General features: G+C 52.4%; 7 protein-coding genes across 15 annotated transcripts; 5 read left to right on the top strand and 2 right to left on the bottom strand.

Annotated features, from left to right (window-relative positions):
- Nucleotides 1-20,389: 20,389 nt before the first annotated feature.
- Nucleotides 20,390-36,864, top strand: Sema6b (semaphorin 6B). Of its 3 annotated transcripts, none has more exons than XM_076931991.1 (17): nucleotides 20,390-20,532; nucleotides 27,671-27,823; nucleotides 27,918-28,041; nucleotides 28,744-28,804; nucleotides 28,948-29,010; nucleotides 29,304-29,405; nucleotides 29,702-29,792; nucleotides 30,366-30,485; nucleotides 30,961-31,049; nucleotides 31,726-31,943; nucleotides 32,596-32,727; nucleotides 33,082-33,231; nucleotides 33,557-33,739; nucleotides 33,823-33,972; nucleotides 34,363-34,440; nucleotides 34,566-34,624; nucleotides 35,042-36,864. In XM_076931991.1, the coding sequence occupies exons 2-17, from the start codon at nucleotides 27,700-27,702 to the stop codon at nucleotides 35,956-35,958; spliced, it is 2,661 nt and encodes an 886-aa protein (XP_076788106.1). In that variant the 5' UTR covers nucleotides 20,390-20,532; nucleotides 27,671-27,699; the 3' UTR covers nucleotides 35,959-36,864. The 3 variants fall into 3 exon arrangements, with proteins under 3 accessions (XP_076788106.1, XP_034354924.1, XP_076788105.1); XM_034499033.2 differs by lacking the exon at nucleotides 20,390-20,532 and adding an exon at nucleotides 26,637-26,938; XM_076931990.1 differs by lacking the exon at nucleotides 20,390-20,532 and adding an exon at nucleotides 26,778-26,903.
- A 1,109-nt stretch (nucleotides 36,865-37,973) lies between these two features.
- Lrg1 (leucine rich alpha-2-glycoprotein 1) lies at nucleotides 37,974-40,292 on the top strand. Of its 2 annotated transcripts, none has more exons than XM_034498320.2 (2): nucleotides 37,974-38,105; nucleotides 39,024-40,292. In XM_034498320.2, exons 1-2 carry the CDS (start codon nucleotides 38,080-38,082, stop codon nucleotides 40,024-40,026), a joined length of 1,029 nt encoding a protein of 342 aa, XP_034354211.1. In that variant the 5' UTR covers nucleotides 37,974-38,079; the 3' UTR covers nucleotides 40,027-40,292. The 2 variants fall into 2 exon arrangements, with proteins under 2 accessions (XP_034354211.1, XP_034354213.1); XM_034498322.2 differs by having other exon boundaries at nucleotides 38,028-38,105; nucleotides 39,054-40,292.
- Nucleotides 40,293-41,870: 1,578 nt separating this feature from the next.
- Nucleotides 41,871-48,334, top strand: Plin5 (perilipin 5). Of its 3 annotated transcripts, none has more exons than XM_076931988.1 (9): nucleotides 41,871-41,960; nucleotides 42,216-42,390; nucleotides 42,550-42,610; nucleotides 42,984-43,179; nucleotides 43,781-43,863; nucleotides 44,151-44,331; nucleotides 45,257-45,456; nucleotides 47,013-47,117; nucleotides 47,411-48,334. In XM_076931988.1, exons 3-9 carry the CDS (start codon nucleotides 42,551-42,553, stop codon nucleotides 47,921-47,923), a joined length of 1,338 nt encoding a protein of 445 aa, XP_076788103.1. In that variant the 5' UTR covers nucleotides 41,871-41,960; nucleotides 42,216-42,390; nucleotide 42,550; the 3' UTR covers nucleotides 47,924-48,334. The 3 variants fall into 3 exon arrangements, with proteins under 3 accessions (XP_076788103.1, XP_076788104.1, XP_034354359.1); XM_076931989.1 differs by having other exon boundaries at nucleotides 41,875-41,960; nucleotides 42,276-42,390; XM_034498468.2 differs by lacking the exon at nucleotides 42,216-42,390 and having other exon boundaries at nucleotides 41,890-41,960.
- Nucleotides 48,335-48,474: 140 nt separating this feature from the next.
- Nucleotides 48,475-68,357, top strand: Plin4 (perilipin 4). 2 transcript variants are annotated; one of them, XM_076931987.1, is made up of 9 exons: nucleotides 48,475-50,055; nucleotides 50,141-50,208; nucleotides 50,295-50,427; nucleotides 51,079-51,137; nucleotides 52,346-55,514; nucleotides 55,633-55,820; nucleotides 56,412-56,498; nucleotides 56,577-58,348; nucleotides 67,990-68,357. In XM_076931987.1, the coding sequence occupies exons 2-8, from the start codon at nucleotides 50,158-50,160 to the stop codon at nucleotides 56,898-56,900; spliced, it is 4,011 nt and encodes a 1,336-aa protein (XP_076788102.1). In that variant the 5' UTR covers nucleotides 48,475-50,055; nucleotides 50,141-50,157; the 3' UTR covers nucleotides 56,901-58,348; nucleotides 67,990-68,357. The 2 variants fall into 2 exon arrangements, with proteins under 2 accessions (XP_076788102.1, XP_076788101.1); XM_076931986.1 differs by having other exon boundaries at nucleotides 56,412-58,348.
- On the bottom strand, nucleotides 58,072-75,323 carry Hdgfl2 (HDGF like 2). 3 transcript variants are annotated; one of them, XM_034498405.2, is made up of 16 exons: nucleotides 74,995-75,323; nucleotides 72,703-72,779; nucleotides 72,471-72,609; nucleotides 64,153-64,353; nucleotides 62,347-62,460; nucleotides 62,201-62,272; nucleotides 61,444-61,636; nucleotides 61,297-61,372; nucleotides 60,934-61,225; nucleotides 60,509-60,612; nucleotides 59,945-60,018; nucleotides 59,749-59,819; nucleotides 59,424-59,525; nucleotides 59,101-59,311; nucleotides 58,691-58,817; nucleotides 58,072-58,328 (listed from the first exon to the last, which is right to left on the bottom strand). In XM_034498405.2, exons 1-16 carry the CDS (start codon nucleotides 75,064-75,066, stop codon nucleotides 58,223-58,225), a joined length of 2,031 nt encoding a protein of 676 aa, XP_034354296.1. In that variant the 5' UTR covers nucleotides 75,067-75,323; the 3' UTR covers nucleotides 58,072-58,222. The 3 variants fall into 3 exon arrangements, with proteins under 3 accessions (XP_034354296.1, XP_034354297.1, XP_034354298.1); XM_034498406.2 differs by having other exon boundaries at nucleotides 61,444-61,609; XM_034498407.2 differs by having other exon boundaries at nucleotides 61,444-61,606.
- A 2,864-nt stretch (nucleotides 75,324-78,187) lies between these two features.
- Nucleotides 78,188-84,823, top strand: Ubxn6 (UBX domain protein 6). Its single transcript, XM_034498396.2, has 11 exons — nucleotides 78,188-78,588; nucleotides 80,158-80,321; nucleotides 80,605-80,669; nucleotides 80,856-80,984; nucleotides 82,265-82,362; nucleotides 82,519-82,594; nucleotides 83,260-83,344; nucleotides 83,422-83,641; nucleotides 83,716-83,846; nucleotides 83,925-84,073; nucleotides 84,333-84,823. Exons 1-11 carry the CDS (start codon nucleotides 78,341-78,343, stop codon nucleotides 84,459-84,461), a joined length of 1,494 nt encoding a protein of 497 aa, XP_034354287.1. The 5' UTR covers nucleotides 78,188-78,340; the 3' UTR covers nucleotides 84,462-84,823.
- A 222-nt stretch (nucleotides 84,824-85,045) lies between these two features.
- Chaf1a (chromatin assembly factor 1 subunit A) lies at nucleotides 85,046-114,120 on the bottom strand. Its single transcript, XM_034498395.2, has 14 exons — nucleotides 113,921-114,120; nucleotides 111,429-111,479; nucleotides 107,614-108,425; nucleotides 97,268-97,324; nucleotides 94,866-95,068; nucleotides 93,760-93,820; nucleotides 93,562-93,630; nucleotides 90,295-90,521; nucleotides 89,933-90,101; nucleotides 89,767-89,847; nucleotides 89,206-89,298; nucleotides 88,343-88,598; nucleotides 87,163-87,614; nucleotides 85,046-85,679 (listed from the first exon to the last, which is right to left on the bottom strand). Exons 1-14 carry the CDS (start codon nucleotides 113,958-113,960, stop codon nucleotides 85,536-85,538), a joined length of 2,715 nt encoding a protein of 904 aa, XP_034354286.2. The 5' UTR covers nucleotides 113,961-114,120; the 3' UTR covers nucleotides 85,046-85,535.
- Nucleotides 114,121-117,160: the final 3,040 nt, after the last annotated feature.

Genomic DNA, 117,160 nt, shown 5'->3' with positions numbered 1-117,160 from the left:
AAGGGGGACACTGTTGTGGCCTGTTGACAGGCGGGGCACGGCCAGCTGCCTCCCAGGAGGAGGCTGTGAGACCTGGAAACTCAGTCTGGGAGTGATTCCCACACCCCCAGTACCCCTAACCCATCTCCGACACCCCCACCTCACTCCAAACTTCACCCAAACTCTCCACCACGGGTCTGCACTTCCTGCTTCTGGATGGCCCTGTCACAGCAATGACACTGGGGGAAGCCTCTTCAGGAAGCCCCGCGGATGTTTGCTGACTGCATCCTGACCTTCCTGGCATGAGCCTTAACACACAAAGCTAAATCCAGGCTTTATATCTTATGAGCGATAGAAACTGAGACCCAGAGAGGGTAAGTGACTTGCCTGGAGCAGCACAGACCCAAGTGGCTTTCCTGATTTCAGATTGTCTGTGCTCTGGGCCAGGAACTTGTGTTCAGTAGCCATCGGGGCTCTGCGGGGTGCTGAGCTTCACCCACGGCCTCTATCCACTCTGTACTGGGAGCTCACCCTTGTGACAGCCACACAGGACCCTACACATGGCTCAGGATCAAAAACAGAGACCACAACTCTAGATTTTCATACCCCGGATTTCATACCCTGAGCCAGGGTAGCTAGTGTGTTTTCTGAGGTGGGGGCAGGTGTCACGGAAGCAGGTTTGGGGCATCTGCTTGCTGAGCAAACTTGGTTCAGAGTCTGCGGAACCCACAGACATCATAGGTGTGATAAAGTGGGGCTCACACCCAGCTGTATGGGTTACAGGCCCGGTCCAGGGCTTCCCGCCTTGATTATAATGGACTGAACCTCGGAACCAACTAAATGAACCAATTAAATGAACCAGCCATAATTAAATGTCCTTTATAAAAGTTGTCTTGGTCATGGTGTCTCTTCACAGCAATGGAAGCCCTAACTAAGACAGCTCAGAAGGGGAGCTTCACCAGAGCTGATAGTTGCACCCCAAGAAATCTCAGTGTCTGGGGATCTGGTCAGGGTTGCACAGATTCCAGCCGTGCCCGGCAGGAGGCGCACTCTGCACGCATCTCGGAGAGTAAGTCCTCCTGGCTCCCGGGACCAGTGTGGGTGGGGCCTGCATTCGGAGGGAGGGGTCACAGGTCCTTGTCACCCCAGACTCACCACCACCAGCTCCCCAGAACCCTGACAGTCTGCACTGCACCCTCCCGGATATATGACTCCCGATCAAACAATCCCTTCCCTGGGCCTCTCATAGGGCCTGAATGATGGGACCACAGAGTGTGAACAAGGTTGAGACCCATGTGAGGCAGGGGCTCCATCTACAGGGCCACTAGAGTGCCACATTAGAGTGCAGGCCCTGGTTCTCAGAGCTCCTTCTCTCAGTCAGCCTATGTGGCTCTGTGAGTGACACCCACACACCAGGATCAATCTGTCTCCAGGATCTGGGGGCGAGACTTCAAGGGAGGGAAGCACAGAGAGGGGAGCATTGCTGCCCCCCCCAATGTGGACCTGGCCGGTGAATGCCCAGGACTGTGTATGGGGGTTCTGTCCCCTCCTTAGGGTCAGAGGCTGGGTGTGGGGTCTGCGTCTGAGGCTGGATGCCCAGCTGGCTGTGCCACCAGCCAGCAGAAGCCACCATCAGTCGCCAGTCCCCAGGCTGCATGTAGGAGGATAAAATGACAGCTGTGAGCCACAGTGGGTGTGCACGCCTGGGAATGCTGTCCAGGTTGCTGTCTCTGAGGGTACTGACTCCCAACCACCGTGGACTGGGCAAGATCAAGGGCCAAGACTCCTGTGACTTTAGGAACAGGGTTAGGGTGGGCTCAGTGGGTGGAGTCTCCCTCCCCCATTTTCAGGCACTGCAGCCTATCCCAGCCAACAAACACCTGTCACCAGGCTCTGGGGAGGTACAGGCGGGAAGATCAAGAGTTCAAAGTCTCCAGTACACAGTAAAGCAGAGGCTAGCCTGGGCTCCGTGAAATCCTATTTAAAAAAATAAAATAAAGCAAAACTTAAAGGATGGAGGCAAAGTTGTCAGCTCTGTGTATATCTCCTTCCTTCCTTCCTTCCTTCCTTCCTTCCTTCCTTCCTTCCTTCCTTCCTTTTTTGACAGGGTCTTTGTAGTCCAGGCTGGCCTTATCTTGCTATGTAGCTGAGGATGGCCTTGAACTCCTGATTCAACTCTCCAGTGCTGAGATGGGAGGTATGTGCCACCTCACCCAGTATACCCAGTACACCCTCTTGCATTCTGTGTATCCCAGTATGGCTTCAAAGTCATCACACCCCTGTCTCAGCTTCTGAAATCAGATTATAGCCGACCTTGCCCCTCTCCTGTGTCCCTGTTGGTCTAAGCACGGTTTGGCTTACAGTAGGCACTTACTAAACATTCATTAACCAGTCAAAAAAGGTTTGACTGTCCCGAGTGAGCCCAGAAGGGCAGGTTTGTCACAGCAGGCTGGAATTAATTCAAACTCACCATGCCACTCTCCCCAGGACATGCCTGCATCTTCTCTTCCTTTCCCAGCCTGGCTGCATCTGACCAGAGTTATTATCACTGTGTCCTCGGAGATCCTGGGATGTTAGTGGCTCCCTTGGGAGAGCTCAGGGGACCTGGTGACTCTGGAAGGCTGCATGTAGAGGCCTGGGTCCCAAGCTCACTCCCAGATCTCAGAAGGTACAAAGAAAGGGAACCAAATGCACTGCAGCCCCTCACAGGTAACATCTCCGGGGTGGCACTTAGGTGTCTGTTGGTGCCATTTCCCAGCTTATTGAGGTGTGTAATCAGCATGATGACCTGATAGAGGAATCATCCTACTGCCCCACACTGCTTGGAATCTGGGCCAATACACATTAGCTAATGTTTTGCCTTGGTTCCCATGATGGTCCTTGTGATGGAGGCGCTTCAGGAGGTAAGAACATGCTCTTCCCCTGAGATGCACAGCATCTTAAAGAGACCAGGCAGGGCTGGCTCTGTTCTGTGCACCCCTGCAGTCACCACAGGCTCAGCTCCCTGCAGCCCACCAGCTCCTGCTGGTCTGCAACCCCTCCTGCCTCTCTCCTCTGGCTCTGCTCCTTGCTTCCTCAGTGCTCCTCCAGCACCAGGCTTTGCCCTGCTCCAGGACTGTCGTGTGGGCTGTCCAGAGCTCTGCCTCTGCACATGCGTGCATGCCCTGTTGCTGTAACACTGTTCCTTCAAGATTGTCATAAGCATCTTTTCATTGTTGTTCATTAATGACTGAGCAGTGAACTCCTGTCCAGGCGATGGAGTAAAGATCCTGGGGCTGTCTTCTCAGCTCACTTTGCCCCAAAGAAAAAACCTCTTTTGACCTAGTGGGTTTCGTTATGAAGAATTCTTCCTTTACTGGGCCTTAATTTCCCCCTCGGCAAAACACGTAACATTTCTCAAATGCCTGTCACCTGTCACCTTTCAGATGTCAAAGCTGTCCCAGGCTAGCCTTGTCTATGCCCAGCTGTGTCTCAGACAACAAAGGAGTAACTGGAAAGTACAGCTACAAAGAAGGGTAGGTGTCCATGACACTGCATGTGACAGCCCTGAGAGACCATGCAACTACCCTTCGGAAGACTGAGTAAACTAGACCCCAGGCTGGGGGATTCTAGGTGGGCTCCATTCTCCTGACCATCCCCCCAGGGTCTTGGGCAGCTTCTTTATTAGGGTAGAATCAGAGAGGGCTTTTTGTAGGAGTTTGGGGTTCTGAGGAAGGGTCCCCTTTACAGGCCAGGCTGGTCTTGAATTCACATTTCTCCTGTCTCAGCTTCCTGGGTTTGGGGTTCCTGGCCTGTCTCACAGCACCCCATTTGGTGGAGAGTTCAGTCCTGAGGTTCTGAAGGACTTGGCTCTGCCCATGTGTTCAACTGTTCACTGAGCATGGGAACAAACATGTCCACCAGAGGTGACAATCCTGTACACAGCACCTAACCCCAGTGACCAGACCTGTGATGGGGATTTAGGGCCCTGGAAGCCCCCTGAGGCAACACCCCAGGTGTGAGTGTGAGTCAGCTGCATGGTGCTCGCCTGGGCCTGGTTAGTCAATGGCCGCAGGCTCACTTACCCCAGCCTTCGTGTGGACAGGCGTCAGGGCTGCTGTAATCTATTTATTGATGTGTCTGTCCCGGGTCTTGCCACTTATGAGCCCAGATGCCACTGCCATTTTTTGGCATCCTGAAGGAAAAGACACCTGGGTTAGTTTTTACTTGTTTTACCAAGGGGTGTGGCTGTGAGCCTCGGCAATTCTCTGCTTTCTGGGGGTTTTTTTTGTTTTGTTTTTTGCTTTTTTAAATATAACTCTGTGCACATGGGTTCAGTACCAGGGAAAGAGAAGTTATAAAAACATAATTCTATTCTGTGTCAATGGCAGTGGGGAGAGGATTTGGGAGAGACTGAGAGCCTGTGGGGGCACTGCAGGCTCAGGGGGCTCCAGGACCTCAGACCTGGTGCCAGGCTCTTCTGCTCTCCCCTAGTAGCTCCATGTCACCGTCTCTTCAGCCCAGGGCAGCTCCTGTCTGTCTGTCTAATGTCTGTCTTCCTGTGCTGCCTCTGACAGCTCTGTCCCCATGCAGCTCTCACCAGGGTGGGCCTTCATCCTGCAGACTGTGTCCCCCTCAAGACAGGAGGTCTTGGTTCCCTTCCAGCCTTTGCTCTTCTGGCCTTAAATTCTGTATAAAGGAAGAGCTTCTGGTGTTAAACAGAATCTGTCACCCCAAAATCAGACAGCAGACACATGCTTCCTCCCTTTCTTCTCCTCCCCTCAACTTCCCTGAACACGTGCCTAGATAGAGCCCAATTGCAGAGGATTTTCCAGAGACCTCAGGAGAGACTTGGAGACCCTTCCAGCAGCCTGCCTGCTTCCTGTCCAGAAGCCACCAGTTTTGAGGACCTTTGTCCCCCTGTGGAGAGAGGAGCTAAGGATGATAGCCTGGCTGCCCAGTAACAGGAGATGCACCAAGGACTGTGTTCTCAGCACCCAGGGGAATACTATGCTTCCATTACAAATGAGAGACCTTTGGTAAGATTGTCTGTTCATCGGTGAAGCTGTAGAATTTCTTAAACTTCCTATCCACGTGTCTCTGCTCCTAGGCCAGTCTTTGGACCTTCAGTGCCTAACCAGTTGGGCAAGCCACTCCAGTGCGTCTGTAAGATGTGTCTGTCCCTCACTCCGATGTTCAGGCCACTGTCACTTTCCCTCACTCAGTGACTCATCCCATCTCCAACCTGGACCCAGATTCCCACTGCTCCCCAGATGTGGCCCACCCCCCATTTCCTGATAGAGCTTTGAAATGGTGACTAAGATGCTTCTATTCTCCTGCTCCAGAGCCTCACATGGCTCAACCTCTTGCCAGCCTCCCTGGTCCCTTTCCAGCTGCTCAGGCCTCTGCCCCAGGGGCACAGCTTGTGCAAAGGCCCTAGAGCAAGATAAAGCCTGGTGTGTTGGAAGAGCAGGAAGTATACTCTGTGGCTAGCGTGGAGAGGGAGCAGGGGAAGGGAAAGGGGCAGGAACTGGTCCCTGCAGGGGAGGAGTTTACCTTTGACCTTTTAATGAAGTAAGTGTTGACTGGTTTTGGCCAGGGTAGGGAGTGGGAGATGGGGGACATGAGGGGCATGAGGGGGTGTTGAAGCCTGGAGGACATTGAGGCTTCTCTCTTCCACCTTCTCCTGCAGGGACCTGCATCTCTCTGAGGTCATTGACTCTGAATTTGGTTCCCTGACAGTGCTTGAATCATATTGATGACCAGACCCCCACACACAATCCCTAGTGGCTGCGTTGGGGACACCTCTCGCCTTCTCTCTCATTAGGGAGCCATATGTCTCATAGGTGACCACAGATGGAGAGAATAAGGCTAAGATAGAATCTGCTGGAAGACTTGCAGCGAGTGGTCTGTACTCTCAAGGAGCTGGAGACTCTCATGCTGAAGGAGTGTGATTTGGGGGTTGCAGCAGACATGCGCCCTACATCCAAGAAAGCAATGTGTCTTGGGTTTTAACCTCTAAATGCAGCCTGCCTATCTCAGCTCAGGTCTCTTTGGAGGTCTCATCCTGAGGTCTCTGTTCCAATTTAAGGCTGGTAGGTGGTGAAGACTCCAGTTTTCAAAATATCTGATGGACTCCAGGTGGAGTGTGTGGCTATTGCAGGAAGATCTTAAAGAGGCAGGTGAGGGTAGAGGACAGTCAAGCCAGGAGCACCCAAAGGGAAGGCAGAGGTCATTTGAGAGCCTCGCTCTGTCTCCATCTGTCTGCTATGCATCTACTGGCTTAAGGCCCCTTGCCCCCTCTTCAGAGCTTGCAAGAAAGCTGTTCCCAGTGTCTCTACTTCTGACCCTCCTGGAGTCCTCTGTGGGCACTGTGGTAGTGCTGGGCCCCAGGTGACACCAGCATCTGCAGCCTCCAGTGTCATTTGCATGAAATGGAAATGTTCACAGACTTATATGGGTTTGAGAATGAACACAGGGCCTCTTGAATGACTGGCCACCAACCGAGCCATGCCCCTGGTCCTTTCTCTCGGGAACCCACCCCAACCCTTCCTCCTCCCGTCATTGCTGCCTGGCAAATGACAGCCCTGGTCACTTACAGAGAAGACTTGGAATACTTCTGTCCCCTCCATCCATCACTGGAAGCCTGCAGGGACAGAGCTGGACAAGGTTGGCCAGAGGCTGCTGCACCACATGCAGTTGGTGTCCAACACACGCACATTGCTTCTGAACTCTGAAGCTGCAGAGGCAACCCTGGCCTGGCTTCACAGGCAGAGGCACTGAGATCCAGGCTGTGCACACTCTCTTCCCAGTAGCTTTTTACTCTGGTATCAGAACCAGCACTAATTGATTGCCCAATTCCCAGGAGGACCCTGTGCCTGAGGTCAGCAGCTGGCCCTGGGCCAGCAAGAGTGTGGAAGGGAAGCAGGCCGCAGGAGTGGAAACCTGGCTCAGAGATGGTTGCCAGCCAGCCTCACCACCCCATTCACCATGGGGACTGGTGTCTTCATAGTCTACCTGCTTCCCAGTCAGGACCGCCTGCCTGGCTGGCTGGCCACACACACACACACACACACACACACACACACACACACACTCACACTCACACATGCAGAACCTACAGCTCCATGTAGATAGGCTGAGACTCAGTGTGGCTAGGCTCAGGTGCTAAAATACCGCCAGTTATGGAACTGCTGTTTGTCTGAGTGTCCCCGTCTCTAAAGCCTTGGGATTACAACACAGGCAATGAACAGCCTTTCTATTGTCAATAGGTCACATATACATATATGAAGGGAAACAATGTGACTACATTCCCAGATCTCTTGGGGATAGGTGTAGTTGTGTAGGTCTGGATTCTGAGGTCATCAGACAAAGCCAGTACAAACTGGGGAGCTCTGGGTTCATTAGAGTCCCTGCCTTCCCCCCCTCCCCAAATAAGGTGGAATAACAAAAAAATATATTGGACAAGTTCTTCCTGTGTAGATCAGGATGGCCAGAGCTCACTGAGATCCACCTGCCCAGAACCCTGAGTGCTGGAATTTTTTAAAAGGTGTGACCATCACACCTTTAATCTTTTTTAAAAGGATGATTGGCTGGACTGGTGTTTCAGTGGTTAGAACACTGGCTGCTCCTGCAGAGTACCTGCATTGAGTTCTCTGTATTCACAACAGATGGTTCATGGTTCCTGTAACTCTAGCTCCAGGGGATCTGAAGCCTTCCTCTGCTCTCGGTATGCACCTGTATATTGAGGTCTTACTGTCTATTGTAATGTCAAGTGTGGGCTCCTAAGACCTGGAGTCCACATGTAGGCCTGTGTGATCCTGCCGCCAAGTTAATTCTGATTGGTAAATAAAGATGCCAACAGCCAGTAGCTGGGCAGAAGAGACACAGGTGGGGTTTAGAGTTCTCAGGCTTGAGGGCAGAGGAGAAGCAGGAGAAGAGGGTGAGGAAGGTGAAACAAGCCACCATGGGTTTGGTGAGCCATAAACACATGGCCCTGAGGGCTGGCTACATGAAGTTAAGAGCAACCCAGAGAAACATAATAAGTAATAATTTGGGGTTATCAACAGGAAAGAGGATTGTAATAACATAGAGGGTAGGTATGTGCTTAGCTCTTGTGCTGTTTGTTTGTTTGTTTGTTTTGGTTTTTTGAGACAGGGTTTCTCATTTCTCTGTGTAGCCCTGGCTGTCCTGGAACTCACTCTGTAGACCAGGCTGGCCTCGAACTCAGAAATCCACCTGCCTCTGCCTCCCAAGTGCTGGGATTAAAGGCGTGCGCCACCACTGCCCGGCAGCTCTTGTGCTTTCTAAGGCTTATTGTAAATATAAATGTTGTGTATGCCTTTTATCTGGGAACTAAATGGTAAAAGTTAGGGTAGAAACGCTGGCTCCGGATTAAAGATTTCTCCAACACCTGCACATCTGTACTCACATGTGCGCCCGTAACACATACAAACACAGATACACACACACAAAAAAAAACTAAAAATACTGAAAATAAATCTAAAAAAAAAAATAAGGTGGCTATGGGTTGAGCAGCACACCTGGCAAGGATGCCACTTACACGTGTGCACACACACATGCACAAATACCAACTATGCATGCATACACACATGCATAAATGCCACCTACATGTGCACACACATGCACAAACACAAAAACAAAATTATCCCCTCCTGCCTGAACAGACCTTGGGCTTCGAGCTCTCCACCACCTGCTTTTACTGTGGAGCTGCCAGGCTCAGCAGCCACTTGAGGTTGGCCCCAAAGCATAAAAAACTGATAATAACCATCATAGGATAATTATCTTAATTATTATCTAATAAAAAGAATATTTAGCGGCCTGACCCTCAGAGTGTACACACTATTTAGGGTCCTTCCTTCTTGTTTCTTTAAAATTCTTTTATCAGTCCTAAATTGGTGACCAGCCCCACGACTCGACTTCCATTTGTAACAACAAAATTTGACGAGCACGGTGTGGTGTCTCCACTGGCTGTCCACACTGCTGACAAGAAGGCTTTCTGTTGTTATGGTGAACACAGAGACCACAAGCAGCTTGGGCAGGAAAGGGTTTCTTTTACCCTACAATCCTCCGGCCACATGCCATCACTGAGGTAAGTCAGGGCAGAAGCCCTGGAGGTGGAGCTGATGAAGAGGGTACTGACTTCCACCCATGGCTTGCTCAGTCTGCTTCTTATAAAACCCAGGACCACCAGCCCAGGGATGGTCCCACCCACAGTGGACTGATGATGGCCCATCAATTAAGAAAATGTCACACAGTCCAATCTGAGGGAGTTGAGATCCCCTCTTCCCAGATGACTTTGGCTTGTATCAAGTTGGCAATCCCCCCACTACCAATACACACACACACACACATACACACACACACACACATACACACACACACACACACACACACACACACACACACAAACCTAACCAGCATGGGTTGCTCCATCTCCTGTTTCTAGTATCCACTTTAATGAGGTTAATATCCTGATGCCAGAGGAAATAGCCCTTACTACAGTTGCCAGATACCACTGTAGTCGCTTGGAGTAGCCTGAGATCTGTAACCACACACCTAAGCAGTGCACACTGATCCCCCATCATGCCTCAGAGGCCTGACTTTGCAGGCTGTGGCTAAGGGGAGACTTTGAGAGAACTTGGCCAGGTCCCTGAGCCAGGCTTGCACCAGGAAAACAAATTTAGGATCTGAAAGAGAAGCAACTAGGGGCTGCAGGGGACTTTGCTCAAGACTCAGTCCAGACAGCCTCTGTCTAGAAGGAACTGCCCTGCGTGATGGCAGCACATGAAGCCTGTACCAGCCTCAGTGTACCTCCTGGAGACACTGCCACAGCCTAATGCTCCCTAAAGGGACTATAACCAAGACACTGGAACTCCCATCCATAAGAACACACACAGATATCCATACCCATTCATCCACCCGTCAATACATTTATCCACCCATCTGTCCATCCCACCCACCCATCCATCCATTCATCCATCCATCCGTTTGTCTGTCTGTCCACCCATGAGTCTTTTTACTCCCCCTTTGTGTTTATTCCCTCAGATGCAGATGACCCCATGGCCATCTTCCTTTTCTTGCTTGCTGTGTGTCTTTGACTCTGTCCATCTCCGACACTCCCAGTTCCCAGCCTCAGCACAGGTACTGATCAAAGCTCAACATCCTGTTAACCACGTGCTGTTTCAAAGCTAAAAACAGCTGCCATTTAGAAGCCAACCTGAAGTAGGAACCCTACTGTTACTCCCTTGTGTGAGCTGGGGAGGTGACAGGCTCTTTGGTGGTTCATTGTGTGGATTAAGTGATTATAGAGGTTTCCCACACGTGTCCCCCAGGAGTGATGGTCTAGGGTCCTCATCACTTGGCTTTGTGGTGGTCCACAAGAGCTGGAACAGGTGCCCAGTGCACAGCACAGCCTTGGCAAGGGTAGAAGAAGCAGGTGGTTCGGGGAGACTGCCTTGCCACGTGGAGAGCAGCTAGGGAACCCACTCCTCCATCACAATGGCCTGTCCAAATGAGGACAGTTCTAGATGCATTTTAATGCTGGAGAAACTGAAGCAGAGAATCCAGGTGGTCTGGCCAGCTGTACAGATGAAACACAGAGTCTAACATCCTAGTGTCCTCCATATCTCTGTGGCTTTCTTAGAGTCTAGGGTAGTCCTGAGTGGTCTCACTCACTCTGCAGCTGGGGGTGGTCTTTAATTCCTCATCCTCCTCTCGCCTCTGCCTTCAGAGCGGATGGGATGACAGGCTTGCAACGCCATGCCTGTCTGTGGAGCTGAAGGATGGAACCCAGGGCTGTGTGGATGCTGCATGAGAGAACTCCACCCCAGTCGAACCAGACTCTCTTGACCACACCTCCTGTGGGAGCCCATTATACCACAGAGGAAAACCTAGGCTCGGAGCCTAATGGACTATCCCTTGAGAAAGTGTCAGAGGTCAATGTCCAGCCAGAGTCCCCAAAATGTGGCATCTTACTCCCTCAATATGCATGCAGCCTAGGCTGGCTTCCAACTCAACCCCCCTTGCCTCTGTCTCCGTAGAGCTATAATGACAGGCTGTGCAACCTTTCCCAAGCCTTGGTTTTCAGACCCATGAAACGGGTTGCGTTGCAGACTCCTTGACAGTAGCCGGTAGCACAGGCCGTCCTGGAGAATGCATGAAGCTCGCAGAGCTGGGAACTCAATGGGGACAGCTAGGCAGCGGAGAGGATTCCCCATTGCCTCATCACCAACCTATCCGTAACCTGAGGCGCTCAGACCTTGCTCTGGCACCCCTTGCATGAGACGCCCCCTCCCAGGCTGTCACCCCAGGTCACCTCCAGCTTTCTGCCCCGCCCCGAGAACAGCGCAGCCTCTGTGTCCGGGCTGTCTGTGAGCCAGCGTTGCCCAGAGACCGCGAGCAGCAGGCAACCCCCACCTCGGGCTACAGGCCCCACCTCGCTCAGCCGCCGGGACCCCGGGTTGGAGACAATGTGTCAGATCCTGAAGGAGGGGGGACTGGCGACACTAGGGGGCCTCAAGGGGCCTGGGAAAGGGCCAGGGGCGGATGCGAGAGGGTCGAGGAGCAGGAGGAGCCCGGTCTGCCCCTCCTCCAGCGTGCACGGGGACAGGTGTAGTGGGTCCTGGATGATCCGGCCGATCCCAGTCGGAAGGGAAGTGGCACGGGACACGAGCTATAAATACGGCCACAGCTGACTCGCGCGGTGGAAAGGGGGCACGGGCTGGGGAGACCCTGAGGCCCGGGACGTTGTCGCGTTTCTGTAAGGACAGCGGGGGGGGGGGGTCACGGTTCACGAAGACTGCCGCGTCTCCAGCCAAAACCTTGAAGCCCCCAGATAGATAACAAACCTTCCCTTCAGTCCCCTTTCCAGCCCTCCTCCAAGACTTCCCACTCAGACCCCACCCCCCCACCCCCCAAACTCCGATCCCCTCCCTCACCCCAGCCACTCTTCAGAACCCCTCTCCGTTCTCGACCACGCCCCCCGTAACCCCCCGACCACGCCTCCTTAGCAGATCCGACCCTCGGGCCCCGCCTCTTGCTGCAGCCCCTCCCACCTCACCCTTCAGCAGGTGACTATTTGGTGTCATAAACAAAGTTTGGGAGCGTCCCTACACCACCGCTTCTGAAGAGGGGTACAAAGCCCAATGTCTGCAGAGACTCCTTGACTTCATGCACAGGTACCAGGGGACTCCAAAGTCCTGTCAGGTCACTTGGAGCTCTGTGCCTGATGCTGGGGATGGAGGACCTGGCAGAACAGGTGCCCCATGATGGAGCCCCTAGTGCAGATATAGGGATGGGGGCACGTGGCAACTGAGGTCAGGGCATGGAGGCCTAGGCAGGCACATCGGGAAGTTGGGGGATCCCAGAAGTCTTCCTACACCCTGAGGACTCAAGGTATCAGTGACTTGCAGAGAATAGGATGGCAAAGCCCTGGGGCAGGAGGATCCTGGGCTACCCAGTTCTGGGTTTGCTGTGCATCTCTGGGCCTAAGGCTCCACCTGCAAATGGGGGCTCACCACAGTGTCCAGCAAAAGTGTCCACCTGGAGGCTGGGGAGCCGGCTCGGCCAGTAAAGTTCTGTGCAAGTATAAGGACTCAGAGCACATACTTAGGTGAGGCAGAGCCTGGGTCTCAGCTCTGGAGGTAGACACGGCCCAGTCCTGGCCTACGTGCTGAGTTCCAAGCCAAGGAAAGAGTGTCATCTCTGATGTCCACGCATGGGCACACGCACACTCTCAGTCATGCATTAGAAAGGGGTGAGTTCTGCTGGCACCAGGCATACGCTAGGTGTTCCATAAATGCTCCCCAAAGGTTCATAGTGGAGTTGACTTTCCAGGCATGACTAGAGAGAAGAAGTCGGGGCAGGTGTTCAAGGGGACTTGTGGCCTGGTTTTCTGGCCAACACATCCCCTACCCCGGCCCCTCCCCTGGGCCACCCAGCCCAGCAGCTGTCCCTCCTCATGTGTAGTGGCCTGTCAAACCAGAGCATCTGTTCCGGAACACCTGGTGCTATGCTTCCAGGGATTTGGGAGTTACAAGTCCACGGAAGTTCAGCTGCCACAGAGGCTTAACCCTGGAGCCTGGCGCCAGCCAGGCCCTCAGAGGCCTGACGCCGGCCCACTTGACCCCACAAAGAGCCTGACTTCACTCCCAAACCTAGCTCAGCTCCTAGCCTTCAGGCCTGCCGGGCTGTGTGATGCTGACTGACTTGGTCTCTCTGGTCACCCACTGTCATGGTAGTTACCATATAGCATCAGAGGCTAGTAAGGAGAGGGTTCCCCATTTCTTAATAAGATCCTTTTCTTTGAAGGTTTTCTGGCCGGGCGGTGGTGGCGCACACCTTTAATCCCAGCACTTGGGAGGCAGAGGCAGGCGGATTTCTGAGTTCGAGGCCAGCCTGATCTACAGAGTGAGTTCCAGGACAGCCATGGCTACACAGAGAAACCCTGTCTCGAAAAACCAAAAAAGAAAAAAGAAAAAAAGAAGGTTTTCTGAACTTCGGGGACTGAGGCACAGGGGCAGCACCACCATCCTGCCTCTTGCCTCTAGCGCCCCAGTGGTGGGATCACAGAAGTGAGCCACTAAGGGTCATACTATGCTGAGGATAGAAGCCAGGGCCTCAGGGGTACTCAGAGAACACTCTGCCAGTTAGCTGTAGTCATAGCCTCGGTTTGGTCTCTTGAGACAAGTTCTCACTCTGAAGCTCACTTAACCTGACTATCCTCCTGCCTCCACTTCCCAAGTGCTGTGAACCTATGGCTGGTATGGCTTGAATCATCTAATTCCCCTCTAGAGACAAGTGACAACAAGGGACATAGAAATTAGTCCCCTTTTATACATACAGGCCCAGAAAGGTTAAGCATTTGACCCAAAGTCACACAGCCTTTCAGGGGTAGCACCTGCTGGGATCAACAGTATGCTTCCTAGTGATGTCATCTTTTATATGATATCAAAGGCTGATGTCACAGACTGAAGAACTGGGCTAAAATGTACAGCTAAGGGCTAGGGTAGGGTGCAGAGTGCTTGCTCACCCAGCATGTCCAAGGCTCTGGGTTCCCTCCCAAGCCATGGTGCTGCATGCCTGTCACACCAGAACTGGGAGACAGGAGACTAGAGGATCAGGATTCAAGGCCAGCTTTGGCTACACAGGGAGGCAGAAAGCATCCCAAGATACTGATTCTTAGAATCTGTATATCAGGGCCTACGAGAGGGCTCAGCCGATAAGGGAGCCCATGACTTGAATTTAGATCCTTGGACCCACATGGAAAGGAGAGAACCAACTCCCTCCCAGGTGCTATCTCCTGATGGCAACATGCTGTGACATAAACACATACACACATGCACACACAAAACATCATTAAAATCGTGTGTCGAAGTCATATTGTAAAAGAGGAAACTGAGGCTGGCCCCCTGCCCCTCTCCAGAGCCTGAGGGCCGTCCTGAGTGTACCTGGCCTCCCCCCACCCCCATCTCCAGTCTCCTCTACTCTGAGCAGCGACTCCCAGAACCCTCCTCCTTCCCTCCTTCCACAGCTGCCAAGAACCAGGTCAGCTTCTGAACGGTGGGGACATCAAACAGAATCTATAAATACAGCTTTGGGGGAGAGCCGCCTCCTGCCCCTCCCTGACTTCCGGCTCATCTCTGGCCTGGGCTCCCAGCTCAAGTCCCTGCCCCAGGGGATCACTACTGGAAGGCAGAAAATGGACAGTGCCTCAGTTTCCCCTAAGAGCACATCTCTCCCCCCCCTGTTCTTCCTTCTCCTGCTGGGTACCTATGATGGGAGATATTGTCTTGTAAAATCTTCAGTTCTCTGGAATCTTTTCTCAGGAACTTCTGTGCAGGGCTGTGAACCTTGGCCCTGCCACATCCCCTGCCCTGGGCCTTTGCACAGCTGCTTGGTGCTGGGCCTGGAATACCTAGTTTCCTCATCCTCACCTGGGATTTCTCTGGACATTTGGCCTCAAAGTGTCACCTCCTCAGACATGTCCCTATTGTCACATTAGCTGTCTTCTTTCTTCTTGGCCTCCAGAAAAAATAATTCTCACTAGTCTTCCTCTTATGTACTGCATATTTCTCCCCATCATGGGCCTCAGTTTCCTCATCTGCAAAAATCACACGGGTGTGTAGGCTCCTCCCCTCCTGTGGATGTCACCTCTGTCTGCTGGTAATAGTATGCTAATTAATGCAGAGTTTATGTAAATGAGTCACATGTGTTTATAGGCAGTTCCCCAGTGCTTAGGGGACCTAGGGCCCACTGAGCCTCTGTGGGCAGCAGGCTGAGGGCCTTGGGGATCCATCTTGCTTATGGGAATGACTGTGGGAGTGCTCAGGACATGGGGTTCTCCCATCATTCATACAGGCCCAGGATCTGCCCCAATGAGGGGTGAATCTCCAGACTCAGTGTAAGGGTATGAGGGGAGCCTGGAGCTTGGGCAAGGTGTGCCGTCACCCCACTGCGCAAAGTGTGACCTCACACCCCATCTGGTCCTAGTGTGTGCTAAAACCTTCTAGACCAAGAATAAGCCAGCCCAGGGTGGTGAAGTTGGAATCTCCTCTCAGGCACTTGGTGGAGGCCTTAGTGGAGCACAGGCCCAGGAGGAATCAGAGTGTCGTGCCCTAGGGCCTCTGAGTGACCTTCTCTCTAGATATTCTCCACAGCTTCTCACTATGCTCCACCCAGTCTATTCCAGGATCCTCTTGCCCCAGGGCCTTTGCACAGCCACTTTCTCTCAGTTCTCTTTGGTCTCTACTTGTTTGTTCCCTCAGTGAGACCTGCTGGGACCACCCATCTAAGGTTCCCCTCCTCATTCTCTTCCCTCCTTTTGTGTCTGTCCCTTCTTTGCAACACAGACCAGGATAGACCTCTCTTTTCTTCTTCTTTGTGTCTATCTCCCTGGAATGACAGAACCTTGAAGAGAGAGAGCTTTTGCCCTGTGGTTTCTGTTGCATCCAGAGGTGCTCAATAAATGTATATGGAATAGGTGATGCCTGGGCTCTGCCAGAACAGCATGTGCCCAGCACACAGGAGGTGCACACACACTCAAGTTAGCTGGATAAATAGGGTTTGGTCCAGGTGGGGCACGAAGCATGTGATCCTGAGCTCAGAGCTGCCAGCGTCCCCAGCACATGCTGATGTCAGTGTGACCCATGGCTGGCTTGGTGGCAGGTGCCATACTGTGAGGTCATTCGCACCTGCATCCTCTTTACAGTGGCTCAGTCTCTCCACCTTTTTTTTTTTTTTAATTGTGGGAAAATGCCCATCGCATGGAATTTACCCGTTTAATAACTTTTCACCATCCAGCTTGGCTGTGTGAAGATCGTTCACACACCTTTGCGCTGCCCCCACACTGTCCATCTCCCCCTTCTCCGGGCTGCCGCCCTCCACCTTCCCACTCCCTGTCTCTAGCTGTTAGGACTCCAGGGACCTCCTGAGAGTGGGCCCATGCAATCCTTTTGTATGTGGTTATTTCCCTGAGCGTGGTGACCCAGCAGGACCAATGTCAGGGCCAGGTCAAGATCCCCACCCTTTATTTACGTAACTGTGTAATGTTTCAGTGTACAGCTGGGCAAGGTGCAGGGCTCTTCCTGGCTGCAGCCCTGGATACCTTTGGGGACACTGAGCTCCTCCCCCAGCTTCTAAGGAGTATAGAGTTGGGAGGAAGCTAGATATCAAATTGAGCGCCTACTGTGTGCTGAGCATCTTCAGCAATGACCTCTTGTCAATCAACCTGCTCCTGAAGACAAAGGCAGGGTTTGGATTGCAGTCTCCATGCGTTGCAGACTCCTCTGTGCTCGCCTCTAGCCACTCCAGCTCTGCACTGTGTGTGCAAAGGCCCTGAGGCAGGATCAGAGATGATCTTTCTTCTCAGGGCCCAGGCAAGTGTGATGGTGGCTTTATCAGCATATCCCTCTTACCTTCCAGCTGTGGGGACCAGGACGATGGTTGTCTCATTTGCATATGCAAATGATGACCTGGAGGATGATGGTGATTGGGCTTTTCTGGGGACTTTGCTGGTTAGAGTGCAAATGCTGTAATTGCTTAGATCTCCAAAGAGATCTGCTGAGGCTGGTGGGGAAGGGGCAGGGCAGTCGCAGCCACCCCACCCAGCTCAGCCTCACACATCCTCTCCCCACAGGGGAGGACTCAGAACAACCCCACAGTCCTCTGTCCTGACTTCTGCTTGGCTACAGAAGTGCCAAGTGCCCAGAGTTGTGCCAACTATACAGCAGGTGTATCCATCCCAGTGTGCAAAATGCCCTAGCTGTGGGGCCATAGTAGGTGTTCAAGGGGAGCACATACGCCTACCCAAATCTACAAAGTGCCTTAGTTACAGTGTGCACCACAGACACTCAATAAGTACTCTTGTGGTTACCTGAGTGAGCAAAGTACCTGGGCTATGGTGTACAGCATAGGTGCTCAACAAAGTTGTTCTCAGGGTTATTCAGATATGCAAAGCACCTGTTGTTATGCACACAGTAGGTGCTCAATATGTGCTTCTGAAATGATTGTCTCACAGGAATGCTCCTCTTTTGGCAAGAAGGTCCCCATTGTTACCTTGCCTTACTGGTGGGGAAAGTGGCTGGCATCGGGCTCACCCCACAGCCAGCTGGGCCTCAGTTTCCCCCTCAATTCAAGAAGGCAGGCTTTGACAGCATTTATAGTTCGGCTGCTGTGTCCCCAGTGATTGGGGACACAACAGTGGGCAGGGCAGACCTGGGCCCTGTCCTTGGGTGGGAATAGACTCTAAAAAAATAAATAAACAAGGACAGGCCTGTGTGGCTCAGCAGAGAAACAGAGAAGTGGGGAGTCAGGAGCTGGGGCCTCCGGGGATGAAGGAGCAGGGGTATAGCAGGACCAACCCACAAGTGCACCATGCTTTATCTCCACCCCACGTCCCCCTGGTGGGTTCATCAGCTAATCTAGGTCCCCAGGGTCTCGATTTCCTCACTCAGAGGGTAGAACTATCTATGTTCAGGAATCAGGAGCTGCATACAGCAGGTGCCTAGTATAAGCCCCTCATCATCATTAGGAGTCTGTGCACCCCAGAGGGGACTGGGATTGTTTTGTTATTTTGTTGGTTGCGTTTCATGGGTTTCCCGAGGGTTGCCCGTGGCCTCCAGTTGTGGACATACGCCTCCTACAGCGCATTCTGTCATTCTCCCAACACTGAGAAAAGCCCCAGGAGGGGCCTGGGGTTTAAGGGAGGGTCCCGAGAGGACTAACCCGCCCCAGGGGTCAAAGGACGGAGGAGAGAAAGGGTCAGATCCCGCCGCATCCCTCCCCCATCCCAGGCAGCGTGAGCTCCGGAGACCAGCTGGGTGGACTGAGCAGCGCATCTGTTGCCCGAGCAGCTGCAGCCCCCCGGGGGGGCGGCGAGGGGACTAGGGGACACGCAAACTCGCGTCTGCGCCTCTCAGCTGCCACCTCAGGCTAGGGGGACACCCCAATCTATCCGACCCCGAGACCCTCCCCAGTGGCCGTCGCCCCCCACGTGCCTCTTGTGGGGAAGGGGCTTCAGGAGCGTCTGACGTCACGGGAGGCCTCAGCCAATCACAGCTACCCTTTGAGCAGCCCCGGGGGATTCCCTGGTCACATCCTGGACCTGAGTGATACAGAGTACCGTGGAGTAAAGATGACCCTCCCATCATCTCAAGCTTGGACTCCACGAGCGCCTGGCATAGAGAGGGAAACTGAGGCAGGGGATTGCCTGGATAGGGACCCAGGTGGCCCGTTGCAAGTTGGTTGCCCGGCTCCAGGTGGGCCCAGAGAGGGTCAGAATGCTGCCTGGTGTCACACAGCAAGCAGGGGAGGAGAGGGACTCGCGGGAGTACGAGGATGAGGGAGCGAGTCTTAGCTGTGCCCGTGCCCAGCGTCCTTGGTCCAGAGTCTTTGAGGCTGACTGTCCCTCCTGCGGTCTCCTTAGACCCCCTCGCACCCCTGGGCTGCAAATCGGCCGGGTAGAAGGTGTCGGTAGCCTCGGGCATCTCCAAAATCCGTACTGGAATCCCTGCCGCCTGGAGCAGGGCGCGAGCGCAGCGCTGCGGAAGCAAGGGAAACTGAGGCCCAGGGGGCGGGGCTTTCCTGGAGCTTCACAGCTGAGGGAAGGGTGCTAAGGCTAACTCCGAAGCCTCAGGCAAGGTCCTTCCTTCTTGACTCTGCGTGGACATCAGGTCAGCTCCTAGACCGGCTGGAGCCGGCTGGGGGAGGGCGACTTGACCTCGGGGCCGGTCTGTGAATGAGGCATAATTCATGACCATAGAGCCTTTGTTCAGACAGGTCTCCCTGGGGACAGCTATCCCTACACCCCCACTCTGCCCTGCGCTCCCTGCCAAATCCACCCGTGATCCTCCAGAGGCCCGGTGTCCTCTCTCCTCCCGCTCTGCCGCCCCGGAGGCCACCGAGCCCTCTGCACCTTGACGTCTGCAGCCACTTGGCAGCCCCCCCCCCTGCGCTCAATAAATGTTGTCGGACAAACTGGGTCATAGGCCAAGCTGAGTAGGCTGAGAACTGGCTTCATTCTCTGCCTCAGTTTCTCCACAAAAGCTGTGTCTTGGCTGATATACAGGGAAGAGCAAAGCTGACAGGCCACAGTGAAGGCTCAGCCCGTCGCCACAGTGGTGATACCAGGGAGTCTGCTCCAGCCCCTCAGGATGCCCACAGGTCAGAGTTCAAATCCTGACACCCACAGCCTTGGCTGTCCCAGGCAGCTCACAGTCCCAGCCCCTGGATGGGCTGCGAGGCGGCTCTGTGAGCAGGATTCAACGCCACACACAAGTACAAAAGCAGCTGTGAAGTGCTTACTGTATACTGGAGATGCCCGGAGGTGAGGCAATGCCTAGCCCAATCGGAGAGAGGTTTTCAATCAGTGTTATAGCTGGGATGGGGAGGGGCTTCAGACAGAGGGAAACTGAGGCATGGAAAGAGATACCTTGCTGTCCCAATGTCCCTCAGAAAGTGAGTGTTATCGGCGTGCTGGGGCAGGCCTTTAGCCTAGATTTCACAGGGGAGTCTGCCTTAGTCAATCAAGCATTATAAATAAATAAAGAAGACCTTGGTGGTTTGACTCGATGATGGCATGAGCCACCAGGACCCCATGTCCATGAGGTTCCTGTGTGTAGCTGACCTTCAGACCAACTGGGAATTCACTAGAGTATACAGTAGCAAAACATCTATGGAGCGCCTACAGTATACCGGAGATGCCCAGAGTCAGAACAGCGCCCAGCTCAGTGCGGGAGTCGGTGGTCTTCAGAGCCACTCCCGTGGAGAGAGGTGCGAGGCAGAGAAAGGGAAACTGAGGCCGGGGATGGTGGAGGCGCCCCCTCCCGTCCGTGCTCCGCTCCTTGGTGGTCTGCTCCGGGTTTTGCGGAGCTCCGGGCTCGGGCACTGGGGGCGGAGGTGGCGGAGCTGCGAGTCGCAGCAGCGGCGGCAGAGATGCGGCCCCGGCCGGGACACCGCGCTGCGCCCCCGCGGGAGCCGCCCGCGCGTGGGAGCCCGGGCTGAGGCGCTGCGGGGCCGGGGCCGAGCCGGGCAGGTGCTCGGCCTGCACTGGAGGTGAGTGCAGGGACGGACGCGGGGGACGCACCTTGGACAGATGCACCGGGGACAGATGCGGCGACGGACGCAGGGACAGACGCAGGGACAGACGCAGGGACAGATGCAGGGACAGATGCAGTGGGCATGCACGCACCGGGAGCGCACAGGGCGCGGGCGCCTCGTGCAGCGGCACGGGCCTGGGGGGCCCCCCGCGTGCGGTCGCGGCTCCAGCGCCCTGGGCGGGGCTAACGGGCTGCGCAGCGGGCGGGGATTGCAGCCAAGGCCGGGGCTCTTCGCGCCCGGGCACCGACAGTGGCTTTGAATTATTGGGGTGATGGCCTACTGATGGGGGCGGGGGAGGGGGCGGGACACATAGCCGCGACCTCCCGTGGGTCCCCACGCGGCCCTGTGCACCAGCTGCCCCTGAGCTCCCGGGTACCCGCTGGTATCCTCCGGCCGCGCAACTGGCATGAAGGGGGGGGGTACACAGTCCGCGGCCAACGCCCCCGCTGCAGCACAACCCGAAGCTGGGCTGCCAAGACCCCCCCTCCCAAAGCCTGACAATGGGACAAAGGAGCGTCTCTGGCAGCCGCTCGGGGTGGGTGCCACCGTGGCCCCCCTGGCCGACCGCGGCGCTGATTGGTCCCTGGGGCGGGGGTCACGTGCCCCATTCTGCTCTCCACTGCCGACTTTGGGGCGCCTCCCCAGGGCCGCTGCCAGGCCGAACCCCCCACCTCGGCCTCAGATGGAGAATTCTAGGCCTACAACAGTCCTGAGGTCCGGAGGGATTCCTGGGTCCCAGTTCCTCTCTGCCTGGGGTCTGTCACCCCTCCCACCCCCCACCCCCCGCCTAAGGTCTGTGTCACTCGCATCTGAGGTTCCCAGGTCTCTGTCACCTGCCTGAGGTCTGTGTTGCTCCCCATCTGTGTTGCTCTCCAGGTCTCCGGCACCCTGGCAGAGGTCTGTGTCACACTGACTGACGTCTGTGTCACCCCCAACTTCTTATTTTTTACCTGCCCGACGCCCCGACCCCAAACTGAATGCGATGGTGTTGGGAACCCCAATATTGCAGGCCAGCAAGCTTTGGGTGGAGGAGGATGGCCCTGGAGACAGAATGGCTGGAGGGACTGGCCAGAGCGCCTCTGCCTGGTTACAACGCGTCTTTCTCTCTCTGTGTCTTGGACTCCCGCTTTCTGGCCGATTTTCAGGGTGCACGTTTGCCTTCAGGCTATTTAGAGAGGTTAGAAGTGGGAGAGATCTGAGGTTCAAGGCCTGGACCTGGACATGCCTAATGTTGTCTGGCCTTCTGGCTGGGTGGCCACTGCTCCCTACTTAGTAGATGGCAGGCTGGGGGTGTCTTGTATCTGTAGCGTGTCCAGCAAGGGTACGGTGGCCAAGAGGAGGTGGGGAAACTGAGGCACTGAGCGCCAACCGGGGCTTCCCCGTACTGTGAGGCCCTGAATTCCACAGCAAGAAGGGGAGGCCCGCTCCTTCCATTAACTGAAAACCGAGTGCTAGCGAGTCCGTGTCCTTTCTGAGGGTGGCCCTGGATGTCTCAGGCACTGGCAGGAAGTGGACTGGAACTTTTAGCTCCTCTGTGTGTTCTGGGCAGGTGGTCAGTCTCTGTATGGCCTCCTCAGGACAGGCTCTGCCGGCTCCTCACTCTGCTGCGTGTGTCCCGGGGCCTCCTTGTCCTCCATCCCCTGGGGCTTTCAGCCCTAGTCCTGTCCGTCTGTCTGTCCATTAGCAGAGGGAAGGCAGGTAGGCAGCTGCCCTTGGAGGAGGTGACGTCAGCCTGCGGACAGGTGAGCCGGACAGAAAGGTGACTGGCGTCTCCTGGGAAGACGGGTGTCCTGAGCTGACCCTGGGTGTGGCCCTGGAGGGGGCAGCTGGGAGCACGGACTCTGCCACTCAGCTGGGGAGTGGGAGTACTTCCCAGAGTGGCTGAACTTTCTGAAGTGGGAGGAGACGCTAAGGCTGGAGCAGGAGCTTCATCCCCAGGGCCACGCGGAGTCAGGGAGGGTAGTAGAGGAAGCGAGGGGATGGCGAGGCCTCCGCGCTCGCGGACCTCAAGAAAGGGCTGCTGGGAGCCGGGGCACCGGCGCGAGGCTGCGGCTGCGGCTTCCTGGGACCAGAGTGGGTAGGTGACTTTTAAGTCAGATGAGAGGCCAGGCAGGCTGAAGACTACATTTCCCAGGATGCTCTTGGCTCGGCCCCAAGGAACTTCTTGAATGCTTTCAAGAGCCCTAAGGGGGATTATGGGTTGAGGGGGGAGGGGCTTGGGTGATCAGGGAAGTCAGTCAGTCAGTCAGTCAGTCAGTCAGTCAACAAGCATTCCCAGTGGCTCCTGTGTGCAGTGGTCTGTGTCCGGCTCAGACAGCAAGCCTAACTTGTCTATTTGTTCCTCAAGGCTCTTTCAGACCATGGGAGGGGAAACCGAGGCAGATCCTAGTTCACTGTGCTGTTTACAGTTGGGGCTGGAGTGGAGGGAGCAACTGAAGCTAGGGAATGTTTGATTCTGCGCTGTGACACGGGGAAGGTGCATGGAGAAGGGGCATTGCAGCTAGAGCTGTGACGGATGTGTAGAAGTTGGGTGGGAGGTGGTCACATATTTTCTGACACACAAGAGGCAGCAGAGAGCCCTTGCCAGGATGTGGCTCTTTGCCCAGCAGCAGCCCTCGGATGAAACCTGCCTTCTCTCTGAGCCTCAGTTTCCCCATGTGTCAAACATAGCCAGTGGCCAGGTTTGATAGGGCTGTCCCTAGTAACACGACTGTTGAATTCACAGCCGTGCAAACCAAGTGCACCAGTACTGAGCACCCTGCAGACAGGAACATGAGTGCGGCAGAGACGCAGCCAGGCAAAGACCCCGGGGCAGGGGACACAGCTGTGTGAAAGCCCCAGTTGCGGGATGCAACTTGTGGCTGGGAGCAGGGAGCAGGGAGCAGGGACCATGACTCTGGGACTGGGGACTGCAGGAGTTGGGGACAACTTCATCTCTAGGTGGGTCTCTGTGTGTGGGCTTCAGTCTTCTCACCAGCGAAAAGTCAGAGCAGTCACTGCCCCTGAAACTGAGATGGATGTCCTGTCACATGCTACCACAGGGCTCTGAACATAGTGGATGCTCTGAATCTGAGCTGGGAACACAGTAGGTGCTCCATAAGCATCTGAGGTCTTAAAGGGTCTGGTTCTTAGGTTTTGAGAAGACTCGTTCCCCTGAGGTCGCCCTCACCAGGCCTGAGCTGACTCCTACCGATGGAAGGTTCTTACATCCTTGTTATTGTTCATCCTGTGTGTCTGCCATTGCTGAGCCCTGCCTCACATGAGACCCCTGGTCCGCTCTGACCCCAGGATCTTTCCCCAGGGACCTATTTCCCGCCTTTGTCTTCTTTGGGCTCTTTGGCCAGCACTTCCTGTTCCCAGCAATCCTTGGTAAGGCCCCGGCTGCCGGTCACCCTGCATATCTTAGGTGTCCCTATATCAGACGTAGGTGGAGACTGAATGGTCACATATTATGTAGGGGTGGGTTCAAAGGTCGCTGCAGGACAGAGTCACCTCACTCTTCTCTCTGCCCCACCATACGCTGGGATGTGCTGTGTGACTTTGGCCAAGTAGTGCAACCTGTCTGAGCTCTGTATTTTTTATGGTCTCAAGGCTGGTGTGGGCATGCAGTGGGTTCACACCTATGGGGAGCTTGGCACATCATTTATTGAGTATTTTCTGTATACCTGCTGTAGTGCCAAGGCTGGGGCATCTGTCACACTGTTCCAGGTGATACCACTGGCCATGCTGGGCTCAGTGACTGCTGTATTCCGGCCCATGTTAGGCTCAGGGACACAGCAGTGACCGCCAGGGCAGACCCTCCCTTCCTGGAGGACACACCAAACTCAGAGATACCCTTTCAGCTAGTCAATTATTATGTCCCACCTATATACACTTGGATAACTTCCTGAGGGTGGGTGCAGGTGCTACAGGCCTGTCTCATGGATGGAGAAACCAAGGCTCCAGTAATGAGGAACTCCAAAGAGGTCCATGCTGAATGGGACATGAGGCTGTGCCCCCTTTCCTGTTGTGTCAAGTGGGGCCTGAGAGGCAGCTGGAGGGGAGCTGTAAGGAGAGCCGGTAACTAGACCAGGCCAGCTCAGGGGCCTGGCTGCCCCACAGTCACTCGATCCCCCTGGGGACACCAACAGCACAGCCGGAACCTTGAGGCAGTGGGCCTGCAGGGAACACCGTGCTGCAGAGGAGGAGGCAGAGGATTGCAGTCAGCAGAGGGTCTCTGTGTCCCTCGCGGAGTCCAGAGAAATCCAGGAAAGTGGCATCATCGGGGCCTGGGGTCACAGACCAGGTGAGGAAGGGGAAGAGTGTGGAAAGTATGGCTACGATTTGCTTGGTGTCTGTGGAATGGTGATCAAGAAGCCCATGGAAGCAAGAAGGACCGAAGTTAGATTCAAAGTAGAACTTGCCTAAAGAGGCCTGAGGATGGAGTGTGGATCCGCCCTGGCCCTTGGGGTGCTGAGTGGCTAGAGAAGATTGTAGAACAACTATTATCTAGGGAGTGTTCTGCCCCTCAAGGGATGCTTTTGACATCTGAGACATTTACAGTTGTCACAGGCGCCTGGCACACAGTGAGTGGCAGCCAGAGTCCAGAAGTGGCCATTTTCAGTCACAGGTCACAGAGCTGAGTTAGGGTTTGCTTGAGAACCACAGGCACAGGCCGTTCCATCCCACATCCCGAGCCTCCGTTTCCCCACACAGCCAATGAATTGGGCTATCTCATGACCCGGAGTCTCTGGAAGCCACTGGTGGGAGAGGTTCGAAGGCAGGTGCTGGGGTGTGCACCCTGAGACAGGTGTGGGTGGCCCTCTCACAGCTGGGACATTTGCCTCGGGTGAACGCACACCTGGGGCATGTAGGTGGTCTGACTTCTGGGGAGGGACTGGCCTGAGCAAGCAGACAGTGGGTGTGTGGCAGAGGCCTGAGGTGGGTAGGAAGCGATGCTACGTGTTGATCATTTATTCACACAACAAGCGATTATTGTGCACCTACCTGGGCGCCTGCCTGTTGCCCAGCAGGGCGTCAAACTTATGCAAAGGCCCCAAGGCCGGGCAGTGCGCTGTGGGAAGAGGGAGACTTGGGTGGGATGGCAGGGCTGAAGGCTGAAGGCTGAGGGCTGAGGGCGGACGCGGCGCTCGCAGGCGCCCCCTCGTGTCCAGAGCGTGAGGGCCGAGAGGACATGGCGGCAGAGCAAGCCTGGGCGTTGATGGGGGAGAGAGGCCCACGGTTTCCTTCCTTTTGCTGTGTGCTGGAGAACTTTGTGGTGGAGCCGAAAATGTGTTACAACTGTAGCGTGAACATGGGGCTGTGGGGATCCAGGCTGCGTGACAGGGAGGGGGCGTGGCGGAGATGTCCTGTGCGGTGCATGGAGGGGCTCTGACATGCAGGGATGCTGCAGCGTGTCTGAGACGGGTTAAGACCCCGAGTTCAATGGTGACGCCTGAAGACTCAGCCCGCCATAGCCAGGAGGGGTAGGGGCCCGGCTGAGAACCTGGAGACCATGTAGGATGGAGTGCCAGCAGGACGAGGTGATTCAGGGCTCAGGGGTAGATCTCAGGAAGGTTGAGGTCAGCCTGGTTTACATCGTAAGATTCTGTCTTAAAACATTTCATATTTATTATTCTATCTTATTTGGGGGGGGGGTCAGAAGCTCTCGTTGAACCCAGAGCTCCTCAGAGCAGCTTCCGTGGCTGCTGAGTCTGGAGCTACAGAATCAGACCTTGTCCCAGGAAGAAAAGTCAAAGAGCTGGGGGCGTGGCTTGTAGATTGGGCCGCTCCCTCCCCCTCGAATCCCCCAATGGTGGACTGGGAGCGTGGTCAGGAGTGGAACCCTACCTAGAATCCCCACCACCGTCCCCCGTGATGGGCTGGGGGCGTAGTCAAGAGTGGAACCCTGCCTAGAATCCCCAGTGAGGGTCTGGGGCCGGTAGCAGGGGGTTAGGATGGCCACAGTGCAGACAGAGGTCAGCCTCTTGGAATCTGGGGTCATGGGGCGGGTACAGGGGGACAGCACAGGGGAGGAGCCAGTTTAGGAAGCTCATAAGGAAGTAGGCTCATGTCCCAGAACACACGTACCAGATCTGAGTCACAAACCCTGGAAGCTAGGGTCAGGCAGAGGAAGCCGTACAAGGTCTTCCTGTTTTTGTGGCCCTGACCGTTAGTTAGAACAGGGGCTGATGCTGCCTGGGGCTGATGTTCCCTCCATCACCCCCACCCACTGTGGCTCATGATCTCCAAGGTCAGGGGAGGGCTGGGAGACACCTCTGCCGCCTGGATGGGGAAACTGAGGCCCAGAGTTTGTTGGAGATTGACGAAGCTGCTGAGAATCTCATGTGGGTTGTCTCGAAATGGACTGTACTCCTTTCTGGTAGGGAGGTGCTGCCCTGTCCCGGGGTCCCCAGGTTTGGAGGGCTGGGGTTCCACGTGTTTTTACACACCTCAGGATTCCTCAGTTAAGAATGAGAGCATAAGGAAGTGGCCCAAGGGGACAGGAAGTCAAACCCACCAGCGAAACCAAGGCCTCTGCACGCTGCTACGACTCCAATCGCTAATGATGTGGTTTATGAAATGCAAGGGGCTTTTAATTCTATTATGTTTTGTTCAGCCTTTAAGTTGGAAATACGGTCCCTCTTTGTGTATTTGTTCTAACTGTGTGGTCATTTGTTTTTATCGTGGGGTCTTGCTATGTAGACCAGGCTGTCCTAGAACTAATGATGCTCCTGCCTCAGCCTCTCCAAGGCTGGGATGACAGGCTTTTGCCACGACACCAGGCTCTAAGGCTTTTAGCGTTTTAATTTGAAGGGTTTTTTAAAAATGCTTTTTGAGGTTGGGTTTTTAAACGCATGTTTTAAGATAATATCCATTATTGTAATTCTCGTGATTAATTTTTAATTACCTAATGCATTTTCTGTTGCAGCTATTTCCTGAGAATTTTACTCACATGTGGTCTTAAAGTCGCTTATTAATTAAATAACATCTGAGCGTCGTTATTATTATCAATGCTATTTTTACTCTGGAAGGATGGGAGGGACTTGCGCGCCCCCTACCGGCCTCTTATGAAACTTCGGGCCGCTCCACACACCGCCCTCCTGGCTTGTAGGTGTCATCTGTGGTCATCTGGTCCTCACCATGTGGACCCCGAGAGCGCCCCCTCCACGCCCGGCTTTGCTGTTCCTCCTGCTGTTGCTCCTGGGGGTCACGCATGGCCTTTTCCCAGAAGAACCACCTCCACTCAGTGTGGCTCCCAGGGACTGTGAGTCTGGGGAGTGATGGGCAGGGCTGTGTCAGGGTCTCAGGTGGACAGGGTCTTGTTTCCATACGAATCCTCTTCCCACTCCCTCCCCTAGACCTGAGCCATTACCCGGTGTTCGTGGGCAGCGGGCCTGGTCGTCTGACCCCTGCAGAGGGTGCTGAGGACCTCAATATCCAGAGAGTGCTACGTGTTAACAGGACACTGTTCATCGGGGACAGGTATGCAAATGTTACGGAGCCCAGAATTGCATATTTGAGGGGTCCATGATAGGCCTATTACTTGGCTGGAAAGTGTGACCCCCATGGTGCTGAGTTTCAAGGTTATTCCATGCTGCTTTAAGGCGATTGAACACTGAGTTTAAAGGTGCTGTTGGGTGGTGTGTGTGTGTGTGTGTGTTTGTTTGTTTGTTTGTTTAAGGCAGAATTTCTCTGTGTAGTCCTGGCTGTCCTGGAACTCACTCTGTAGACTAGGCTGGCCTGCAACTCACAGAGATCCCCCTGCTGGGACTAAAGGTGTGTGCCACCACCGCCCAGCTTAGGCCTGAGTTTTAAGGGCGTTGGATGCTGCATGACGCATGCGTTAGGGACAATGTCTAGGACACAATTTACTGGGTGTCTAGACAGAGTGATGGAGAGGAACGCAGAAGAGAAGTTGGTCTTGGACCCAGTCAAGAAGCTGACTCACAGGCGCCTCCTGCTGGTGGCTCCCCAAAGCTGGGTCAGTGCTGAGGCCTGGATGTGTCCAAGGTTGGAGGTTAGAGGCTGGACATGGCGGCAACGTGCAGACGGAGAAGGGGGTGGGAGTGGGAAAGATTTCAAGGGCAGAAATCACAATACAGACCAGGAGCGATGTGGGCGCCAGATGGGCATCATGCTTACCGTGATTGGGCTGAAGGTGATCGGGTTTCCGCTCTCCTGCAGAGACAACCTGTACCAAGTAGAACTGGAGCCGTCCACATCCACGGAGCTGCGGTATCAGCGGGTGAGGAAGACGGAGCGTATGCGGGTGGGCGTGGGGCAGAGCTCTTTGAGGGGAAACGGAGTCCAAGACGGACTTGGGCGGGAGAAGGGATCTGAGGGATGCTGAGGACCGAAGTCCCTTCACCACACTTTTTTTTCTGGTAGAAGCTTACCTGGCGCTCCAACCCCAGTGACATCAACGTGTGTCGGATGAAGGGAAAGCAAGAGGTTAGACGGACCTGTCCTTGTCCTGGCCTATACCCATCCTACCCGCCCTGGCCACGTTCCTAGTAGGGCCTCAAACTTCCCTGCAGCCTCAGGGTGATTCTTCCATCTCAGAGGAGGCGCTCCAAGCTGTTATTGTTATGCTCAAGGAATGGTGCCTCGGTTGCCACAGTCAGTCTACCCTGGCCACACCCAACCTCCTTCATCCCACAGGAATTAACCCCATCCCTTGGGTCAGCCTTGACTGCGCTCCCAGGCTGAGTCCCGTGCACCTCCTTCCTTCTTCCCCACCCCAGGGTGAATGTCGGAACTTTGTCAAGGTGCTCCTGCTTCTGGACGAGTCCACGCTCTTCGTGTGTGGCTCCAATGCGTTCAATCCCGTCTGTGCCAATTACAGTGTGAGTCTCAGCCCTTCCAAGACCCCAAGGATGTGCTTCACCCTCCATCGACCCTGTGTTTCCCAGCCATGCACAGCCCTATGCTAGGCCTGCCAGGCTTGTCCCCCTTTTCTTGCAAGACTCTGGCAATGGACCATAGACTCGGGCCCATTCACAGACCAGGAAACTGAGGTCCAGAGAGGTTAATTGCCTGCCCAGAATCACACAGTAATGTAGCGTGAAGCTAGGGTTCTGCCTGGAGCGGAGGGCCGGGGAGAGTGAGGAGATCTATTGCTTAGATCCTGTCCTCCCTGCAGATGGACACGCTGCAGCTTCTTGGAGACAACATCAGCGGTATGGCCCGCTGCCCCTACGACCCCAAGCATGCCAATGTTGCCCTCTTCTCAGGTGAGTGATTCTTGCTGTTGACATGTCCAGTCCCAAGAAAGGCATTTTCCATTCCTAAAATCTGGTCACTCAGAGGCAGCTGGGAAATGGGCAGAATCTAAGGGGACATGGTCAGGGTCAGGGTCAGGATGGTGGCTAGGCTGAGCTGGAGGAAGAAATTTAGCCTGAGATCAAGGTTCAACCAGATTTACTCTCATCCTGGGACTCAGCCTGAGATTCAGGCTCATTCAGTCATAGGATCATGTTGGGATCCAGGCTCAGCCTGTTGACAGTCCACACTAGGCTGAGGTTCTGATTTTTGTTCCTGCCCACTCTGGTCTTTCTATTATGATTCTTCTTGTTTGTTGTTTGGACCTTCTGTTGTTGATGTTGTTGTTGTTATGATTTTCTGAGACAGGGTTTCTCTGTGTAGCCCGAACTGTTCAGGAACTCACTCTGTAGACCAGGCTGGCTCAAACTCAGATATCCACCAACTCTGCCTCCTGAGTAATGGGATTCAGGCCTAGCTTCTCTCTGGGCCTTCCCAGTCTAATCCCAATTTGCCTCCCTCACACCCTCCTCCCCGATGTCCAGATGGGATGCTCTTCACAGCCACGGTGACTGACTTCCTAGCCATCGATGCCGTTATCTACCGCAGCCTTGGGGACCGGCCCACACTGCGCACAGTAAAGCATGACTCCAAGTGGTTTAAAGGTGAGGCTCTTGTAGAGGTGGCATTTACCTGACACCTCCAACAAAATAAGAGTCCCAGAGATCAGGAGAGAAGAAGAATCTCCTGATCTTTTAAAATATGAAACTAGATGGAAGATTTTGGTGTAGAGCCTGCTGGTAGCGGGGGTGGGGGGTGGGGTGTGGGGTGGGGGTTTGAGCCTGAAGTAGGGCAGGGCAGGAAACTGGGAAGCTGAGTTCTCCACCAAATAGGGAGGAAGGTGTCACAAAACAGCAGAGATTGCATGGAAACAATGGACATGGTAGTTTTTTTACTTAGGACCCCACTCACCACCCCCCTGAAAAGCCAAACTGGGTTCAGTTTATTTTGGCTATGTGGCCACTCTAAATGTCCTCCTCCCAGTAAAAGGCACCGCTCACAGTGTGCTCTGGTGACCTTCCGAGCCCCAGGGACCCCTTCATGATGAGTGAGGCTGTATCCAACACCTTCTCTCAACAGAGCCGTACTTTGTGCACGCGGTGGAGTGGGGAAGCCATGTCTACTTCTTCTTCCGGGAGATCGCCATGGAGTTTAACTATCTGGAAAAGGTTACACTGCAACCTCTGCGATGCTTGGGCCCAGGACGTTAGCTGAGAGGCTCAGGCAGGGAAGGTGGACAGAAGGTCTAATCCATGAACTCCACCTGGGTCAGAGGAACCAGTGTTCACATAGTGTCCCCTCCAGTGAGGACCAGTCTATGAGACTGAAAGACCTTTAAGGAGGAACTGAGGAGCTTGAAGGCTTTGTAGTGAACAGTGTTGGAGACATTGATGTCATGAGGCACCACAGTTCCTGTCCATCATCCATCCCTCAACCCTGTCTCACTGACACATGACCACAAGCCCAAGTGTTTATTCTTCAGCCCTTCCAAGAACAATTAACCTGAGTCTGGCCACAGTCCACCCATCCATCTATCTATCCATCCATCTATCCATCCACCCACCTACACATCCATCCATCCACCCACCCACCCATCCATCCATCATCCATCCCTCCCTCCATCCTTAAACACATCCACTCACCCAGCCATCTTCCCATGCGTCTATGTTTTGCCTTGTTGCCTGTACCACACCTGTCCTTGCTGCCTGGTGTCCAGAGTGCGATGGGTAGCAGGTCTCCCTTAGAGTCCTTTGGAAGAGAAGTTCCTCTGTCTGCCATGGCAGGCAGTACTCATTTCTACATCATGCTAACTTGGGGTGTTCCTGGTGCCTGCTGCTTGTCCAGGTGGTGGTGTCCCGCGTGGCCCGTGTTTGCAAGAATGACGTGGGCGGCTCCCCACGAGTGCTGGAAAAGCAATGGACTTCCTTCCTGAAGGCCCGCCTCAACTGCTCAGTGCCTGGGGACTCGCACTTCTACTTCAATGTCCTGCAGGCTGTGACTGGTGTGGTGAGCCTGGGCGGCCGTCCGGTGGTCCTCGCTGTCTTCTCAACTCCTAGTAACAGGTCAGCCTTGCTGGCAGGTGCCCGCTGGGGGCGTTTGTTGGCCAGAATCCCAGTGTTCGCACATTCAGTCAGCAAATAGTCTTTGTGTCCTGTACTGGACAGCACTGGTCCCAGGGGACCTCTATGCCAATCTGGGGCCAAAGACCGAAAGAGACACCTGGAGTCCTCTCAACCTACAGGACATGGCAGGACGGAGGGACACTGAAGGAGGGACACTGGGGTGTGGAAGAGGGAATAGTGCATGTGAAGGTTCCAGGACTCTGTGCTGCTCAGAGGGAGGAGGCTTATGTGGCAGGTGTGGAGAGAGACAATGGATTCAAGGAGTATGTTAGGATTGTGGAGGGTTGCACCGTGGAGCAGGGCCTAGACGGGTCTGATCGCACGAGGGAGCCATAGACAAATGAGGATCGGTAGAGACAGGTCAGCAGGCATGGCCCATGGGTACTAAATGTTCAGGAACTGACTACATGCAAAGACCCAGGGCCGAGCGAGGGTCTAGGCAAGCTGCACAGTGGCCCACCTGGGGGTGTTCTGGAGGTAGGAGTGGCTTGTGTCACTCAGATGAGAGAAAGAGCAGGGGACTTTGGGCAGCCATGGGACCCAGAGAAGGCGCCATCCCCAGCCAGCTCAGCACTGCCTCACCCCTCTGCAGCATTCCTGGCTCAGCTGTTTGCGCCTTCGACATGAACCAAGTGGCTGCCGTGTTTGAAGGCCGCTTCCGGGAGCAGAAGTCGCCTGAGTCAATCTGGACACCAGTGCCTGAAGACCAAGTGCCACGGCCCAGGTGACAGTGACTTCCATCTTTACATGGTAGCCAAAGAGTGTCCTGCTCCTACAGTGTCTGGTTTGGGGAAGGCCAGTGTTGGACAAGTAGACAACGGAGGGACACAGGGAAGCTTGTGGAGGAAGACACTAGGAGGTCACCATGAAGGGCCAAGCAGTCAGTGATCTTTATTTGTTGAGGGATAAACTGGGCAGAGGGCAAAAGTGGGTGCCAAGGCCCCAGAGTAGAGGGATCATAATGTACAGAGTGAGTCAGATCAGGGGAACCCTAAGAGTGGGGAGCCATTCAAACCAGTGAATCGGGGCCTCGCTGTGAGGTCCTGGCATCCTCCCGACTCTCCTCATCTTCCCTCAGGCCCGGGTGCTGTGCAGCACCTGGCATGCAGTACAACGCATCCAGTGCCCTCCCCGACGAGATCCTCAGCTTTGTAAAGACCCACCCACTAATGGATGAGGCGGTGCCCTCCCTGGGCCACTCGCCGTGGATTGTGAGAACTCTGATGCGGTCAGTGCTGGGGAGGGGGTATCCCAGTCCTTCACAGTGGGGATAATGGGTCTCAGTCAAGGGCCTTCATTTACCGTGGGGTATGCTGGCAAGAGTAGCTCATGCAAAGACACTGGGATAGGGAGCAGGGGTCACAGCCCTTGCAAAGGGCCTGAGGCAGGACATAGCATGACTTTCTCATGTCATGTACATCAGTGCATATCTGTTGATGTGTACTTGTGTAACTCCTCTGTACCCCACAGGTCAGGGATGTGTGATACCTGAGCTGAGAGGCTGGGGCAAGCTTCAGGATAAACCTGACCTCCAAGTCCATCTTGTGTTCCAGGCACCAGCTGACCCGCGTGGCTGTGGATGTGGGTGCGGGTCCATGGGGCAATCAGACAATAGTCTTCCTTGGCTCCGAGGTTGGCACAGTCCTCAAATTCCTTGTGAAGCCCAACGCCAGTGTCTCAGGGACCACGGGGCCCAGCATCTTTCTGGAGGAGTTTGAGACCTACCGGCCAGACAGGTCTGGGGAGAAGCAGAGAGGTGGGAGTGGCTGGCTGAACAACAGGGTGGGCACACCAGCCTCACTCTTCATTGTGTGCCTAGGTGTGGACGACCCAGCAGCGCTAGTGAGTGGGGACAGAGACTTCTGAGCCTGGAGCTAGATGCAGCCTCAGGTGGCCTGCTGGCAGCCTTCCCCCGCTGTGTGGTCCGTGTTCCTGTTGCCCGCTGCCAGCTGTACTCGGGGTGCATGAAGTGAGTCCCCACCACCACAAGGCCAGTGCAGGGTCGGGAGAGGCAAAGGGAAAGGGGAGAGCCATGTGTTGTTGAAAGGCTTTGGTTCACCAGAGTTCAGAGACAGAGGACACAGCAGCTGTGCAAAGGCCCTGGGGCAGGATGCAGCCTGTGTTGGAGGAGCAGTGGGGAGGCTGGGTGGCTGCTTCAGGGAGGATGGACTGTGTGGGCTCAAATTTCAGCCCAGCCTCATAGCAATGCTTCAGAACTGAACATCCATTTTCTTGTGTAAAAATTGGAGAGAAAGTGCTGGGCCTCCAAGACTCACTCTGAGCCTGCCACAGCTGCAGTGACGATAAGCTACATGGCCCAGGTCCCCTGAGCAGCTGCTTGTTACATGTTCTGTCCTAGGAACTGTATTGGCAGCCAGGATCCGTACTGCGGGTGGGCCCCTGATGGCTCCTGCATCTTCCTCAGACCAGGAACCAGGTATGGGGAAGTGGGACACGTGGGGCGTATCTAACCACCCATGGTCCGTGTGCCCTTCTCTGTGCCAGGCTGGGTATAAAGAGCTCTGTGTTGAGTGTACTTCTGTCCCCTTCTCCCCACCTCAGTGCCACGTTTGAGCAAGATGTGTCCGGGGCCAGCACCTCTGGCTTAGGTGACTGCACTGGTAAGCTGAGAAAGGAACTCCCCTGTGTGCTGTGACACAAGCCAGAGACACTCAGTTCTGGGGATGGAGGGAGGGCGGGCACATCACAGACTTCCTTAGTGAGGTGGGAGCCTTGGAAAGCTGTGAGCTCACCCAGTGCTTACGGTCGCCCTCTGGTGGCTGCTGCAATGAAGGGTGAAAATGAGAGCCACCTCATAGGAAGATGAAAGAAAGATACTGATTCCAGAAAAAAACACGCACAAAGCGTCATGTCATAGGCATAGAGCCCTTGCCTAGAATCCCCTCGTGAGAGGCATGGGGCGTGGTCATGGATGGAACCCCGCCTAGAATGGAGCGTGGCTCAGTGCCTATCTAGCACCAATCTGACTGGCTTCCAAGGCGGGAATGCACTGCCACCTTCTCCCCATCTGTCCCCAGGACTCTTGCGCGCCAGCCTCTCAGATGACCGCGCAGGGCTGGTGTCGGTGAACCTGCTGGTAACTTCCTCAGTGGCGGCGTTCGTGGTGGGTGCCGTGGTGTCCGGCTTCAGCGTGGGCTGGTTCGTGGGTCTCCGCGAGCGGCGGGAGCTGGCCCGGCGCAAGGACAAGGAGGCCATCCTGGCGCACGGCGGCAGCGAGGCAGTTCTGAGCGTGAGCCGACTGGGCGAGCGCAGGGGGACCGGGCCCGGGGGTCGTGGAGGAGCCGGCGGCGGTCCCGGGGGTCCCCCGGAGGCTCTGCTGGCCCCGCTCATGCAGAATGGCTGGACAAAGGCGGCGCTGCTGCATGGTGGCCCTCACGACCTGGACTCCGGGCTGCTGCCCACCCCAGAGCAGACGCCTCTGCCCCAGAAACGCCTGCCCACGACACACCCGCACGCCCACGCCCTGGGGCCGCGAGCCTGGGACCACAGCCACGCGCTGCTGTCGGCCTCAGCCTCCACCTCCTTGCTCCTGCTGGCGCCCGCCCGCGCCCCCGAACAGCCCCCGGTGCCAGCCGAGCCGGGCCCGGAATCTCGCCTCTGCGCCCCCAGATCCTGCCGGGCCTCTCACCCAGGCGACTTCCCGCTCACGCCCCACGCCAGCCCGGACCGCCGGCGGGTGGTGTCCGCACCCACGGGCCCCTTGGACCCTTCGGCGGGCGACGGCCTGCCCGGGCCATGGAGCCCACCTGCAACCAGCAGCCTGCGGAGGCCCGGTCCCCATGGGCCCCCCACAGCCGCCCTGCGGCGCACACACACATTCAACAGCGGCGAGGCTCGGCCCGGGGGTCACCGTCCTCGCCGCCACCCACCCGCGGACTCTACACACTTGCTGCCCTGCGGGACGGGCGAGCGGACTGCACCCCCGGTGCCCTAGGCCGGGCAGATGCCTCGACGGTGCCAACCACAGCGACCCGGGGCGACAGCCTGGGTCACCGAGCCCTACTGGCGCCGAGTGGGGCACGTTCGTTCCCCACCCACGCGCGTGGGGATCCCCTCGCCACAGGGAAGCACAAGAGCCCCCTCCATCCCGGAGGATGCAGGACACGAAGCCCCGGGGTGGGCGGGAGGAGGCAGACCTTTTACCTGCGCATAGACTTTGATTTTTGTTTATTTTGAGGTTTGTTTTTTTTTCTAAGAAATTGCACAGCCCCATTCTTACTTGGGGTGGCGGCCGGGGTGGGGGGTGAGGACGTGGGGTTAGGGGAGGCAGAGCTGCAGACATGAGCCTTCCCGCCTCAACACATCCTCCGTAGAAGGGACCCCCTCCCCGCTCCTGGGCCCCTGCGTGTGTGGGTGTGTGTCCGTGTGCATGGCCTGTTTGTGTGCAAGGGCCCGGGACAGAAGTATGTGTGCGTGTGTGTGAGACAGGGCCGCCGTGGGTGTGCGTGTGTGCGACTCAGAATGTGGGTGGTGGCGCCCTCAGAGACCCTGGCATTGGCTGAGCCAATGTTGGGACTTCTGAAAAGAAGCCCAGGGGATGGGGCCTTCGAGGTGCCGGTTTGGAGTTCAAATCCTGCTCCTGCAGAGGGGACCTGGGGGTTTAGGCTGGGAGATGGGAGAACCTGCTTCTAAAGGGCTTGTTGGGGGTTTGGGAGGGTGGAGGTGGGCAGACACCCCTGTAAATACAGCCCTGGGGTGGTCAGAGAGGCCTATGCCACCCGTCCCCACTTGTGACATCCCCTTTGACCGCCAGCTGACCGTGCATGCCACGTGGCCAGCTGAGTCCAGGACCCTCCCCAGCCCTATCCCTGTCAATAAAATTCTGTTTACATCCACCGGCCCCCCTGGACTCTGGGTCAGCTCTCTTTCCTGGGGTAATTGGGAATACTTAGAGAACAAAGCCTGCTTCTAGTCACACTCGCAGGCAAACAGAGGTTTAGCCTCTTAGAACCCCAGACTGGGAGGAGAGGTCATGTCAAAGCAAGCGTGAAGACCTGGAAAACTTTAAGATGACATGCCAACAAGGAGGAACTAGCTGGGTACAGAGGAAATGGCTCAGTGGTAAAACACTTCCTGTGCAAGCAAGAAGACCTGAGTTTGAATCCCTTAGCACTCACAGAAAAAGCAAGGTGTGGTGGTATATGTCTGTAATTTTAGTACTGGGGAGGCAGAAACAGGAAGGTCCCTGGCCTCTTGCAGGTCAAGCCTAGCCCGGTCATTGAGAGGGCTTGCCTCAGTAAACAATGTAGAAAACCATTGAGGAAGACATCTAGAATCAACCTATGGCCTGTGCAAGTGTGTGTATTCGTCACACATAGATACAGCCAAAGGTGTCCTCAAAGGCAAATGCATAGCCTTGAAATGCATTTTACTCTTGTGGGTTTTGTTGTTGGATGGTCTCAGTCTGGCATCAGAGTAGAAGTGATTCTCCTTGCCTCCATACTCCAACCCTGTGCTGTGATGAGATGACATGTAAGGTACCACAGTGTGTCTTCACAACAGACATATGCGCACACTGCACTTCAGGTACATGGAATCACCAAAGAATCTCTTGATAATCAAGTTCAGCTGTGCAGGTGGGGAAACTGAGTCCCAGAGAACCTAAGCCAGACCTGCTTTGGTTCCTTGTGGAAGACATCAAATCCAGAACCAGCACTGGGCATTGTTCCTTGTTCAGTAGGAAAGCTACTTGGGCATGAAAAGCAAACAAGAACACATCAGGTATTCAAGACCAGAGATTTTTCCATTTCTTGTCCCCTGCTCAAAGAGCAACCAGGTTCCTACTCTCATTGCAAGCTCAGTCCCTGAATCCTGGGTGGGAGAGGTAGGGACACCACCCAGGAGACTCTGGGTGGGACACACCCCCCCCCATGAGGAAATAAAAGCTGGAGAAAGTCTGGGAAAGGGTGGGCAGGAAGCCACAGTCACTGCCAGGAAGGGATGTAGCAATGTTGACCTGTCCTCATGCTCTTCCGCTTTGCCACACAGAGCTGGGGGTGGGGACTATATAAAGCCACCTTCCTGGAGTCTTGAGGACAGAAATAGAGGAGCAGCCATGGCCTCTCCACAGCGTCAAGGGAGGTAGGTCTCTACCTGACCAGTGCTAGGCAGACCTGGCACCAGGCCAAGCACAGTCATGGGGACATTAGTCCGACCCTCTGAGGTTGCCAGGAACAGATCCAGGCCTGCAGGCAGTACAAACAGGCTTACTTCCAGAGAGACTGCCAGAAGCCCCTTGAGCAGGGATGGGAGAGGGTACCTGCCCAAGGCCCCAGGCTTGAGGCCTTAATCACACCCACTGCAATAGGGAAGCCCCAGACAAGCCTCTGAGGGTTGACATAGGGACCAGATATGCCTACAGAGGAATTCATGTTCACCTGGACCATGAGTTCTCCCTGAACACCCAGCAGTGACCATATGACCCATACGAAAGCTGGACAGAGAAAGGAAAAGCCCAATTTGGAAGCTTCTGCCTTTCTGAGGGGAGCAGAGAAGGGCTAATGAAAGCCGGGCATTATGGCTGGGGCTTTGCAGAATGAACAAGAGTCCACTGACTCTCTCTTCTGAACACCTAACTCGGGAGATAAGGATAGACCCGGGATACAAACCAGGTTAGAAGTGATTAGGCACTTGGGCTGGGAATAATTAATAACTGATAGCCTGTTAGAGCTGATAGTAGGGGAGGAAGTGTGTAGGGGGTCAGACCCAGGAAGTTAAGAGTCATAGAGGTTAAGATTTGCTGTGGTACAGGGGCTGCTCCTGGACGCTGAGGAGAGGCAGCCAGTGAGAATAAAACCCAGGGTATAGTGTGCCTGAGGCTTTGCAGAATGAATAGGAGCTCACTGGCTCTGCCACCCACCCACCCAGCTAAGGAGACAAAAATAGACTCAGGAAACAAACCTTGCAGATCGCATTGTTCCAGTCCCGGTAAGGAAGGACTGGGTCGGTCCAGTCCAGGGTGGTGGCCACGGGGATGTCACCATGGTTTACTCTCCTCAGCCTCCAGGATCTCAACATCTGCCTTCCCAGAACCCTGTTCCTCCTAGCCCTTTTGGGCGGGGTGTCCAGCCACAAGGAATGTCTGATACTGCAATCGGCTGAGGGCAGCACCGTCTCCTGCCATGGTCCCACTGAGTTTCCGAGCTCCCTCCCCGCCGACACTGTCCATCTGTCAGTGGAATTCTCCAACCTGACGGAACTGCCCGCCGCCGCCCTGCAAGGGTGTCCAGGTCTGCGGGAGCTGCACCTCTCCAGCAACCGCCTGCAGGAGCTGTCCCCCGGGCTGCTGGCTCCCGTGCCCCGGCTGCGCGTCCTGGATCTGACCCGCAATGCTCTCCGCAGCCTGCCCCCCGGCTTGTTCCGCACCTCGGCCGCCCTGAGAACCCTGGTCCTGAGGGAGAACCAGCTGCGGGCGGTGAGCGCGCGCTGGCTGCAGGGCCTGCACGCCCTGGGCCACTTGGACCTGGCAGAGAACGGGCTGCGCTCGCTGCCCGCCGGGCTCCTCTCCAGCCTCGGCGCCCTGCACACCCTCGACCTTGGGCACAACCTGCTGGAGTCGCTGCCCGAGGGACTCCTGAAGGGCCCAAGGCAGCTGCAGCGCCTGCACCTGGAAGGGAACCGGCTTCGGAGGCTGGGGGATGGCCTGCTTGCGCCCCAACCATCCCTGCGCGTCCTGTTTCTGAACGACAATCAGCTGGCCGCGGTGGCGGCCGGTTCCTTCCGGGGTCTAAAGCAGCTGGACATGTTGGACCTGTCCAATAACTCTCTGTCCAGCACGCCCGCGGGCCTGTGGGGGTTCCTGGGGAGGCCGACCCGCGACATGCAGGACGGCTTCGACATCTCCCACAACCCCTGGGTCTGTGACAAGGACCTTGTGGACCTGTACCGCTGGCTGGACGCCAACCGACACAAGATGTTCTCTCAGAACGACACGCGCTGTGCGGGGCCCGAGGCCGTGAGGGGACGGCGGCTGCTGGACGTGGCAGAGCTGGGGTCCCTGTGAGGATGGCGACTGGGGTGCGGACCAAGGGCACCCCGCTCGCTCGCCACTGAGCCAGTCTGATCCCCTGTCAGCGCAGATTCCCAGCACCTGCATTCCCTGTTTCCGCTACCGCCTGGCTCCCTCGCTGGCTCCTCCCCGCTCGCTTGCCCCAACTCTTCGGCCTGTGCGGGACCCCAGGCCACCATGGGCTTACCTGGCGTTGCCTCGTCTGTTTCAGCGGTCACCAAAGCAGTTAATAAAACAGCTCCCAGGCTGACTGAACAGCTCGGCGTTTGTGCTGCTCTCTTTTGCTGTACATTTGTTTTGTGCGCATGCACTACAGTGAGCCCGGAGGTCAAAGGGCTACTTGCAGGAGTGAGTTCCAACTGTCCCCAGTGTGGCAGCTAGGGATTCGAACTCAGGTCCCCCGACTTGACAGCAAACTCCTTCACCCGCAGAGCCATCTTGCTCACCCTCTGCCTTATGGCTTTTTGCTTGTTTGGTTGGTTTTTGTTTTTTCGAGACAGGGTTTCTCTGTGTAGCCCTGGCTGTCCTGGAACTCACTCTGTAGACCAGGCTGGCCTCAGAAATCCGCCTGCCTCTGCCTCCCAAGTGCTGGGATTAAATCTGCCCTATGTTTTAAGACAGGATCTCTGACTGGCCAGCTGAGAGCCTCCGGATCTTCCTGCCTCTGCCTCTGCCCCCCAGAGCTGGGGTCACACACACGAGCCACTGTATCAAACTCGGGTCTTCAGGCTTACATGGCAAGCCTGCTCTCCGGATCCTCCCCACTGTGGAGCCCTGGCTGTCCTGGAACTCACTCTGTAGAGCAGGCTGGCCTCGAACTCAGAGATCCTCCTGCCTCTGCCTCCTGAGTGCTGGGATTAAAGGCCTGCACCACAGCCCAGCTTTAGTTTTTCACCCTCTAGACAGAGTGACTCTGCCCATTGAGAGGCAGGGGTGTGGCTTTTTTTTTTTTTTTTTGCAAGGTTTCATATTGTCCAGGGTGGCCTCAAACTTGCTACACAGCCTAGGATTATTTGAGCTCATGATTCTCCTGCCTTCACCTCGTGGCTCTGGGTGACAAGCACATGACTCACCAAAACCAGGTTTCCCAACCCAGTCCTGCAGATGGAGCTGGGGAGAGCGGGTTAAATCTTGAGCCTCAGTTTGTTGATCTGTAAAATGGGGTCAGAGCTGACAGGCTTAACAGCTCTCAGGATTAAACAGCAGATTAAAAATAAACTGGAGGCCAGAGAGACCACTCATGGGTTAACAACTCAGGCTGGGGCTCAAGTCTCAGCATTTACATAATAGCTCACAGTCACTTGTTACTCCTGTCACAGGGGGTCTGTGAACTTCTCTGGCCTCTGGGGGTATCAGGCATTTGTGGTGCACCAGACAGACAAACATGTCTGCAAATCACCAGGACACATAAATGTAATAATAATAATAATAATAATAATAATAATAATAATAATAGAAGCTGGGCCAGAGTGGGCCCAGGAGGCAGAGGCAGCCGAGCACCACCGATCTGGGTTCATGCCCAGCACTGTGTAACCATGTGTGGTGTGACACATCTGTTGTCTTAGCCACTGGGTGATGAGTTCAAGGTCATCCTTGGCTATGTGGTTACTTTAAGGCTATTCTGGGCTACATAGTGAGTTCTGGTCAGGCCTTGACTACAGACAAGACTCTGAACCAAAACAAACAAACAGGAAAGATTGAAGAGTAAGAAAACCCAGTCTGAGGTCAGCCATGGTGACTGAACCTGGACTCAGCGTCCCCGGGTCGCTATGGCAACCAGGGCGCGGGTGGGGGGGAGCGCTCTGGACACACCCCCGGCGCCTCATTGGCCCACGTGCGGAGGCTCCACCCAGGCCTGCTATAAGGACGGCGGGCCGACTCAGGTGGGAGCGCCGGGGATACCCACCAGGTCTGAGATCTGCACCTAGGTGAGGGTGCGCGGGGTCGGGGGGAGCTGAGGCGGGGAGGGGAGAGATAGCCCCGACCTAAACGCGGTGGGGGTGGAGGTGACGGGGGCGCATGCGTGGAGGCACAGGCACAACAGGTGGCGGGACCCTTGGCCCAGTGGGCCGGGGCCCAGGACCCAGTTGGGCGGAGCCCAGGCGCAGAGGACAGTGGGACGGCCATGGTGGGAACACGTAGGGCATGAGCCCTGAGGTCAGTGTCCCTGACACCTTGGACAGCTGAGGGTGACCTCGGAGCTCCACGTGCAACCTCTGCCTCAATTTTCCTGCCCGTCAAAGGGTTCTGATTCTCCTGCTGCTGCCTCCACCTCTGCAAGGGGGGCTGGTGTGCGGGTCTGTCCTTACTGGAAACAGACCAGAGAGGTGAAGACACCACCCTAGCGCCACACAGCAGGTAATGATGAAATTTGAACTCATCCTCGTTCAAAGCCAGAGATTTTTCATTTTATACCTTCTATGTGCTGGGCCTTGTGCATGCCTTGTCTATGGACCCCAGAATATCCCACAGGGCTGACTCTCAGGGGTTCCCTCACTCTCTGTGTCCTATCCTCAGGATGTCCGGTGACCAGACAGCTCAGGACCCTGGATCCAGCCTAGGGGAACTGGACCAGCACGTAAGGAGCTGGAAGAGTGACAGCAGGGGAGGGAGGGGGATTCTGAGGAAGGTTCATGGCTGGGTCCCTGCACCACCAAGGTCCAGTCCCTTCTTATAGCTCCAGGTGACTGGTGTCACCATAATAGTCGCACCGAACTTAGGGTATACATCACTCACAATTACACCTGTGGGGAAACTGAGGCCCCATGAAGTCATCTCTCTCCAGGGGGTTATCACCCAACTGGATCCCACCAGGGTGGCCTCATCTGGAGGACCAGACATTGTCCTGATGTTCTGTGTGTGTGCTGCTTGCTGCAGCCATTGGCAGGACCTGCTTTCTGGTCCCCAGAAGGAAGTCGGATGTGCTGTGCCCTGATGTAACTGTTTTGCAGAATGTGGTGAAGCGAGTGGTGGCCTTGCCCCTGGTCAGGGCCACATGCACTGCTGTGTCCGGTGCTTACAACTCGGCCAAGGACAGGCACCCACTGCTGGGCTCCGCCTGTCGCCTCGCCGAGCACTGTGTGTGCAGTGTGACCTCCTGTGCCCTGGACCACGCACAGCCACTGCTTGAGCACCTGCATCCCCAGTGTGAGTCTGAGTCCCTGCCCCAGTCCCCACCTTGGCCTGTGGTCTGTCTCTACCATCCCCAGAACCAGGTGTCCCTCTCAGGCCTGTTCACAGTGCTCCCCCACCCCTCTCTTTTAAAAAATTTTCTGAGTCAGGATTTTGCTCTGTAGCCCAGATTGACCTGAAATGCTTAGCCATCCTCCTGCCTCAGCCTTCTGAGTGTTGGGATGAGGGGAGTGCACCACCACACCTGGTGGATGTGGCGCTGGAATCGAATCCACATGCAGTGAGCCCAAATCCCTTCTTGGGTCCTCTCTAGGTCCCGAATTCTGTCCCCCCCCCCCCCGCCTTTCCAACCTTCGGGCATCGTCACCCACCCGACCCTGGGGACAAGAGACCCTTGGCCTATTGTGTGTCTGAAGAAGAGTGTCCCTGCGGGCTCCTAAAGTTTCTGTTGTTCCTAAGACTCTGAACATGGTTGAACTGAGGGATCCAGCAGGGGTTGGGAGAAACTGGGCTCAATTGCTGGAATGCCACAGGTCCCCTGTGGTCTCTCTCACCTTTTCTGCCATGTCCCTCCTGTCAGAGCACTTTACACTGCCCATTGCTCTCCTTTCTTCAGTGTCCACAGTGAATGAGCTTGCCTGCAGGGGACTAGACAAATTGGAAGAGAAGCTGCCCTTCCTACAGCAGCCGTCAGACATGGTATTAGAGATGCCCAGGCCTTGGGACACCCTTTAGGGTGACGAGCAAGGGAGGGTGCGAACTGGGGGGGTGGGGGGGAGCAAGCATGTATGCTGTACCAAGTAGGTCTGGCATTAGCTCTGGCTGGCCAGAGGCGGGGGGCTTCAGTGTTGCCTATTTAATGAAGGGAAACCGAGGCACAGAACTAAGAAGAGGTCTAGAAATCTTCAAGGTCTTAACTCAAGGACTATGGTGGGGGTAAACAGAGCCACTAGCCCACAGCATCCAGAGTGACCCCCTTCCTGCAGGTGGTGACCTCGGCCAAGGATGCAGTGGCCAAAAGTGTCACAGGTGTGGTAGACCTGGCCCGAAGGGGTCGGCGTTGGAGTGGGGAGCTGAAGCGCTCCATGAGCCAAGCCATGGACGTGGTGCTTGGCAAGTCGGAGGAGCTGCTGGACCGCTTCCTGCCCATGACTGAAGCTGAGCTAGGTACTGATCAGAGAGGTCTGGGGCTTGCCCAAGGCTACACAGCACAGCACAGAAAAACCTGGAACATAAACCCAGGTTGGATTTCTCCCTTCACTATGTACCCCAGAAAGTCAGACACTCTCAACCCCAAAGACACATGGGGGTTTTGCATGTGACAAACCAGTCTTAAACTGGTGGCCCTGAAAACTGCTTTATTAGGCTTGGAGATGAGTTCATTCATTTCATTGTTCTGAAACAGAGTTTTCCTCTGTAGCCCAGGCTGGCCCCAAATTCATGGCCATTCTCCCTCCTGTCTCAGCTTCTTTTGTGCTGGAATAATAGGTATGCACTACTGGGCCTGGCTATGATCTAGTTTTTAAGAGGCTGTTTGGTAGAATCAGGCCTGGGTTTGAATTCTGGAACTGCCTCTGGCATGCTAAGATATTTATGTTAAAAAAAAAAAAAAAACTTTGTGTGTGTGTGTGCACGCTTGTGTGCACACGTGTGTGCAACAGCAGGCACAAGGACTTAAGATTAGTTGGTTTTCTCCTTCCACCATGACACTGAACTTGAATCATCACTGAACCGTTTTGCCGGCCTGATGCCACACACCCTACCTGTTCCCCTCATCTGTACAGTCCAGGGGTGAGCGCTGGGGCCACTTGCCTAGCATGCACAAAGCCCTGGGTCCCATCTCCAGCATCCCATAAACCCCGTGTGGCAGCGCACACCTGTCGCCCCAGCACTCACAGGTAGAGACAGGAAGATCAACTTCCAAAATTGGTGTTTCAAAACAAGGTTAACAAAAGTAAACTACACTTCCCAGGGCTTGGGGAACGTTAAAGGGGCGGGTGTTGGATATCTGGGGACCTGGTGCTGCTCGGGGTGATGAGTGGCAGAGGTGCAGGCCGCGGCCATGGGGAACCCCTGGTTTTCTCATCCTTAGCCGCCCTGGCGGCTGAGGCTGAGGGCCCAGAAGTAGGCTCGGTGGAGGAGCAGAGACAGCAACAGGGCTACTTTGTGCGTCTGGGATCCCTATCGGCACGCCTCCGCCATCTCGCCTATGAACATTCTTTGGGGAAACTGAGGCAGAGCAAACATCGCACCCAGGAGATGCTGGCCCAGCTACAGGAAACCCTGGAGCTGGTGAGCAACCTGTCTTTGTTGCAGATGGGGTGTGGGGGTGTAAACAGGGGGTGGGGCATTCCCTGGTGATGTAGGCGGGCTTCTCGGAGGAGGGATGTGGGCGGGGCTCTTGCTTGGGGAGGGGGCGGGGCTCTCGCTGGAGGTTGGGCTCCCAGAGTTCTGACTCTACAGAGGGGAGGAAGAAACCCCATCCCTGTCCCCATCTGGAACTGTCACCCTAGCTTTCTCATTTCAGCCCTCACCCCAATCTGGCTCCCTTTGTATTTTCTGTCCCATCCCAGCTGAGGCCGTCCTGTGGGAGAGGGCCTCCTTCTACTTCCCCACCTACCTGGTGGCTAACAGTGGCCTCTGACTTCAAATCCCTTGCCCAGTCCACCTGCTTCATCGCCTCCTCACACCCCCACCCTCCACCTGCCCCAGCTTCGCACACGTGGTTCTGCCCTCACCTTGCCCAAGCCGTCCTCCCCACAGCAGACACCAGATGGTGCCTGTGAACACAGTCTGAATACTCTCTTCTGTCCTGCTCCCTCCCTGCCCCCACTGCATCCCACCAGGCTACCATGCCCCAGGGCCTTTGTCTAGGCTCCGAAGTGTGTGCTTTTGCACTCACATGGCTACAGGTGTTAGTGTCTCTCTCCTTTTCCTGGCTGAATAGTATCCCACAGCACACACACATACTGTATTTTATGCCACTCAGTTTGTCCTGCCACAAGGCCTTACCACATCCTTCACCTGGGTGACTTCTAATTAATTTCCTGTGTGTCAGAAAGTTCTAGATTCTCCCCTTTCCCAGTAGTGGGATGGGATGGGGACTTGCCATATGCTGGGAAGGTGCTCTGCACTGAACCATACCCCGGCTCTCCTCACCGCAGGCTACTGTGCAGATGGCCTAACCCTGGCCTACCCGCAGGGGCTGATGGGGTACACTTTGCACACAGTCTGGTTACTAAATGCTATTGAGAAAGTTCACTGTGTGCTTGGCCAGAGCGGCATGCTTTCCCAGCTGTGGGGCAACAGGAGCTTGCAGTACCTAACTGGTGGCTGGGCATGGTAGTACAGGCCTGTCCACCCAGCACTCAGGAAACTGTGCAGCCACCCCCACCCATCCCTCCATATGTCAAGGCTTTGTCTTCACTCAATGGTATCCCATCTCTAGTCAGCCCTCCCTCTAGTCAGCCCTCCTCCCCATCCTAGGGGTCCATCCTGTCTTCACCCACTGAGCTTTTGTTTCAATGGCCACGGATGGACAGCAGTGTAGTCCTCAGTTTCCCCCTTTTCCTGGCTGAATACTATTCTTTCCCATGGATACTCCACACTGTGTGTCCATTCACCTTCCTCAGGCAGGAGAGGCAGGGCAGGGACCTCGTGGACAGGGCTGTGAGTGACCGTAAGCATGTAGAGGACCAGAAGGGAGAAGGGGTGGGCTAGCCGACAGAGCGCAAGGCTGGCTGCATTCAGACGGCACTCTTGAAAGGCTGCTGGAATCCTGCTGCAGGTTCAGGGTAGGTCCACTCACCCCAAGACCTCAGCCTAATTCCTGGAGTCCCATCCCACAGATCCAGCATATGCAGAGCGGGGCAAGCCCCACCCATCCCCCAAAGGTCCAGGAGCTGTGGGGGGACTGCAGCCCATGTCTGGAGAATGGCCACAGTCACAGCCAGGTAAGGGACCACAAGGAGGACAGGACCCACCCTGGACCTGGGACAGGGCCCTCATGTGCTGCAAGCTTCCCTCCATAGTGTGTCAGCGGGGACAGGCCAATCCTGTTAGGTGTCTATGTGAACAATTAGGTCCAATTCCAGTGTTCTCATGGCAAGCTGAAGCAAGCCAAGGCCTCACCTTAGAGTTCATGGGGAAACTAAGGCAGGCCCAAGCTTCCACTAAATGCATGAGAAAACTGAAATAGGCCAAGGCTCCTGTTAGAGCGTGAGGAATCTGAGGTCTGCCCTTGTAGGTGGAGTTGGAGACACTGGCTCTGTCTCGAAGTCTGACCCTGGAGCTGCAGAGTGCAGTGGATGCCCTGGCAGGCTGTGTGCGGGGCCTGCCACCCGGTGCCCAGGCCAAGGTGGCTGAGGTGCAGCGCAGTGTGGATGCTCTCCAGGCTACCTTTGCTGATGCACGCTGCCTTGGTGACGTGGCACCCACTGCTCTGGCTGAGGGCCAGGGCAGCGTGGCCCGGGCACATGCCTGTGTGGACGAGTTCCTGGATTTGGTCCTACGGGCTATGCCACTGCCTTGGCTTGTGGGGCCCTTTGCGCCCATCCTGGTGGAGCGGTCAGAGCCCCTGATCAACCTGGCCACCTGTGTGGACGAGGTGGTGGGTGACCCTGACCCCCGCTGGGCACACATGGACTGGCCAGCCCAGAAGAGGGCCTGGGAGGCTGAGCTTGCACAACCTGTGGGACAAGAGGCTGAGCCCCCAAGGGACCAAGTCAAGCACACAATCATGCCAGAGCTGGACTTCTGACCATCGAGGGCCCTACTGCCCCCTGGTGGTCACATGACAGCACTCGTGCAGGCCAGGGCTCCTGCCATGGATGGTTTTGAGGTCTAAGTGAACCTCAGTGGGCCACTCATAGGAGACTCTCTCCCCTATGATCCTGTCCTTACCCCCAAAGTTAACACATGAGAGGCTGAGGCAGGAGGATTGTGAGTTTGAAGCCAGCTTGAGCTGCCTTATCAAGATTATCTCAAGGGGGAGAAAAAAAGGAAAAGAAAGGTGTCTTGGAGGAAGACCTGGTGCCCACAGCATCTACCTGGGGCTTGGAACTCCTGAATCGAATGTTTTTGGCTGGTGTCCAGCCACCCTTGCTGGGCCAGAGAGACTCAATTGCTTTGCTGTTTGTGGTCCAGAATAAACATGTTTGGTGTGGTCTGAGAGGGTCTTGGAACTTGGGTGCTGGGAGTTGTCAGGGTATGACTTTAGGGATAGACTTTTGAGCCAGCATTCAGGGACAGTCAATTTCTTAGAGCTGCATGGAGTAGCTTAGGGTAAGCTTCAAATACATGTAAGTGGAAGTCATTCTTACTTTAGTATAAATTAGCTCTTAGAACCTCTTGGGAGCAGCAGAGGAGTGAGGGGATCCCACTGGGTGGCTTTTCTTCTCTCTCCTCACTGGATCTGCAGCTTCCCTGGCTGCATTGGTGAGGGGCTGTGGAAGACAGAGAGAGGCAGGGCAAAGGCCAGGATGGGTCCCATGGGGTTCTCCTGACTTCTCACCACATTCTTGCCCTCTGACTCCTAGGTCTGGGCAGTGTGTTGGAAAACCACTGTCTAGCGTGGTGGGGTCAGGGCAGCCCCTGGCTTCCCCAGAGCCTGGTCTAGATGGTATTTCTAGGCATCCAGAACCCCCTAACTCCCTAGTGCTCAGAACAGGCACGACGTCCTCCAGGGAGCTTAGTGAACTGTGGGGAGCAGGTGGGAGCTGACTACAGCACTCCCACCCACCCCAACCCTTCAGGAGCATCCTCTTCTGTCCCAGAACTGTCACTCAACACAACCAAGATTCCCAGGAAACCAACCAGGGACACAGACCTTTGCCTGGAACCTCTTCCCCTGGTTCAGCACCAGAGTTAATTGTCACCTTTGTTCCAGGTGGGAGTGACAGTCACTGTACCCAGTCACTTCACTGATGGCTAGCATACAGTGAGTTCAGGGGCTGTCTCAATCTTGCCTCAGGCCCAGCATACCTCCCCCCCACACACACACACTGGTTAAGGCAGACTCATCAAAGTTGGGTTCTCACACTTCAGTCCAAGTCCCTTTCAGTAGAGGGACATGTCACTGCCCTCCACAAGACACACACTCTTCTCTTGGAGACCCTGTTTCTGCCAAGTGAATGCTAAGGTACTGTTTGTTGAGTGACTACCAATCACATATGACCTCATTTCAAACTCTCATGCAACTTTACTTGTCTCTGTTTAGACAAATATTTCCTAAGTGTCTTATGTGTGCCAGGTACTAACTATCCTGGGCACATTATATAAACAGGATGACAGAGGTGAGGCTGTGTGGGAACCTAGAGAAAGGTGTAGTAGGCAGGGGTATGGCTTATGCAAAGGACCTGGGACAGAGGGCACAGCTGTGCAAAGGGTCTGGGTGAGTGACTGTCCTGAGTGTTGGAGGAGGTGCCTGTTCCTGGAGTACCACGAGCCAGGGGGCTAGGACACAGTGGGAGGAGGGAGGCGAGGATGACAGCTGATGAATCTAGAGGGGAAACTGAGACCCAAAGGTGGTGCCTGGTAAGGGCAGCATCCCATCTCAGAAAAGTAGAAGCAGAGAGATGGCCTGTGAGTCACTAGGCCTTCAGCGGGCATCATAAACAGGCTGCTTGGCCCATGGTGGAGAGCAGGGGAAAGGTGCTGGGCCGGGTCCACACTGGCCTGGGCGGACAGGCATGTGACACCGCCCTCCGCCGCCCCACCCCCGCCCAGTGTTCTGGCCGCCTGCCTGGGCCAGCCAGGCCCACATCCTCCCCAGACCCTATAAGGCTTGGGAATTGTGAGCCCAGGCACTGCCAGTAGTTGTCCTGCTCTGAGAGACCCTGAATGGTCCCTGTGAGTCCAGCTGCTGTGTCACCCAGTGACTGCCACCTCCAGGTGGGTGAAGGGGGTGCGGGTGGGAACCAGGGTGGGGTGGGACAGGAGGGCCCTCCTGCATGTGGCGCTTTCTGCCCCCTTCTAGCCCCACAGGCTGCTGTCATGTCAGCTTCAGGAGATGGGACCAGGGGTTCCCCCAAATCCAAGGGCAAGGTAAGAGAACAGAGGGCTAACCTGCCAGGGACCCTGGGAAGGTAACCCCAGTGTCCACTCACGCCACCCCCACCCACCCCACACAGACCCTGAGCAGTTTCTTCGGGTCCCTGCCTGGCTTCAGCTCTGCCCGGAACCTGGTGTCCCACACTCACAGATCCACAAAGGACATACAAACAGCCATAGACCCCTCAGGGACTCTTGTCCCTCCATCTCCAGGTGAGTGCCACAAGAGAAGTTCTGGGGACAGAGTGGCCAGGCAGAGCAATTGCCCAGGAAGGAGCTGTGGCAATTCTGGTGACCTGTGTCTGTGTTATCTCCTTAGATGAGGAAACTGAGGCAGAGATACTGGGCAATATAGCCAGGGGAAGGGTGTTCCCTGCCATGGCCCCTCTGCTCTTTGCTCTGGATACCAGGCTGGATGTTTTGCTTGTCTGAGCTTGTCAAGGGTACTCGGAGAGGGCCAGCAGCTGCCCTGGGCCAGCATTCTGGGACTCAGCTGGGGTGCCTGCAGCAGGCCACTGCTCTGAAGACCACACACTTGTGACAGGCAGCTGGTGGTTGTGGCAGGGTGGGTGGCACCATTCGCCCACTGCAGGCTCTGTAGGCCCCAAGTGTGCAGGGTGGGTAGGTGTCCAGCACCCAGAGTCTAGTACAGAATGTCCTCCCACAGCTTTGGGGGCCTGTGTCACACAGGACAGGGCTACCCTTGGCAGGGAACAGGAGAGGAGGCTGGGCCTGGCTCCTGCTATCCCTTGGCAGTGGCTAGGACATTCCTGTCCTTTAGGGCCATTCCTGGTAATAGCACAACAGCAATAGGCTCTAGCCAGAGGCCTGCCCCTCAGTCCCTGCCTGGCTCTGTCTTTGCAGTGGCCACCAACCCACAGATGGCAGGGGGTGCAGCAGGGCTGCTCCAACCTTCTGAACAGGTGAGCTGGGTTGGAAGACCCTGGACAGGAAACCTGGGCGTTGTCTGGGAGGTTCCAGTTCATGAGGTGGGGTTCCCAGTAAAGTCTCTACCTTGGGCCTCAGTTTTCACATCTGGGAAATAGGCAAAACCTTTCAGCAATTCTATATAAGGTTCTGTGTTCAGCACTTGCCCTCCCCTGCCCCTGGGACACAAGGATTGTGCCCCAAAGCATCACACAAACCAGAGTTAGACTCAAATCACAACCCTGGCAGCCAGGATCCCCTGCTTGTCCCTTTATTTTGGCAACAGTTAGGCATCCATTGAATCCCTCATTTACCCTGCTGACCTTGAAAGAAGTGGGGTTTTCTTGTATCTGATACAGGGTCTAATGTGCCCAGGTTGGCCTGTACTTCATTATATAGCTGAGGCTGACCTTGAGCATCTGATCCTCCTGCCTCAACCTACCAAATGTCGGGTTGACAGGTCTGTGTGCCTCTGCACCTAGTGTATGGGCTGCTGGAGATGACCTAGGACTTGATACATGCAGTTCCACCCCCAGCCGCAGGAGGCGAGGATGTATTTTCTAGGCAGGCTTTGGGGAGAGGAGACACCTAATGCACCTTATATCACTCAGAGGTAGGGAAGTGCTGGGGACTCAAGCCCAGATCAATGCAGAACACAGTGAGCATTCAGACAACTGGGCAGGCACTGTAGGATGCAGTGCTGAGCCCAGCTTCCACACACTCCGTGCCTGTGGCTCTGTTCTTGGGACAACTTTACTATCTGCAGGTATGTTCGAAGTACCCTGGGGAAGTAGCATCTAGCTGGAGCCACCCAGTGGCAATGCATGTTTGTCACCCCAGCAAGTCCTCCTTGGCCACATGAGACTCCATATCAAGCAACCAAGTGACAACAGAGTGGGTCCTTGGCAACAGTTTGAGCTATGTCAAAGCCCAACAGACACTGATGGGGTCTCATACTATATAGCCCAGGCAGACTTGTGACAATCTTCCTGCCTCAGCTTCATAAGTGCTGGGAGGATCACATCCAGCTAGAAGGGAATGCTGTGTCCTGGGTCCCCAGACATTACCCTACAGCTGGATGTGGCTAGGGTGTTTGGCTAGGTACAGAGGGAGGCCCTAGGGACCCAGAGGACTGGATGTACAGAAGGTGTGGACAGCATAGAGGGACTTTTATAAGATGCTGACCTGTGCCTTTCCTCATTAGACATCTGGGGACAAGGACATGGGAAGCTTCAATGTGACAAGCAAAGATGCCTTCTCCTCTGGAGTGGTTGGTATCATGGATGCTGCAAAAGGAATGGCCCAGGGGGGCCTGGGTGCCACCCAGTCGGCCCTCATGGGCACTAAGGAGGCAGTGTCTGGAGGTGTCATGGGAGCAGTGGGCATGGCCAAAGGTCTTGTCAAGGGAGGTTTGGACACCTCAAAGAATGTCCTCACCAATACGAAGGACACAGTTACCACAGGACTCATGGGAGCGGCAAACATGGCCAAAGGGACAGTGCAGACAGGCCTGGACACCACCAAGTCTGTGGTCATAGGCACAAAAGACACGGTGACCACAGGACTCACAGGGGCTGTGAACGTGGCTAAGGGGACAGTGCAGACAGGCCTAGACACCACCAAGTCTGTGGTCATGGGCACCAAGGACACGGTGACCACAGGACTCACAGGGGCTGTGAACGTGGCCAAAGGAGTAGCCCAGGGAGGCCTGGACACCACCAAGTCTGTGGTCATGGGCACAAAAGACACGGTGACCACAGGACTCACAGGGGCTGTGAACGTGGCCAAAGGAGTTGCCCAGGGAGGCCTGGACACCACCAAGTCTGTGCTGATGGGCACCAAGGACACGGTGACCACAGGACTCACAGGGGCTGTGAACATGGCCAAAGGAACAGTACAGACAGGTCTGGATACCAGTCAGAAAGTGCTGATGGGCACCAAGGACACGGTGACCACAGGACTCACAGGGGCTGTGAACGTGGCCAAAGGAGTAGCCCAGGGAGGTCTGGACACCACCAAGTCTGTGGTCATGGGCACCAAGGACACGGTGACCACAGGACTCACAGGGGCTGTGAACGTGGCCAAAGGAGTTGCCCAGGGAGGCCTGGACACCACCAAGTCTGTGCTGATGGGCACCAAGGACACGGTGACCACAGGACTCACAGGGGCTGTGAACATGGCCAAAGGAACAGTACAGACAGGTCTGGATACCAGTCAGAAAGTGCTGATGGGCACCAAGGACACGGTGACCACAGGACTCACAGGGGCTGTGAACGTGGCCAAAGGAGTAGCCCAGGGAGGCCTGGACACCACCAAGTCTGTGGTCATAGGCACAAAAGACACGGTGACCACAGGACTCACAGGGGCTGTGAACGTGGCCAAAGGAGTTGCCCAGGGAGGCCTGGACACCACCAAGTCTGTGCTGATGGGCACCAAGGACACGGTGACCACAGGACTCACAGGGGCTGTGAACGTGGCTAAGGGGACAGTGCAGACAGGCCTGGATACCACCAAATCTGTGGTTATGGGCACCAAGGACACGGTGACCACAGGACTCATAGGGGCTGTGAACGTGGCCAAAGGAGTTGCCCAGGGAGGCCTGGACACCACCAAGTCTGTGGTCATGGGCACCAAGGACACGGTGACCACAGGACTCACAGGGGCTGTGAACATGGCCAAAGGAACAGTACAGACAGGTCTGGATACCAGTCAGAAAGTGCTGATGGGCACCAAGGACACGGTGACCACAGGACTCACAGGGGCTGTGAACGTGGCCAAAGGAGTTGCCCAGGGAGGTCTGGACACCACCAAGTCTGTGGTCATGGGCACCAAGGACACGGTGACCACAGGACTCACAGGGGCTGTGAACGTGGCCAAAGGAGTTGCCCAGGGAGGCCTGGACACCACCAAGTCTGTGCTGATGGGCACCAAGGACACGGTAACCACAGGACTCACAGGGGCTGTGAACGTAGCCAAAGGAGTTGCCCAGGGAGGTCTGGACACCACCAAGTCTGTGGTCATGGGCACCAAGGACACAGTGACCACAGGACTCACAGGGGCTGTGAACGTGGCTAAGGGGACAGTGCAGACAGGCCTGGATACCACCAAGTCTGTGGTCATGGGCACCAAGGACACGGTGACCACAGGACTCACAGGGGCTGTGAACGTGGCCAAAGGAGTTGCCCAGGGAGGCCTGGACACCACCAAGTCTGTGCTGATGGGCACCAAGGACACAGTGACCACAGGACTCACAGGGGCTGTGAACGTGGCTAAGGGGACAGTACAGACAGGCCTGGATACCACCAAGTCTGTGGTCATGGGCACCAAGGACACGGTGACCACAGGACTCACAGGGGCTGTGAACATGGCCAAAGGAGTTGCCCAGGGAGGCCTGGACACCACCAAGTCTGTGCTGATGGGCACCAAGGACACAGTGACCACAGGACTCACAGGGGCTGTGAACGTGGCTAAGGGGACAGTGCAGACAGGCCTGGATACCACCAAGTCTGTGGTCATGGGCACCAAGGACACGGTGACCACAGGACTCACAGGGGCTGTGAACGTGGCCAAAGGAGTTGCCCAGGGAGGCCTGGACACCACCAAGTCTGTGGTCATGGGCACCAAGGACACGGTGACTACAGGAATCACAGGGGCCATGAATGTGGCTAAAGGGACAGCACAGATGGGTCTTGGCACCAGTAAGAATGTGCTGATTGGCACAAAGGACACTGTATGTGCTGGGGTCACAGGAGCCATCAACATGACCAAAGGAGTTGCCCAGGGAGGCCTGGACACCACCAAGTCTGTGCTCATGGGCACCAAGGACACGGTGACCACGGGACTCACAGGGGCCTTTAATGTGGTTAAGGGGACAGTGCAGACAGGCATGAAGGACACTGTCTGTGTTGGGGTTAAGAGTACCATGAACATGGCTAAAGATATTCATAAGAACACGGACACTACCAGAGACACACAGTGTACCGTGCTGGCTCATTCAGGTGATGTAGCCACCAATGCCATCCACACAGGTGTTCACACAATCCCGAGTTTTCTCTCTGGCTCTCATTCCACCATATGTCATGAGCCTAGCTGTCACAGATCCACCAACCAAGGGGTAGGACAGGCCGCCCTGACTTCCACAGAGTTCCTGTGCTCTGAGACCAATAGCTTCTCAGACACATACGGCTTAGGGCATGTCACAGAGCCCATAGGTGCCACCAAAACCCTTGTGTCTGGTATGGCTTCATCTGCCCACACAACTCCCAGGTCTGTGGAGGAGTGTGGTCAGCTGGCTGCCACAGGCTTTGCTGCACTTCGTCATGAGTTGAAAGGGTTGGGTGATATCTTCCAGCCCATGACAGCTGAAGAACAAGGTGAGTACCTCTGCTCTTCCCCATCATAGTCCCTAGGGCATGGGGTTTGGTGAGACCCCATCCCCATTTTGGGTGTCTCAAGACACTTTTCAGATTGAGTCTCACTGCCTTCTTCCAGCTCAGCTGGCGGCCTCAGAGTCAGGGCCCCGAGTACTCTCTGCTGATCGGGGAAGCTACTACATCCGCCTGGGTGACCTGGCCCCCAGCTTCCGCCAGCGGGCTTTTGAACATGCCCTGAGCCACATACAGCACAACCAGTTCCAAGCCAGGGCCACACTGGCCCAGCTCCAGGAGGCCTTCCAGATGGTAAGAGCATCTCTGGTCCCCACTCTGGGCACCTCCAACTGGTCACCAGCCAAGTGCCCAGTGGGCTAAGCCACCTGCATGCAAAGGGAGCTGAGGCATGGATGTACTGGCACCATGTAGTGAGCTGGGTGTGTGGTGGCTGCAATCTGTGAACCCAAGGGAAAGGGTAGTGTGGGTGACCGGGCTCTGGCAGGGGTTCTTCCCCCAATATCCCACCCACCTCCTGAGTTATGTTGGGCATCACAGACACAGAAGCCTGATATTCTAAAGCCCCCGTGTCCCCTAAGCAGACACCCAGGGAATATGAAAAGGATGAAGACAGAGGTATGGTGGGATGCAAGGTGGTAGACTGGTAGGGAAAGCATGGTGAGAGTAGTCAGAAAGGAATCTGTGTGGACATGCAGACGGCAGGAGTTGGGTGGGAGGTGAGTGGACAGAGGGACCACCACCTGGCATTCCAGATGGCCTCATGAGGACCCTGTGTTTTGGCTGCACTACATATGGAACAGGTTTAGACTTGAGATCCAGGTACAGCACTGAGTGTCCCTACTCCTTCTGGGCCAACCACATGTCCTGTGGTTCTTTTTCCAGACAGACATGACCATGGAGGCTCCAGGTGGAAAGCTGTGCAGGGACTTGAGCTTGAGTACCACGGCAGAGGCTACTGGTAGCCATGAGGTGGGTGTGGTATGGGCCTTCCTTCCCACTGCCCCTAGTGAAAACCCCGTCCCTCCTTACCTTTCTTCACCTCTGCAGATGCGGGCTTCCGTGGATCAGGACAGGCTGTGCACCCTTGCCCATCAGCTCCATGCAGCTTACAGCAGCCTGGCAACCAGCCTGCAGGGTCTGCCAGAGGTGCAGCAACAGGCAGGGCAGGCACGGCACAGCCTGTGCAAGCTGTATGGCCTTGTGTCTTCCGAGGCAGGTAGTGAGCAGCAGGCAGAGGAGCTGGCCCAGAGCAGTGCTGCTGTTGCCCAGGCATGGCAGGGCCTGGAGGGACTGCTAGACAAGCTGCAGCAGAACCCTCCACTCAGCTGGCTGGTTGGACCCTTCACTTCAATGCCTTGTGGCCAGCTGTAGGCACCTAAGGGCTGGGCGGGTGGGATGACCGAGGACCATGCTGTAACCACAGCTGGCTGTACTTCCACAAAGCTCTGGATTGAGCGGGAGCAGAAGGTCCTCGGAAAGTGAATTTGAAACCAGCCACAGCTCCTGCTATATCCAAAAACCAATGTCCCCTCCTCCAAACTAGCCGCTGAAGTAAGCTCCTGTAGCCGCTTCTGATTCTTAGCAGGGAGAAAAGCTGCACACAGCCACACACCCCAGTCTGCTGAGAAAACGAGTCATACACGTACCACTGCACGGAGACTGAATGAGTAGCTGTGATGTGTGCAGGCACATGGCCTGCAGCCTAGGGTTGGAGACTGTGCTGAGTAGGGAAACGGGCAGGTGGCGGCTCATCTCCCTTGCCCCATGCACCCAAGATGCAAGCAAACAAGATGCTGGGGCACTGCCTCACCAACAGGCTAAGGCCACAGCCCAGCCATCCCTGAACCCCAGCAGTGCTAGTGACCCCAACCTTCCAGCTCCTTTATCTGCACTCTTGGAAAATAGCAATGTCCACAAACTTCAGGGCTGGGCTAGCTATGGCCAAGGAACACCATGATAGAGACAGCCAGGGGCCTTTCCCTGTCCTTCTGCCATGTCAGCATCATGGTGACACTAAATACAGCCACTGGCAAACACTGGGCTCAGAGCCTGTGGCTAAGCCTTTCAACAGATGGCATGAGCCTCATTACATCATGCCCAATTATTGGTGGCTATTGAGGCAGGATACTGGAAGCATGCACCCAACTTGTGAGCCCACTGGGAACACAGAAGAGTGGGGCAGCCCCTGCTCAAAGCCACACAGTGAAAGGAGGCTGGGATGCTGTGGACTGCAACACTCCAGCCCAGAGGGCGAGCTGCCCCAGAGGCACTATGTTGGTCCCATCTGAGGGTCTCTGCACAGCTGCTGATGGACCTCTCCCCTCTTGAGCTGTCCTTAGTGTCTGCTTTACTCATGCTGGTAGAACAGGCCACTGGCTGCAGGAAGAGCTCTGCCAGCCTGTGGGTATGAGCCCTGCCCTGAAGTCAGGTCTGGCTCTCCACACTGCTCTTGGAGGCCAGCACCTAAACCCTTTGTCAGGCACAGTGCCCTGGCCCTAGCCTAGCTGCATTTCATATCAGAACACCAAGCCAATAAAAGCTGTTTCTTTTTCATTACAAAATTCTTTATAGCCATTTCATGTCAATTGAAATCACAGAACTAGGCAGAAAAGCCCAGGCCACAAATACAAACAGCGCAGCACTTCCCTGGGAGGCTGGGGACGGACATGGCACATGGCCACAGTGGCTGGGGCTCAGCTGTCCTCACTGTCATCAGCAGCAGACTCAGAGGCCAGCCGTGTCCTCTCATGGTCCTGATGCTCGTTCCCAGGCCTTGCGGGGTCGGAGCTGTCCTGTGGGCTGCAGGGGGCATAAAGAAGGTTGGTAAGCACACGGTTGCCTGGTGTTGCCATGGGGCCATTGGGTGGGTGGGCAGCCAAGGAAAGGTGACACTCATGTCAAAGGCACCTGTGCCTTGTGTGGCCTTCCTGACCCTCCCCAGTCCAACTGTGGCTCAGTCTGGTGGCCAGTGCTCATGCTGGTTACCAGAGGGCCAACCCTAGACAGTCAGCAGGAAGTTCTTTCCTAGAGCACCAGCAGCTCGAAGCATGGGGTAGCCTAATGTGGACCAACAGCAGAGTGTTGGCTGGCCCCAACACGTGGAAGATGTGGGGTGAGGGCTCCAGTGTGCAGGAAATGCACCTGATGTCCCAGGAACTCACTCATGCAGCTCTTCTGAGGAGCCACCCCTGGGGCCGTCCTCCGAGTCCTGCCCGTCTTCCCGTGCTCTATCTTCCGTGTTCTCCCCCTTCTGGGATGTGGCCTCACCATTCACAGGTGCTGACCGATCTAGGGAGACAGAGGAGGGTCATTATGAACACGCAGCTTGCCTTTCATTAGAACCCCTCTCAGCCAGCTGTGGTCAAACTTAGAAGCAGTTCAGGTACATGTAGGTGCTATGGTTACAAAGAACACTTCCAGCACCCCATTTCTAGCGCCCCACTTCTAGCACCCAGTGGAGCTCGAACACACTGTGCCAGGTGCCCCAGAATAAGGTTGGGTCTGGCAAGCTTGCTAGGGACAAACATGGCACTGTTCCCCTGCCCTCTGGCCTGGTGCAGGCAGCCCTCACCGGTGCTGGGCTCATCTTCTGCCAGCTCTCTGGGAGCCTGCTCCCCCGGCTGTTCCTCCACCTTCTCGCCATCGGCCCGTTCCTTCTCGGCTCCAGCCTTGTTCACCTTCTGGAGAGCCTCAACTTTCGGCCCTAGGACCCGCGACTTGAGCCGGGTGTAGACTTCTGCTGCCTTTGCCATCACATCCTTGTTGGCTTTGTACCGGCGAATCTGGCCACCAGGAGGCCAGGCTTAGCAGAGCCAATGGCTGTGCCCCCCGAGACCTCCCCTTAGACACCACCACCATCTCCTAGACACTTTGCCCTGGTGTCCTGTGCTATACCTTCTTCAGTGTTGCTACCACATCTGTGTTCTTCTGAAGGATCTGAGAGGTTACCTGCAGGGTCCCCAGTTCTTCCAGTGCACTCAGACACCTCCTCACATCCTGCAAGGCAAGAGTGGAGAGGGAAGCCCTGGCTATCTCCTAGAATGTTGCCTGCTGTTCCCAGGGGAGATTGCAAGGCAATCCCTGGAATACTATGAAACCCACTCCTCCACCCAGGGGACCCTGCCTCATCTTCCCCAAGATTTCCAAGGATCAGTAAGGAGGTGGCTGAGGAAAGCACCCATCTCAAGGGCAGCGTGGGGCTGCGTAGCAGACATCTTACTGGGTTGTCAACCTTCAGTGCAAATTTGATCTCGCTGTGCAGCTTTTGCAGTCTCTCCTCTACAGAAGGTTCTGGGCAGGAGAGATGCTGGCTTGAGCAGGGTGCTCTGGCCCCAGGTACAAGGTGGTCCAGCCCCTCTCACCACCAATAGGTCCACGCTGGAGCCTTGGAACCCAGTACGACTGCTAGTGCTCACCTTTCTTCTTCTCCCCCTTCCTGTCCAGTGAGAGACCCTCTGACCGCTTCCGTGTCCGCTCCACCTTCACGGGCCTATGGAGAGACTCCCATCAGACTATCAGGCTATCTTGGGAGGCCCAAGGTGAGGCATCAGGCCAAGGGCTGGGGCCCTCCCTCTGCTTCTTGCAGATGAGGAACACATGGCTGACCTTAAGAAGCCCCTGCTGTGTGGCCACGACGCCACACTGTTGATGCCCATGGGCAACTCTGATTAGCAGTAGTTGGGAACACACTTAGGGAACAGACATGAGCTGCATTTCACCACTTGCAGGCTGAGTTAAAACTTCTGGGTGCTGTGGATAACGGCTGGATTGCTCTTTGGGGTTCTGGACATTGCTTCTGGCCTCCACCCACTACAAGCCAGCAGCTCCTAGTCTGACAGCCATAAGTGGGCCAGGAGAAACTTCTACAGTAAGTCAGGGGCAGGCAAAGTCCTGAGCTGCAGCCTCAAGGATTGGAGCCCTTGGATGGGTGTGGTTCTGAAGCTAAACTCATAGGTCCAGGGCTCAGGACAGATGCTGACCTGGCTCGTGGCTTCTCATCTGGCCGCCCTCTTTTCTCCTTCTGCCCAGGCTTCCTTGCAGACTCTGAGCCTGGCAGGTGGGACTTCTTGGCCAACTTCTTTCCCTACAGGGAGCAGCCAAAGGACAGGTCACTGCCTCAGAAGAAGTCTGTCCCCTATTCCCATCATTTAGTCTACAGACCAGAATATTTGCGCAATGGCTTCCCTGGCCTTTAGGAGGTATGAAGTCCAGCTCTCCATGTGAGAGACAAGCTGTATACTCAGGAAGGATCCTTGACTGGCTATCTCTACTTTCTAGGCCTGAGGTCCTGGGCTCTGTTACCATCGTATCTCCAACACCAGGGATGAGGCCCAGTACCCAGCTCAATAGCCTGGGGTCCAGGGTCAGTGTCTGGGGCTTCAGGTGAAGAGGGGACACCACACACCTCTTTCCCAAGCTCCCCCTCGGGCTCTGAGTCAGAGGAGGATGGTGTGCCCCGGCCCCGAGTCTTGCGGCTACGTTTCTTCACAGGCTCCTCGTCCTCCAGCTCCTCCCCACTGCTGCCCCCACGCTCTGCCCGCTCTTTGCGCCGCTCCTTCTCTTCCCTCTCCTGTTCTCGAAGTCTCCGGAGCTCTTCCTCTTGCTCCCGTCGCCTCCGAGCCTCCAGCTCGCGCCTTCGCTCCTCATCACGTCTCTTCCACTCACTGATGCGGTCCACCTCACCACTGTCACTGTCACTGGGATGGAGAGTCTATCAGTGGGGATCCCAGCACACTGTGCGGCCCCCATATCACTAGGTGACACCCACCTGTCACTGCTGGAGGTGGAAGGTGGTCGTTCTGGCTTTGGTCTCCGCCCTCGGGGTTTGGGGGGTGGCTTCTCAGCTGTGGAAAAGGAGGGGTGACCTTCTCTCCATGGCCTCCCAGGGCTGCATCAAGGCTGGCTCAGGCCTTACCTGGCTTTCTGCCTCGAGGAGGTTTCTTGACGGACACATCTGAGTCTGAGGAGGAGGATGAGGAGGACGAGGAGGAGGATGGAGACGGCTGTGCTGCAACCACAGGCTCCTCCTTGGCCCCATCCGAGTCGGCTTTGGAGTCTGAATCCGAGGCTGATGGCACCTTCTGGGGACAGGCAGAGCCAGTAGGGTGCTAGAGCCCAAATGGAAGAGGAGCCACACAGGGTGGGAGGGTGATGGCAAAAGTGGCTGCAGTTCCCAAGAGATACAGTTCTGTGCCTCATCCACAGCAGAAACATCAGGCACCCTGGGGGCTCCTGGGTAACTGAATCAGGGCCAAGCCCAGGGGTTTTCCATGGCAGATGTGCACTGAAAATCTGGATAGAAGGCCCAACCTGCTTTCTCCCTAACACTGTCCAGTTCTCCCACAGCGAGCCACACTACAACACTCACAGTCTACATCACCACACACATGACCACAGATACACAAACTCAGCTGCACATGCACAAGCAGCCTTGTAAACACAAGTCCTCACACTGCCAACGTGCACACACAGCACACACGATCCTTTATGCCACAGCATTCCAGCAGATAGGACCTGATTTTCAATTGTGGTAGTGGGGTCCCCTGGGAGGAGCAGCAGTGACCCAAGGCCACAGGGGTATCACCACATACCTGGGTACCCAGGCATCACTGCCACAAAAGGCCCCTCATGATGCCAATGGCTGTTCAGGACCTGGGGCACAGCACTCTTACCTTCTTCTTGCGTCCTCCCAGAGGACCCCGTCGTGGCACCCGGGCCACTGTCTTCTTTTCTGGGGTAAAATCCTGGGTGTAGAGACAGGCGTGTCAGGAGTGCTGGCTGCCATGCCAGGTTGTCCTGGAGGCTGGTGTTTGCTCACCTGGTCACTGGTCTTCTCCGACTCAGATGGGCTCTCGGAATCCTCTTCCGATGGGGATACACTGGCCTGATCCAGGTCGCTAGAGGCTTTTCTAGCTCGTTTGGAAACTGACATCTGGAAGGCAGGGTCAGGCTGGGTCAGCAGCTAGACATCCTCGGCTCCAGATAGGACCCTCCTGGGTAGCCTTGAACATGCAATCTTTGTGCCCTTATTTCTGGGGTCATGACACGAGCCACATACAAAGGCACACGTAACTGTGGGTCCCACTCCTAGGAGCTCCCTATCCTTTGAGTGGTCAGAACTAGAGAAGGGAACTTGGGGGGCAAGTGCTAGGGGGCTGGAGAGAATAGTGTCTGACTGGGCTGTAACTTTCATGGTAAGGACTGTACCTCAGAATGCCTCATTTTATGTCACAAGCTCTATATCAAAAAGAAAATCTCAGAAATATAGACAGACAGACAGACAGACAGACAGACAGACAGATGACCCCAGTAGGGCTGACACAGAGAGAGCAGACTCTATATCAAAAAGAAAATCTCAGAGATATAGACAGACAGACAGACAGACAGACAGATGACCCCAGTAGGACTGACACAGAGAGAGCAGACTCCAGTAGGACTGACAGGCCCACAGAAAGAACTATGGAAGAGGCAGTGCAGCTTACTATGCTTGAAAGGTACACATCAACATGGTCCAACAGTCTGTAAAGAATAGGAATGAGCAGCAAAAGCATCTACTCTGCAAGTCGGAGGACCTGTGTGCCATCATCAGGACCCTGTGGAAGACCTCCATCATGGTAAGAGCAGTAGCTCCATGTTAGAGCACTGGTGGCTTACACAGGCTCCATGGTTCCTAGCACCCACATGATAGCTCACAACTGTCTTGTTTACACAGGCATGTGCACTCATGTGCACCCTCTCCCAAGGCACAAATACATATACATGATAAAAAAAAAACAACACATTTTAAAAAGGGGCTGTGGCTTGAGCAGTGATCACTGGCTACTGTCAAGAGGATCTAGGCTTCTTCCCCGCTAGCACAAGGCTGCTCACAACCATCAGTAACTACAAAGCTGGAAGTGGCTACACACGCCTTTAATCACAGCACTAAGGAGGAAAAAGCCTGGGATAAAAGTTTGAGGCCAGCCTAATCCACATAGTGAGTTCCAGGATAACCAGGGCTACATAGTGTCCCAGGAGATCAAATACCATTTCTGGCTTTGAGTATCAGACATGGAATGAATGAGGTGTGCAGACATAACTGGTGTGCAGGTAAAACACCCAGATGTAGAAAATAAAAACTGCCCTCCCCCCCAAAACATTACCCATCAAATAAAAAAGCAAACCCATATCTGTAATCAAGAGCCAGGGAGGCAGAGTCACAGGGTCCCCAGGCTTGCTGGCCATCTAGTTAAACTGGTGAGCTCTCAAATGCAGACAGGGAGAGACTCTCAATCTCTGGCCTCTCTACACACAGAAACAGACATGTGGACTAATCTCATAATCATACAAAGATTAAAAATGCTATGGAAAGTCAGGCCCCCTGAAGTAAACTTCAAGGTATCAGAATTTTACCTCAATTCTTGTTAAAAATGAGTACTGAAACAGGCATGGTGATGCATACTCATGACCTCAGCACTCCCAGAGGCCGAGGCAGGCAGATTACAAGTTTCAGGCCTGACTGGGCTATTACACAGTGAGGCCCTATCTCAAAACAAACAACAAAAACAATTCCTATAGAGAGGGGCTGGAGATGGCAAGGGCCACCAAGGGGACAGGTTTGTAGCAGCTACCCTCTTTATACTACCTTCAAGACTGGTGTCTTCCGCTTCAGGCCACTGTGATCACTGCTCTTGTCAGAGTCGGAATCGCTCTCCATCCTGTCACTGGTGGCTGTGGTGGTCACAGCTGTCACAGTCATGACCCTCCGGGCTTCTTTGTCCTTGTCGGCGTCGCTGCCACCACTCAGGTCGGCTTCAGGGGCCTCACTGTCAGAGGAGCTCACGGGCTGGGGTTGGGGGTGACAGATGTGTCACCAAGGGGCCAGGATAAACTTCCTAGCCCCATGTTAACTGGGCAGACAGCATCCAATGCTGGGAATCCAGGCTCACGGTCTGGCTGCCTCAATCATAAGTTAGAAAACTGAGACAGTAGGATGGTGTAGGTAGGAAGATGTAGGAGCAAGTGCTTTGGCTCTGTGCCTCAGTTTCCATCTGAGCAAGGGGGAGGTCACAACTTTTGGCTTCATGAGGATGCTTCAGGTAGCACAGAGCTGTCAAGTGAACAGGTAGCATGTAGAGCACAGCAAGTGGTAATAACTGTGGGTGCTGTTTGTTTGCTTTGTGTGTGTGCTACTGGGAACTGGATGCAGGGCTTCAGGCATGCTAGGCAAGTCCTCTCCCACTGAGCTACAGCCCTGGGCCTCTCTTTACTTTCTACGTTAGATAGGGTACTATGAAGCCTGGCTGGCCTTGAAGTTGTGCTGGGAAGACAGGCCTGCCTGAACAGGTCTGGCTTGGCTCTATTTCAAGCTATTACAATTGTGAGAAGAAGCCAGCCCCGGGGGCACTGCTGAACTTGCCACCCTCACAATGCCTGCTTAGGCAGCAGCCACACACAGTCCAGCCACATCACAAGCTATGTATGAATTCACTGCAACTTGGCCTCCTGTCCGACCCAGGGGCTGAGAACCTAGAAACAGGCAGATCACACAAGGCTGTTAAACACAGGGACTACAAAGACAGTGAAGACTGCGAAATGAGGAGCTGCCATGAGAACTGTGAAGTGAAGAAAGTGTACTGGGACCTCAGAGGTAGAGCAGGGTGGGCAAGATACAGCTTACAAGGGCTACAAGGGAGTGGAGAGCAAAGGGAAAGGCTGGAATGGCCAGGGTGTAGAGAGAAATGAAGGTGGTGGTGCAGAGACTGAAGATAGTGCTGTGGCTAGCTCACACACTAACTTACTGAGGCTCTGAAACCATTGGGCAGGTGGCTCAACAAGTCTCAGGATGCAGAGAAAATGTGTGAGCTCCAAACACGTTGAGTTCCCCCTCATTCATCCAACGCACACTCTAGAGCACCGACTATGATGACAATAGCAGACCTCAGCCCCACTCAGAACCAGTCACTGTAATTCATATAACTGCGACCTGAGGATAGGGTAGGGTGGTGGCAGCTGTTCATTTTTCAAGGACCAGGTTCTGGAAAGAACTCAAACTTCCATTAATTAAGGAGTGAAAAAGATGTGGTACAGCCAGAGACAGTGAGCATGGCAAGCATAGCCACTGCACTGACTGTAGGCCTAAAATTCCAGTGTATGGCAAGTGGGGGCAGAGAATCAAGGCCTTCCCCGGATATTCTGTCATTCTAGGCCAGCCTGGGCTACACAGGATGACATCCTTGAATTGTGGGCCTGTCTACAGCAGATAAATCTAGGTGGAAGAGCAGAATGCCAAGGGCAGACACTCAGGCACAGCACTGTGATACTGTGGGGTGGAGAGAGCTGCAGTCACACTGAGGTGAAAGCTGCACCAGCCACAAATACAGCAACACTGTTAAACAGGGACTGCAGAGTGTACAGTTTACCGGATGATTTAGGGGTGGCCAAACATTGCTCTCCTGCTACCTGCTGCTGGATCTCATGTGCAGCTCTGACCATTCTGTTTGTTTGCTTTGAGGCAGGGTCTCTCTATGAAGCCCTGGCTGTCCTGGAATTCACTGTGTAGACTAGGCTGGGCTGGCCCTGAACTCACAGAGATCTACCTGCTTTGCTTCTAGAGTCCTGATTGTTCTTCTTCTTTCTTTCTTTCTTTCTTTTTGTTTTTTGTTTTTTTTTGTTTTTGAGACAGGGTTTCTCTGTGTAGCCCTGGCTGTCCTGGAACTCACTCTGTAGACCAGGCTGGCCTCGAACTCAGAAATCCGCCTGCCTCTGCCTCCCAAGTGCTAGGATTAAAGGTGTGCGCCACCACCGCCCGGCCTGATTGTTCTTCTATGCCCAAGAATCTAGTGTGTAGGGTCAGGGAGAGGACTCAGCTGGTAAATGGCTTGCTGTCAAGCCTGGTGACCTGAGTTCAATCCTCAGGATGCAAATGGTGGAAGGAGAGAACCGACTTCACAACCTGTCACCTGACCTGCACAGGGGGGGCCCATCCCCACATACATTCTATTGATGTGATTTAAAAAAAAAAAAAAGGACAAAAATGAACTTGGGGGAAAAAACCGTTTATTTTTTCTTATAGCTTATTCACCATCCAAGGGAACTGGAGCATAATCTCCAGGGACCCGGAGGCAGAAGTTGATGCAGGGGCCATGGAGGGTGCTTCTTACTGGCCTTTTCTCTATGGCTTGCTCAGCCTGCTTTCTTATAGAACCCAGGGCCACAAGCCTAGTGGGTGGCCCCTCCCACATAAATTATCCAAGAGAAATGGCATAAAGACACGCCCCAGGCTGATCTGGTGGGGAGAGATTTTCTTGACTGAGGTAGGTTCTTCTTCCTAAGTGATTGTAGCTTGTGTTAAGCTGACATAAAACCACCCAGCACAACTAACCTCTTGTTAACTTGACACACAAACACATCAGTATTGAACCTTTTTCTTTCCCATAGTATGTTAATAGTAACACCACAATATAAAACCAAATAACTTTACAAGTACCAGTCTTTAAAAATTCCAACACTTGGTGGTGGCGCACGCCTTTAGTCCCAGCGCTTGGGAGGTAGAGGCAGGCGGATTTCTGAGTTCGAGGCCAGTCTGGTCTACAAAGTGAGTTCCAGAACAGCCAAGGCTATACAGAAAAACCCTGTCTTGAAAAAACAAACAAACCAAAAAACCAAAAACAAAAACAAAAATAAAATTCCAACACTTCAAAAGTTTAGTTTTAGCAGGGTGTGGTTTCCAAAGTCTTTAATCTCAGTCCTCATAGGCAGAGGCAAGTGCATCTCTGTTTTGGTTTGTTTTGAGACAGAGTCTCTCTATGTAGCCTTGGCTGTCCTGGAACTCATTATGTACAGCAGGTTGGTTCTTGAATTCACAGAAACCTGCCTGTTTCTGCTTCCCAGGTGCAGGTTTCTCCAGGGAAACCCTGTCTTTAAAAAACGAAAACAAAAGAGGGAACAACCAAGTCTGGCTAGGTGCTTCTATATGAGTTTGAGGCTAGCCTTGTCTACGAAGCAAATTCTAGAACACTCAGGGTTTCATAGTGAGGTTCCACTTTTGAAAAACAAAAAACAAAAACACCAAAAAACAAACAAAAAACCAAAAAAAGTTCAAAGTTCCTCTAAATATCTAAAGTCTCTCAAATGTGGGATTAAATAAATTGAAATAAAAGTAAGTTACACTCTTTCTTACTCCAGGAGGGAGGAAGTAGAGCAGCCAGTCAGATCAAAGCAAAACCCAAGTCCAGCCATGCACAGCTCAGTATGTACAGCTCAGGGGAGACTCAGAGACTTTCGAGCTCTGGTCTCCAAAGACCTTGGCAGCAGCTTCCCTGGCTCTGTCATCTGAAGCACACGCAGCTTGTCTCCTAGTCGGCTCAGGCCCACTCCACTCCACACTTGCTGTTGTTCTTGGTCATCCTATGCCACTGACCTCTCCAAAATACTGGGGTCTCTGCAATGGGCTGTGTCTTCACCACTGGCCTCTTATCAGTTCTTTTCAGGGACGCTGACCCTGCTACATGGTTCCAAGGCTTCAATCCTGGGACTTCTACTGCAACTAAGGCTGCACATTCACAATGGCCTCTCCCAGTGCCAGCCCTCGGCTGCTCTTCAAGACTTCTTCAGCCTTCAAAACAGCACCACCTAGGTGACTTCATATAACTAAGTTTGACTGCCAACACAAGATGCAAGTTTGATGCTTTCAGCCTCTGTGTGCTAACCCTGAAGAATCTCTTCCCAGATTTTGCCTCAGCAATGCTGGTCTCTGTCACCTATGATTCTTAACTCCAGCATCGATTTTTCTCACAAAGCAAAGGTTTCACTTTAGTAGGATGGGCCAATAAAAGAATCCTTAACATACTCTGAACACTTCCCTTTAGACTGTCAGAAGGCAAGCCTCCATCGTCTGCATTGCTTTCAGTATCTTTTACCTTCCAGATGCCCACAGAACAGAACACTCAAATGAGCTCTGCACCTCAATGAATTTCTCAGCCCAAAGTTCCCAAAGTTCAAATGCCATCACCAACCTCCCTAAAACATATGGTCATGACTGGCATCAATACCCGACTCATGATACCAATGTGTCTTACTTAGGATTTCTATTGCTATGATTAAAAAAACTGTAGCCAAAACCATGAACTTAGAGAGGAAAGGGTTTATTTTAGCTTACAGCTCATCATCCAGGAAGTCAGGATGGGAATTCAAGGCAGCAGCTGATGCAGGAGTCATGGAGGGGTGCTGTTTATTGGCTCCTTCACCATGGCTTCCTCAGCTTGCTTTCTTATTGCACCCAGGACCACCAGCCAAAGGGTGACATCACCCACAGTGAGCTGGGCCTTCCCATATCAATCATCAATCAAGAGAATGCCCACAAGCCAATATCAATCATCAATCAAGAGAATGCCCACAAGCCAATCTGTTGGGGACTCTACTGTGTCAAGCTGACATAACACTAGATAGCATATAAATGTAAATCTTAAGAACCTGGTATTTATAATTCCTTAGGGTGACTGCAGTGAGCATGGACAGGAGATGGGGGCTTACAGAAGCTGGAAAAAAAAAAAAAAAAAAAAAAAAAAAAAAAGCTATGGAGCAGATCCCTAGAGAACAGAATCAGGAGACCAGAACAGAGAAGTGAAGAAGTCCAGGTCTCCCAGGTGCTTGTGCCTGAGCTCAGGCACATAAACTCACACTGCAGCATGGATACACAGGCCAGACCTATTTGTCACCTACCATGTGGGAGGCAGACAGAGTAGGATGCACAGTCTAAAGCTACCTTCAGCTACATAGAAAATTTGAGGCTAGCCTGGGATATGTGAGATCCTGAGACCTGGAGTGAGCATGCAAGACCTCAACATAGAAAACAATGCAGTGAGTTCATGGACCTGTACATCCCACGGAATGCTCTGTGAGCAAGCACATCACTGGTGCCAAGAACCATGTGTGTATACAAATGAGTGTGTCTGAGACAAGGTCAGAGGTAGACTTAACAACCAGCTTAAAACATATGTTATCTGCAGGGCCAATCACAGGACAGGTGAATCAGGTCTGTCTATTTTCTGACTAAAGCTGATGGCATATTCTCAAAGAATTTCTTAAATTGGGGAAAATTTGTCATAAAGAAAAGTGAACAACAAAAACCAAAACAAAGCAATGCTCACATCAAAATAAAACTAGCACTCACATGCTGTCTAATAACTCCAGTGCCAGGGGATCTGGCAGCCTCTTTTGGCCTCCTCAGGCACCAGGCATGCACACAGTGCACTTATATACATGGAGGCAAAACACCCATACACATAAAATAAAGATGAATACATCTTAAAAAAAGAAAAGAAAGCTTTGTGTGGTTTTCAGTGAGGTAGAAAGGCACTGCAGCAGGACGGCTCCCCACAGAACAATGCTCTTTCTGAAAATGAGGTCTGTGTTCCTGTCTGACTTGTAAAATTAAGCTAAATGTTTTAGGGAAAAGAGACAGCTCAGTTGTAGCTGGTCTTTACTGCTTTGTGGGTTTTTCTTTTCCCACTCTTTACCCCTCCCCCCCACCCCCAGTTTCACCCCCTATGACTAGACAGGAGAGAAACAAGGATAGAGGGGGGAGATAGCCAGAGAGAACCCTGACTCTACTTTCTTTCTTCTTGTTCCTTTGCGCAAAACTACTAAAAAGTGCAACCTACACCCTACCCCCACCCTCCAAACAACCAACAGCCACCAACCCTGCCTGCCCCACGGGCCCTAGCATTTATATATAACCTCTGAAGAGTTCCCAGAATTCCAAACATCACACAATCGCAGAGACTATCTGCAGCTGGCAAAACCATTTCTGTAGTTTTTTTTTTTTTTTTTTTACAGAAACCAAAATTCCAGAATAGTCACTACACTCGGTTTTCCATAAAATCATGCTTCTGAAGGCCTGTGTATACATTGTCTGTCAAAAAGTATCTATCTTGAGAATGCTTGGAAGGACCACTCTAGGGAGGCCCAGGAATTATACCTCTCTTTCCTATTTGTTTGACTCAAGGCATCAAGGCTGACCTTTTACTCTAACCCAAGAGAGGCTCCTGTCTCAGCAGCTCTGAATGCTGGCATGACAGACCCATCTACAGTCCACATTCATGTCCCCTTGAGGGCACACTAGGTCATGGAACTACAGGGCAGCCAGGGGCTCTCAGAGCTTCCAGTCACTCTGTCTCAGAGGCATGTGGATGGCTGGCTGGCTCCAGCACTTGATGTTTGGGTTTTGTTTCCTTGAGGGCTGCAATTGTCTGCATGGTGCCCACAAGCCATGGGTGTTCAATAAATATTAAATACAGTGATGATTCACCAGCAGGCAATGGGCTCAGGATGTGTAACTAGAGAGCATTCAAACTAGTGCCAGCAGAGATGACAAGATCCCCTGCCCAAGCAGAACCCAGGAGGGACACACTAAGAGCTACTCCACTCTCCATACATGGTACAAACGACAGATGTAAACTGTCACTGGCATACAGTGCATGTTCCCAGCCTCTCAACAAAGGCAGCCAAACCAGGAATGCTTGGGAGACACCTGCTGTTGAACATTTTTGACTGCATACTCAAGGCCAGGACTGGGTCCAGATCAGTGTCTGATTCTGGTCTTAGCAGGTGTCAACACAACTATGTCTGCTGCTCCCTTTGGAGACTCCTTCCAGCATGAGCCAGTTGGGCAAAGAGAGGCATCTGACTACCTCAAGATTTCATGGTCCAATAATGACCAGATTCTATGAGAAGACTCCAATTTCTACTGGTAAAGCCAGGGTCAGGACTCACACTCATCGACTCCTGCTTTGTTCACCAGCAACAAACCCAGGTGACCTTCACCAACAGTGGGTTTTGCCTTGCTGTGATCGCTCCCTTTGGCCACCTCCCAACTGGATGACCATCCCAAGCTGGCGCTGCTCTGCCACTTTTCATTAAAACCTTCAGAGCAGGTAGTGAGGCAACAGCTTAGCCAGCAAAGCACCTACTGCACACACAAACGCACCAGGATTAAGGTTCCTGGCATTCCCAGAGATGCCAGGCAGCCCACTTGTGAGCCCAGGTGCACAGGATACAAATAGCGTGTCCTTTGAGCTAACTCGGCTGAGTGAGCTAGGGGGTCACGAGATACGATGGCTCAATATGTAAGGTAGAGGGGGGTCAAGAAAGACACTGATGTCAGTCTCCAGCCTGCACAGATATGCAAACAAACACCACTAGCACCCCAGAGCAGGAATAAAACTGAATGAAGGACCCTACCCAGCCCAATACCCTCCACTCTGACCTCAGTCTCCATCACCCACATAGGCAACCCTTTCACCCTTCCACAGTGGCTTTCTATTGATTTCAACTTCTAACTTTAAATTTTAGAAATCATATTTGTTTAGTGTGGGCATGTGTGGAGGGAGGCCAGAGAGTGACATACAGGAGACAGCTCCCTTCCCACCATGAGTATTGGGAAGGTACTCAGGTCATCAGGCATGGAGGTCAAGCATCTGCTGAGTCTCACCAGCCCCTCTCTTCAACTTTTCTAAATTGATTCTCTCCCCAGAAATTTCCAGACAGGCTCTTGGCATTATGTCTCACATTCACAAACAACTGCTTACTCTACCCAATCCACAGCTAAGAGTTCAGGACAGAGGAGGGTGCTAGTTATAGGAAGCCTTTCACCTTCGAGAAGCATCTACCAGACTTGTAACACCCTGTTCAGAATCCAGGCTCATCCTTAGATGGTGGTCCCCATATAGTGAACACTGGGTGGTATCCAGAGACATATGTGGGAGTCCCTGGAGTGGAGTGAGCAGACCCACAATGCTACTAAGCATTCTGTAGGGCCCAGCAATACACCCCAAAGAAAGATCCAATCCACGGCATCTACAATACTGAAGGAAAAGAGAAAACATCCTGCAAGTTTCTGAGGAAGGCCCGCCCCCAGGGGCCTATAAGTGCTCCACTGCCCACCTGTGCCCAGGCACTCACCGGAGGTGCACTATAGCTAGCGTGGGGGTTGTTCTGGATCTCCCAGAGCCCCTCATTGAAGCCTTTTCTCTTGTTGGGCTTTCCGTACTTGTCCTTGCACTTGTCATAGGGGAACAGGTCCTTGGGTCCGAGGAAGGCCCTGGAAGTAAGAACCACAGGCCAGTTCCAGGTGAGCCAGGCCACCCTGGGAAAGAAGCCAGTCTGTGGGTGAAAACCTGGAGGGGACACTTACGTTTCATGCGTTCCAAAGAAGAAGATGGGGTATTTGTTGGGTGGGGGCTTCACGGCACCATCAGCAATGTCATCAATCTGTAGTGAGAGGCAGGCTGGTCAGAGGGCTTCAGGCCAAGAGGCAGCTTTATCCAGACCCAGAAAACCATCCAGTTACTTGGGGTGGGGGAGAACACACCATGGGGAGACACAGCACTTTCCAAACAGAAGTCTGAGATCTGAACTCAGGTCCACTAAGCTATAAACTATCTCCTTAGCCCTTTAACTTGGAATTAAATTTTTTCTTTTTAGACAGTCTCACTATGCAGCCTGGCTGTCCTCAAACTGTGTAGACAAAGGTAGCTTGGGACTTGTCTTTCTCCTAGGCAATGGGGATTGGGATTGAAGGCGAGCACAACCATGCCTGGCTATGAAACCTGCACACTTATGTGCACCCTGTTAACCTGTCTGCCACCCACAGCAATTCTCTTTCCACCAAGAAAGCTGGGCTTTCATACAGGTACTTAAGTCGAGCCAGGCCCAGTGTGGTCTCCTGAACGCCCCCCCAGGGGGGGTGGGCCTAGGTTCAGCTTCTCCCCACTCCCAGGACTCGCCAATGACTGCCCCTCTTGGAAAAAAGGCCCGGTTTGCTCTTGTCCCAGAGGTAAATCTGGCAGCTCCAGTGATGGAGATGGGGGGGTGGGCTGAAGGAGCCAGGCCCAGAGCATCCCGGAAGTCCCACCCTCTTTGTAAAAGCCCATGGGCTCCAGCAGCTGTCAGTCACCTTCCCACAGGATGCTAGCAGCCCCTTCCCCTCCAATCAGGTGCTTGGAACTGTTCTCTCTGTGCTGGAGAAGGCTAGGAAGGGGGAAGGGACAAGAGCTTCATAGAGAGCAGAGGTAGACTAGGGAGGGCAGTGGCCACTGTAAAGTTTTGCTCCTTGGTCTCAGTGGGATTCCCAGAGCTTACCCACCCACCTCACCAACTCCTGGGGGATTGCTGATCCTCCCTGGCCTGCTCCCCAAACATTATCCCTATAGTCTCTTTGGTCCTAGTTCATACTCTGGTCCCTGGTGGCTGGATGAAGGATACCAGATGCACAAGCATCCTCAAACCTGCCTTGCTGAGGACTGCCAGGCTGCTTCTCCCAAAGGTCCCACACCTCAGGAACCTATGGGCCCCACTGGTCCAGACCTCTAGGAGTTACCTCCTGGGCTGGTTCCCGTTCAGCTTGCTCTTTGGCATCTCCATGGCAACTCCCTGCCTTATGGCCTTCTACTCCCACCCCCATGCAGACATAGCCAATCTAGCCTCTGTACTAACATCTAGATGCAACAAAACTCTGTTTCTATGCAACTGAACATGTGCACCAGGACTTGCAACGCCAGCCACCATCTGCCCAAACAAAAATTCCTTCAGTCCTGACACATGGATGCAGCTAACTTCAGCCCTGGAGTAACCTCTGTCATAAGTCCTGGGAACACCAGAAGCTTTTGGGTTCCTGTGTGCCATTTTTTGCCAGGGCCAGAATTCTACCACCTGCACACCCAGGCTCCAGACATCTACACTCCCTGACCCCAGCTTCCTCAAACAGGAAACCCTAAAGCCTACCTCCAGCCCGAAGCTCCCTGTTCTCTGGTGAGTTACATCCAGCCCACTGAATCTCTCTAAGGACCGGACTCCAGGTCCCCAGAAAAGCTTTCTTCCAACCCTTGCCCTCATTTAGGTCATGGAGATAAGGTCCCTTTCTCTGGGGCTGCATCCTGCTCCCCCGTTCATCACGCGCAGCCTCTCTGAGAGAGACTCTCCCGATCATTTGACCCTTCCACTCCAATCCCAAGGTTCCCACGCACCCTTCGAGCCCCACTACACCCCTCAGGCTCCACGATCCTGGGGTCCCCTAAACGCAAAACTCTGGTACATTGATCTCTCAGGTCCCGGAGGAGGTCAAGGATAGTACCACAGCCATTCTCTGCAGGACTGTGGGCCTCTGAGACTCAGGACCTCACCATGCAGGTTACTCAAACCAAAACACTGCCACACCTCAGTTCCAAAAGACCATGGGTCTCAGGGCCAGGATCCGGAACCGCGGAATACAAGTCCCTCAGACCAGGGACCACCCCGAAGACACTCCAGCCTCCAGGCACTGTGGTCCCGGAGGAAGGAGATTCCTCAACTCCAGAGAGCCACAGTGCAGCTACCTGAGCCCGCAGCCCCAATCTCTCCTCAGCCTCCCCTCGGCCTCCATTCCAGGCTCCCCGCGCGCGCCCGCCCGCGGCCCCTCCGCTCCGGTCCACTCCACGCGCGGCCTCACCCGGGCCGGCCAGTGCGGGTAGCCCTTCATCTTGGCAAACACCAAGTCCCCGGGCTTGAAGGCGTGCGGCATGCTTTCGGCGGAGGCCCAGGCCGCGGGAAGCAGCAACGGCGGCGGTAGGAGGTGAAGCTAGAGGCGGGAGTCGGACGCCTAAGGGGCGGAGGCGTCCGCACGGGCCGCCGGCCGGCGTCTACTTATTGGGTTCCGCACGGCCGGAAGTCCCGCCCTCCCTTGGCTATGGGCCGCCGTCGCCGTCGCTCTTGACCACAGAGACGCGCACGGACCAATAAAGGGAGGGATTGAATAAGAGCTAGTTAACGGGATTGGATAACGGAGCAGAAGCCAAGGGCGTGGACTAGGAGCCAGTGGGTGGGGCGGAGGCTGTGGGACGTAAAAGACGAAAGGTTTAAGCGGCTACAGGGTGGAGCCTAGAGAGGAATGATGGGGCGGAGCTTATCGAGTGGGATCGTTTAGGGGCGGGGCTCCCAGTCAGGATGTGGGGCGGGGTGAAGGGTAGTAGATGAATTAGGCGCTTAGACAAGAGAGGAGCTTAGATAAAGGGGGCGTGGCTTAAGAGCCGGAAGAGGCCAGGGTGAAAGACTGAAACTAATAACAAGCAGCTGTGGGGTGGGGCCTGGTGAGGGCGGGACATACATAACAGTACTCAACAGGCCATTGGAGTCATCCCCACGAAATATAACCAATCAGCGTAGAAGACGGATAATGACAGTCTTCCAGAAAGGCATCAGTGCAACTATGAAGCCCATTGGCTATAGCTCGACCAATGGCTGACATGAAGACAAGTTCAACAGAACTCAGCCAACTCCCGCCAGGAGTTGGCGGAGGAAGGGGAGGGACTCAAGAGAGGGCAGGACTGAGAGGGGGACGGGGAAGAGCTCACTTGTTTATTTAAAATTTTTTTTTGTTGTCTATAAGACATTACGAGTTTTCATTTTATAGTTAGAGCACCTTTATACTTTGACATTTTGTATTTTAATTATTTTTTATTATTTGGAGACAGGGTCTCACCCTGCTGTCCTCACTGGGCAGCAACTCCTTATGTAGACCAGGCTCCCCTCGAACCCACTGATGTATTCTTGCCTCTGACTCCACAATCCTGGATCAAACGTGTATGCCACCGCTCCCTGCCTTAAAATCTGTGTGTGGTATGTGTGGGCATGCACGTACATGCTACAGCGTATGTATAGAAGTCAGAGGACAACTTTGTGGAGCCCGCCAGTCCTTTTCCTTCACCTAAGGCTCACAGGGAAAGTGATTGATTCGATGAGCCATTCCACTAGCCATTTTTATTTTACTTAATTTTATACTGTATCTTAGTAATTGTTTATTTTTATGACTTGATCTTAGCCCAGGCTACTTTGTGAATAGCTATGTACCCAAGGCTGAATTTGAACTTTTGATTTCCTGACTCTATTTCCCTAGGACTTACTCGGTTCTGGGAATTGAATCTGGGTGTTTTGCATGTTAGAGTAGGTGAGCTCTTCACCTCTGAGCCCCACCCCCACAATGCTTATTTCTCTTATTTACAAAGTGTTGAGTACCTACTGTACTTACTATTTCATGCTGAGCAAAATACACATTGGATACCAAGTGCCTCAGTTTCTCTAGCTGTAAAACAGGGTCCACAATGTAACATGTCCAATGTGGCTAGGGATAGTTAGTGACTACCCTATCTTGAACTGTGTCTGGTTCTTGGGATTCCTGGAGCTTCCACACTAGAATCCTGACCATAAAGAACTGTTTGTACTCCTGTGGAGTTTTTAAAAATCTATGTATGATTTAAAAGAAAAACAAACCAATAAAGGTAGTCTGTCTAGGCTGTAGGGACATCTCAGGACCTAAAAAGTTGACAGAGAATTGGCTCACTTAAGCCTGTCATCCCAGTATTCAGGACAGAAGCAGAAAAATCGCCCAGAATTGTGGGAGGTGGAGTTGGGAGGATGGCTGGCTGGGGTTTGTTGCCAGCCTAGCTCTAGGTTCAGGGAGAGACCCTGTCTCACAGGAATAAAGCTCCTCTGCCTGCCCCCCCCCATATATATTGGGGGACTTGGTGGTGCACACCTATGATCTCAGTACTCAGGAGGTAGGAACAGGCAGATCTTGATCTCCAGAGTAAAACTCTGCCTCCAAAAAAGGTATATGTCTTCTCTCTCTCTCTCTTCCTTTCTTTGTTTCTTTCTTTCTTTTTACAGCCCTGGCTGTCCTGGAACTCAATCTATAGACCAGGTCCAGCCTGTCTCTACTTCCTGAGTGCTGGGATTAAAGGAATGCGCCACCAGTGCCTGACTCAATTTTTTTTCCCAAAGGACTAAAACATCATGTCCTGGAACATTTACTGAGCACTTCCTGGCTGCCTTCTTTAAGGTGCTCCACTCCTCTCTCACTGTAGCTCTTGGAAACCAGTCTTCCACAGTTCTCCTCAAATGCATCCCCTGCTCTCCTCCAGCTATGGAGTTTCCTTCAAGTCACCAGGGTGTCCGTCCTTCAGCTTTGTGCATCTTGGGGTCTAATGGTTGGCAAAAATAATAAGATTACTAACAGCCTTGGTAGCCCCCAAAGCTGCTGTATCCCTGACAGTTTCACACCAGCACAGATGAAAGCTTTCCCATAGCCACTTCAGTTACATGGTCCACTGAGACCATGCCATGCCCAATTAGGGTAGAATGACATGCACACAGACAGGAGGTGCAGGAGGGCTCCCGGAATCTCAAGTGAGCATCCAATGGCCTACCCCCCACTTCTCTCTAGTGAGTGACCATCAACAGTGAAGTATACGGTTTTGGGGGGTCTCTTGCACAGCCATAGTAGCTCTGACGTGGGCTGACGATGGCTGTTTTCTTTTTTTGTCCTTTCTTTCTTTTTGGTTTTTTTTTTTTGTTGTTGTTTTCTGTTTAGTATTCTACAAAGCCCGAGTTCAGAGCATCTGTCTTTTTGTTGAGTGTACACACCACATGAGATGGAAGTGTTGCTGGAGATTAAACTCAGCTTTGCACATGCTGAGCAAGCCCTGTTCCAACTGCGGTCCTGTGAGATAGCATTATAGTCCAGGCCAGATTTGACCTTGCCTGAATCAGTCCTCTCTGTCGGCTCCTTTCTGTTTTGTCCTCCTAGAGCCGATTTCAGGCTCCTGCACAGCACAGCCATATTCATTTTCTCTGTAGTACAGGCTGGACTTGAACTCCTGACATCCACTCTGGTTCCAGTAGCTCTGGGGACACTTCAGGCTGCTCCGTGTCTGGATGTTCTCTTAAGCTCTCCTGGAGACGGCCGAGATCCTGAAGGAGGCGAGCCTGTCGCCCCGGCAACGGCGTCCGCAGACAGGAAGATGGCGCCCCGCCCGCGAGGTGCCGCAAGGCGATTGTCACGTGCGCTGGGCGGGACTTCCGCCGCCGCGATATTTTCTTTCCGGTGGTTGGCCGCCTGCTCCTCATCCACCCGGGCCCTGCGCCCTCCGCCCCGCGGCCCACGCCGCCGGGCCGCCGCCGCCACCATGAAGAAGTTCTTCCAGGAGATCAAGGCTGACATCAAGTTCAAGAGCGCGGGGCCCGGCCAGAAGCTTACGGATCCCGCAGGGTGTGTGACGCTGGTTAGGCGACTGAGAGGGCGAGGGCCAGGGAGCCGAAAGGGCTGGCCGTTGTGTGTCAGCGATCTCTCCCGGCTATGCAGAGCCAGAGCAGATGGGAGGGCGGGGTGTGGAGATGGGCGGGGCCGAAGAGTGTAAGACAGGAGGGCGGAGCCTAAGAGGAGGGCGGGGCAGAGGGGAGGGCAGTGTGTGGCGTAGCACAGGTGGGCGGTCGTGGCCAGGGCGCGTGGGTCACAGCTTGGTCCTGGGTGATGAGAAGGGACCGGGCAATGGCCAGAGTGGAGCTAAGGGAAGAGCCGCTTAAAGGTGTGGCCTTGGCGGAGCGTGGGTAGAAAGGACCTAAGAGAAGATGTGGGCAGGAGGTCTGTGAGAGATTTTGTAGGTTGCGTGGTTCTCTGGGCGTGGTTGGGGAGTGAGAGAGGGTTATAGGAGCATCTTGGAGGGGTGTGGAAACCAGAGAATCCCAGACTCTTGTTGAGTGGTTGGGGTGCCAGAGGAGGAGATGGGATCTTTGTGGGGGCTTTGGCAGCTGGGTTACTCCCAGGAGTATTGGAGGCCCCGGAGAACTTTTATGTTTTGGAGAGGGGTAAGGCATGTTGGAGCTGCCCAGAAGGGGCGAGGTGGAGATCGGAGACAACTACATGCTACCAGGGAGTAGTTTGCAGGAGGCATATGTGGGGGACTGTGGGCCCCATGACAACCAGGGACTGGGGCTGAGTGGGAGGAGGAGGGTCCTGCAGGCCAGGGCTAGAAGGGAGGTAGCCACACCAGGGTACAGCTACAAATAGTGGGGCAGTTTCCATGATGAGTGGAACATGGAGATTCAAAGGATCCTCAGGCCAGGAGTTGATACTGGAGGGGATAGTGTCTGGAGGTCCAGTGTCCCTGATCTGTGCACCTCTATAAAAGTAAATGTCACTTTTATTTCCTCAGATGAAGTGATAAGAGCTGTACCCAAGCTGTGTGAACACATTGCTTGGTCTGAACCCAGAGCATTTCCTCCCATGTTCCAACTATCCCAGGAAGCTTCTAGCATCTGTACAATATAATTTACCAAGCTGACTAATTCAGTCTGGCTTCTCTGAACTTCTCACTGAGTTGCTCTGCTTGGGCTCAAAGTAACTCTTGTAATCTTCTGGTTCCTTGTCATTCTCCAGCTGCAACCTGCCTCTGAACTGCCCTGAACTGCTTTAACTCTCTCTGTGTGCTGCCTTTTAAGTCCTCTTTCCTGTCTCTTCTCCTCAGAGTTGAGTGTAATTTATCCCTGATTCATTCTGTCAAATCTTTTACTGATTCATCACTTTGTCTGCCCTCAATTAGATGCCACTCTCAAACATGACTGCTTCCTTCTACAAACTAACCTTACCTACACTGTTAGGGATTAAGGATACATACTAAGGGTCTATCTGTATTCCATCCAGAGAGATTAAACATTTGTTTCGTGTCTGCATCCCTCCCACATCATATATTTGGATGTGATTCCTTGTCAGAGTAGCTATGTTGCTTGATTAAAATTCCTCTATACCTTTTTGCAAATTTGGGTCCCCATGTCTGTCCAGGGAGAAAACCTCCAAAGGAAAGTCACCACAACTGTCCCTCCGACAGCCCCGTCAGGGCCCCACTGATGAGGCACAGATGGCTGCTGCTGCTGCCCTGGCCCGGCTGGAACAGAAGCAGCCTCGAGCCCGGGGCCCTACATCTCAGGACTCCATCCGGAACCAGGGTGAGTTCTGCTCTAGGTGGCACCTGGGGTGGGCTGAATCCAATGGAAAAGGGTCCACAGAGGGTAGCTGTGGGGGTGCCATGTGGCAGGAGACACCATTTGTTCTTGCTTGAATAAAGACTTGGATAAGACAAGGACTACAGTCTGGAGCATTAGCAGGGAGGGTTGCTAGCTCTCAGACCAGCACCCCCTCTACCCTCAGTGGAGGGTGATGAATATGGCTGAGCCTCTGGGTTCAGGCTGGGGTCCTTACTCTGTCCATATCACACCTTCCTACTCTCAGTGAGAAAGGAACTTCAGGCGGAAGCCACCTCCAGCAACAATCCAGGGGCTCCTGGGACCAACTCGGTAAGGTATCTGCTGCGGACTATCCAATGTTCTGGGGCAGTATAAAGGCTGGGAAGGGAGAGCCTCACATATGAGCTGTACCCATGGCAGTGGGGAGGAGACAGACCCTTGGAAAGGAGGGGTGACAGCCATGTGCCTATATGTCCAGCCAGCTATATATAAGAGCCTCCTGTTTTCTATTTTCAGGTACCTGAGCCCAAGGAGGAAATCTCTCCCCACTTGGCAGTGCCTGGTGTGTTTTTCATCTGTCCACTCACAGGTGTCACCCTGAGGAGGGACCAGCGGGATGCCCACATTAAGCAGGCCATCCTGTCGGTGAGTGGCTTGTGCTCCAGCTACTGGATGCATGCCCATCAAGCCTGGTGTCTTAGTCACTATTCTACTATTCTATTACAGTGAAGAGACACCATGGTCAAGGCAGTTCTTACAAAAGAAAGTATTTAATTGGGGCTAGCTTCATCTCAGAGGTCAGTCTGTTATGGCAGAGAGCATGGTAGCAGGCAGCCAGGCATGGTGCTGAACTAGAGTAGCTGAACGCCATACATCCTGATGTGACAGAGATGAGACAGAGAGACATGGCCTGCCATGGGCTTTTTAAACCCCAGAGCCCACCCCCCAGTGACACACTTCCAGCAAGGCCACACCTCCTAATCCTTATAAACACTGCCACTCCCGATGACTAAACATCCCAATATATGAGCCTGTCAGAGCTATCTTCTTCAGACCACTGTACCTGGCAAGGTTTCTGCCCCATACTCATGAGGCATAGAGAATAGGAGACTCAGAAAGTCAGATGTGGTACATTCCTGTTTTCCTGCTGAGGCAGGAGGATTGTGAACCTTGGGCTAGCCTATGCTACACAAAAACTGGGGGTAAGAGGACGTACATACCTATACCCCACTTTGACAGTGCCTGGCAGCTTCAGGTGTGCACATTCCTGTCCTGAGCTCTGGTGTAAGGAGTCTAACTTGCTGATCTAAACTCAGGTTGGGAAGGGTAGTCCCTAATGGAGGCTCCAGATTTGTCTTTCCCAGCTGCTAGAGGTCTCACATCCTATGGTGTGTGGCTTCATCCTTCTGGGAATGTCTGGCTTTCCCCAGTTTTGAGTCTTGACTGTAGCCTATGGCTAGCAGCCCCAATGCTGCCTTATCCCACAGCCCCACCACGGTGTCTTCCTGGGTTCCAGCATCATACTAGCTATTCTGATTTGCTGATGTTAATGATAGGCTTGTGTCCCTGTCCCCTTTGCTACCTGACACCTATTGTGGCTACCTTAGTCTTAGCTTAACCCAGCACCTGGGAGTTGCATGACTGGTGGCCATGGGGACCTCAGCCAGGTGCTGTGGTTCTAAAGCCAGCACACAGCTATATGGCCACAAGGCCCCCAGGAATCCCAAAGGGACGTGCTTGTCTCCTCTTCCTGCTTGGCCTTTTCCTCGTCCTGGAAGAGGCAAGAGTGATCTCTACTGAAGGCATGCTCTTAGTTCTCTCACTTATGGCTGGCTTGTCCTGAGAGTTGATGGATGCAATTGCTGGCCCTCTTCCCATCCCCTAGCAGTCTTATGGGGTCCTCAGCATGCTCTCCTCTCCCCCAGCACTTTTCCACAGATCCTGTGGCTGCCTCCATCATGAAGATACATACATTCAATAGAGACCGGGACCGAGTGAAGCTGGGTGTGGATACTATTGCCAAGTGAGTGAGCCTGTTTACCTAAGCGATCTGAGCATTTGGGGCTATGGTGTAGACTCCTTGTGCTTTGGGCACCAGGCTCACCCTGGCTGTGTGAGGACCTGAGTATAAAAACAATGAAGTCAGGTGGCTTTCCCCCTTTCCCTTCCCCCTCCCCAGGTACCTGGACAACATCCATTTGCACCCAGAGGAAGAAAAGTACCAGAAAATCAAACTGCAGAACAAGGTGTTCCAGGTAGCTGCTGTGGCATGGGCACGGGGTGGGGGACATGCAGTGTTGCCTGGATTTTTGTCTGCTTTACTTTGGTTGTTGTTGAGACTAGGTCTCACTGTATAGTCCAACCTGACCCAGTACTGGGGGTCAGCTGAGTACTGACCCAGACTCCAGCATGCTAGGTAGGACACAGGCATGGAGCTCATCACTCATCTTTCTTTACATATGTGCATGAGCCACTTCATGTATGGAGGAGAGAAAACCTGGGGAGTGGGCTCCCCTTCCACCACGTGGGTCTTGGAACAAAGGCATCACACTCTGTGGCACATCTTTACTTACCTGTCACCAGCCCTGTTCTTTGAATTTTTTGAGTATTGGGATCTTGACCACAGTAATGTGTCTATGATTAAAACTCAATGAGGTTGGAAACCTGGCTCCCTGGAGTGGCCTCTCTTTGACTTGAATACTTTTGAGACGTCACCCTCCACATTTATCCTACAAATGCAGACATGAGGCTGGCTTTGTGGGTATAGCCTCTCAACATCATCCCCAGAACTAGTCACCAGCTGTTGGGTCTTCAGCCTGTTGAAGACCAATGGGTGCCAGTGGGGGCTGCCTGGTATCAACCTAGTGGTGGTAGGTCCTGGCCCTGTGACCTGGGTGACCTGTGTGTGCCTCATCCCCAGGAGCGCATCAGCTGCCTTGAGGGGAGCCACGAGTTCTTTGAAGCCATTGGCTTCAAGAAGGTGACCCTGCCTGTGCCGAATCAGGGTGAGAGGGCGGCCCGACAAGCGGGAGGGGGCAGGGGTGGCATGCAGGACATGAAGACAGCTATGACGCCTCTGCAGAGGGCCAGGAGGAGTTCTACATCCTGGGCGAGGATGCACGGGCGCAGCCACAGAACCTGGAGCGGCACAAGCAGCAGCTGTTGGGAGCGGAGCCTGTGCGGGCCACTCTGGATCGACAGCTTCGAGTCTTCCGCCCCTCGGCCCTGGCTTCACATTTTGAGCTCCCTTCAGATTTCTTTAGCCTCACAGCTGAGGAGGTGAAGCGAGAGCAGAGACTGAGGTAAGCCCTTATGAGGAGGGGGCAGTTCGTGGGGCAATAGCTTGGGAGGCCTGACCACGCTCTTCCTTATGCAGAACAGAGGCGGTGGAGCGGCTGAGCTCACTCAGGACCAAAGCCATGCGGGAGAAGGAGGAGCAGCGGGAGCTGCGCAAGTATACCTATGCCCTTCTGCGCGTGCGCCTGCCAGATGGCTGTCTATTGCAAGGTGCCTGACCACCCCAGCCCAGGGTGGGTGGTGATCTGGCTGCACCACCTGTAGCTCATGCCCTGCTGTGCCCTGCAGGGACCTTCTATGCCCGGGAGAAGCTATCGGTGCTCTTCCGATTTGTGCGGGAGGCGCTACAGAACGATTGGCTGCCCTTTGAGCTGAGGGCCTCCGGTGGGCAGAAGCTGGAGGAGAATGAAGCTCTGGCCCTGAATGAGTGTGGGCTGGTGAGCTGGGGTTGTGATCACCCCCTTTGAAAGGCCCCTAGCACTGAATGTCAGAGTCCAGCATTTTGGACTGAATTCTCACTGCCAGGGTGTGTGTGGTGGGATTATGTTGTCTCAGTGCCTTCATTCTCATCCTGTAAGATGGGGAGGGTGCCTTTAAAGAGCTAGCTGAAGAGATCTGTATGGTGGTGGTGGTGGCATGGGTACAGGTTGTCATAGGGGGTATTATATCCCAGGCAACATTCTGCCTTCCTTGCAGGTACCTTCTGCCCTGCTGACCTTCTCCTGGGATGCGTCAGTGTTGGAGGATATAAGGGCAGCAGGAGCTGAGCCAGCAAAATCTGTCTTGAGGCCTGAGCTGCTTGCAGCCATCGAGCAACTCTCCTGAATAAATGCAGGCTTGGCCCATTGTGGCTCCAGTCTCATGCTGTTCCTAAACCCATTCCTTTCCCCTGAGCCCCCAGCAATAGGAAGGACACTGGTAGCAATAGAGTTGGGAACAAGGTCCCATCTCAGGAGCTGAATTCTCTGTGGGCTGCAAGGGACAGGCTTGTACTCTCCTGAGGTATGTGGAACCTTTAACCCCCTGGTGCCATCTTGGAGTGCAGCACTGGTGGGATGGATACCTCTGTGACGGAGCAGGTGCATGGTATGGGCATGAGCCTCACAGGCTGTGGATGGAGGCAGCTGGTAGCATGGAGCTGTAATTCCTAAGTTACAAACACCAAATAAACAGGCTATTTAAACTCAGCCTCCCAGTATTTCATCAGAGCCACAGCACCATGGCCATGAAAAAGCTGACAGTGTGAGTCCTGTCCTCCAAGTCAACCAACAAACTCTAGGTTTAGTATCATTCTGAGGCCCCTGGGTGTTTCTTTCCTACCTACACCCTAGCAAGCTTGAACTGGACCCAGGACAGGTAGGACATGGTACCAGTGTAATATGACAGTTGAAACAGAAGACATTTAGGGCTCAGGTAGAGTATGTTTATATATGTCCACATTTGCCCAGGGCCTGCATAGCAGCCACACCATCCCTGGCACAATTCATAGCAGGTGTTTGTCCACAGCAAGCGCTGTGAATGAGGCCCAAGCAGGCATTTGTCAATCAGATAATGCTTAACTAAGGAGGACAGATTAGCACACGGACCCGGGGTCTTTACAATTTGGAAGTAGCTGTCCAGTCTCCTCTAGACTCCAGACTTAGGAGTGTAGGACAAAGTGCTCTTATCATGGGAGTCAGCAGGAGGCTCAGTCTGGTGGTTGCTCATCAGTTGCTGCAGGTAGCAGGCTGTCGCGGGTCTCCATTGCCAACTCCCTCAGCAGCTCTACAAGGCTGAGGGGATGCATGGCCTCCGCTGCCCAGAGCATGCCTACTACCAGCCTTGCACTCCAGGTGCCTACACTCCACTACTCCCTGCCACCTAGGTCAATTTCCCCCAGGTCTTTCAACTTGACACCTGTCACTTGCAAAGTGTGGGCGCAGGTATGGGAGCTTCTGACATGTCACTCCCAACATCTGGCACATCTATGATCATACAGTCTGTGTCATCCTCTTCATCCTCTTCTGTGTCTGCCTGGAAGCCGTCCATGTCCCCAGACCCAACCTGCACAAAATATAGCCTGTCAGCATGTTGACCCATGCACCCCCCAACACACTGTTCTAGACAATAATTCGCGATCAAGCTATCTACACTGGGGCCTACTGCTGCAAACCCAGTGCTAAGATGAGCTATGTTCCAATCTCAAAACTGCCAAGGGCAGCACCCAACAGCAACCTGAATGGTGTCTGAACTTTGGACCCAGAGAACCAACTGAACATGCACTTTCTTGGTGTTTCAGCAGCTCCTGCAAATGGGGACTGCTGCTGGACTCCCTGGACAGTTTCTGGGCTTCAGGGGAAGAGACAGATGTAGCCAGGGTGCAGCACATGGTGAGGAAACAGCCCGGTGGTCTTTGATTGGGGGAAGGTAGCTGTTACTCCAGTTTCAATGCCTCTTGTACATGGAGGCTGAGGCAGGAAGATAAGAGTTGAGGCCAGCCTGGGCTGCTGCTTAATGGTAAAGAACCCTGGCTGCTCAAGGAGGGGTCCTGAATTGGTTCCCAGCACCCACACGGAAGCATACAACTGCTTTTTACTCCAGCTGCAGAAGATCTGATGCCCTCTCATAGACTCATATGTGCACATGCACACAAATCCATACACGCAGACACACACCCATAAAAACATGATAAATCCTTAAAATGGAAAAACAAGGCTCAAAGCGTACACAGTACTTCGTCTGGGGCGATCACAACTCCCAGCTGTCAGTTCAACTACTCTGTGCTCTAAATGAATCCAGAATGCTCAAGACCACAGCTGGCCTTCTCCAAGGGCTATGGATACCAAGTCCACAGTGGTAGCCAGCACCAGGCAACACTTGGAGCCAGTGTCCTAAACCAGCCTAAATCACAGAAGACCAGAGACACTGGCACACATGAGCAAGCTTGGGCTGCCAGTAACTGAAGACATCTCAATGGAAAAAAAAAAAAAAAATGCTGACACCGCTTCAGTGGGCAGAGATACACAGTGCTCTGTTGTGCTGCACACTTGTGCCAATCCAACCGAGTACACAAAGTGCCACTCAGAGTTAGGAAGGAGCTGTTGAGCAAGGAGGCTGAGGGGTTATATGACCCTGACTATGACATTCAGAGACAGATAGATTCATGGCTGTTGGCACAGGAGGACAGGTGGGTCATAGGGTCTTGGGGAGGTAAGAAACTCTAGGTGACTATGATGGTAGTCACAATAGCTAGGTTAATAAGAACCAGTCCCTTAGTCAACTGTGACCTCTGGAGGAAGCTGTGCATGCAGATTCAACCTCTGTTCAGTGCTGTGACTCTAAAACTGCTGTAGATGGCAGCTAGACAGCCCAATGGGCAAATGTGATTGCTGCACAAGCCTGGCAATCCAAGTTACACACCAGAAACCCACGTGAAAGCGGGAGGAAACCAACGCCATAAAGCTGTCCTCTGACCTGGCATAAACTATGCAGGTACACAGCCTGCTTTAGGACAGGTGAGCAAAAGCCCATGCCCTCTGCAGCTCACCTGTCCATCATAGCGCCGCTTCTTCATAAACTGTGTGATGCACATGGTGGCTGCTGGCTTCCGCTTGAGTGGCATAGGTGTGCTCTGGCCAGGCCCCTCGGTGGAAACATTGCCACTCTCTTCCCTGGGTGCTGAGGGCATGGCGGTGACATAGGTCCACTGGCAGGGCACTGGCAAGCACTCCTGGCCAAAGCTCCTGAGCACTTGTGGGTGCACATACCAGCACATACGGAAGTCAGGCCGCTTCTCATAGGCAGAGTTCTCGGAGATAAGGCGCTTCAGCCTGGCCTTGGATGGCACGGCAACAGCATCCTCCAAGTTGGGCATCTGCAGGTGTTGGGTGGGACTTGGGAGGCTCAGCAGGCCACGGCGGCATTGCTCCTGGAATTCACGGATGATCACCTTGCTCCCATTCACATTGCCATGTAGCAGCGGAAGCAACTGGGCCAGGACTGTGGGATGAGATGGGCTAGATGAAGCCATGAAAGGTTCTATCCATCCTCACTGTTGGCAAGGCACACTTCAAAGAAAGCTACTCAGCATGGGCTTAAGAGTGACTAAACAACATGCCTACTTCCCAGTGGCCCTGAGCAATGACATGTGGTCAGCTGTGTGTGCCCCCATGTTCCTCCTGAGCAGCCACTGCTCACTCTGAGCCACCAGTGTCCCCAGGTTTATGACAGAGGGAGTGGCATTGCACTCTGGTCCAGGTCTCAAAACTGACTCAGCATTCTGCTGTGGGTCCTACTAAAATCTCCAAGGGAGCCAGGCCTAGGGGCTCACACCTGCAATTCAAGTGCTCAGGAGCTGGAAGCAAGAGAATCACCATGTATTCAAGAACACTGTAAGCCATCTGGTAACCTCAAGACCTGTCTTGAGTCACAATATAAGATACTGACTCAAAAAACAAAACAAAACAAAAAAGTCAAGGATAGTGTAGCAAGACTGCGGTGTGGCTCACTGGCAAGCACTTGGCAGGTTCATGCACAACCTGGGTTTGTACCCAGCACCCAAAATTAAAAGGGCACACTGCTACACAGATGAGCAGAAGGCCCTGTCAGTTGTACATGCAGACAAGTTATCAGTGGACAGATGCCCACACACAGGCTCTGCAGACTTGTGACCTCATCAAGGACACCCAGATGGGGGCTGTTCCCAGGCTCTCCCACACCCTACTTACTATGCTGGTCCCTCTTTTCCCTCCTGGAGGCCCTGGGTTCTGGTTCGTCAGGGGATGCCACATCCAGCAGACATGCAGTAAACTGCTGCAGCAGCTTCAAGTCGGAACCTGTGCAGTTGGCTGCTTCTGCTGCCCACACACATCCCACCTGCACAGGCTGCAGCACACGAAAGCGCTTGCCCTTGGCTAGGAGCTCATCCCACTCCTTGGCCTTCAGCTTCTGGCGTACTTTGTGGTTCTCGGGGTCCGTACACTCCTGGAAGGATATGGAGCAGACCCTTGTTTAATGCCCATGCTCCCTGGCACTGAAGCACTGGTGCTGAGCTACGGAGAGCCAGTGCTAGAGCCTAGGACGATATGGCAGTGAAGGACAACTCTGAGAAGTCAGTTCACATTCTGAATCATATGTTGAGTCAGGATATTTCAGTGGTTTTGGCTGTCCAGCCTCACAGCTTCTATGACCTAGTTAACAGGTAACCAAATTTCCAACCCCAGAAACACCCTGCTCCAATATGGCTTCCAGTAGGACCTGAGCTGCCCCAAAACAACATCATGGCCAGAGATGAGAAGGCACAGCCAGTCTGACCTCAGCCATCCTGTTCAGGCTCAGTAAATCTGCAACCAGGAGCGTGGGACCTAAGGATACTCAAGCTCTCCGCAGCCCCTCATGGGAGATCTTGCAGGGGCACAGAACTGTGGAGCAGCCCAGGCTTTCTTTGGGGGTTAGAGCTCTAGGTGAATCTGCAGGCCAGGCTGCATGTCAATCACTCTGCAGCAGAGAAAGCCCATGCCTGCTCACCCAGAGCCTAAGCCAAAGCAGACGATCACCTCAACACCCTATAACCAGCTGAGGCAGCCCTCACCTCAGTTACGCCTTCATCTTCAGATAGGTACCCATGGGGCACAAAGAAGCCATCATCCTCATCCTCATCTTCCCCCACATCGTCATCCTCATCCTTGAAGAGAAAGAAAAGAGCTAACATGCACACAGAACACAGATGTCAGAGTTGAAGGCCAGTCTAACCTCACATATAAACATATATATCCATGCAGGCACTGACGGGCTTGGAGAGTCTGCCTAGTGCCCGACATTGGCTCTGGATGTTCCCTAGTTTATCCTCAGTGCCACAGTACATCTGGATGCATCTACATTGGTGTCAGCAGGACCATATTAAGTCATAGTGAGCTGGGGAACCAGATAGAAACAGCACATGTAAGCAAAGGAAGAAGGGACTGGTAGGGCTCAGTGTGGCTCCAACAGCCTATCTATGTGCCTGGGGAAACTGGAGTGGTAAGCACTCAACAGTCTACGCAGGACCAGAACAACCAGATTAACAGGCCCAACCCACATAAGCCAACTGTATAATGGCCGGCTCCTGCAGCTGGTGCAGCCGATGCCATTCATCTCCACTGGGGTTACTTACACCCTCACTGTGCGACAAAGACTCCCCAGGCTCCTCCTCTTCCCACTCGTCATCGCTGTCTACCTCATAGTCAAGAAGGTTCTGGAGAGAGAACAAGGCATGAGCACCATGGTGGAACATATCACAGAGCAGCCCACTCCCATGAGGAACCAATCCCAAGGCTTACTTTGTCCTGGGCCCAGGGGTTACGGGGGCGGATGACTGCTGTCTTCTTGTTCCACGTCCCCCAGTATGCTGGCCGGTGGTTCTCTGAGAACTGCAGGAGCTTCATGCGGCCAAACTTTTTCCTTTCAGGCACACCGTCCACCTTGCTGCTCTCCACGATGATCACATCCCTGGTAATCAGACTGCTCAATACTGTGCTCATGGCTGGCTGCTATGTGACCTGCCTGTTTGGGAACTGCTCAGGACTGTTGTTCCTGGTGCACCCAGGGTACAGGTGTGCCCCACAGCCCCATGACATGTAACCAAAGCAGACACTCCCTGGGGGCCCATGCTGGCTCTATGGCCTGGTGTGCCAGCTCTCACCTGTCCATGATGTCTGTGTCATGGCCACAGACCTGGGTGGGCCCCGATCTCAGGGGCAGCCGGCCCTTTAGGTCACTGAGGAAGGAGCTTGCCACACTCTGCTGCTGCAGGAGCTGGTCCAGCTGATCGCACAGGTCTTGATCCAAGGCAGCCCGGCACCGTGGAGCCAGCACCATGTGTTCTTTGATTTCAAAGGGGGCAAACTTACCACAGGAGCCGGCCAGGGTCTGCAATAGGAAGAACTCAATGCATTACCAGCAAGTGAGAAGCTGTGCTAGTCCTGGTGCATTGCTGCATGGTGGCCAAAGGGAGCTGCATGGGAGCTGGAAGACTCCAGAGTCTTCCTTCTTTGGAGTGATAGGAATGGATTTCAAACAAAGCCTCTTGAGAGCTACCTCCACCTCAGTAACTTTAACCTCACTTGTGGAGACCCAGCCTTATATATATATATATATATATAGTCTGGGTTGGCCTCAAACTCACAATTCTCCCATCTAAGCCTGCTGAGATGACAGGCATGGGCTGACATAGTTGTCTTCCAGATTTTGGTTTCCTGTTTGTGGTTTTTTTTTTTTTTTTTTTGGTTTGTTTGTTTTTTACAGTTTATTTACTTAGGGGCTGGACAGATGGCTCAGTAGTTAAAAGCACTGGCTGCTCTTCCAGAGGACTCAAAGTCCTCTTGTGTTCTCTGTGGGCACTGTATGCATATAGTACATAGACACACACACACAGGCAAAACATTTATACAAATAAAAACAAAAATCGCACGCCTTTAATCCCAGCACTTGGGAGGCAGAGGCAGGCGGATTTCTGAGTTCGAGGCCAGCCTGGTCTATGGAGTGAGTTCCAGGACAGCCAGGGCTACACAGAGAAACCCTGTCTTAAAAAACCTAAATAAATAAATAAATAAATAAATAAATAAATAAATAAATAAATAAATATTAAAAAACCAAAATCTATAAAAGAGGAAAAGCTCCATTCACTTTGTTATGTGTACATGTGTGTGCCTCTTGGTCCGCACAGTGTCTGAAATGTTTGTTAAACTCACTGAGCTCTGGAAACCCAGTTTCTGTGTGCACTGAATGACTAGATGATTGGGAGATGAGTGAGACGAGAGACAAGGAGCAGCTCAGGCCCCAGGGCTAGTATATAGCAGAGCTCAGAGCCAGTCCCTTTGTTCTAAGAGTGAAAACACAAGAGGCCCCAAAAGGGCCCGTGTCCAGCCATGTGCCGTGTTGGCTGGCCCATTCACCCTGTCATTGGTTGTGCACGCTCAAGTCTTTCTGACAGCTATGTTGGTGTACACTAGGGCTGCACACACTAGGGCTGCACTTTGTATACAGTCTGGCTGTTTGGTTGGTAGTCTCCCTATGGGCATACTAGAGGCTGGGAACTCCTAAAAATCATGCCGCCCAAGCCTGGCCTCAGGACCTCTTGGAAGGCAACCAGCCCCTTACTAGTATATCCCAGAGCTTCCCCTGGGCTTTCCAAAGCTCTGAGTCACAGAAGTAGCAGCTGGTCCCCTGGGGCCAGGAAATTCCTGTAGCATTAGGAATATTCAAGATGGTCACAGCCCAGTTGACCACCTGAAATCCCAGTGCTCCTACCAAGGCACAAGCCAGACCAGCAGGCAGAATGCCGATCTAGTATACAAAGACTAGCAGGGTGGCTCAGCAGGTCAAAAGCTCAGCATCCATGCCTAGTGACCTGAGTTCAACTCTGATTAACCTGTCCATGATGGGAGGAAAAAAAAAAAAAAGACTACAGACAGTTGTCCTCTGACCTCTGCCCAAGCATACACAAATACAATAATAAATAATAAAGAAAAAGACAAACCAGGGGCCACCAAAATATCTCAGGGTAAGGATTCTTGCTACCAAACATGATGACCTGAATTCAATCCCCAGAACCCACACATTGTAACTGACCCTTTAAGTTTCATTCTTAGCTCCACCTCCACATGTGTTGTGTGTAGTCTCACCTCGCTCTATAACCGTTAACCTCATGGATTAAAAGTATGCTACTCTTGCAGAGGACCCGAGCTTGGATGCCACATTCCAAACCTCAAACCCTCATGTCTCCCTAATTCTGCAGAGTCACAGCCACAGAACGTAAGACTTTCCAAACAAAAACCAAAACAGACAGAACAGGAAGGGAAAAAATCCAGGAGATGGCCAGCCATTATTAACACAGTGTAGGCTACAGCAGGGCCTACAGAGTATCCTCAGAGGACTCCAAGCCCTTCCCCAGTGTTTCTTTCCACCATAGGGTGAGTGGGTTTTTTAACTGGCTCTGGCCATGGTACTGGTCACAGGCCAAGTGGCTGGAGCCATGTTGAGCCTCCAGTTTCATAGGTTGATCAGCTGGGGACTTGATGAGGTACAGAGCAGATTCACAAATGAAAACAGGATGTTTCACTGAGCTGTCAAGAGCATCATTTCTTCACTCACCTACAGGCTGAGGTGGCTGAGGTAAAAGCCTAGCTCTTTTCCCATTTCCAGGTAGTCTCGGGGAATTGCCATTGGAATGCACGGCACTACGCTGTGTCTAATACTGGCCAGGTGATGAGGATGACACATCATGTGCAGACATTAAGACCATGTTCAGCCCCTGGCATGTGCTCAATCCTGAAATTGCAGCATTCAGGGGCTGAAGAAGGAGGGTGAGCTCAAGACTAGCTCAGCCTACACAACCAGCGCTAGCAGGATCCTAACATGCCAGGGCCAGGATCTAAGATACCCCAGGCCACCAAAGCGACTGTGGGACCAGCGCTTGAGCAACAGATGTCACACAGTATGTCAGGAGATCTCAGAGTGGGCAGTGAGGGGAGCTGGCTTGGTAAAAGGTCATCCTCAGTCTACCCAATTTCTACCGCACCACAAGCCCCTCTGTTCCTAGGGCTGCCATGCAAGCCACAGAGTGGCACCATTGGGCTCCATATCCTTCTAGAGGCAAAGAAAAAGCTCAGATTTGAACCCTGACAGGAATGTATTTGGTGGTCCTAGAGCAAGGCTAAGGAGATGTGTTGTCAGTACAATGTTGCCACCCAAGGTAACAACCACATAAACCCCAGAGCCTAGCAGTGGGTATCTCTGGCACTGGATTGGGAGCAGTCAGAACCCTCTTCTTGCTTGCTGGCCAGCCAACTTAGATAATTTGCAGGTAAGAGATGATCCCAAAAGACAGGGTGAATGATGGCAAAGTCATATTATTAAAAAACCCAGCGAGAGTCAGCTGTGTCTAGAACAGAGCTGAGGCAGCACTCACCTTGGGAGCCTGTGGCGTCTTCGGTTTCTGAAAGAATCTAGTGATCTCCGCTTTCTCTGCCTTAATGCGCTGTGGTGGGAAGGCGACAAGACAGGCACTTACCCCAGGGCACTCTGGGAAGGCAATATTACCCCCAATCCATGAAGGACTCGTCCAGCGAGGACATGCCAAACACTACAGGGCATGCAGCCAGGCTACCTTTTCTTCCTCCCGTAAACGCTTCTCCTCCTCTTTCTTCCTTTTCTCCTCCAGTTTAGCCCTGGGAGACAGAAGAAGTGAGTTGTGAGCCCAAGGAGCCAGCCCTTCTCATATCCCACCTTCGACAAGGCTCTGGCACTGGGACTAACAAATGAAAATGCACAACCTCAAAGTTGTTTTCTTTGCTTCTGAGACAGTCTTTCTAGGCAACCTGAAGCCTCCTGCCTCTGCCTGAGTGCTGATGTTATTGGTATCCCAAGTCTCCAAATAAAATTATTTTGAGAAAGGATCTCACTATGTAGACTAAGCTGATCTGCAACTCACAGAATCCATTAGCCTGAGTGAGGATTAAAGGTATGCACCACATCTGCCCATCAATAGAAAATTCTTGATGGGTTGGGGTTCTGTGGGTAGAGTGATAGCTAGTCATGCACCAGGCGCCTATGTCCATTCCCAACATGTCAAAAGCCAGATGTGGTGGTGCATCTAACACCCAGCACTAAGGTGGAGGCAGGAGAACCAAAAAGCCATCCTCAGCAGTACAACAAACTTGCTCAAAAATCATTTGCCATTTATTAATCTCAACCATCTACTTGCAGGGAACAAAGAATGTTTGTTTTGTTTTTTTTGGCTGGGCATAGTGGCATATACTTTTAATCCCAGCAGAGGCAGGCTGATCTCTGAGTTTGAATCAACAGAGTTAAGTTCCAGAACAGCCATGGCTACAGAGAATCCTGTCTCAGAAAACCAAATGAAACGAAACCAAAAATAGAAAAACAAATGAAGACTACTATCAGGATAGACATGAGAATGTCTCATGAGATACAGAGCTTCTGTGAGCTTCTTTCAGAGTCACAACCTCGTGGGACACAGTGGCTGTCCACTGATGCAATGGCACAGTTAGGAAACTGAGGAAGAGATCCTGATGTGACCAAACCATCTAAAACCAAATTCCCACCAGCTTGGTGGCCACCAGACAGCCAAAGCCCACAGTACACAGGCCAGAAGCCAACTACACCTCTCTAGCCAGGCTCCAGGGAGTGAAGAACAGAAGGGACCCAGCAGAAAACACTGCTGTGGAGTGCCTCTAGGGGCTGGCCACTCACTCCAGGGCCTCCTGCCGCTCCTTGCGCCTCTCCTCCTTGAGCCGCAGCTTCTCCGCCTTCTCCTTCTCATCTTTCTCCCGCTTTTCCCTCCGCTCCTTCTCCTTCAGCTCTTTCTCCTCCTCCTTCTTCCTCCGTGCCTCCTCCTTGGCTCGTCGTAGCTCTTCCCTCAGCTTTTCCTTCTCCTCCCTCTGCTGTTCTCTATCCTGTGAAGACAGTGGCAAAGGCACCTTGGAGGTGACCCATGACAAGAACTGCCAAGCACAGACCCCAGGGCTCAGCACTTAAGACTCAAATGGTAGGACAGCGGTGGCTGCCAGGCAACAGCTTTCTGTTGGGGGCCGACTTTTAGCAGAAAGCGGCTATCAGCTTTGCAGCCATCTTGAGCCATATACCCTGACATGAGACTTGGATTACAATAGCCTACAACAGCTGAGCACACTCCGATAATCTTGCTTTAGATACCTTGAGATTAAAGGTGTGTGAGATTAAAGGTGTGTGAGATTAAAGGTGTGTGACTTAAGAGTATGACTTAGAAGTATAGAGATCAGAGTTAGAGACAAGACCTAAGGGCATGACTAAAGGTGTAACTTAGAGGTGTGGCTTAGAATTAAGACATATAAAAGGCAGAGACAGAACAGATCAGAATCAGACATTAGGTAGAAGACACTTGGCTCCAGACAGAATCAGACACAGCAGACAGAGGAGACAGAGAAGGAGACACTTAGAGGAAGAGAGACTGAAGAATAAACGGGATTGAATCACACCCTGTCTGGTCTCCATTCTTCGAGTCTGTCCTCACCCTCGCTCTTGCTGAACCCCGACCCGCAGACCGGAGCGGCAGCTTGGGCCGGGATACAGTGGCTGCCCAAACGTGGGTCGGCCCGGGCCTCAACATTTTGTCTGGGCTGCAACATTTTTTTGGCCGCCCCAACATGGGGCTAGTGTGGACCCCAACAGCTTTCCATGTAGCCAAGGCTGACTCAAGATTCCCTGCACATACACATTGCAGGACTTGATTTCTTTTGAAGTGGTTGACTGAGCTGAAGTACAGGAGCTTGGTGGGAAAGTGTTACACAGAGTCTTGGGTTAGACTCAATCAATGCCCAGCAGAGGTCCTTCTAGAGACTAAGCTCTAGCCCAGCAGGTCTATCTACACTTGGAGCCTAGGGATGCGGGCAGCTGCTGTAGCAAGCCTGTTAGGTCTTGGTACTGGGCACCCTAGTGTATTTTTCAACTGGGCCATATCTCTCAAGTGCTACTTTCTGGCAAAAAGAGGCAGTCTGAACTGAGCAGGAGGCACAGGCCTGACTGCACTGCAGGGACCTATCTGCTTGTTTCTAAGGAGACAGGTGCCCTGGAAACACAGTCTGGCCACCGTACTTGCACACGTGCTGCTCACCCAGACTAAGCTGCACTTGGAGATACAGGCATGCCGTCCTGTCACTGGAGACCTAGGCCAGTATGGGCTACACAGTGAGCCTCTGTCTAAACAGATATAACAGACAGGACTGGAGTACACTGTAGGGGATCAGTATGTTCAGCATGCAAACAGCCAACCCTCCAATACTGAATGCCAAAGGAGCCCCAACTGGCATGTCACCCTTTCCTAACTTCAAAGTCCAGCAGGCACAGCAGGGTCTAGACTTTTCCACATTAAGAATCCCTTTAAGAGTCCCTTTAATCCCAGCACTTGGGAGGCAGAGGCTGGCGGATTTCTGAGTTAGAGGCCAGCCTGGTCTACAGAGTGAGTTCCAGGACAGCCAGGGCTACACAGAGAAACCCTGTCTCGAAAAACCAAAAAAAAAAAAAAAAAACAAACAAACCAATCAGAGTCCCCACTGTGGGCCATAGGGTGAGAAGCCACAGCAGCTATGTCATCTCTGCACTATCTGGGACTATTCCTATGTGAGCTTAACTCACAGCCTTCCAAGGAGAGTAACACTATAACAAAGCTATTTTGTTTGGTTTTGTTTTTTTGATTATATATATATATATATTTTTGAGTCAGGGTCTTGCCAGCTGATGGTGGTGTATGCCTTTAATCCCAGCACTTGAGATACAGAGGCAAGGGAATCTCTGAGTTCAAGGCCAGCCTGGTTTACAGAATGAGTTCCAGCTTAGCCAGTTCTAGAGAAACCCTGTCTCAAAAACAAAACAAAATGAAAAAACATAAGAAAAAGAGAAAAGAGATAGGGTTTTACTATGTAACCCTGGCTGAACTTGAACTCAATGCTCCCTTGAAGGGAGCTTTCCCATCACCTCTATTGTCCTAGGAGAGACTGAGGTAGGGCTCATGCACTCAGGACACCTCAGTATATTACCACTGTTAGTGCAATGGCAGTACACATATAGCCCAGAGGAGCCCAGAGGAGCTTTGGAGAGCTGGGAGGAGGGGGCCTTACTCTGTGCAGTTTGCTCCTGCCCTTCTCTGTGGAGCCTTTGACAAGGTTCTTGGCAACCTGAAAAGAAAGACAAAAGAGCTTAAGCCACATTTCCCAGGGACTCCATCCCACCCTACACAAAGGGCAGCAGGACCTGGAGCCTGCAGGGGACATCATGAGTGCAGTCTGTAAGCCCCACAAAAGCCTAGCAATTTAGCAGTTGACTATCTTGAAGCACAAAGACATGATTAAGCCCCAACACAGAAAAATGCCAGGTGTAATGATAAGACAGTTTTAATCCCAGTACTGGAAACCAGAAACAGGATGCCTGGGGGCTCCCTGCTTAGCAGACTACCTCAACTAACTGGCCCAGGCCCAAGTGGTACATATACTCCAGAAGCCACCTAGGAAAGGCTAAAAGCATGCACACAGATTTTTTTGGAGAGAGCCCACTATTTTGCATGGCCTACAATGGTTGAACTCTGAAATGCAGGGCCACCAGAGACTTTGTTCCTTGACTGCTTCTCAGTGCTGATAAGCCTTTCCTGTTACTATTACATAGCCTAATGATTCCTGGGCATCAGTCCACCTTATTGAGCAAATTTCCTGCAGGTCAACATGAACATGAACTTCCATGAATTAATGCTATTTACAAGAATTAATGACTTTATAGAACTCCTGATCTGATTAAAATAATTTTAGAAGATGGTTTTAGTTGTTTTGCCAAAAAGTTGTAATAAAGTTAGAATCAAGAATAGAATGTGGTGGCTGGAGAGATGGCTTAGCAGTTAAGACCACTAATTGCTCTCCCAAAGGTTCTGAGTTCAATTCCCAGAAACCATATGGTGCTCACAGCCATCTGTAATCTGATGCCCTCTTCTGGTGTCTGAAGAGAATGACAGTGTACTCACATGTATAAAACTAAATAAAGAGTTTAAAACAAAACAGAAAAAAGATTGTGCCCCTCATCATAAAATAATTAGTAAAGGCTACACAATAAGGAACACAATGAGCTTTCATAATTACACTAAAAAGAGAAATAGGCTTGGGACGGATTTGTGATTAAGGAAAAACACTCACTCTAGGTGAGGGCCACAGATGAAGCCACAGGTGTGCACTGTGATAAGGCAAGGCCATGTGAACTGTTGCTTTGAACGTATAATGAGCTCACAGACTAAACACTGCTTTAAACTCACTATATCCTTCTGTAAGTGTCTTTTGCGTAACATTTTATCTATGAGGTAGTTTTCCAAAGGACTTTTGTCTAAGAAGGTATAAAAAGGCCAAAGAGAAGAAGTAAGTGTGATTTGGGGGCTCTGCTCCATCCACCAAATGCATATATATATATATGGAAATATGCACAAACACCTGTGGAGTGGATGAGACAGGTGGTTGGGCTTGACCAGAGTGTATGGTGTCTATGCATGTTGTATCTAAGATCCTTCTTTCCTTTTCCCTTTCTCATTGACAACAGAGTCAATGAGTCCCAGGCCTGGCCAGCAGAGAGGTCCCTGAGCCACAGAGAAAAGACCCCTAGCAACTCAGCCTTTCTTCTTATTAATCCCCCCCCCCCCCCCCCGCTGCCAGCAGGAATTAATTACCAGAAGCCAATGGCTTTTGGCCTTAGAATAGCAAATAGTTATAAATAGAAGAATTGCCAAAGATAAAAAAGCTTTGGCCCCGATTGCTGTCGAGCTGGACACCAAGCGGAACAAGAAGCCCAATGTGATGGCCATGCCTTTAGTTTTAGCACTGGGGAGGCAGAGGCAGAGGCAGAGGCAGAGGCAGAGGCAGAGGCAGAGGCAGAGGCAGAGGCAGAGGCAGAGGCAGAGGCAGAGGCAGAGGCAGAGGCAGAGGCAGAGGCAGAGGCAGAGGCAGAGGCAGAGGCAGAGGCAGAGGCAGAGGCAGAGGCAGAGGCAGAGGCAGAGGCAGAGGCAGAGGCAGAGGCAGAGGCAGAGGCAGAGGCAGAGGCAGAGGCAGAGGCAGAGGCAGAGGCAGAGGCAGAGGCAGAGGCAGAGGCAGAGGCAGAGGCAGAGGCAGAGGCAGGCAGCCTGGTCTATATAGCAAGATCCAGGACAGCCAGGGAGACACAGTGAAACCCTGGGCTCTGGCCCTCAAAAAGGGTGCACAATGCCTATAGACCAATAATCAAGTGTCTTCTGGCCTCCACTCTCACAGAGGAACTAACCCACAAAGGTTGTTTGTCAATGATTATATAATTTAGAGGTAGCTTCTCTGTCTAGACCCCCCCACCCCCCAGTATGGGACTGGGGGTTGGGGAGGCATGTTTAGGGATGAAGGCCCCACCTGTAATCCCCAGGTGAGGTACAGCCCATCCAGAATGTCCCCTTCTGTGTTGAGACAAAGCAGAAACATTGTTGTAAAACAAAGAAACTGCAGTTTTTTCCAGCCAACAACCCCAAAAGTTACAAATAAAGTGCAAAGGCCTTACTCAGGTAAGTAGAGCACAGATAAGCATCCCAGTGAGCAGAGAAGCCAGCAGGTGGAAGTGCTGGGCCTACAGGGTGGAGAGCTAGCTCCTCCCAATCCCACCCTACTGTGTTCTTTAAAGGCTGAGCCCTTTATCCAGTCTTTTATGCAAGTCCAAATGAAACCCTTCCTGGTTCCAATGAGCCTGAGTTCTTTGTGCTGCTACAGCTGAAACATGGGCCTGTACGCCTGTACTGCCAGGCATGCCATCAGGACTGAGTCCCTTACCTGCCTTCTACTTTTTAGGATGTAGCAGGTCACCTTGGCTGGGCCCATGAACCAGGCCTGTAGTTCTTGCTCTTCTGTATGATTGCAACTTAGTGGAGACTCCCTAAAATACCAACTAGGGGCTGGGTGCCTGGCTCATAGTACAGTGCTCGCCTTGGACATGCAAGGTTCTAGTTTTTACACACAACAAACAAGGCAGAAATAGCTCTGCAAGTTTCTTTTAGATTTGGTGGACAACTCAGGGAGCTGAGTATTAGTTGAAAATACCAAGGCAGAGGCAGTGTGGCATAGCATTGGCTATAGGGACATGGGAAGGCCAGGCCCTCTGTTTGCAGACCCACGGATGGCCATGGACTGTTCTCTGTATTCAATGAGTGAGATGATTGCATCACCATGGGGCCAGGTGGTGTCAACAAGCTTTTCAGACCTCTGTTGAGTTTGAGGCCAACCAAGGCTACAGAGAGATGTTGTCAAAAGACAGGCAAGGCTGACTTGTTAGTTCTACACAGAGAATCTACCCACTCACAGCACAAAAGGTGATGGGGCCAAGGCTCTGAAGGTATAGAACACATAGGAGCTGTATCCTCTAAAGAGGCTTCTCCATGGGGAGCCCAGGACACCAAGTAACTAAGGCACACTGAGTTCTTCTGTGAACTGTGGGACCCTCGAATGCAGAGAAAAAAAGGGCCCACAATTGCCACTGTAGTCTGAGCTACACAGTCAAAAGTATTTTTAATCTACATAGAAAGACACATGTACAGACACAGAAATACAAATAGTGGAGGACTTCAAGTATACTAAGGGGACGCTGGGACTATAAAGATATTGTTACTATGGATGATTGTTTTTAGACAGGGTCTCATGTGGCTCAGGCTGGCCCTGAACTAATGACCCTGCTAGCAGGCAAACAGCAGCAAACCTGGTTTCTGTGGTGCTGGGATGAGACCCACTAGCCCTGAAGTATTGGTGTGAGTCAGGAGGATCACCTGTGCTTTTTATGCTGGGCTTGAGTCCCGGATTCAAGCCTCAGTGCTCATATGCAGAGAGGACCAGAGCAACCCCACCTGCCTGCCGATATAGCTCAGCAGCATCTACATAGCGCCCAACGTGCTAAACAACACTATGTGCACCACTATCTTGCCCTGGACAGAATGATGAGGAAAGCTGTCTAAATATGTTCACAACAGATGCCAAGTTTTCTTCTGGAATTTTCCCTGGCTTTGGTGCTTGGAGCCAAGGTATTTCTATGTTGTGTTTATAAAAAAATAAAGAGAAGGGAATATGTTCTATGGATGTGTGGTGAGGTATGAGGGAAGGGGATGTCTCAGCAGACCCATGCTGAGGCATCCCTTCCCCCTGAGGGAGCAGCCACACAATGGTATAGTATAGAATAGAGTTTATTCAGGGCACGGGGAGGGGAGTTAAGAGGATGGTAGAGACGGAGAAAGGAAGAGAAAGAGAGTAGAAGTAGAGGCTGGCCCTGAGCATGTAGAGAGGAGTAGGAGGGAATGGGGAAAGAATAGGAGCAAGGCAAGAGATCAAGAGAGAGAGAGGAGGGGGCAAGCAGCCCCTTTTATAGTAGATCAGGCCTACCGTTGCCAAGTAACTGTGGGGTGGAATTTAGACAGAATGCTAACAGTAGGGGCTGGAGAGAGCACCGATTGCTCCACCAGAGGTCCTGAGTTCAATTCCCAGCAACCACTTGGTGGCTCACAACTATCTGTAATGTGATCCGGCACCCTCTTCTGGTGTGCAGGCATATATGCAGTCAGAACACCGTGTACATAATAAATAAATCTTTAAAAACTGTAAGTGTTAAGTGTTATATGGAAAAAGATCAATAGGCCTCTCGAGAAGGATGGTTGAGGCTGTAGCAAGTGGCTGAGGTGTTCCCACCCACCCGGGGCCTCAAACACCTGCTCCAGATCTGCTGTGATCCAGCTGCACCCTGAGTTAGGATACCAGAAGGAAATGCAATCAGCTTAGCTGTTCATCAACTACTGAATGGATCATGAAAATGCAGTTCATCAACACAATGGAGTATTACTCAGCTGCTAAGAAAAATTAAATTATGATGCCAAGACGGGTGAATGGATCTCTGTGTTTTAGGACAACCAGGGAAAAACTAACAAACAAACAAACAAACATTGCAGGAAAATGGGAGCAGCTTATTCCAAGTTAAGGAAACTTATCCTGGGTAAGGAAACCCAGATCCAGCAAGATGAATGCCACCATGTTCTCCCATCTACATCCACACACAAGGCAGGAAAACAGTAAGGGGCCTTGGAGCATCTCAAGGGAACTGATAAAAGATCAACATGAGAAAGGTCAAATGGGGTGGGGCCAGGACAGAGGGGCAGGAGTATGGGGCAGGATAAATCACACTAAAAAGGCCTCTGACAATATCATACACAAACTTACTACAGAAGCCTCCTAGCACACAAAAGCATGCATGATATTTAAACGGAGCTGTCCTAATTGGTGGTAGTAATTTTAAAGACATGTTTACTTGTGTGCATGTTTTGTATTTATGCACGTTATGTCTGTCACCATGTATGTTTGTGGTACTGGGGAATTGCACTTCAGTCTTCTGAAAGAGCAAGCAGGTACTCTCCAGCGCCCTGTGTTCTTATCTTTACACCCACAGATGAATCAGCTCTCTTTCTTGAGATATTGACAGAGAAAACTCCACAAAATCTACATTCAAGTAAGGCAGTGGTACACTTGGCCCTGCATAGGATATGTTACCTCCCTGAGAGCCACATCTGCAGACATCTGCAGCAAAACTATGCTCTCCTGACATGACAAATTGTCACACTTATGAACTCACAGTAGCTATGATTGCATACTTAAGACCCACACAGATCAAGCCACACAAAATTCCAGCACAAATGGGGAACACTCATGAATGTCTACCATAGCTGAGAAGCTAGTGAGGAAGGATGGCTGCTAGGAGTGGGAGGGTCATCCTCCTACAGGGATCATGACCAGTAGATGGTCTCTGTCCTGCACATGTAGGCACATGAAGTAGACTCAGCAAATGTAGTAACAAGAGTAGGCAACCCTGCTCCACCTGGAAACCCACAAGCCTAGCTCCAGATGACGAGACGCCACGTCTCTGTATATAAGCCTCCTTTCCTGGGTATGCATAGCCACCTTCCCTTAAAGATGCCAATCCTTAGAGCAGATACAACAGGACTCAATGAAGATGCCATTGGATCATGGGGAGCCCAGCAGCAGGAATACACCTACAGCCTGGCTCTTACATCTATGCCTCAGGAAACATGGCAGAAGAGTGAGTGGGTAGAAAGACTGTAAGAGCCACAAGATCAGGAAGTCTGCTGAGACTGTCTCCTAAAAACAGCTGCATGGGCCTGGAAAGATGGCTCAGCAATTAAAACCACTAAGTGTTCTTCCAGAGGTCCTGAGTTCAATCCCCAGCAACCTCACAGTGGCTCACAACCATCAGTAATGGGATTAGATGCTGTCTTCTGGTGTGTCTGAAAACAGTTACAGCATACTCATATATACATAAAATAAATAATTTTAACCCCCTCAAAAAACAGCTGCATAAACAAGACCTGAACAATGAACATGCGATCATGGAAGGGGGATATTTTCATGTGGTCCCATCCTAGAAAAGGAACTACAGGCAAATAATGCCTGCTGGGAGGAGACTAGGCTCTCCCAGAGATGAGCCCCTTATTGTTGTCTAATGCAGAGTGGTCAGCCAAAAGACCACCCACACAAACAGCAAAAATGGACTCTGCAGGATGTATTTAGACATATCTTTGTGCATACACATATATGTATATAACAATAAAGAGACTATCAACTTGAGGGTGTAGGACATGGGAGGGGTTAGAAGAAATGATAAAGTCCTATTTCAATTAAAACTTTGGGTTTTTTTTGTTTTTTTTGAGACAGGGTCTATATGTAACCCTGGCTGCCCTGGAACTTGCTCTGTAGAACAAATTGGCCTTGAATTCAGAGATCTGCCTGCCTCTAGATCCCAAGTACTGAGATTAAAAGTATCATCACCTTACTTAACCAAGACCTCATAAAATTAAGGGGAAAAGTTGAGGGTAGGGGGTTGTGTAGAGGAGAATTTGGAGTTCAGGGAATTGTAAAGGGGTGAATATGATCCAAACACATCATAAGCATGTTTAAAATTCTCAAAAACAAAGCAGACAGGTACCAGCACTTGGAAGGTAGACTCCAAGTAGATTATTGTCAGTTCAAGGCCAGTCTGAGTTCTGTATGTTCCACGACAGTCAGGGCTATACAGAGAAACCCCGTCTAAAAAAACAAAAAACAAAAAACAAACAAACAAACAAAAAAAACAAACCCAAAAAAACAAAATGAAATGGCTCAGTGGTTAAGAGCACTGGCTACTCTTCCAGGGGACCCAGGTTCAATTCTCAGCACCGACATGGCAGCCCACAACTGTCTGTGACCCTAGTTCTAGGAGATCCAATGCCTCACACAGACATACATGCAGGCAAAACACCAATGCATGCAAAATAAAAATAAATAATTTAAGAAAAAAATGAAAAGAGACAAAAACTATCCTGCAAGCTAAGAAAATGGCTGCCACCTGATCAAGAAAAGGGGGAAAGGCTGGATGGAAAAGCAATGGATCCCTACAGTGACCCTTGAAGCACCGAGACATGCAGGACTTAAAGAGCAAATATGACTTACATGATTTGGGGACAGGAGCCAGGCCTAGCTGTTATCAACTGTCACCTGGCACTCAGGAGGAATGTCCTGGCTTGTGGCCAGCCTGGTCTACACAGCAAGACTCCCTGCTCAAATCAAAAACTACCCAGATAGACCCTGATAGGTTGGAGAGGCCTCAAATTCTAGATTCATAGGGTCAGGAATTAAGTCAAACATCATGAGGTGGATCACTGACTCAAGTGAGAGACAAGAAAAACAAAATTAATGGACTTGGCCAATTACACCTTATGTATCATAAGATCAGGACAGCCAGCAATGCTGGAGGGAGGACACACCACAGTTCCAAGTTCAGTTTGTCAAATCAGCAGGTCACCATGTTCCCTCAGGATGTCTGTGCTCTCAGTAAGTGAAGTAATCCCATAGCTCAAAAGTCACAAAGCCACCAAGGCTGGCAATATGGTCTCAAAGGAACAGCTGAACAAATCACCTATATCGGGGTCCACACCAAATAAAGATCTACTATGAACAAATGAAAGTGCCATGCAACCAGAATATTCTGGGATTCTGAACAAACTTGGTTTTAAGGCTTCTTGTCCAACTATACATTCCAGGCTGGCCTCACTGATAATCCTCCTGCCTCATCCCAAATGCTGTGTTACCTATGGGATCCTAAGAACAGTGGCACAGTTGCCATTGTGCAGATTTGAAGCTAACAAAAGTGAGATACCCATGACATATTTGAAGCCCAAGGCCACCCTAGTATAGGACTCCCTAAGCACCAAGGTGTGATCACCAGTGTAAAATCACAGCACTGATGTCACTCACTTGACTGCCACCAATACTCCAGAAAGAGTTGAAATTGACTTCAGGTTCGGTGAGGGTCCATAAATGGCTGCATGCAGGAGGCCCGCAGCCAGGCACGTAATTCTAGCACTTGGGAGACCAAGGAAGGTAGATCTCTAAGGTCAGGACCAGCACGGTCTACAGATCCAGGTTCAGGACAGCCAGGGCTACACAGAGACTCTATCTCAAAAAACACAAAACAAGGAAGCTGGAGAGCTCAGTGGTTAAGAGCACTGACTGCTCTTCCTGAGGTCCCAAGTTCCAGCAAGTGTACTCACATACATAAAATAAATCTATATTTAAAACAACAAACACCAAAGAAGGTCCACAAAATGGAAATACATTATTTGAATTTGGAGTCCTTCCTCCAGAGGTTAAAATCTGCATGTTACATCACAAATATTCCAAAATCCACAACCAAAGATGCTGAGCATTTGGGATGAGGGTACTGAGGTGTGATAGAGCATTTGGGATGGGGGTACTGAGGTGAGAGAGCATTTGGGATGAGGGTACTGAGGTGAGAGAGCATTTGGGATGAGGGGTACTGAGATGTGAGAGAGCATTTGGGATGAGGGTACTGAGGTGAGAGAGAGCATTTGGGATGAGGGTACTGAGGTGAGAGAGCATTTGGGATGAGGGTACTGAGGTGAGAGAGAGCATTTGGGATGAGGGTACTGAGGTGAGAGAGCATTTGGGATGAGGGTACTGAGGTGAGAGAGCATTTGGGATGAGGGTACTGAGGTGAGAGAGCATTTGGGATTAGGATACTGAGGTGAGAGAGAGCATTTGGGATGAGGGTACTGAGGTGAGAGAGCATTTGGGATGAGGGTACTGAGGTGAGAGAGAGCATATGGGATGAGGGTACTGAGGTGAGAGAGCATTTGGGATGAGGGTACTGAGGTGAGAGAGCATTTGGGATGAGGGTACTGAGGTGAGAGAGCATTTGGGATGAGGGTACTGAGGTGAGAGAGAGCATTTGGGATGAGGGTACTGAGGTGAGAGAGCATTTGGGATGAGGGTACTGAGGTGAGAGAGCATTTGGGATGAGGGTACTGAGGTGAGAGAGCATTTGGGATTAGGGGTACTGAGGTGTGAGAGAGCATTTGGGATGGGGGTACTGAGGTGAGATAGAGCATTTGGGATTAAGGTACTGAGGTGTGAGAGAGCATTTGGGATGAGGGTACTGAGGTGTGAGAGAGCATTTGGGATGAGGGTACTGAGGTGTGAGAGAGCATTTGGGATGGGGGTACTGAGGTGAGATAAGACCCTGGTTCCCAGGTCTCACAGTGGAGCCCGTCATACTAATTGTTCCCTTGTGCTCAAAGCGGAGCTCTCCACATTTGCTATTTCCCCGGCTTCTCTTTATTTATCTATTAATTAATTAATTTGATGTTTATTTACTTATTTCTGGTGCTGGAGGTGAGACTTGGATATACCCTAATCCTCAATACAATATTTAAAGATGAGTGGTATGTTGTCACGAGCCAGCTGGCTGCAGACTGCCCTGAGGTACCTTTATGGATGTAGCTTAGACTGACAACCAGAACCCAGCAGAGCTCACATATCCCTCTCCAATCAACATGACCATCCTAAGGTGTCAAAGATGTGTGGAGTAACTCACAGCCAGGAACATAAACCAAAGGTGGCTTTCCATGGGTTTTTGGTTTTTTTTTTTTTTTTTTTTTGATGTTAGAGATTGAACCCAGGGCCTTACACATGCTAGGCAAGCACTTTACTGTGGAGCCATATCCCCAGACACCTTTCCTCAGTTTTCTAAGTCTTCCTGTATGGTCCAGGCTGGCCTTAAATGCAAGAATCTCCTGCCTCAGCATCCAAAACACTGTGATTACATATAGTTTTTTGATTGGGTTGAGACAAGGTCTCATGCAGCTTAGACTGGCCTCAAATTCAATGTAATTGAAGATCACCCTGACTTAAGGATCCTCCTGTTTCTACCTCCCCAGAAAATAGGTTCTGAGGTATCTGGGATGGAGCCTAGTGTTCCAAACTAGGGCTCTACCCAGGGTGAGGCATTGCTTCCTGGGTCACTAACCACATAACCTGGTGGGAAGGGAAAGTGTCCAGGCCCTGTCAGTGCCCTGGGATTCTGGAGGGTGGGTACTCACTCTGCAGATGGGTGTGGAGGGGGGGCTGCTTCCACCTTGATGTGCTGGGGGTATGGACAGTCCCTCAGGAGAGCTGGATGGAGAAGACGAGCTGATGGAGGAGTGGCTCAGTATGGAGTCATCCTCAGGGCAGGACTCCAGCATTTCACTCTCTGAAGTGGCACTCCTATCCAGGGACATCATGGGAAGAGAGGCAGTGGAGGGCTTAGTGGCCAGGATGTCCTCCAGCACCACCACGGGTACTTTCTCTATAAACAGGAGATCCCCTGCCTTGCTCCAGCTTGATAACTCCTTTGTGGGGCATGTCCTAGAACCTACGGTGAGCTCAGAACAGCTCTGTAGTGAACCAGCCTGACAGTCACCCGTCCTCTTTGGGCCTCCTGGGCTCCTAGGCTCCTCTTCCACGTGGCAAGTAATGTCTGAAGGGGTCTCTAGGAGACACAGCTCTGCTGCAGAGTGCTCCTGCTGCTTGGCAGCTCCTTCCACTGTGGTGACCACACTGGCAGTGTCAGGACTTAGTTCACTGTGGCCCTCAGGGCTATCTGGAATGTCACTGGAGTTCTCGGTCAGGTCGATAATGACCACACTTGGTACTGGCTTGATTGTTGCCCTCAAGAAGCTATCAATGGGGCCCTGGCCACTGACCAGCTTTGTACTCAAGCCTACGTGAGAGCCTGTGTGACACTGGCTTTCAAAAGTGCCCAAAGACAATTGTAGATCCGGGACTTTGCCTTCCACAGCCGCTTTTGGTGATGTGTCTTCCTCAACTTTCTCCTTGGGAACAAGGTTCAGGCGTTTGAAGGGCAAGCGGGCTGAAATGAAGAGAAGCAACATCTTTAGTGACAGCAAAGGGGGACTGTCACCCATCTTCAAATTCTAAGTGCCTGGGTATTACTGGCCTTATTAGGGATTGGGATGAAAATTTCAAGTAATAATAGACCTGCTGGAGACTGGAGAGATGGTTCAGCAATTAAGAGCTCTGGTTACTCTTGTAGAGAACTTTCAGTTCGATTCCCAGCACCCACAAACAGCTGTTACTCCAGATTCAGGGGACCTGACACCCTCTTCTGACCTCTAAGGACACTAGACATGCACATGATGTATAGACATACATCTAAGTATAACACCCACACTCAGAAAATTAAGGGGGAGTTAAACTCAGGAGGCAGTGAGGATTGGCAGCAGGCACTTTCACATGACCTCAGGGGCCCATTCCATGCATTTAAATGTCAAAGTGCCACTGGTTAATTCTTCATAATCCAAAAACCAAACCAACCCTTTCCCCAAACTGAGTCAGCACATGACACATGGCTGCCCTGAGGTTTCAAACTGATTATACTGTCTACCCAAGCCAGCCTGGCCATGGAATCCTGAGTGGGGAGGAACTGCTCGGGGTCAGCCAGATGGACAGCTAGGCTCGAAGATGGGAGCCTTGACCCTCGACACAGTCCCGCTGCCTGGGGACAAGGGCATGACGACGGCCTGTGAATGTAGAAGAGACATACATGCGCTGCCCAGCAGCACTCTCCACTCAGGTCCTGCCCCAAGCAGTAGGGTGATGTCTATCTGGATGCCTCCTTGGAGGAAGCTACTGGGACCTACTGGGGAGAAGCCAGGGTATCACAGAGACAGCATGCAGGGTTGCAGGGCACATCTCCTTAGAACAGAGACACCAAAGGCTTGGCAAGATGGTTCAGTGAATAAAGGCATTTGCTGCCAAAGATGGTGCCAGGACCCTCACGGGGAAGAAGGCTATTGTGGTGGTTTGTATATCTTGGCCTAGGGAGTGGCACTATTAGGAGATGTGGCCTTGTTGGAGTAGGTATGTCACTGTGTATGTGGCTTCAGACCCTTGTCCTGGCTGCCTGGAAGTCAGTCTTCCACTTGCAGCCTTCAGATGAAGATTACTAAATGTTGTTCAGCTCATTAAGTGTTGTTCTTTATAAGAGTTACTTACCTTGGTCATGGTGTGTGTTCACAGCAGCAAAACTCTCTAACTAAGACAGTTATCTTCTGATTCCCACATACCACAGAATACATACAAACATACATATAGACACACAAAAATGAATCACCATTTTTTGAATTACCATGGTGATTTTGAATCACCATGAATCAAATGGTAAGTTGGAAATCCTGCCCCAGGGTGCAGCTTGGCCTCCTAGTCCCTTTGCAGGACATGCAGTTTCAATCCCAGGGTTGAAGAGGGGCTTCTTGGGAAGGCATGCTCCTGTGACTCCAGCTGAAGCAGGAAGATGTACAGGTCCAGCGGACTCTGGAGCGAGTAGGTAAGGTGGACTAAAGAGTAAGGTCCTGTCTCACACACTAAAACCAGCAGCTAGGGAGGGGACTCAAGGGTTAAGAGCAATTCTTGTTCTTGCAAAGGACCCACGGTGGGTTCCCAGCACATCTGGCTGCTCAAAGCTGCCTATAAGTCCTGCTTCAGGGAATCTGATACCCCATGGCCTCCAGGGCACTGCAAACAAGTAATGCACCCAGAAACCACACACATCACTTTAAAAAGTTCAATGAATCTTTTAAAAAGTATATAAAATAGGAGCTAGAAACAGCTCAGTGGTTAAGAACACTTGTTGCTCTTACAGAAGACCCAAGAGTTCAGTCCCCAGCACCAACTTGGTGGTATAGCAAGTATAACACCTGCAGTGAGCACAATGCCACTGCATGAACACAGCATATTAAGAAACATGAAGGTAAAACACTCATAGGACAAAATAAAAATAAACAAATCATTAAAAAAAATTAAAACTGGGTCAGGAGAGATGGCTTAGTGGTTAAGAGCACTGACTCCTCTTCCAGAGGTCCTGAGTTCAATGCCCGGCAACCAACTGATGGCTCATAGCCATCTGTAATGGAATCTGAAGCTCTCTTGTACTCACATACATAAAATAAATAAATTAAAAAAAATTTTTTTAAACTGGCTAGGCAGTGGTGAGACAGAGGCAGGTGGATGTCTGTGAGTCCAAGGCCAGTCTGGTTCACAGAGTGAGTTTTAGGACAGCCAGGGCTACAGAGAAATCATGTCTCAAAAAAACAAAAACAACAACAACAAAAAAAACCCAATCAACTAACCAAAATACAACCCCTTCCCCCAAATTAAAACTGGAAGCATGGTGGCAAACACCTTTAATCCCAGTAAACAGGATTACAGAGGCAGGTGGATCTCTTTGAGTTCTAGACTAGTTGAGGCTACACAGTAAATAAACATGTAATGTTTCTCTTAAAATATGCACACACTAGCTTTCATTAAAAAATAAAAATTAGCCGGGTGGTGGTGGCGCACGCCTTTAATCCCAGCACCTGGGCAGAGGCAGGTGGATTTCTGAGTTCGAGGCCAGCCTGGTCTACAGAGTGAGTTCCAGGACTGCCAGGGTTACACAAAGAAACCCTGTCTCGAAAAACTTAAAAAAAAAAAAAAAAAAAGTTAGCAAATGGAAACAAGACAATTGCCCTCAGCTCATGTGCATATAGCATCCATGGAATATAATTCAATTTCACACTCATAGTGAGCCCCATGTTTATGTAGGCTCACTAGACACACATATTACACAGTAAAAAAAAAAGTTGGGGGTAGTCACAGCTCAGTGGTGCAGGATTTGGCTGGTTCCTAGCACCAAAACCAAAGAGACAAGATATAACAAACACACACTAGAGCCCTCCAATGTTTAGTGGCCTTTACAGACTATCCAGCCTGAAGGGAGAAACTACTACCTTCCATTCAATCCCTCACAGGCCACTAAGGACCCCACAGGAGCCAAAGGAAACAACTTAGGAACCAAGTTTAGAACTTAAGTTACCTTGTATCAACCTCTTCACTGGGAACCCGGGTCTGTCTTTGCAATCCATGGCTGTAAGTAAAGCAGAAGAGAGGTTACTAAGGGTGAGGGTCCACAGCAGTCAAACACAAGCGGGCTCCTGTCTGGTCCACTTGAACTGTCTCTTTGCTTGAGACAAGGTCGAACTATGCAGTACAGGCTGACCTAGGAAAAAAAACTCATGGCAATCCTCCTGACCGCCTCTCAAAATGCTAGCATCCCAGGCACAAAGTACCACAGCCTACTTTTACAGACTTTAAAAAAAAAAAAAAAAAAAATTACTTATAGTTTGTTTGTTTTTGGACTGGACAAATGGATCAGAAATTAAAAGCACTTGCTGTTCTGGTCCCAGCATTTGTATTCAACAGCTCACAATCACCAAAAGTCCAGCTCCAAGGGAGTTAGTGCCCTCTCTGGCCTCCACGGGCACCTAGCTCATGTGCAGAGATATACACAGACACATAAAATAAATCTTTAATTAAACAATAACGATTTTTAAGTGAAGGCAACTTACTTATTCTTAAGTAGATGAACACATTTTATGGCAGAAACTGTACTCATGTCAAGACACAATAAAGAACCTGGGGTTGGGCTCAGTGGGTTAACATGACTTAACATGCAGAAAGGTCTAAGTTCCATCCTCAGCCCTGCATAAACTAGGCCATGGTGACACTTGGAGGTAGAGGCCTGTCTGGGCTACATGGGGACCTGGTCTAAAACTAATAACTACAAAAAATAAAGACCTCATGAGAGAGAATATTTCCCACTAAAACAAATTTAAAGCCTCAGGAATATGTAAGTACATCAAAGTCCACATATATCGGACCATAAATAGAGCCTATCTTTTTGTTTGTTTTCAGACAGTGGCTCTCTACATAGTCTTGACTGTTCTGAACTTGCTTTGTAGATCAGGCTTGCCTGTGCCTCTGAGTCCTAGGATTAAAGGCATGTGCCACCACACCCAGATTAGAACCTGTCATTAGGTAAATGCCTTTAAACAGTTGACTTGGGTGGATAGAAACTCCATCAGTAATTTGGGGAGAATTCCCATACATTTTGCTAATTAATGTTACATGGAATTCAGACTTGAGCTTTCCTACAACCTCAGTTGTCCAGAGTGGAAACAGCCCACGCACATCAACAGAGAGACTTAGACCCCCAGAACATGCTCCCTTCTTCTCATTTGAATGGAAGAAAGGTAACATCAACTCGGTTTTTTATTACAATTTTTTTTCTGAAGGACAATTTTTTCCTTAAAATTCTTATTTTAACTAATTTATTGGGTGGAGGCTTGTGGAATTGATTCTCTTCTAGCCAGGATTCAATTCAGGTGGTCAGAGGCCAGATCAACTGGAATTCACCATCCTCCTGCCTCAGCTTCCAGGATGCTGAACTGAAAGGTATCAACCAATACACCAAATTTGTCTTTATTGCTAGAGCAATAGTGTCAGTTTTAAATGTTCCACCTTGGTTAAATAAAAGCTCCATGACAGTCCAGGCAGTTGTACGAATATTAATCATGTCCGAATAAAATTCTCAAGCCAGTCAGAACAACAGCTCCAACCCTCCCGGGATACCGGGCTGTGCGTTTGGGGAGGGGTGTGTGTGTGTGAGGGGCACATCTTTGATGATCAGAACTGTAGAAGGGGCCGCAGTTATCCCAGAAGTGGATGGAGACTGAGGATGTTGCTCTCCATCCCTGAGACTGGCCACCCCCAATTCTCCTCATATCCAAGCTTGCAGACTAGTATAATGTACCCAGAAGGGCTGTCTAGTCAGTGGTGCTCAACTGGAGAAAGCTTAGCATGGTCCTCGTCCCTTCCAGTCCCTAAATCATTCAACCACACTGGGGATACAATTCAGAGTCAAGTAGCGGGGAATGGGCACCCTACATTTTGGGAAGCCTGCTCCATGCTACAAAGACTCCTAACACGTACCCGACTGGTCCACACCACACTCACAAAGAACCCCTTTCAGGATAGGGAAATCCAGAAAGGGTTTCTGGCCATGCTTAACCACCTAAACCGACCTTCCTGGACTAGCCCTGCCGCGCAAAGGTGCGGCTACTCTGGTGTCCAGGGCTCAAGTGACCACAGGCCTCAATTTCCCCGCCCATTGCAAAGGTCTGAGTTGCTCTGGAGTTCACAACCGCACTTAATAACTTGTACAGCTGACTTTTCTTCTCCTTGCCCTCAGTTTCCTCACCGGCTGCTACAAGGTCCAATTGATTTCAAGAGGACACATGCATTCAGGACCCATCAAAGCCGACCCCGGATCTGTTTCCCCATTTGCTCCAAGTCCTAGGTATTTAGGCGACACGAGATGCCTTCGGGGGCTTGCAAAGCCGACTCCTCCCCCTCCTTGTGGCCTCAGTTTCCCCTTTTAGAGCCCTCTCTTCTCCCGGTCTCGGCCCCGAGGCCACCCGGGCGTGGACCCCCTCTTTCAGGCTGTGGCCCAGCCGCAGCTTCACCCACCCGCGGCTCTCCGCGTCGCGGCCTCCGGCTCCTCCAGCATCCCGGCGGCGGCGGCAGCTCAGGCTTCAGTCAGGAGGCCCCGCTGTACACTCCGCCTCCCGCCGGTGTCGCTTCTGCTGCCGCCGCGGCCGCCGCGCTCGTATTTGGCGGGAACCGGGGCAACCTCCGCGGCCCGTGAGCCGATTGGAGGAGGTTCTGTCACGTGACAATTAAGCCTCAGGAAAAGAACTGCACTTAACACGTCCTCGCGAGAACTTCGGCTTCTGTGCTTGAAAATCCCGCGGGAGGCTGATGGAGGAGGGCTCCTTTCCGGCGGTTCAGGAGTGGCTAAGAAGACCCGCATTTCTATTGGTCCTAAGAAATGTCAATCTACAAATCAGCGTTTGTCCACACCCACACCCCTTTTATTGGCTATATGCGTCCAAGGCGGTGAGACGGCTAGTAGTGACAATTCGAAATTACACATTAGAAGAGTAATGGGAAGGCCAGCCTGGTCTACAGAGTGAGTTCCAGGACAGCCAGGGCTACGCAAAGAAACCCTGTCTCGAAAAAAAAAAAAAAAAAAAAAAAAGAAGAGTAATGGGAACTAACATATCCTAATTAGTGATGGGTTGAATTGAGGATTTCTTCCTTTAATTTTAATTCTTGCATTAATTCCCTTTTTATCTATAAACTCTTTTTAAAAATCTTACTTTTTTTAAAATGATGAACCACTTTTTAATAAATTAACGATTTGCTTTATTTTTAAATTAAAAATATTTTCTATTGTAAAATTATAAATCTTTAAAGCCATGAATTCCTTATTTTTGTGTAAATTACTTTGAAGAAATTGTGATTGAAAAAAATTATTGAGTCTAGTGTTGAATGCTTTTAATCCTAGTACTTGGGATTTATAAGCAGGTAGATCTCTGAGTTCAAGGACAGCCTGGTCTTCATAGCAAATTCTAAGACAGCCAATGATACGATGTATCAAAAAAATAATTGCTACTGGGTTTTTTTGTTTGTTTGTTTGTTTGTTTTTGCTTTGAGACAGAATCTCACTATGTAGCCTTGCTGTCCTGGACCAAACCACCAGTTTCTAAAACGTTTGTTTTGTTAGGTGGAGGAAGAAATTTTTCCCTTCTTCGTCTGCAAACTGCTCAAGTGTCTGCAACAGTTCTTTTCTTGAGGTTGTGACTGGTGAGAAGGTTATCTGGCTAATGAGTTAGTTGTATGAATTGCTTTTGGGTCATGGGCTCAGTGAAGGTAAGGAATCCTCTAGTGTCAAGGACCTCATCAAATCTTTGACGTACTGCAGAGTATAATTTGATTGAATTGTGTGGGTCTCTTGGAGCCACTCAGTGGAGGCAGAAGGATCAAGAGTTAAAGGCCATGGTAAGCTAAGCACCAAGTTTGAAGCCAGCCTTGGCCATCTCAAATCATAGGAAATAAAGAACACCCTTGTGAGCTACCGGCTTCCTAGACATCCCTGGCTAGCTCCCAGTTCTGATTTTGAAAGGAGACTTGGTGTTCCAGGCCTGTTATTGCAGCACTAAGAAAGGTAAGGCCAGCTTATGCTTCATGAAACCTTGTCTCAAAAATCAAAAAACAAATGAAACAGAAACTCATACTCCAAACTATTTATAAAGACTCCTATATTCAGGGGCAGTAAAGATGGCACATACATATTTTTTGGTCTACTGCAGTACAATCCTTTGAGTCATTTGGAACCTTCCAGAAATCTTTGGGTTCATGAAATCACCCCAGCTTTTCACCAATTCCAACCCTGACCATCTTCCTGTTTCTGCTGTAGCATTTGTTTACTCATTACGTCCGTTTGTTATGAATCTCCGAGTCGTGCTGGCCTTGTCTGTGACTGGTTATGTAGTCCAGACTGGCTCTGCTTCTCAGGGGCTGGGGTTAAAAGTGTGTACACTTCCATACCTGGCATAGTCTATATATGTTTTTAAATTTGTAACAGTTGATAGAAGGCAGCTAGCAGAATACTGGCTTCCAGGCAGCTAGGACAAGGGCCTTAAAGCCCACACCCACAGCGACACACCTACTCCCTTAGGGCCACACCTTCTAATAGTGCCACTCCCTGGACCAAGTATATACAAACCATCACTCCAATTGGAGTCCTCTTTCTCACTTAATGACGAGAGGAAGCTCACTGCGGGGACTAATGTGCGAAAAAGCAATGATATCCTGTAGCTGGCGCATAATGGGAACAAGCCAACGGAACTGGAAATAGCAAGAGATAGCCGCAGTCTGAGCCACAGTCTCAGAATGTGTTTCTAGTGGGGCTTACTGGTGACTTAGCACTTGGGAGGTGGAGCAGCTTGGACATGAGTTCAAGGTCATCCTTGGCTATACAGTGAGCTGGAGGCCTAGCCTGGGTTATGCAATGTCTGCTTTGAAACAAAGCAATGAAGAAAGAAATGAAGGAGTCTCTTTCTAGCTGTATCCTCAGCGATTCAGTAGAAGTGAGACACTGAAGGAAGGACCCCAGAGAGAAGGCTGGTGGCATGTTAGAATTGGGGTGACCATTAAAGGGGATTGGTTTGCAGTGAGAAGAGCCAGGCCAGGCAGTGCCTGGAGAAATGTAAGATGCAGCTTTAATTGTTCCTTGACCTCTGTGATGTGTCACCTGTCAACTTGATGGACTCTAGAACCAGCTGGGCAGGGACCTCTTGGTGTGCCTTGGGGTAGACCTGCCCCCTGTGGATACCCCATCCCTGACTGGAATTCCCTGTAAGTGGAGGAAGGGACTGAGCATCAAGCAGACACCCCTCTGTTTCCTGACTGAGCTGCCTCAGCCTCCTGCCCCTGAGACTTTCCAGCCTTGGATAACCACAGTACAAACCCCTCATTGTTTCAAGCATGGTTTTGTTTTATTCTGTTTTTAGTTAGAGAATTTAATCACAGCAACTGGAAGAGAGTTCAAAACACTTTCTGAACTGGAGACACCCTAGATTGAGTTTTTATGTTATTTTATCTTTTGTTTTTTTGAGACAGGGTTTCTCTGTGTAGCCCTGGCTGTCCTGGAACTCACTCTGTAGACCAGGCTGGCCTCGAACTCAGAGGTCCACCTGCCTCGGCCTCTGCTGGGATTAAAGGTGTGCATGCACCACCACTGGCCTATCTCATCTTCATTTTTAAGTTATGAGTATATATGTGACCCTGTGTACTTGGGGACAGTTGAAAGAGGCCAGGAGAGGGCTGGCCCGGAGCTGGAGTTACAGACAGCTATGAGCAAGC

The sequence above is a fragment of the Arvicanthis niloticus genome, chromosome 3 (assembly GCF_011762505.2).
Source record: "Arvicanthis niloticus isolate mArvNil1 chromosome 3, mArvNil1.pat.X, whole genome shotgun sequence".
Classification (NCBI taxonomy): domain Eukaryota; kingdom Metazoa; phylum Chordata; class Mammalia; order Rodentia; family Muridae; genus Arvicanthis; species Arvicanthis niloticus.
Note: the sequence above shows the minus strand (reverse complement) of the source record. Positions and strands in the feature narration are given on the sequence as shown.

What these genes read in the sequence shown, in the direction of transcription:
- Hdgfl2 (XM_034498405.2), bottom strand. Translation starts at nt 75,066, where the DNA reads ATGCCGCACGCCTTCAAGCCCGGGGACTTGGTGTTTGCCAAGATGAAG. An exon ending in ACCCGCACTGGCCGGCCCGG is followed by an intron (nt 72,780 to 74,994) that starts GTGAGGCCGCGC and finishes CTCTCACTACAG; the next exon opens with ATTGATGACATTGCTGATGG. An exon ending in CGGAGAAGACCAGTGACCAG is followed by an intron (nt 62,273 to 62,346) that starts GTGAGCAAACAC and finishes CTCTACACCCAG; the next exon opens with GATTTTACCCCAGAAAAGAA.
- Sema6b (XM_034499033.2), top strand. Translation starts at nt 26,764, where the DNA reads ATGTTCCCTCCATCACCCCCACCCACTGTGGCTCATGATCTCCAAGGT. An exon ending in CAGTGTGGCTCCCAGGGACT is followed by an intron (nt 27,824 to 27,917) that starts GTGAGTCTGGGG and finishes TCCCTCCCCTAG; the next exon opens with ACCTGAGCCATTACCCGGTG. An exon ending in GACCAAGTGCCACGGCCCAG is followed by an intron (nt 32,728 to 33,081) that starts GTGACAGTGACT and finishes ATCTTCCCTCAG; the next exon opens with GCCCGGGTGCTGTGCAGCAC.
- Plin5 (XM_076931988.1), top strand. Translation starts at nt 42,551, where the DNA reads ATGTCCGGTGACCAGACAGCTCAGGACCCTGGATCCAGCCTAGGGGAA. An exon ending in TACAGCAGCCGTCAGACATG is followed by an intron (nt 43,864 to 44,150) that starts GTATTAGAGATG and finishes CCCTTCCTGCAG; the next exon opens with GTGGTGACCTCGGCCAAGGA. An exon ending in CATGACTGAAGCTGAGCTAG is followed by an intron (nt 44,332 to 45,256) that starts GTACTGATCAGA and finishes TCTCATCCTTAG; the next exon opens with CCGCCCTGGCGGCTGAGGCT.
- Lrg1 (XM_034498320.2), top strand. Translation starts at nt 38,080, where the DNA reads ATGGCCTCTCCACAGCGTCAAGGGAG. An exon ending in TCTCCACAGCGTCAAGGGAG is followed by an intron (nt 38,106 to 39,023) that starts GTAGGTCTCTAC and finishes TACTCTCCTCAG; the next exon opens with CCTCCAGGATCTCAACATCT.
- Chaf1a (XM_034498395.2), bottom strand. Translation starts at nt 113,960, where the DNA reads ATGCTGGAGGAGCCGGAGGCCGCGACGCGGAGAGCCGCGG. An exon ending in GCAGGAGCAAACTGCACAGA is followed by an intron (nt 95,069 to 97,267) that starts GTAAGGCCCCCT and finishes CTGTCTTCACAG; the next exon opens with GATAGAGAACAGCAGAGGGA. An exon ending in GAGCGGCAGGAGGCCCTGGA is followed by an intron (nt 93,821 to 94,865) that starts GTGAGTGGCCAG and finishes TCTGTCTCCCAG; the next exon opens with GGCTAAACTGGAGGAGAAAA.
- Plin4 (XM_076931986.1), top strand. Translation starts at nt 50,158, where the DNA reads ATGTCAGCTTCAGGAGATGGGACCAGGGGTTCCCCCAAATCCAAGGGC. An exon ending in TCTTGTCCCTCCATCTCCAG is followed by an intron (nt 50,428 to 51,078) that starts GTGAGTGCCACA and finishes CTGTCTTTGCAG; the next exon opens with TGGCCACCAACCCACAGATG. An exon ending in CATGACAGCTGAAGAACAAG is followed by an intron (nt 55,515 to 55,632) that starts GTGAGTACCTCT and finishes GCCTTCTTCCAG; the next exon opens with CTCAGCTGGCGGCCTCAGAG.
- Ubxn6 (XM_034498396.2), top strand. Translation starts at nt 78,341, where the DNA reads ATGGCGCCCCGCCCGCGAGGTGCCGCAAGGCGATTGTCACGTGCGCTG. An exon ending in TGCAGAACAAGGTGTTCCAG is followed by an intron (nt 82,595 to 83,259) that starts GTAGCTGCTGTG and finishes CCTCATCCCCAG; the next exon opens with GAGCGCATCAGCTGCCTTGA. An exon ending in AAGCGAGAGCAGAGACTGAG is followed by an intron (nt 83,642 to 83,715) that starts GTAAGCCCTTAT and finishes TTCCTTATGCAG; the next exon opens with AACAGAGGCGGTGGAGCGGC.